Consider the following 144179-nt stretch of genomic DNA (forward strand, 5'->3'; position numbering starts at 1 on the left):
TAGATGTCATTTTAGACTCTAAAACAAATCCCATGGTGTGGTGGAAAGAGTGCTGGCCTAGAATTCAGAAAGCCTGGGTTCAAGTCTGAGTTTTGCTTCTTCTAGGTTGTGATCACCTCCCTGAGTATATCATTTAAAATTCCATTTGTAGGCCATTTGTATATCTTCCTTTGAGAAATGCCTATTCAGCTCCTTTGCCCATTTTTTAATTGGGTTATTTGTTTTTTTGCTGTAAAGTTGTTTGAGTTCCTTATATATTCTGGATATTAACCCTTTGTCAGATGAATATTTTGCAAATACTTTCTCCCACTTGGTTGTCTTTTTACTCTGTTGTTTCTTTTGCTGTGCAGAAGCTTTTTAGTTTGATATAATCCCATTTGTTTATTTTTCCTATAGTTGCCTGTGCTTTTTGGGTCCTATTCATGAAGTCTATACCCACTCCTACTTCTTGGAGTGTTTCCCCTATGTTTTCTTCAAGGAGTTTTATTGTTTCAGGATGTATGTTTAATTCTTTAATCCATTTTGAGTTGATTTTGGTATATGGTGAAAGGTATGGGTCTAATTTCATTCTCTTACATATGAGTATCCAATTTTCCCAGCACCACCTGTTGAAAAGGCAGTCTCTTCCCCAGTGTGTAGATTTGCTGCATTTGTCAAAGATCAGATGGTTGTAGGCATATGGGTTGATTTCTGGGTTTTCTATTCTATTCCATTGATTTGTGTGTCTATTTTTATGCCAGTACCATGCTGTTTTGGTTATTATAGCTTTGGAAGATATACAAATGGCCAACAGACACATGAAAAAATGCTCAACCTCACTCAGCATCCGGGAAATGCAAATCAAGACCACCTTGAGATACCATCTCACTCCAGTTAGGTTGGCTAACATCCAAAAGACTGAGAATGATAAGTGCTGGAGAGGTTGCAGAGAAAAAGGTACTCTCATACACTGTTGGTGGGGCTGCAAAATGGTGCACCCTTTATGGAAAATGGTATGGAGGTTCCTCAAACAATTGCAGATAAATCTACCCTACGACCCAGCTATTCCACTGCTGGGAATATACCCAGAGGAATGGAAATCATCATGCCAAAGGGATACCTGTACTCCAATGTTTATTGCAGCTCTATTTACAATAGCCAAGAGTTGGAACCAGCCCAAATGTCCATCATCTGATGAGTCGGTAAGGAAACTTTGGTATATCTACACAATAAAATACTACTCTGCTATAAAAAAGAATGAAATACTACCATTCGCAACAACATGGATGGACTTAGAGAGAGTTATATTAAGTGAAACAAGTCAGGCACAGAAAGAGAAATACCACATGTTCTCACCTATTTGTGGGAGCTAAAAACAAACAAACAAACAAACAAACAAACACAAACAAATCAAGGGACAGGGGGAAGAAGACAGAATAAACACAAGAAATTCCTTGAACTCTTTAAGTCAAGTGAAAAGATATGATGCGGGGGAAGGGAGGGGCAGAGAGGAATGGGTAAAGGGGCATGATAATCAACTGCAATGTATATTGAGAAGTAAAATTGAAAAATCAAATCAAAAAATAAACAAATAAATAAAAATAAAAATTTATACCACTTAAAAAAAAAAAATTCCATTTGTAAATAGGACCTGACTGACCTGATAACAGTTGCTTGTGAATATAAAATGAAAGAAGGAATGAGAAAGCAATACATGGACTTTGATTCTTGGTGCCAAGGAAAAGTCATGCACGAGGAGCTAGTAGCAGAAAGGAGACCTCGCAGTGATAAGGGCCTTAGGTGTGGTTACCACCTGAGTGGGAAATTCCCACCCTCTCTGGCAAAGAAAAAGAACAGAACTATAATCCCTGTACCAGTCAGTTGCCAAGAGGAAAAAACAAAAAAAATAGAACTGTGTCCAAGCAAACAGCTTCTTATTCAAGTTTAGACACCAAGTCAGTCCCTTGCACTGGAAAATGTCCTGCTGCTGGCCCTGCCCTAACCTTGCTAGTATTAAGTTGGCTATCTTAATCTACTGTCCTGAACTTTCTGTGGTTTTCTCTTCAGCTTATCTTGTTAAAGTATTCAGGAACAAAGGAGGATTTTTCCTCCCTTATGTTGGGTACCACTTAGAAAGCTTCACTGAGCAAGTGATGAAACCCCATCTCAAAGTGGCTTAACCAATGTAGGGTGTATCATCTCGCAGAAGAAGAAATCCAGAGAAGGGTGGTCTTGAGTTAGTTACTTAACAGCTGGAAGGCAGTGTCTTTCAGCTCTCCTATCTTTGGCTTGTTTTATTCATTTTAACTCCCTTCACATCTGCAAGGCGGTGGCCCTAGGACATCGAGGAAAAGAAGCCAGAACAATTTTTTTTTTAAAAGATGACCGGTAGGGGGATCTTAACCCTTGACTTGGTGTTGTCAGCACCACGCTCTCCCAAGTGAGCTAACCGGCCATCCCTATATAGGGATCCGAACCCATGGTCTTGATATTATCAGTACCACACTCTCCCAAGTGAGCCACAGGCCGGCCCCTAGAGAACAATTTGTTTTAGTTAACTTTTTTAAAAGAAAAGGAATATGTCCAGTAGTTTCCAAATGACTTCCCCTCTGTCTCACTGGCCAGAATGAGTGGGTCTCAGGCTCACCCCTAAACTCACCACTTATAAGCAGAATGGGATGACCATGCTGGCTTAGACGATCAGGATTCCCTCCAGTCACATAGGGGTGGGGTGACACTGCTGCAGAAACTGGGTTCTGCCAGTGTGGAAGAAAGGAGAAAGGGCTGCTGGGCAGTCAGTCTGCAGTGCCTGCTAGAACTGGAAAAGAATCTTTGTATTTCATTTCTACTCTTTGTCTACGGTAATTGTGTTAAGTTGAAAGTCATTATTCCCTTTCTCATCTTGGATAACTAACAGACATCATGGACTTAACCATGTCCAGAGTAAAACTACTGATCTTTTCCTTCAAACCTGCTCCACCCACAGTCTTCCCAACCATCTTAATGAATAACAACCCCATCTATTGGGCCATCACCCTGTAGTCATCCTGAACTCTCCAACATCCTAACCATCAGCATATCCTATTGGCATTGCCTTTGAGATATTCCCAACTTGGGGCCCATAAAGCAGTATGGCAGGGAGTTGTGGGGAAGGCTATCCTCCCTGTCACAGCAAAAAACCCAGCCCCGCTCCAGTACCAGGGAACTACGGAGTCTCTGGAAGCAGCACCTTTGGCATGGAATTGGATGTCCTCATGATGGGCAAAGGAGTGGTGAAGCTTCTCCACATGGCCCTGTGGATGATGAATGGGAACAAGAAACCAGAGTAGAAGAGGAAGAACAAGACAGATGCTATGTTGTTGGAGTGAGCAGAACTGAAGCCATGTTGGGACCTAAAACCACATGGGCTGTAGACACATTTTTAAAAGGACAGTTTTTTTTTCCTCTCTACTCTTTTTTCCCACTCTGACTTTCTTATCTTACTTGCTAAATAGGAAGACGAGGCTGAGAAGCTAATTAGTGCTTTGCATAGCTAACATTTCTTTCTTTGAGACTTGGAAGAGTTTTGAGAAGTGATCAAGGCCAAATGACTAGAAGCTGACATTGGGCACCTGCCCAGTCAACCAGAGCTCTGCGAAGCAAAACTATGCAGAAGACTGCAGAAAAGATGATTCTACTCCAGAGCAAATCAAAACCTTGCAGTGTCATGAGATAACAGAGAGGATGAGAACAGAAACCCCGATGAGGCCTTGGTGAGACATTGTACCTGACTCATAGTCATGGATCCCTCATAGCTCACGTCTCTTTTTCTCTTGCTTTTCACTTCCCATGTTCTATTCCCTCATCCCCCTCTTTAAAAACTCCTCAGTAAACCTGAGTCTTTGAGATGGCTTTAGCCTCGCCGTTCTTCAGGTCTACTGGGGAGATGGGTTAGCCTAACATCTCTCCTTAGGTCACTGGTATTCCTGAATAAAAGCTGACTTCCATTTTCACCAACATTTGACTTTTGATCAGTTTGCTTTTGTCTGGGGGCAGGCAGCTGGACCTATGGGTTCAATATCAATTTTGGGAAGCCTCAGCCAGGAGCTGAGTGGCCCCTATAATAATGTGAGGCTGCAGCTGACGTTCTGGTTTGTGGGCACACATGAGCTGATACTTTGAGTATGCCCAGAAATAACTAAGGACATCTGGGGATGGAGAGAAGGGCTAATTTCTGGTAAAGCTGGTGGTGGCTTGTGGCAGGAAGAAAATGCAAACTGCCTTTATTTTGTGGCTACGGGATGGTCAGGATCTTTGGTGTTATAGGTGGATAACTCCTAATAAATATGATGGAGATGATGTTTTGAAAATATTAAACCACTGGATTTTTTCCCTCTTAAATCACATTCCCTGGCATTCTCCCACCTCCATGTTTGGGCCATAAGCCTTCTGTCCCAGGAAAGAAGTAGTTGTTCACCCCCAGAACAAAGAAGTAATTGCTTTGGTTCCAGAGATGATTTTCTTGAGGCCTTAGCATGCGTGACCAGACATTCTGGTTTGCCTAGAACAGTCTCATCTACACTCGTGGCCTAGGCATTATTATTAGTATCAATCCATTTTACCATCAAAAGTATCCCAGTTTGGACAATAAATTATAGTCACCCTACCTTAGAAGATAATGGTTTTGAAAACCTTTCATTGAGAGATAAGGATTTTCTAAGTTCTTTAGCATTCATTAACAAATGAAGAGTCAGATATCATAAAAAGATTATAAAATTTTACTATAAATCAGGGGTAGCAAGAAATCAGGGTATAAGGTAGAAAAATGATTCTTAAAGTATGGCCCTCACACTAACATCTGATGGGAATTTGTTAGAAACACGCATTTTTGGGCCCCACTCCAGACCTGCTGAATCAGAAACTCTGGGATTGGGCTGAGTGCTTTAATGAGCATCTGTGCATTCTGATACAGCTAAAGTTGAGATCCTCTGAGGTAGAAGTGAAGCCCCTTTTCTTCAGGACTGTGGGAAGAGAGGGAAGAGGAGAGAGCAGTAGAGGATGCAAGGGGCTTGAGCCACATGGGTTCTCACTGCCCCTCTCTCTGTGGAGTTCTGAAGGCATGAGGTAGAAACAGACAGCAATGGAAGAACTTGAGAACTTAGGAGTGCTAGTGGCATAAACATAAAAGTGGGTGGAGGAGGAGCAAAGCTCTAGGAGAGGTTCCATGTGGAGACATTTCAACATGGCACCTGGTGACAGAACAGTTGGGTGTGGAGCGAGGTGTTAAGACAGGGACGCCTGAGAATCACCTGACCTGTGCTTAGTACCTCAGGCACGTTGACGTGCCTGTGGGCCCCAGTATTGCGATATGAAAATATTGAGTTAGCTGGTGGACCAGCAGAAGCCTGGGGGCATGGCAAAGAGGTGGGGAGTTGGTGACAACAGGAAAATGGCAAATGGTCAGAACCACAGATGACTGTGGCAGGACCAGTCATACTGCAGCCATCAGCAATCTGGAGCCAGACTGGCCCAGCTGCCCTACAGTAGAAACCAACAAGGACTCTGAAGATACCACATGGAGAAGAGGTGCCTTTTCCCACTGCTGCCTGACCTCTGCCAGCCAAGTGCCCGGAGCCCATCCTGGAGTGGGACAGAAAGAGAGGAAACTCAGCATTTACCTCTGTGAGACAGAAAATCATCTGCAATCTGAGGAAGGCAGCCTGGAGAAGAACCATGAGGCTTGGGATCATTAACAACCTCCTCTGGGAATTTCTAGCATTCGTGATGAAATAATGGAGCAATTTTCTGATAGACTTTGGTGGGTTTAAGGGTCCTTTTGGCCAGACGGATTTACTCGCTCTGTCTTTTTATGGGTTACCTGAATTGCTCACCATCAGGCTGGTGCCGAACACGCAATCTTTCATCTAACAGGCCTTTCTTGAAACTGACATTAACAATAAAGGGTACTTCAAGAAATTCATGTAAAAATGGTATTAAAAGATAATACGAATCTTCCCATGGACTTTTTGAAGTACCTTGTGTTATCTAATCACCTTTACCTCTATCAAAAGTTTCCACCATAAAATAAATCTGTGAACTGTCATTATTAGATGCCTTGTTCCCTTGCAGCAAGTTTAAAATAAAACTTTATGTGGGCTTATAATGAATTCATATTTGAGAAAGTTGTTTCAGCACATAAAAGAGACTGAGTTAACTAAAGCAGTGGTTTTCAAAGTATGGTCCCTGGACCAGCAGCATTAATGTTGCCTGAGAACTAATTAAAAATGCAAATTCTCCAGTTGCACCTTAGTTCTAATGAATCAGAAACACCGGGTAGAAATGGACTTCCAGCAACAGCTGAGTGATGAAAGTTCAGCAAATCTCTCCCTGGAAAACAACTCTAAAGCTGGAAAACAACTCTAAAGCTGGACGAAATTGACAAGAACAACCATTTCAGTGCTCTGGTAATTGATCAAAGGCATACAAAAATCTAAGAAGCATTTAAGCTTGAAAAAGTGCTGAGCTTTGGGTAAGAACAGGGGATGTCTGAGGCATTCTTGCCCAGGACTGCTCTCATCTCCTCTAGCTCAGTTGGTAAGGAGGATTCTGCCAGACCAGGCCAGGCCATGAGGACCAGCAGCAGTTCTGCCAGGGCTGAAGGGGGCTCACTGGATTTGCCATAGTGTGCAATACCCAAGCCCAGTGGCATTGTCAGTGGAAGTCCTGCCTTATGAGAAGTACCATATGAAGTCCTTCAGACTGAAAGGAAGTGACATCAGATAGCAACTCAGATGCATGGAAGAAATAAAAAGCATTGGAAATATTAAATATATGGGTTAATAGAAGAGAATCTATAAATATATTTTCCTCATTTCTTTTAACTTCTTTAAAAGAAAAAAGATTGTGTAAAGCAATAATCATAACATTGTATTGTTGGGTTTATGGCACATATAAATGTAATGCATATGACAATAATAATACAAAGGATTGATTGATCTATATTGGAACAAAATCGCTCTATTTTATCAGAGTTAAATTAATATTAATCTGAACTAGATTTGAATAAATTAAGAAGCATACTGTTATAAAAACATCAAGTCGAACACCTTAAATATATACAATTTTAATTTGTCATTTACACCTCAATAAAGCAGAAAAAAATTCACTTTGAGATGGCTTTTGTCATTAAAAAGTGCATATTGTAATCTATAGAGCAACTACTAAGAAAATAAATTTTAAAATGTGAAAAAAATTAAGAGTAATTGAAATGGTATACCAAAAAATATTTATTTAAAACAAAAGAAGGCAGTAAAAGAGGAGCAGAGAAACAAAGAAGACATATAGAAAACAAATAGCAAAATGGTAAATGTAAATCCAAATATATCATTACTTACATTAAATGTGAATGGTTGAAACATTCCAACAAAAAAATAGAGATATTCAGATTGGATAAAAAAATAAAAATCCAACTGCATGCTGTCTGTAAGAGACACACCTTAGATTCAAAGACACAAATAGGTTGAAAGTAAAAAGAAACACTATGAAAACAGTAACCATAAGAGAGTTGGAGTGGTTATATGAATGTCAGGTAAAATAGACTTTAAGAAAAGAAATATTATTAGAGACCAAGAAGGACATTTAGTAAAGATAAAAGAATCACACATAAGGAAGGCATAAGAATCATAAATGTATTGTTACAGCTTTTAAAAAAAATTTGTCTAGAATAGGTAAATACCAGAAAACCCTCCCTTTAAAAAAAATCATAAATATATACACATCTAATAACAGAGCCTCAAAAACATGAACAAAAGTGACAGAATTAAAAGGACATATAGACAATTCAACAATAATAGTTGGAGATCTTAATATTCTATTCTCAGTAATTGATAGGAAGACAATTATTAGCAAGAGTAGAAAAGACTTAAAAAACACTGTTAATCTATACAAACTGATATATATAGAATGCTTCTCAACTCATTCAATGAGACCAGTATTATCTTGATACCAGTAAAGACATCATAGGAAAAAAGTTGTAGTTGTAGTTGATAACTATATAAATTTACTAAAAAAAAAAAAAAATCACTTTAAATGTACACTTACAATGGGTGAATTTTATGATACATAAATTATACCTTAATAAAACTGTTTTTTAAAACAAACTCTGGGGGTAGGGACCAGCAATTCTTTTTTCTTTTTTTCCTTAAACCAATACATTTCTTTATAAACAGAAAAAGAATGGTGAAGCAGTGTCATCGTGTGATAAGGGTATGAATATATAATATATATGTAAAAAACAAGCAGAGGAGTGGGGCTGCCATGAAGACCCCAGACCTGTGGAGCTACCAGAGTGGAACACCAGCCTGGCAGAGTTGAAGTGTGGCCTGAGATCAGGAAAGCCATAGAAGCAGAGCTGCCCAAGGACTTGGGGACCCAGCCCCCACACCAGCATGCAGAGGATGTTGAACATGCAGTCAAGTTTAATTTGCTCTGCCTGGAAGCAGGTGAGACAACAATGTCTGTGATCCAAGGCAGGAGCCAAGGGCAGGCACCCCCTCTGCCCGGAATCAGGCAAGACAGCAATGGCCAGGGTCCTAGGTAGGAACCCCCTCCACCCAGAAGCACATAAAAGAGCATGCCAAAAACACCACTTTTGCATGGGTGGCCTACCACAGCCACTGCCACAGCCATGGCTGCCAGAAAAGCAACAGTAGCCACAGCCACCATGCAGGTGGCCTATCAGACACTCAAATGCATGGACACAAAGAGAGTCACTAGCACAGACCAGAAAAAGAAGAGGACATCTCTCTCCTCAAAGCCCACTCCAGAGTGGTAAAAGAAGCAACTGTTCTACCAGGTGACCAGACATCAATGTAGAGATACTAAAATACAAAAACCCAAGAAAATATGAAACCACCAAAAGAATACAGTAATTCTTAAATAACAGACCCTATAAAGCAGGAAACTCCTGAAATGACTGAAAAGGAATTCCAAGCAACAATCTTAAGAATAACTCACTGAGATACGAGAAGACTCCGACAACATAATGAAATGAGAAAAAAAATTAAGATATGAAGGATGAAATTTACAAAGAGATTAGGACCTTAAAAAAGAATGTAGCAGAACTCATGGAACTGAAAGATTCACCCAGTGAAATAAAAAATACAACTAGATAACTTAAGCAGCAGGCTAGAATGTGTAGAAGAAAGAATTTCTGATCATGAAGATAGTATTTTCTAAATAACCCAGGCAGACCAAAAAAAAAGGAAAAAAGAATATTAAAAAATGAAGAAAATCTAAGACAGCTAGCAGACAATTCAAGCTCACAAACAAAAACTTCCTGTGTATAGGGAGAGATACAGACCTCCAAATCCAGGAGGCTCAAAGATCCCCAAACAGATCCAACCCAAAAAGATCCTCTCCAAGACACATTATATAGTCTAAGTGGCAAAGCTCAAAGACAAAGAGAGAATCTTAATAGAAGTAAGAGAAAAGTGTTGTCACCTATAAGGGAGCCCGTATCAGACTAACAGCAGACGTCCCAATAGAAACTCTACAGGCCAGAAGAAAATTGGATGATATATTCAAATAATAAAAGAAAAAAAATGCCAGCCAAGAATACTATACCCAGTAAGGCTATCCTTCAAAAACGAGGGAAAAATAGTATATTTTCTCAACGAACAAAAACTGTGGGAGTTCACCACCAGAAAACCAGCCCTACAATAAATCGTCAAGGAGGTGTTGCATCTAGAATAATAGAAATGATAATAACTACCACAAATACACAAGAAAGAACAAAACGCACTGGTAGAACAAAAATGCAAACGTGAAAGAGAAAGAAACTAAATCTTACCACCAAAAAAATCAATAATGACAATGTAATAATGCCCCTGCTTCATTTCTGACTTTGGTAATTTTGGTCTTCTTTCTTTTTCTCTTGGTCAGTCTAGATAAAGGTTTGCGAATTTTGTTGATCTTTCTAAAGAATCAAATTTTGGTTTTGTTGTTTTTCTCTGTTTTTTAATTTCCTATTTCATATATTTCTGTTGTAATCTTTGTTATTTCCTACTTATATTCACTTTTGGTTTAGTTTGCTCTTCTTTTTTTATTTTCTTAAGGTAGAAGTTTACATTATTGATATGAGATTTTATTTCTAATATAGGGGTTTACAAGTATAAATTTTCTTCTAAGCACTGCATGAGCCCTGCATCCTATGAATTTTGATACATCGCACCTTGATTTTTATCTCAAAATACTCTCTAATTCCCTGTGACTTTTCTTTTTATCTATTGTATATTTAGGAGAGTGCTGTGTAAACTCCACACACATGTGAAATTTCTAAATTTCCTTCTGTTATTGTGGTCAGAGAACATATGTTCTACTATTTCCTATGATATTAGTCTTTTTAAATACATTAAGACTTGTTTTGTGGCCAAAAGTAAAAATTTTTAAAAATTATTTTTAACATGTTTAATTTAAAGTCCTTTTTTAACACCTTGAGTTATATGCTTACTTCATATATTTTGATTCTTTCTTACTTGATAATAAAAGACATTCAGGCTAGTTATGAGGAAAATTGAGAAACAACTTGTAAAAGTGTCTGGCACAACGTAAAAAAGTGTCTTGCACAGCGTCTGGCACATAGTAAGTGCTCAACAAATGTTAATTACTACTTTGAGTGTACACTCTAAAGTGCCCCTGATCACAGATTTGGCTGATTCCTCTTGACATTGATATGTGTTGATAATTTTCATTATCATTGTTTTCCAAAGGTTCTGTAAATTGCAGTTTTGGTTTTCTCTTTCATCTATGGATTATTCTGAAGAGTGTTTTCAAACCAAGTAGTTGGACATTTTTTTGTTTCCATGCATTTTCAATTTCTAGTTTTACTGTATTATGTATAGAATGTGGTCATGTGAAATTTCTGGGTTTGGAACTTATGTAACGTTTTTGGTGGTTTTATATGTATGTAATCAACTTTTAAAGCTGTTCCATGGACACTGAAAAAGATGGTGTGTTCTATTTTTGTTTGTTTATATTTATTAACTGCATCCCAGCAATGACTTTTTCCCACACATTCTTTATCTTTGTTTATCTGTTAAGAACTGACAACATCTCCATAGCAATTGTGTTTTGGTTATTTTTCCTTTTTTATTCAGAAACTAAAGGTTTATAACAAACATTTTCATTGTAGATCTTGATTAACATTAATTATCTTTTATTTTGTTTAACAGCTTAGGACTTTAATTCTCTTTTAATATATCTTTTTCCATGTTTTTATTTTTAAGCATACTGAGTCACTTTATTCTGAATGTACCTCTTGTGGACAATATAGGTATGGCTGGATTGAATATGAGAATCTTTGTCATTTAATAGGGAAATATAACTTATTTAGATATATTGTAACAGCTATTACATTTGACTTTCTGATGAATTTGTCTGGATCCATTGGGGTAATATAATAATAAAAAAAAAATTGGTCTTTGTCCTTGGCACAAAGCTCCTAACACCCTCGGACTTTCCCGGGTGATAGGAGCATCATAATGAACTCCTTTCAACCATACTTGAGTTTCTGTTAATATGACAACTCTTGGCAGGGGTCCCTAGAACACTTCAAGAAGAGACCGATCACCAGAAAGGCTAGCCTTGATTAGATGCTTATAACTTTGAGCCCCACCCCCAACCTGGGTGCAGGGGAGTGGGGGAAAGGGAAGGGATGGAGATTGAGTTCACTCACCAATGGCCAGTGATTCCATCCCTCATGCCTGTGTAATAAATGCTCCATAGAAACTCCTTGATGGGGTTCTAAGCTTCTGAGTTGGCCAACACATTCACATGCTAGGAGGGTAACACACCCCAACTCTATGGGAACAGAAGCTCCTGTGTTCAGGACCCTTCTGGACCTCAAGCTTCTTCATTTGGCTGTTTATTTGTATACTTTACAATAAACCAGTTAATGTAAGCAAAGTGAAAAAAAAAAAAGAAAAAGAAAAACAAACAAACCAAAAACTAACAAAAAAACACATGAAACTCAGTCCTTGGGAAATTTAATGATCTCAAAAAAAAAAAAATCCTTTTATATTCTTTGTCTCAACCTAAGTATCAGTCTTCACACAATGTGTAAAAGCTTCATCGATGAGATTTTACTTTACTTTTTCTAAAACATTTGTTTTTAAAATTAAAAAAAAATTTATCAATATACAATGTAGTTGATTTTTGTGTCACTTTACCAATTCCTCCTTTTCCTCCCTCCCTATTTATTTTTGATTATACATGTTTATGGGGTACAGAGTTGACTATCAGTATTTGTGCACAGTATATGATGATCAAATCAATATTATGAGCATGTTCATCATTACAAATCATAATTCCTCTTCGTGTCCCTTACCCAATTACTCCCTAGCCTCCCCTCCCCCTTTCCCACCTCTGGTAAGTGTAGATCTGTTTTCAATGATGAGACTTTTTGAAAAACAATCCCACCACTCATGATGCCTATAAAACCTTTTATTCTCTCCTTGATTTTATTCTCTGTTGTCCTTATCTCTACATTACTTATTTATTTGTAATTCACAATAACGTAAGATTAATTACGTCAGAGTTTTAATCTGCTTTATTTTCATATCCTGCATGCTGCATACACAGTATGAACTCAAATATTTGTTGAGAGAATGGATCAATAAACTTGAAGGAAATACCCAAAGTAATCACAGAACTCTGATTACTAAATGAACACAGTTCTTTATATACTAATGACAAAACATTTATGATTAAAATACAATCATCCATTGCTTAACAATGGGGATACATTATGAGAAATGCATTGTTAAGCGATTTCATCATTGAGTGAACATCATACAATGGGTCTTCAAAAAGTTCATGCAAATGCATATTATGAAAAAACTATGTATGGATGGCAAATTTTTTTGCACTGAAATTAACTAGTACTAATTTGTTATAACATGTCTGAACAGGATCAAGGAGGATAAGACATTAGTTTGAAAAGAGCGCCTATCAGAGCAACAAGAATTCTGGCTAAAATTGAAATAAGAACAAACATCAAATTGATGGTAAAGCTTGCATAGCAGAGTAGTGAAATCATTGATGCCTTACAAATAGTTTATGTGGACAATGCCCCAAAGAAATCAGCAGTTTATAAAGAGATAACTCATTTTAAGAAGGGATGAGATCATGTTGAAGCTGAAGCCCTCAGTGGGAGACCATCCACATTGATTTGTGAAGAAAAAATCTTGTTCAATGCCCTAATTGAAGAGGGCCAACAATTAAAAGCAGAAAAAATAGCCAACCCTGTAGACATCTCAGTTGGTTCAGCTCACACAATCTTGACTGAAAAATTACAGTTGAGCAAACTTTCTGCTTGATCAGTGCCAAAACTGTTGCACCCAGATCAGCTGTAGACAAGACCAAAGGTTTCAATGGAAATTTTAAACAAGCAAGATCAAGATTCTGAACGATTTCTTTGAAGAATTGTAACAGGAGATGAAACATAACCTTACCAGTATGATCCTGAAGAGAAAGCACAATCAAAGCCATGGCTACCAAGAGGTGGAAGTGGTCTAGTCAAAGCAAAAGCAGAGTGATCAAGAGCAAAGGTCATGGCAACAGTTTATTGGGATGCTGAAGATATTTTGCTTGTTGATATTCTGGAGGGTCAAAAATGATAACATATGCTTATTATGGGAGTATTTGGAGGAAGCGATCCAAAGCTTTAGCAGAAAAACACTGAAAAAAGCTTCACCAGAGAGTCCTCCACTACAACAATGTTCCTGTCCATTCCTCTCATCAAACAGGGGCAATTTTGCAAAGAGTTTCAATGAGAAATCATTCGGCATTTACCTTACAATCCTGATTTGGCTTCTTCTGACTTCTTTTTGTTTTCTAATCTTAAAAATCTTAAAGGGCACACATTTTTCTTCAGTTAATAAGTGTGAATAAAAAAGACTGCATTAGTATGGTTAAGTTCCCAGGACCCTCAGTTCTTTAGGGATGGACTAAATGGCTGACATCATCTCTTATAAAAGTGTCTTGAACTTGATGGAGATTATGTTGAGAAATAAAGTTCATATTTTTTTTATCTTTTAATTATGCTTTAATTATGAATGTTTTGAAGTCCTCTCATAAAGCCCAGATTTAGGAATGATCCTGAGGCTCAGACCCATATCCAAATATACTCTTCCAGCTTGGCATTTCTAGGTTTTCCAGGCACCCCAGATGCATTGTGTCCAAAATTGAGCTCTTTGTCCCTAAGCCTGCTTTCCTTAGTAAATAGCACCATCATACACCCAGTCACCTAAGCCAGAAACTTGGGGCTGCCTTTGCCTTCTGAAGCTCTCTCTCACCCTGTGCATCTAATGAGTTGCTGGAACTTGAGGTTGCATTTCCATTATCTCTCCTCTTTCTTGCAGTAACAATCTAAGGCTGGTTTCCTCTTCATGTCTCCCCAGTGGCCTCTGTGTCTTCAGTCTCACTCCATCTCCTTTCAATTCACCCACTCAGACAGACCATTCTTTCACCAGAACATAATCATGTCACTCTCTGCTAAAACTCCTTTGGTGACTTCTCATCTCTGTCCACTAGAAATTGCTTTTCACTGCATGTAATAGAAATCTGGTTATGCTTGTGTAACCAAATAAAAGTTTATTTTTCTCACGTGATAAAAAGTGCCGAGATAGACAGCCCATTTCCAATGATAACCGTTGGTAATTTCTTACCTATCTTACAGCAATGTAATATGCTTTACAGTATAAATACATGCAATTTTAAGATTTTAGTATAATTGGGCCCAATACTTTTTTGAGAAAACTCCCCAGATGATTCTAATGTGCAGTCAGGTGCCCAGGTGCCTCTGATTTACAGCTGAGGTCCAGAGAGATTATCCTAGGTGGTCCAGTGGGCCACAGGGGAGGCAGAAACCAGGCTGCTGCTGCTGACAGCATAGGACATATATCACTTCCAAGATGAGTTGATATACAGCTAACTTACAGTTTGCAAACTTCTAATCCCAGGCTGTTCACTGCTGCTTACCAACAATCTAAATTAATTTATATATTTCTCTTCAGCTTTCAAAAATGCCTGAGATACTTCATTATTTTGTGGCATAATCTTACAGTGTTTCTTTTTAATTTTTTTTTTTTGTGACTGTACTGTATGGGACTCCAAACCATTGATGTTGTTATCAGCACCATTCTCTCCCAGGTAAGCTCACTGGCCAGCCTTACAGTGTTTCTTTATTGATAACAGCTTTTGGTTTTTGTTACTTACTTACTTACATTAAGTATATGCAGGTAGGACTGTCTAATACCACTTTTAATTCTTTCCTAATTTGCTCCCTAGTTATTAGTGTATTTGTTTCTTAGCCTTAAAAAACAACTATCTCTTTGTACTTTGCTTCTTTTGGATTTCACCAAGTTCTGACACTTTCTTGCAATTCATATGAAAAAGATGTTTTGGGAGGACCTTGGAGCAAAGGCCTTGGTGATAATCCCTTTGTGATCTGTAATAATGAAGAAGATGAACCGGAAACTATGTATTTACTGAGAATGATGAAGATGTAAAGGGAAACTGCCTTGGGTCACAGAAGAAAAAATAATTTAGAGGAAGAGAAAGATGAGATACAGGGCAAAGTAGAAGAGTGGGATCTGAGAAAGGAAGAGGAGGAAAGAGAATGGAAATGTAAGACTGGACTTCTGGTCTACCTTTTTGCTCACTCCCTACCCACAGAGGGTCCCAAACTCAGATTTTCATTCTCAGAAATGCTGGAATGACACATTGTAAGCTCCTTAGTTATTTGCACATGCTGCAGTCTGACCCAAGGCATCTATACCTCCTCCTCATTCCAGGCAAAATCAGACCATCTTCTGGATGACATGTGCCACCTGCTGACCATCAGATTCAAGCCACATTCTGAGGTTCAGGACAATCCAAGCTACTTTAGGATTCTGTTGACTTCTTGGAGATAAGGACTCTCAATGGAATTGTCCTGGTATAAGAGTAAACTTTTCAAAATTACATGTCTGAGTCTTCTGTTCACACCCCAGCTTGAAATACTTAAACTTTATGACTACATGTTGAGGCAGAAGCACCCCAAACCTGTAGGATCATGAAATGTCAGAGTTGGAATGAATAGGCCTTTCCTAACATTTGTAGGACTGGGACAAGAGCAATGGACAATGAAGGTCATTGTACTATATGCTAAATATAATATTCAGATGTCATAAATCAAGATAATTCAGCTAAATAAAATATATCCTATCTAGCTGCCTAACAAATATACCTTCATAAAGACCTGGAAGGCAGTTTCAAATGTGGAATTCTTGGACTTCTTTGAGTTTTGTGCAGGAAGGTGGCAGTGGACAGCCAGCTGCCTGTTCTGGCCTTTCCTTCTTTGTCCACCTCTGGCTCCTGGTCACACGGGGTTACCTATGGTCAAACCTGGCTGTCTAACCATCATGGCACAGTCTCTCATTGGCCCATTCGGGATCCTAGAAACAGGCTCAGGGCTATTTGTGCAGGGAATTCCAGGGTCTTGAGCACTCAGTTGGTATTCTAGAACAGTGGTTCTCAACTGGGAGTGATTTGGCAACATCTGAAGACATTTTTGGTTGTCACAGTCTGGGGGAGGGGAGGAATACTACTGGCCTCTAGCAGGTAGATGCCAGGGATGCTACGAAACATCCTACGGTGTACAGGACTGCCTCCTCAACAAGGAACTACATGGCCCAAAATGTCAATAGTGCCAAAGTTAGCCTGCGTGAGGATGTCACAAATACTGTTAAAAATCACATAAATTCCTCAACCCTGTTCTAGAAGGAGAGATGAAATTCTGGGTTGGAGCACCCTCTCTGCCTCAGCAGATTCTTTTCCCCATGGGAGATATTGCCTAAAGAGAGACAGTCCAGGGCCCTGTAGAACGTGGGGCCCAGGACCAGGGACTCCCTTGCCCAGTGTGAGGGTGGTACCAGAAGGAACCTCCAAACTTCTCCAGCCCTGCAGCATGCAAAGCCCTTCCATGGACCCAAACAAGGGGCCCTGCAGGCTTTGTCTGAATATCTCAAAAGAGGTGTAACTTGCAATCCCAAGGCAGCTCTTTATATCCATGGGCTGTTTCCTTGGCAAGTTTACAAGAAACTGAAATCTGTCTTTCAAACTTCCTGGAACCCAAAGAAACTTTGGCCTTAGGCAAAGGCCCTTTGGCTAGCATTTGCATGTTTATGCAACTGGCTAGCATATGCCAGTTGTCTGGAGAACACTAGTAAGTACAATAAGCAAAATTACAAATATGTACACTTTCTAGAAGATGATAAAACACGTGAACTGTTTACCTGATAGAGGATACATTAGAGTCCAAGGGTCTAAATAAAAAAACATGTATGCCAAACGTGGCTGGAGCAGCTCCTGTTCTTGTTTCACACAGGTCTTGAATTAAGCCTTAGTATTTTGCCTCAAAACTAAATCATGCCTGCTGAGCGTTAGGGGAAACGAGGACTGTACTGATGAGCTCGCGGGGAGATAGGGGAGAATTTAAATGCCACAGAGCAAGCAAAAATGAAATCCTCAGTAGGAACAGGTCATCTCTGTCCCTTCTTGGCCCCTGCTTGGGTATCCTTGTCTCTTGTTTCCTTTCAGGACACCTTCCCCAACTCCTCTTTTGAGTCAAGTAGTTCCTGCTCTGGGCGCCAACTTGTGTACTTCCCAAAGGATGAAAAACGTTAGAGGCGCTCAAAGTGAGGTCTCAGACCCGCAGCATCAGCGCCACCTCGGGAATGCAAATTCTGGGTCCCCGCCTCAGACCTGCTGAGTCAGAAACATGGTCATCTGCGGTTTAACAAGCCCTTTAGGTGAGTCTAAGGCGGCTTCCAGGTGGAGCGAACCTCACCTCTTCCCCCTGTGTTGTTACCCAGGTACACCCTGTGGGGATGGAGGATGAACACTCTTTCCCACCTTCTCCCCACGTTTTAGCAAACTACTACTCTCCCAATGGAAGTGTGTGCTGGGGGGTGGAAGGCGAGGATTCTTATTCGAAGAAAATCTAAGCCATACTGTTGCTGACAGATACATGTTCACTATGAAAAAAATGCTAAGAGAAGAACATTAGTAAAAGTTTAATTCCCATTCTCGAAAGGTACCCACAGGCTCCTACCAGAGTTCCACAGGAAGTTCGTGGAAAAATAGAATTAAAAGATAATACAAATCTTTCCACAAACTTTTTGAAGTGCCCTTGTAGGTATTTTTCTAGACACTTCTGAGCACACAAGTAAACATACGTTGGTACTTAAACACACACATACACACAAACACGCAAGCAGTCTATTGTTTGCTCATTTCATAACGTTTTTGAAATATTTTCCTTGAAATACTAGTATAAGTAATATTTATCTCTCCTGTTGTATGGAGGTATCATGAATTATTTAATCATTCCACCCTTCTCGAGTGCCGTGGCCCTATAGTCACACAAAAACTCGGGAGAAGCGTAAAAGCCAATCAGCTGCCTTTTGGTATCTTTAGGGTTGTGGCTTTGCCAAACAGGAAAAATATGAAAAGAATACAGAATTCTGCTAACCAAATAAGTAACAACACTAAGAAAACTGCAGGGCAGGAATTTAGATGTACCGACTCTATACACCATCAGAAAACCAGAAAACAGGACAATAAAAAATGGATGCATCTCAGTGTGCCCCAACTTCTAAAAAACATGAGACTGTATGGTCAAAGTCAGTCACAACTAATGACATTTCTGGACAAAGTGTCTTCCTTCAAGGCGTACCATGTACACATTTTTTCCAATTTCGCTTACGCCATCAGCGGATTACATCCTTCGGAAGAGAAAGGCTGTTTTTCCCTGCAGTTTGTGGATTCTAGACCTTTCACGGCTGCAAGGCGGAGTAAGAGCGCGGCGCCGAGGACAGGTTCCTCCCGCTGCCCCTTGCCGCGTCCCCAGCCATTCCCGGCCACTCACGTCTCGGGGCCGCCGTAGGGGGCGGGCTGAACGCGCGGGGGGCGATTGGTTCAGCGCCAGGGTGGGCGGGGCGTGAAGGACCAGATATAAGGCAGTCGCGGCGGGGCGGCCTCGGTGTATACCGCCGTTTCCTGCGGCGTTTTCTGTGGTGTCTCCTCTCTCGGGTGCCCTCGGAGCCCGGACCGGAGAGTACCCCCCGCAAGTCATGTCGACGAAGGCCGTGTGCGTGCTGAAGGGCGACGGCCCCGTGAAGGGCACCATCTATTTCGAGCAGAAGGCAAGGGCCGCGACGGAAGCCCGCGGCCGGGCTGCGCACCTGTGCTGGAGCTGGCCGCCCTCGCCACGCCCCCGGCCCGCACCGCCGCCCGCGCGCGCCCGCTAAGTGCTGAGTCATCTGGGGGTGGCGGGTGGCCGAGGCCGCCGGGGGCTGGGCGGGGGTGCGGAGAGGGAACGCCCGGGCCTGCTCCGCGGGCGCGGGCAGCTTTTGCCGGGGATGGGGGAGGGAAACAGGCTGCGCTCAGGGTCTGGGCCGGCGCTGCGGGGTGGTAGGCCAGGTGGAGGCTTGACGCTTTTGAAGTGGAGGCGGCCTTTCCTTACCTGGTCACGGTCTTGCTCCTGAGGATGCAGCAGAGACTGAGCTGCGCAGCCCGAGGCCCGGCCCGTCCTTGAGGTCTGGGGATGGCGAGTGCGGCCGGGCCCGCGGGCCCCGCGCATCCGTTATCTCTTTAGGGCTGCTTTTCCGACTTCAGCTCTCCAGGTCAGGGGTTTCCGTTTTTTTCACAGCTCTCTAGCTACGAATGGTTCTTACATTTTTAATGGGTTGTGGGAAACAGGAATACGCAACAGATGGTCTCTGTGGCTTATGTGGCACTTGAGGGGGAGGTTTGCTGGCCCCTGTGCTAGGTCATGGTCAGGAGCCTAGGGCAAAGATTGTTTTCTTCCTTCAAAGATCCAAAAGTCAGAGATCTGACTCCTGTTGGGGATTTTCCAGGGCAGTGATTCTCAACTCTGGGTGCACAGTAAAGTCATTTAGGGAGCATTTAAAAAATATAGATACCAAGGACCAAATCTGTCCCGGCGTGGTATGAGCATTGCTGTTTTTTAAAAGTTTTCAGAGTGATTTTTAATGTGTACCTAGGATGGAAAGCTACTGTTGTTTGAGAACAGTGGGTGGGGTTTGGGATTTGGAAATTAGGAGACCTGGCGTTTCCATTACATCGAATTGGCGCTTAATAACTGACCTTGGAGCCTTCCTTCAAACAGTTCCTCTGTAAAGTGGCTTTAAAATTGCTCTACCAGTAGGCGGGTTGCTGAGATGGTCACAGACAAACCTCTGAACAAGTCTTGTAAAATAAAGTATACAGAAGTATTTTCATAAACATTAATATTGCAAAACATGTGTTGCAAGGAAGGTACTTGTGCTAATAAGACTGTCCCCAGAGCCTAAAGTTACCAACTGGTGGAAAATTGTTTGTTGTACTTGGTTTAATAATAATAGAGAATATGTGAGTGAGATTTAGACTTTAAAGTGGTTTACAGAAATGTGAGAGGACAGAAACAGTCTATGTAAGTATCTATGAAATTTATGCCAGGGAAAATTTATATTCCAGTTTCATTTTTTAATTTGCCTTTAGATTTTCTGGAAAAAGTTCTTTGGCATCTGACTACATTTCGTTGTTTGTTTGTTTTTTTTGCCCTCCCCCCCGTTTTTTTTCCTGCATACGTAATTCACCAATACTAGGGAATCTAAGCCTCTGAGGGATTTCGCCTGGCTTTTGAGAAAAGTGAAGGCAGCTGTGAATCCGTACATGCGCTCAGGTTCCTGTTTTTTTTCCCCACCTTCCCCGAGTAGTTTTCATGGTTTCTTCTTTTAAGCTCCTCACTTCATTTTGGTGGCCCTTTGTACCTGATAAAGACCCTTGGATAGTTAAGCAATATACCTCTGCAGATAAGCATATGTAATAAATTGGCTATAAGCTGTATTTGGTTTGGCTTATTCAGTGTTTAAAATTTTGGATTCGTTGCCAACTTTTAAAAATCAGAGTTTTTCACCTCAAAAAAAATCCAATATTCCTAGCTTCTCTTGAACAGTTTTGAGATCTGCTTATACTGAACCTTCATTAGTCCAGGACAACACTGTGCTAGAGCAGGTTATATTCCTCGTTGCTTCCCAGACCTGTTTTATTCATCTAAGGTAACAGCCTGGTCCCTGTAAGGTTGTACCCATACAGCTTCCATTTGAAGAACTCCTTATTCTCATATGCTGTATGCATTACCTGTTAAGAGAAGGTGTGAAAGAACCTGCCCATTATGTCTCTGTGCTTTGATAACACAGTGTGTTTTGAGGGACAGCATGCACATTTGAGTTTTTTTTCAAAATTAAAGCTTGTATTTAGAAAAGTCGTAGTATCTATTCTCAGAAAGGAAAAAAAAAAAAAAAAAAAAAAAAAAAACCAAAAAACTGAGGGGGAGCAATTGCCAGAATACTTTCTTTGAGCAATGGTATTTCCTGATGGAAGTCAAATCTTAAGGGCTAATTCCTCTTGTGACTGTTTGCCCAGGCTATTTAAAAAACAAGCTGAAAACAGAGACCCCAACATGTGTATTACTGTGTGGTGTGGATGCTGCGTACAATTTTAGTTCCTAAGATCTGTTTGTAGCAGTGATAGTAACTTCCTTGATTCCTGTATGTAGCCATGCAGCAGTATTACCCATCGCTCCCTGAAACTGCTTGATTTTTTTCCCCAACTGCTTTAGTGTTGTCCTTTCTTTTTGTTGGAGTAGAAAGTTTATCTAGGTTTTGGTGCCTAAAAAGACTTCAGAAAACAGCATCTCTAGTTATTCTAGAACCTGTTCAACCTATTCAGAAGTATTTACTATTAAATACTTATTCATATTACATATTCATTGTAAGAGAGTCAAACCCTCAAAAGTATATAAATCTGACACTTAGGAACTCACTGTGGTTGCCACTCCGCCAGGTGCTTTTTATATGCTATTTAATAAGTTAGAGAGTGTTGGAACAAGGTTATCATATCCCTTTTGATAGAGCAGTTAAGCAGCTTACTGGAGGTTCACTGGCTAGAAGGTGGAGAGCCTGGGATTTGGATACAGATTTTTGGATTCCCAAGTTTGTGTTCTTTTCACTTCACTTAGTGGTTAAAGGTAAATCAATTGTTTTCTTTGTTCAGAAGCACTTGCTCTCTCAGACTATATGCACTTTTCTTTGAATAAAGGAAAATGGGACAGTTGTGGTATCGGGATGCATTACAGGATTGACTGAAGGCCAGCACGGATTCCATGTCCATCAGTTTGGAGATAATACACAAGGTGGGTGTTGTGCTGGGCTAATGGCCCATACTTGTTTAACCTAGTAAGAAAAACAGGACTGAGTAGAGTAACCCCTAAACATTACCCCTAAACATTGAAAACTTTCAATGTTTTTCTTTTTCAATGTTGTTCTTGTCAAGTTAAAATGATTACCTAAGGTCAATCCTAAAGAGATTAGCTGTGAAACTCTGATCTTTAACTTCAAAGTGTCATGATTATGGCTTGATTATGTAAGAGGGTGTTTTTTTGTAGAACACAATAGAAAACCAAAACAAAAAAGTTGAGCTCCTTTCTTACCTTCTTGTAATGATCCCAGGTGTTTGTGAACTGGGAGTTAAGGGTGGAGGTTTCAAGCACAGGGTCTGCATTTATTTGCGCTACAATATATAAGAATAGCCCCACAGCCTAACACAAGATCCATGAGTGGGACAAAAGTACAAGTATGATACAAACTGAAGATAAAACGTAGACTGGTGCTTTGGAAGGAGTTTTCTCAATTTGGGATTAGAGGCAAGTTAACAAAAGTTTATGGGTTAAATTGCATTTAGTTATCTTTTGCCTTATTTGAGTAAGAATCTATACTTTGTATTTACAGACTTATGATGAGAACTTGATTCACTTCGTTGGAACTTTGTTTTTAATGTCCCATGTTTAGTTCTAAATAGTGATTTAATGACTAAATTTGACCCATTTAAGTCATTTCCCAAGTTGTTTCTTGGTTTTACTGCCTCTAGTTTGGGAGGTGATTGTGCTGTAGTTTCAACTTGCTGTGTATGCTGTGTATGCTATGTATGCTACTTCCTTTAGCTACCTCCTTGTGTGGGACTGGAGGGTGGTGGGGAGAAGCTGTAAATAATGGAAGCTTTCCATTGGCTGCTGAATGAAGAAAACCATGTCATGAAAGGACCTCTTTCATTGTGATTGTGTTCTGTGCAAATGGCATCCATTCCGTGGCACACAGGAGTGTTTAATATAGGATGTAGTTGGAATCCTGCCCCCTGGAGTTGAGTGAGGCATCAGCCTTGGCCTTGGACATGAGGTGCTGTTTAATATTCTGCCTGCACCAAGTGAAGGCCACAGACAGGAGAGCTCTTCCAAGTATGCTGCTGGGGAGATATGTTTTTTGGAGATAAGACATGCTGCCTTCTTAAAAACTAGGATCATAATCATGGCATTTTCACAATAGAAGAGCCATTGAAGATCAAGCCCCTTTATCTTACAGTGATGAAGCCAGAGCCCAGACAAGGCTCTTAACTTAGTGTCAGACAGTAGTTAGAACTCCTTTCTCATTCCAGTTATACCAAGGTGTTGCTTCCTGTTTTTGTTATCCTGGAAATCACGATGCAGACCAGTGCTTTCTCTCCATAGGAGGTTTTAGCAATAATGATCAGTATCCTTTTAGAATCTGTTTTGAATTTTGGTTCTAATTTAGCTGCCTTTATTTGTTTATTTTGTAAATAGGCTGTACCAGTGCAGGTCCTCACTTTAATCCTCTATCCAAAAAACATGGTGGGCCAGGGGATCAAGAGAGGTGAGCAGCAAGATAATTAACTCTTATTACAATAATGGTGATGGCTTTTTGGGGTCAATATGGTATACTACTTGCAAATAGCATTCTAAAATAATTGAGTGGTCTCCTCTACCACTGCTTTTGTATTTGTCTCCCACATACTCCCCCAATCCCTGCCTCCACCAACCACAAGTGCTGCTGGAATGGCTTACTGCCTCCTTGGGCTAAGGAGTTGACAAATGGGAACACTTAAAACGACTTGGTTTTGTAGCATTTATTGAATATAGAACTAATACAAATGCCAAAGGAAACTAATACAGGAAATGTTATGAATAACATTACTGACAACCACTAGCAAAATAAATCATCATTGTGAAACATAGGATGCTTTTGTAGATAAAAATTCACTATTGAAAACTAGTTGAGACTCCATTTGTATGTGTATGTTTTCTGAAAGCCTTTCAGGAAAATAATAAATTTAAGGATAAGGATTAATTTGTTTTTATAACAGAGGCCTAGAGGCATAGCTTTCTTAGCTATGCCAATAATTAACAGGTATAACCCAGTAACTGACTTTACCCTTTGGTACTTTACTTCTGAAATGAGAGGTGCGCCCCCATCCAGTGACTCTTCCCAGAGTGTAACTTTGTAGACTTGAAGCCTTGTTTGAAGAGCTATGTGTTTCCAAAATTTTGCCAATGTGTAAAACTGGGTCTTATTTGATATATACTATATACACCTCTTAGCCCCTTATGTATTTGACTAAAATTTTAATTTAGCTCATAAACTATCTGGATGTTAAGTGGAAATCAGTTCTAATTTATCTGATGCTTTTTCAATGTTAGGCATGTTGGAGATCTGGGCAATGTGACTGCGAACAAAGATGGTGTGGCTGATGTGTCTATTCAAGATTCTGTGATCTCACTTTCAGGAGACCATTCCATCATTGGCCGCACTATGGTGGTAAGTTTTCATGTAATAAGGATATGCATAAAATTTCTTCTAACATAGTCATGTGTCTTTTCACAACTTCATGATTGTTAGTCCTGTTTTCTAAAGATCCACATAAAGTATACTTTCAGTTCAGTTTTGGAAAAGCACTTATTTTATTGGATGGTTACAGTGAAGATGAATTAATTTATCTAGGTTAATTAGGAACACTGTTCTGCTAAGATGCAGTAAAAAGCAGATTACATTTGACCATGTTAGATCTGAATTGGGGAAACACTAGTCTCTCGTTTCAAAATGGCCAGATTTTCTTGCCATAATTGGGTTTTCTCTTTGTAATTAAAGAGAACATTTTGTTAAGTCTAAAATCTGGTCCATTGTTCTCATTATTTTCATTCAGGTCTCCAACTTATCATCACGTAACATGTGGGTAGCAGTTGCCCCAGGTTACCTTGGGAAGCTGCATCTGGTTCCTGCAAAATACCAAGATGCTTTTTCCTACCCAAGGGCAGTTAATATTTGGTAGTCACTTCCTTTCAGTTGACCCTTTATGCTTAGAATTTTCTTCAGCCATAGTTGTGAAGCAGAAAAATAATTTGTTTGAACAAAATGTAAACTACTACTGTTAGAGTTTAGATATTTTTAGGATTACTTATCAGCCTATAGTTCATTAAACATGAAATTTTGATAGTTTTTTTGGTTTGTCTTCACTTTCTTTTCTTTTTTTTCGAAAGCAACTTATATTATAAAAGAATGACTACTGTAACTGAGATTACTATAATTTATCATGAAAGATTAAGACCAGCATGTGGTGTTCTATAACGTTGTTTGCGTTTTTAGTATTTCATTTAGAGATAACACTTAGCTAGTGTTTAAAGGTAGCACGTCTGCACCATGAAAAGCTTTGAGTAGCAGTTTCTACTTTTAAACTACTAGATTAAATATTAGTATATTTCCCTATTAGTAGGATTATTTTAACATGTCATTTTCTAATATTGTATGGTTCTTAAGTCTTTTGGGTATTGCTGGGAAAAGGTGGTAATTACTTGATACCAAAGTTATGTTTTTAAAATCTTTTAAAGGTCCATGAAAAAGCAGATGACTTGGGCAAAGGTGGAAATGAAGAAAGTACAAAGACGGGAAACGCTGGAAGTCGTTTGGCTTGTGGTGTAATTGGGATCGCCCAATAAACATTCCCTAGGATGTGGTCTGAGTCCCAATAACTCGTCTGTTATCCTGCTAGCTGTAGAAAATAAACATTAAACACTGTAATCTTAAAAATGTAATTGTATGACTTTTTAATTGAATATGAGCTTTATAAAACCATACATATCTTTGAAGTGATCATAAATCATTTCTTATTACAGGTACTTAAAGCAATTTTTAAAATGTTTCAATGACGTGTACTTTGCTAGACTTAATCATATATGGATATTAAATTTGTCTGCATTTCTTCAATTCTCATTCTAACCTGTGAATATACACCCTGTATGGAACTTATCTTGAGCCTGTTATATCCAAATTGAAATTCTAAGTTAGCTCTGATACTCATTTATACATAGAGCTTGAGTGGAATAGATGTAGTAATAGTAACTTTCATAGCATTCTATTTTCAAAGTGTTTTAAGTGAGGCCACCAAGATGTATAAATTTTTAGCAGCTGGTCTTTTAGCTACGACTAACCCAAACTTTGTCTTAGACTGTCCTAAAGCTGTCCTTTGTCAGTTTTAGGGAAATTTCCCTGCTTAGTCCCAAGCATTTTGATTTCATAAAGTACCTAAGTTTATTTTTAAAAGTAGATTTTGTGGTTTAAGAAAGCCTTTTGATAACTTTTAGTGAATATGTCAAAGGCAGGTTATAATACCAGCTAAAATTAAGATTAATTTATGTACCTGCCAGACTGGCACATATATTCTACTTCTAAAAGATGTTGGCACAAATGTTTTCAAATTAGCCCTTTAAAGAAATACAGCACTGGAAGATGGAACCAAGGAAATGTTTGATTGTGGGTTCTGGGTGTTTAAATGTTACAAGAATTTATACACCCAGTTAGTGAAATCGTCTTTCTCTTAATGTAAATACATACGTACCTGTGAGAGAATGCTTTTAAATGAAATGTTAATCTAACTTAGGTTTGATTACCTGGATTACAGTTTATTCAATTGAAAATTGTAGAGTATTATTTCTGAGAAGCCAGGAATAAGCTACAATCCTGTGCATTCATAAAAATATCATGTATTTTATCAAATATACATCATTTAGGAGAGGAAAAGCTAATTGGAAAAAGAAAGTATGTACTGTTTTCCAAGTTTTAAAACTGCGATAAAGAACAAAATGCTCATAGTAAGTGGTTAAAATAACTGTTCAGGTAGAGAACTTACAGTGTTTAACAGATTTCACTGATGTATACTGCCTGGGATGACTCAAATACAGGGACTACCTTGTGACCTTTTAAGCCCTCAAGTATGACACTACCAGTTAATAGTAATTTGTCTTTCGTGTGCAGACAGAGTGGTCTTAATACTTTCAATTGGAAATATAGGCTGCAAGTCCTCAATGGGTCAACGTGAAACTAAGGACAAGTCCATGAATATGGAACGGGATTTTCTTTCTAAAGGCGGAATACAAGAACATTGGCCTAGATATATTCTCCCCATCAAAACAAAGATCTTGCTGTAAAGTAAGAAAAAAAAAACAAAGTAATAAAAGCAGCTTTGCCTGGGGATGAGGGCAAAGAAAAAGTTAACTGCTCAGCACACTTGAAACTAGGACAATTTAAGAATTTAACTTAGGAAAAAAAGCTTCAACAAGGCCATAAATACTTAGATTGTGTAACATCAGATTTTGGCACTGAGTGGCTTGATTCGGCTTTCGATGTCTTCATGTGACAATTCTTGGATAACCCACAACTATTTTTCCTAGTTAACCCAACAATTTTAAGCAAAAGAGATAAAAGTACATATGGCAAAAAGTTCAGTCTACCATTGCCCAGCAGGGGAGTTAAAATGGTCAAGAAAGGCAACAGGCAAGGCTTGGAGGAAACAATAGTTTGCATTTAAGTCCTTTAAACATATAAGAAAAAGCTTTTAGGTTGCAAATGTTAACCTTGATTTTTTTTTACCCTTCTGAAAAATTTAACGGGATGGTTAAAAATAATCTATGTAAGTAACCCAGGCAATCAGATAATCCCTCCCCGCTGCACCTCCCCACCCCCACCCCCAGTAAAATTTCTTTACAAATTGGTTAGGGCAACAAAAAAGTCGTTTACAAATTAGGGCAACATTTACTACAAAGCCAATGGAAGAAAAGAAAACCTTGACTGAATTGCAAACACAAGTTTTTCCATTAACATTAAAACCACTAATCTATACCTTATGACTGAAATGCTAAAAATCAAAAGTATTACAAATGAAAGTGTTTGAGAATAACTACAAAAGTCTATTTCCATCAAATAAGTCTAATTTAGACTTCAATATAGTATTAACAGCTCAAACTCTGATGGTAAACAATCCTTTCCACCTTAATGCAGTGTAGGAATAATAGCACACATTAAAGTTTGTTACGAAAATAGAGTTTATTAAAAACATCCCTATTGTTTGAGGAGCTTTCACCATTACCTTGTCTTAAATTAAAAAAAAAAAAAAAAAAAAAATAGAGAGCACTTCTAATTACGACTTGTAAACTTTTTAAAGTCAAAACTTTTAAAAAGTTACAGCAAAAAGGGTAATATTTATTCATATTTTCAGTATTTTTTGTTATTTTGTGGCTATTTTTAAATAGAAGGGAAGCAATCAAATTGCTTACAATTCCCCACCAACTACCGCGGGGCTGTGATATAGCAGGAGCAAATATTATACAGCATCTGTACACCTCAAGCTCTACACTCCAGGAAGTGTCACCGTCACACTTTGACAAATTCCAGTCTCTAACGAGGAGCCTCTGCTGCTGAGCCAGAATCCTTTTCAGGTTCAACGGATGAGGTAGCCTCAGCAGGTAACTCTTCGGAAGGTTTTACAACTGCGGACTCAGACTCCCCCTTATCAAGTTCTGAAACAGTGTCTACATTTCCCACTTGGCTAATGGGAGGTTCAACGGTTTTGTTACCACCTGCCCTGTCTGTCACCTCAGGCTTCTCCTTTCCTCGGTTTTCTTCCTTCTCTCTACGAGACTCTCTATCTCTAGAATCTCTTTCTCTGTCTCGATGCCCACTAGAGCGTCTATTTCTCTCTTCCAAGTCTCTGTGCCTGTCCCGGTCAGGGCTCCTTCTTCCCCACTCTCTCCTTTCACGGTTACTATTATCTCTATCATCATTACGGTTCCCATACCGTTCCCGGTCATTTTCCACCCTATTTCCAAAAGATCTTCTTCCAAACCTTTCTTGGTCTCTACCTGAATTGAACTGCTGCCTGTTATCATTTCTAAACTGCTGTGGCTGCTGCTGAGTTGGAAGTGGCTGTGGTGATGGTGGCGGCTGCTGTTGTGGCTGTGGTGGAGGTGGCTGCTGCTGCTGCTGCTGCTGTTGTTGCTGTCTTCCATCTCTGTCTTCAGGCACCCCTGGACCTGGCCCTGGGCCCCCAAGCCCTGGCATTCCACCAGGCCTAACAAAGGGGCCATGCGGTGGAAAGGGACCTTTCATTCCATGAGGTGGAGGCATCGCAAAGCCCCCTGGTCCTGGTGGTGGACCTCTGTGCATCATGTGTGGCGGCATGGGACGGGGTGGCATCAAAGGAAATCGCTGTAAATGAGGTGGAGGCATTCCTGGAGGGCGCTGGAGTGGTATTAGGCCAGGTCGGGCACCTAGAAGACCAGTAGATGGTGCCTGGAGCCCAATTACAGGGCCAGGTGCAACTCCTTGAGTGCCTAAAAAGATAACAAAAATAAAAATGTCAATACCACAGAAGACACTCCATTTTCAGCTGTTTCCTGTGGAGCTTAAACCAAAATGAAATTCAATCCAGAATCTTCACATTTTATACTGTATGCCATTCTACCTGTCACCACCCAATGTGAGGGCACAGTAGCAACCTAAGGCAAGCAATCTTAAAGACTCATTTTGATAAATGCCAAAATAAACTGGAAAAGGAAATTATACTAATTTTCAAAAAGAACATCAAAATCTTTCTCTGGCTTTCATTAGAAGCTGTTTTACTACTCCAAGTACTTAAAACATCTGAGAAACACAATGTGTTAGGTCTTAATGAGAAAAAGGACTGGGCTGGCCCTGTGGCTCACTCGGGAGAGCGAGGTGCTGGTAGCGCCGAGGCCACGGGTTCGGATCCTATATAGGGATGGCCGGTGCGCTCACTGGCTGAGCATGGTGCGGACGACACCAAGCCGAAGGTCGCGATCTCCTTACCAGTCAAAAAAAAGAAAAAAGACTGCATTCTATCAGTAACTATTCAAGTCAACTCAAGTAGTTACAAAATTATCTAAGTTTCCCACTTATTCCTATTAAAAAAAATGAGGTCACTGATCTACAAAATCCAGTAAAGAGGGAGGTCTTTGAATGCTGTACTTAGCCCATATTATTAGAATGCTGCATGTAGTTATGCCATATGCATCATTTAAACACTAATGTTAGGGCCGGCCCGTGGCTCACTTGGGAGAGTGTGGTGCTGATTAACACCAAGGCCACGGGTTCAGATCCCTATATAGGGATGGCCAGTTAGGTCACTTGGGAGAGCGTGGTGCTGACACCACCAAGTCAAGTGTTAAGATCCCCCTACCGGTCATCTTTGTTTAAAAAAACCCAAAAAACACTAATGTTTACAAAACAAAGATCTATACACAAATGTAAAGTTTATTTTTAGTTCCTTTTCAAAGCACAACACAATGTGTAATTCATTCACACATATACTGAACATCTGATCTTCACATTAACTCATTTAATGGGATGGGGATATCAATAAAACATGTCTTTTTCTTCAAATGGGACAAAGTCTAGTAGAAACAGATTTCGTTCCAATTTTAGTATATGTGCTGCCGAAGCGAGCACCAAACAGATTTCAATTGTTATAGATGGCATAAGCTAGTATTATGGTGACACAAAGGTGGAACTGTTAAGTTGGTGTGTGAATCTGAGTAAGAGTTACAAGGGATGTGTGAATAGGGTCTCAAAGGAAGGGAAGAACAGACAAGGCCACTATGAATAAGGAAGGACATCACTGTTCAAGAGAATAGTAGGTTTTGGAAAGGCTTATTAGCAAGGTGAAGCAGTGAAGTATGTTCAGAGAATGGCAATTAAAAAAAAAATGACTTCTGATGAAAACTAAGGAGAGGAGAAAATATAGAAGATGAGATTTATGAGGCTGAACAAGTGGGCCAGGGCAATTCGGAGGCCTTATATGCCAAGAGAAGGAATCTGGACTTTGATTTGAATAAAACAAAAATTTTAATGAAAATGAAAGTTTGGCTACCATGCCTAACAAAGGCTTTTGCCGCTTGATATATTTTGAATTAAAGATAGCTTCTGTTACAAAAGCAATAAATGTTCACTGCAAAAGGGGGAGGAAGAAAAAAAAGTCTGGACTTTGACCTGAAGGTCAAGGTGGTTGACCTCTGTGCTTGTTTCTGAAAGGCCCTTCTGGCAAGTAGTACACAGGATAGCAAGGAAGGGGAAGACATTCGAGAGTAGTTAGTGACAAGACTGAACTGAAAGAGAGGGCTAGAGATGAGAGACACATTTCAGACATACAGTGGGCAGGACTAACAGCTGAAGAGAAGAAACACAGCTGTCTGCTTTGAATGAGTAAATGGAGATGTCAATGCAAGATCAGGAATTTAGTAAGAGAAGCAATTTTTGGAAAAATGACAAATTTCACATGGTAATACTGAGAGTCAGAGGGGTCTGGGCTACCAAGGTGGAAATGTGCTTAAGAAGTTGATGATATTGCATACTTAGACCTCAAAAGAGAAGAGTCACAGAGTTAACTCATCCAGAATATAGGCGAAACAAAAACAAAAACAAACAAAAAAAATCTCCGACCTGGGAAACACATTAGATAAAAGACTTTGAACTTTTTAATGCAGCGAGGTCTTAGGGCAGACCAAAAAAGTGATGGCCCCAAACGTCTGTACTCATCATATTCAAAAGTACAGGAAATACATACGCAAAATAATCAAGACCAAACTGAGGCTATTTCCTATGATGATCAAAAAACTCAGTTGTTTCACAATAAAAAAATAAAGGGAAGACACCGTTCATTGCTATCTTGAGCAAAGATATTTGGAACTGTGTGAAATAAAGAACAAATACATTAAAAGGCTACAGGGAAAGCAGATCAGGCTGATCTCATTGCTGGAGACCAATGTGGACCTTGAAATCTCAGGAGAATGTAAATAAAGACCACAAAGGTACATAAATGAACAGGGCAGCTTTCTGCCAAGACGGGCCACAGAATGAATGAAGTCAGGGAGAGAGATATAAAACACAAGATATAAAAGGTCTGACTTCAATACTGTGGGAGTGACCCATTGCATCGACTGGACGTTTCACAGATATGAAATTGAAGTGGGATCTTTAAAGAAAAGCAGGGATTTGCTGTGTGAAAAGGTGGGTGAGGAAGGTAGAGAAAGGAAGGGCAGAAGGAACATTTGAACAGGTAGAGTCAGTTCCTCTACCTCTTCTCAGCCAATGATCTTTCTTGTCTTCCATTCTACCACAGCCATCACCTCTAGGAGGTACTGGACGTTTCATCAGCAATAACTTCATTATCTCAAACTCTCAATTTCAAGTACCCCATTCTTTGACCCCCCCCTTCTCTTTTTCTAGGTCATTCTCTCTAGGACCCCTTCCCACAACAATCTTTAATCCCATCAGGCTTATGACCCCAATGACATTCGTGTCTCTATGTTCCTCCTTACTTGCCTCAGAGTCCATGGTTCTCTCTCACCATAGTTGCCTGGATAACCCCCAACACTGGTTTTAAATGCAAATCTTCTACCTAATCAGACACAAGCATGGCTAGTGTCGCCCCACCCCCAGCATGCTGACTGGTCTCATTTAAAATTTTTGTAACTACAACCACAAGAGCACCCTTAATTTGGCCAGCAAACTTAAATTTGTCTTGTCAATTCACTCTGTCATGTCCTAGGTATCTATTCCACATGTTCATGTCTACTCTTGGTTGTATTTATTTTGTTTTATAACAACTTCAGTAAGATAAAATTTACATAGTCTATAATTTACCACGTGAACTGTACAATTCAATGGTTTTCAGTATATCACAGTAACCGTCACAATCAACTTTAGAACATTTTCATTATCCCGAAGAGAAATACTATATCTATTAGCCATCACTCCTCATTACACCCTCCAACTTTCCCCTCACCTGCTCCAGCCCCAGCCCCAGCCCCAGCTGACCACATAATCTATTCCAATTCTCAACATTTCATATAAATGTTATACCATCTGTGGTCCTTTGTGACTGACTTCTTTCATTTGGCATATCTTTTCCAAGGTTCATCATTAAGTACACCGTTTCTTTTTATTACCAAGTAATATTCCATTATAGACATATTTATTCACCCTAGGTTTATCATTAAAATAGAAATAAAGGCCTTTAGACAGTTTTCATCCACCTACCCCCAAATCTACCAATTTACTTGCATCTGTATCCATATTACCCCTTCCGTCTGTGACCATCTGTGTTCCAAATTCTAAGTCCTTTATTTGTACTCTGGATCCATCCCCTCATCTATATATAAGCTTAGTCTATATGCCTTTCTTGCACTAAAATTCTCTTTACTAGACTTCCCAATAAATAAGCTGTAGTTTTGAGCATTTCAGAAATGAGAACTCCCTCATCCTGCATCTCCTTTCAGGTATCACTCCATTTTATTGTTCCCCTATATGAATGTGTGTGTGTACATACAGCAAATTTGCTATATATAGCAAATCTCCTCAGAGATGTTCAAGATCATAATTGTATTTATTTAATGTCCCATTCTCTCCTGACCCTAGAAAAAATTGTACTTTTGAGCCCATCACTCCAATAAAACCAATTTTCTCAAGGTCACCAGCCTTCAATTTGCTAAACCCAGTTGGCAAGTTTCATCGCTCTTTCTTTACCCATCAGAGTCACCTGACAGCTCCTCTCGCCCTCTTTTCTCAGCTTCCAGAATACTTCCTCTTTTGCATTCTAGCCCACTGACTGCACCCTCTCAGTATCCTTTGCTTGACAGAACAGTATAGGTTAGTGATCACAAACAAGGGCTTCCGTTAGAGTAAGTTACTTTGAATTCTTGCTCTGCCACTTGTAGCTATGTGACCTTGGAAGGTTACTTTATCTCCATATGCTTGTTTCCTCATCTATTAAATGGGGATAACCTCATAGGGCTGTGGGGCTTAAATGATTAATATATACAAACTACTTAGAAGAGTTCCTGGCACATGGAACTATGTACGTCTTAGCACTTGGTATCTTATATTTCCAACTGCTAAATGTCAAAGGATTCTTGAGCTCAGCCCTCTCACTACCTTATTTACATTCCCTCCCTAGGAGGCTCCCATGGCTTTTAACATTATCTTTATGTGCTGATGACACCAGAATTTACATCTGTAGACTTTATCCAGTTGTCCACTTGACATGTACATCTGGGTATCAAAGTTAGAATATCCAACATTTTAATTTCATATCTTCCCCCAAACCCACTCCTCCTACAGATTTATGCATCTCAAGAATGGCAATTACATTCTACTAATAGCTCCAGGTAAAAAACTTAAGTCATTCTTGACTCCTTTCTTTCACATCCCATACTTAATAAGGCAATTATGGAGACTGTATTCAAAATATATTTAGACCCCAACCACTTGTCACCTTCACTGAACCAGCCCAATGAGAACTGTTAGTTTGCATCTCATCTGCTGTAACAGCATCCCAACCAGTCTCCCCCTTACCAACTCCTATAGTCTGCTTTCTATAGAACAGCCATAGCAATCCTTCAAAAAGCCTAAACTGGGCCAAGACACAGTTCAAAACCCTAAGCCACTTCCCACTGCACTCTTACCTGAGCCCTTGACAATGCTCTCTAAACTCATCTCTGGCCACTCTCTTCCTTGGCTCCTCCTGCTCCAGCCACAGCAGTCTCTTCTTGCCCCTCAAATGAGCCAAATTCCAATTCAGGCCCCCTTACTTTTGTTCTTCCCTCCATCTGAAATGCCTTTCCTCTGTATTTACAGGGCTTCCTCTCCTCTATTCGGGTCTCTGCGTGTTACTCCTCAGATGCCCTCCCTGTTCATGTGACGCCCTCATATCACCTAACTATCCTCTGTTTTACTCTTCACAGAATACATACACGTGAATTTATTACTTATTATCCAAGTCCCTACTAGAATATAAATTCCGTGAAGACTGGTTTTGTTCATTCTAGTATCTCTGGGATCTAGAAAGATACCTGACATACAGTAAGTACTAAATTGATATATGTTGAATGTATGAACGAATGGTAGCTACAGAGGTGATGACTAAACTCATCAAGAAGATACTTCCCAGGGGATAAAAACATAGGCCACAAGGTCCAGGTCTCTCTCCAAAGGCAGTGACAATGTTTCCAGTGTAAGCTCAGGAGGACTTGAACTTTGAGAAAGGCTGTATTTTTCTTCCAACCTCCTTTTCTGTTCCTAGTTGCAGTTCCACCTTTTTTGATTTGATCCCAAGAGAGTATATGTCACTGTGGCATTTTGCATAAACCTAAAATAAAACTTTCCACACGAGGAAAAAGATATATCAACCACTCTCATCTCTTCTTTCAATGCTGGAGGATCACTAGGCATATGTATTTTTAACCAGACAAAATGTTCTCCTTTTTTGATTTCAGACCTTCAGAAAATTGAAATAACAGTACAACCAACACGTGTTTTCATTTGCCTAGATTCACCAATTAATAACATTTAGGCATATTTATTTTGAAAACACTCCCAGGTGATTTTTATAGTAGGCACTATGTTCTCAGAGCTGGGGAAAATGAAAAAATAAGGAGCTAGTTTTCAATGAATGAGAGAAAGGACATTTCAGACTGCATTATACAAAAAATCATGCTTAGAATGTTAGCAAGAGACCTTTAAGAGAAATGTGAGTTTTCAGTAACACATAATGCAGGTATACTGAGATGTGTCTATTTTTAGCATAAAGGTACATTATGTTTTGATAACATCTAATGCATGAAAAACAATTTCAAATGAAACGGGGACTGATTACTACTTTTTAAAAATGACTTCTTGTTTCTTGCAAAATAATGTATAGTAAGTTTTGCATGGTCAGTTTCTCTATAGATCATTTATATTTGCTTTTCAGAATTCCAGTTTATATACTAATTGCTAAGTATTTTACTATAATTGACAAAGTATAACAGCTACAACAGAGTTAAGAACCTCATTAGAGTCAATAAATTTGAAATATACAGTTAACCTTCTATCACTGAATGAGATTAGCTGTAGGCAATTTTATTTTCAATGTTAGCTAGAAAAAAATCTTACCTGAAATTCTTCACAGCAATATCTTTGTACCCCAAAATCAATTACAGCCCAGAGTTTCTGACCCCCCCCCCAAGATGTCCATCAGAGAGTTTCAAATTTAAAAGGCACTCTTCAGGCTGGCATTTGATAGCAGCCTAGGAAGTGACAGCCCAGAGGGACATGGAAACAACTTGATGAAGTACTTTCAAGTTTTTGCAGAATACTTTGTTTTGTTTGAAGTGCTTTGTCTTCTGAGAAAATAAGCATATTTATGCATAAATTCATACCCCCAGAAAAATATTTGTTGTGGATTAACTGCTGTTTTGAATTATCCACTGTATCCACTGAACAATGTTACATACTAATTTGAAGGCACTGTAATGTGTATTTACGAGCCACTTCTACTATGTAACACTAGTGGAATAACATAATGCAATACTTAGATATATTCTAAAATATTTTAAAGCCTTCAAAGAGGAACACTTTTATAGGATAAAGTCAACAGACTTTTTTGGTAACAAATCAAACACCTGGTATATCCCTCTAGTTTATAATTTAATGTCACCAAACATAGCAAAGTTCAAAGTAAATAAATTATTAAAATGCAATAATTGTTTTTAAAAAATTAAGTATTGCTTTTAGTATTTTAAAAACTCTAGAATTTTCTTCAGGTTTCCTTTCAGTGGTAGTGACTGACTAGTGCATTACTAGTAGACTGGTGCTCTAATGTTAAATTTAAATGTTGCTAAAAATTACTAGCCATTAAAAAAAACAGAAAATTCTAGACAAAGACAAGAAATCCAAAGCTAAGTGAAATTACCACAAATCAAATGCCAATTTTAAAGCAATTACTGAAATTGCTGGTAAAATTATTCATCTTCTCGGCAGTTTTAGAAATCATAAATATTGCATAAAAGCAAACATACCTGTTTAAATATAATAATTCACAAACCCTATGTCCACATAATTTCTTCAAGTGTCCAAATCTGGGATCATCAACCCAAATGCCTGCTGCAGCCATTCAAGGACTGAAGTGCATCAGACACCACCATCTAGCACTGCCTACAGGCCAACAATTTGTGACTCTTACTTTAAAACTTCTGGTAACAAAAATTAACAACTAGGCAGTGATCTTACCAATTCTTATTTATAAACTTCACCATCATCTACAGTAGTGTGACAAAAACTGGAAGGAATCTCTTCATATCAATAATTAATAAATAAATGTATTCATCAAAAGAGACTAAAGCAATGAGTTTAACCTAGAATAGTTTTTGCTTGAAAAGATATTTTGGATATACTGGTATAACACAGTAGAGATATGTAACACAAACAAACATTTTTTGTGTGTATTTTTTTATTGTTGTGAACACCAAAGTAACCCAAACTTCACATTTACAATGAACTTTTAATAAAAATATGCTGTACATCATATTAGAGATACATGTTATACAAAAGTTTCTGAAAAGTAAACATAGACACTTATACAGTAAAGAGAATGAACTAAATTGCTATCATCTTTAATATTCTTTCTATCCTAAATGACCAACTGTAGAATGTTATCGTTAGCTTTTACTGAAACCACTACTGTTAGCTATTTTGGTGCATGAAATACTAAGAACAGGTTTCTTTAAAATCAAGTAATAATGAATTCTTATTGTGCATCAAGTTATCTTATAGTTTCAGATTATCAGTATTACTAAAGAAATCAAAATCTCTAAAAGATGGAGGTTTAGTTCTCTCCAAATTCAGTAATGTGGGCTACCTCAGCCAGAAACAAATAGTCCTTATTCCCAAACTAACACCCACATTTAAGTCTGATGACATGGAAAATTCTTTAAACCAAACCATCCTTAATGCACCCCACTGCCTCTTCCCAATATAATCAGGCCTCTCCACAGAATTTTTTGAGACTTGTTTGTTAAACATTTCTTTGACCCCCTACTACTTAAAAAATATTGCCACATTTCAGAAATTAAGATCCAAGAACTCAGTTAAGTCTCAATGATGTTTTTACTTTCCACTTTAAGAAAACTATTTGAATATCATTAATGGAAAGACTATAGGTATCAAGTTGTGCTATTTAAATGAAATACCACTATGACTAATACACGTCTTCTCAGTTAAGTTAAATGATGGAACTTTAATATGTGTGAATTTATGGTCTGCTCTAATCTACCTTAAAAATAACTGAAACAACAATGTCAAGATACATTTATTCCTAAAAAGTTTACTTCCTCTGTCTGCCAGCAAATACAAGAGTTTAAAATGAGTCACAGCTAAAGTAATACAATTTTAGAATTGCAAAGTATAAATATTCTTCTCTTCATGTTCAAACTATCATCTATGACATTTCTTACCTGTAATAAGCACCCACCGTTCACTAAGTGTCTATCTTGTGGTAGGCCCCCGTGTGAAGTGCTTTATATATGTTAGCCCATTGATTCATCATGACACCCTGGAGTGTCATTTTTATTCCCCTTTACAGATAAGGAAACTCATAGTATCAACTTCTAGGCTTAAAGTTTTCTGGTCAGCACAACATTTCCTTTTATTATCTTAAAAGAAAACATTAGAGCACCAAGAGGAACTCTGAAAGCATCTTAGTTCTAGCATTCCATCCATCACTTGGTTAACACCAACAATATCCCAACCTAATTACTGATCCTTTAGTACTGCAATATTACAATGTGATCACTATATTCCTTTATCAAAATGATGGAACTGTGATTAGTTTTTTGGACAACTCCTACTCTACTTGCATACACATTAAAAAAATTTTTTTTTCCTTAAAAGGGCATGTGGTATTCTTTTCCAGATTCATGAGGTGGTACTCTTCTCCAGATTCATGAGATGACACTCTTCAAGATTTCTGACTGAAGGAGCTTGGAAGGCTTTCTCATGATTGGAACTAAACTACTTCATTTTAGCTAAAAGCACTTATTTTAATAAAACAGTTTTCATTTTCATCTTATGTCAAATTATACACCTTTCTGGATTTGGAATAGCCTTGAATTTTTAAATTCTGTATAAAAAGTTATAGACAATCATCAGAGGTGAAGTGTGAAAAGCCCTGCATTGAAAACCATCCATCTATCCTCTTACTCATGTAACAAATGTTCCTCTCTCATGGGCCCTCCACCTTGTGGGAGGGAAAAGAGACACCTCAACAGGTATGTCAGCTAATGATAAATGTTAATAAGAAAGATTCAAAATGTATTTTTTTTTAGTAGTGCTTAGCTTACTAAGTTTATTTTTCAAGCTTACCAACTTTTGATCTGTGTTCTTTTGTTTTACATGTAGATCTAGAGGTCAAATTGTACAAAGGTACTTCAAAAAGTCCATGGAAAAACTGAATTAAAAGATAATATGAATCCTTCCATGAACTTTCTGAAGACCCCTCATATGTTCAGTAGTGATAAGAAATAAAGGACAGGGTCTTTAAGACCTAAACGTTAAATCAGAGGCAGGCTATTTACTCTTCAGGGTTGTTTGAAAGCAGTGATTACTAAACTCTTGGAGGTCATGAAATCTTTTCACTCATTCAATGAATTTACTAAGCCCAGAAAAAAGCACAAATGCACATAATTTTGTAAATAGTCTCAGGTGGCCTAATATCACTGACCCTACTCTAGAAAATTCCATTTTACGGTGAATTCATATTCAGAGGTGTGTGTGTGTGTGGGGGGGGTGAGCATGGAGGTAAGGGGTTGATCAGAAAACTCTATCCGATTCAGATCCTGTGATTCCTGTGCAACCATTGTATTAAAAGAGAAAAAGCAAAACAAAACTGAGATCCAAAGACGTTAAGGTTCCCTGGCTCCTACTCCAATCAACGTTCCTTCTACTGTATAATTTCAATTATAATGTAGACCTCTTCGCCAACTTCTTCACTAAATAAGTCATTTTTCATCATTATGGTAACTAATGCTATATTACTTGTGATAAATTTTAATCCCAAATCCTCTCTCATCATTACCGAATCTGTATACTAAGGGAAATAAAAATCAAGTTTATTATCACCCTAAGTTCAGTCTTGGAAAGGGCAGAATACAGTGTGCCATTTAAAAAGAAATTGATTTTTATTATAAATATGGTACATGCACAAAATAAAAATTTCCAACAGTACTGAAAGATATAGGTGAAAAGTAAAAGTTCTCCATTACAAACCAGTGTCCCACAGTCCTACATCTGAGAGGCAACCAATGCGTTCTTTCCTAAAAATATCTAAGATTATGAAAGCATTCATACATACACATATATCTCTGAAAAATATAATGGGCTCACAGATCTAGAACATTGTAACACTCAGGAAATATTAATTCCCTATTAGGAGAACCAAGTGTTAATTAATTATAACTTGGCAATACCACTTCAAACATAATTTATTAATTTAAAAGATGGTCTACTATAATAAGGATATGATGCATTCAATTATAATTTAAGCAAGCAAGGGTAAGTCCTCTTAAAGATGTAAACAATCTAAGTCACACCTCCCTTGATCACAGTAGTGAAATTGTGGGTGAAGAGTATAACAGACAAACTCTTGCAGGGGAAAAGTGAGGGGTCAGTGGGAAAACGGTACCTCAGGCTATGCAACTATCACACAGAAAACAAAGCCATTTTATTGCAATGGATCAAAGATGATTTCTTGCCAGCCCACAAAGAATGCCACCAAAGTCCAGGGGTTTCACATGGGTAAAAATTGATCCAGACAGAGAAAAACCTATGTTGTCAAAGAAATATTCCTCCTAAAACTGGGGAATGTCTGGGGATATGTCAATCATGGACTTTGTACCAATTCCTATAGAGACTAATCATTTTTCTATGCCAAATTAAGAGATGCAAATCCAAACTTTTCTTCAACACAAACTAATAAACAAAATTTCATCTTTGAGATTGTCTCTTGGTAAAGACCAAGTACACATATTTGAATTAATAAGATCTTCCTCAAAAAAAATAGCACTGGAGAACACTTTACCAAAATATGCACTGTTTTTAAAAACCTAACTTGGGGGCGGAGTGGGGGGGAGGAGGAGAAACTAATGATAAAAAAAAAAAATAACTTACCAAGAAGTGAAACAGGCTGGGTTACAGGAGGGGTGGGCAGATTCGTGGGTGCAGCAGGTGGCACAGCAGAGCCATACATTTTCACACTGTCACCAGACTCGGCGTTTCCTCTAGCCCCAGACACCACTGTTGGAATGGGATTTCCAATAGATAAGTCTTTTGTAGTGTCTTCATTTATACCAGCGATAGTAGCTAAGGAATATAATTACATCAACATGTGAAGCTGAATAATTAATTATCTCCCCGGTCAACATTCTTCTGTGATACTCTAGGCCCTATTACTGGTTCACTCTCCCTCCTACCCCAGCTCCAAGAGGACAAGTAAACATAAAAGAAAAACATGCTTACAGTTTGGGATGCTTATTGGTGGAGTGTGAGGAGGAGGAATGGATACTGGTGGAGTTATAGGAGGTGGGGGTCCAGGAGGAAGGAAACCTAGAAGAAAAAAAAACAACTTATGCTATATCACTTCATTACAGGCTCTAAAAGAATATCTTCTCAAACAACTCAGTTTACCTGGTGGTAAATGCATTGGGTTGAATCCCGGGCGCAAAAATGGTGGAGGAGGAGGAGGTGGAGGAACACCAGGACCAAAGCCTGGAGGGGGAATTCCCAAAGGAGGTGTGAAAGTGGGTGGCTGGAGAGCACCTACTACAGGAGGACCCGGCTGATGTGGTGGGACCTAGAAAAAAAGAAAAATGAAACCATGTATCTAGCCACCCTCCCATCCATACAGTGAGTGTAGATAAACAATATATCCTACTATTGAAAAAAGAGATGTTAATAAATTTGTGTTTATTACCACAATAAATTTACAAGATAATAGGTGGTAGTTAACCTGTACTCATCCCAAATAGTATAAATCAAAGTTTTTCCCTCTACTTTATGACAGCAAATTCACGTAGTATTTCATCAGCATCTACTGGTGTTCTGATATCATGATACATTTAAAAATGTTCCATGGTCTGATCAAATAACTTTAGAAAACAGAGCTCTAAGAAAGGCTACTTGGCAATTTACACAGTGGCTAAGACCATATCCTATGGCCAAACTGCCCCCCCTTAGCTAGATGTGTGACCTTGAGCAAGCTACTTAAACTAAAATGGAAAATAGCCAACCTCACATAATTATGGGGATTAAATGAATTAATACATATTAAACACGAGTGCCTGGTACTTAATAAACACCTAACAAATGCTAGCTATTGTTTTTTTTTTAAAAAAAAGATCAATTTTAACACATTAGTCAGGTCTCTATAAATGACTGCTGATACACGTTGAATTTTTAGGAACTACACCAGAAAGGCATATCAAAAAGGTCAACTAGAGAGTTTGCCAATTTGGAAACCCATGTAAAAACTATCACAGCTAAGTATGTATCCAAGCATATAATTTTCCCGTTACAATGAGAAAAATCAAGACTAGGCAATGCATTTTTATGATAGCTCAGCTTTATCTGATTCAGATTTACTGTGAGAAACCGAGAAAGGAAGGTACTGAAAAACAAGAAAAATCTAGTAGATCACAAATAGAATTATGGGTCAAGATTTGTAATTTTCACCAAAAGATTTTTCATTATTCATCTTTTATTATGTAACAGGAAACATGCTGAGTACTTAACATACATTATTTCATTTAATCCTCAAAACAATTCTGACGCAAAAGGAATACCAGAGGAAGGCCAGCAAAGGAAAGTTGCCCATATATACACAGGAAATTGAAGTTTAGAGGTTAAGTGACTTGCCCAAAGCCACACTGCTGAGTAAAACAATGGAGTTGGGAATCAAACCTAGTTCTACCAGAATGTGGATTCTTTCTTTTGAAGTAACAGGTTGGTTGATTAGGCAGCAAAGAATATATCTTCATGTTAAATGGCATTCGATTTATTAAATAGTTTTAATGATCCATTAAAAAAATTTCATAATTGTATCACCAAAACCTAAGATTGAAAAATTCCCTTTCCCTCAAAGCAGCTGCTTATTGGGTACATATCCAAGTTCCTTCAGGACATAAACTCCCTGAAGAATAAAGATCCAGTAAGACGAAAAGATAGAGTAAGCAGAATATATGAAGCTTTAATAGGTTCGCATGTCATGCCTAGGATATTATATGGTAAGACACTGAATAATCTAGACAGATATAAGGTAATATATTCTGGTTTTCTTAACATTTATGAAAAGAATGTGTTAAAGAGTTTATAAACAATAGATCTGATATACCAAAATATGAAAAATATGTAGCTTTGTGTACTCATGTTTTTGAAAACTATGAATCAAGACATACAACTACAATAAGATTTAGAAAAGGATTTTCCAGATATGTAAAAGTTTAAATAATGTCCCAAATATTCTCACCTGTGGAGGTGGCACTGTTATAGGTGCAGGAACAGGAATAGGAGGGACAGGCACAGGTAAAGGTTTAGGTATGGGTGATACTGGTTCTGCGTGTGAGGTTTCTGCACCTCCATTTTGAGCAACTTCATTTTCAGGCTTCTTGGGAATTCCCTTCCAATCTGTGAGTTAAAAACAATTTAAAGCAAAAGAGTTTACCATTTTTTGTTTATAACTTTAAGTCTAGAAATAAAAAATGTTGGTTATTTAAAAAAAAGCAGCCTGATTATTAGAGAAATTCCTATGGTAATTTTATAAACAGTAATTATTTAAATTGATGAATAACAATAGAAAACATGTAGAAAAATGCTTATTACTATGTGCCAGGCCTAATGTGCCCAATAAGCATTTATTTATACTAACTTATTTAATTCTTGTATGTAGATACTATTATTGTTATTCCAATTTTACAAATGAGGAAAGCAAAGATAACTTGTCCAAGGTCACACTCCTAATAAGTGGCAGGGATGAATTCAACCTAGACACATCTGGTTCTAGAATCTATGTTCTTAACCACAGAGTATATCATTTGGATTTAAAAAGAAAAAGGGATAATGAAACACCCAATATTTCCTGAATAAACTTTCTCTAATATTAAAGGATAACTCAGATAACCATCCACCTATTTCCACATATTTCCTAGTCAGGTGAAAAACAGAACCATCTTTCTGTTCCATCCTCTGGGGCCCTGCTTCATTACAGATTCTCCTGTATTCTTGAACTCTTCAAATAATCCTCCATTGGACCATGAGCCCCAGGATTCTACTATCTTACTCTTTTTACCCTGATCTAGAGCCTCCAAGATGCTTGGCACATAGATGGCCCTCAATAACCGTTTGCCTGAACAGAAACCTAGCTATTTAAGTGAAAGCATCATGCATTATGGAGGAGATGGGGCGTGGGAACAGTACAGCATGTTTTACCTCCCTTTAACTCTTAAACCATCACTCTTGCTTGAAGCTTCCTTTAAATGTCTGTTCTATTTTGCCGTGCTATCCTACATTCTTTCTTGTTCCTGCTAGCAATCTCCAGGTCATGCCTATACATTCTGCCATTTTCCCACTGCAAACTGTCAATCTGGCATTTTCAATATCCATGCCCACAAACAACTTACACGTTTACTTTAGATAGCTTCTCTGGATATTTAAAATTTTCCAAAGAAATTACAGCCATGCGCCACATAAAGACTTTGTGGTCAACATCAGACTCCACACACGGTTGTGGTCCCATAAGATTTTAGTGGCTATACTATATAGCCTAGGTGTGTAGTAGGCTATACCATTAGGTTTGTGTACGTACTTTCATTCTATGATGTTCGCACAACAATGACATCGCTTATCTCCACATTTCTCAGACTGTATCCCTGTTGTTAGCAATGCATGACTGTATTATAAAGCACTGGATTAAAACACAATACCAACAATGCTCAGTTTAAGACCTATTCAATTTTCACCATAAAAAATTCTCCATAAGATCTACTTAATTCTGTAATTAATAGTTAAGACCACAATCATTAATTATTTCACTTGTGTTTGCGTTCTTCTCACTAGATATATATAACTTGCATGGGGCAAAGACCATGTTTATCTTATTCAGTACTGTATCCTCAATTTATAATGAAGGGATTGGCACATAAGAAGTACTTAAAAAATCTCAAAAATCACTTCCTAATGCAAAGAATAAACAGGACATTTGATTTGTCATATGCACTACAGTAAGAGTAATTAAACTCTACTTTACCTGGATTAAGGGTATCACTGTCCAACATTCCTCCTTCACAAAAACTCTCCAGTTCCTCAGGCTTGACTTTGTCCCATGGAATATAAGTAACACCAAGTTCCACATCCCAATACTGCTTATAATCTGCCTTTATTCCTTTGTTTAAGGCCCAGGCAATCTATTTCACCATTAGTGAAAATATTAAAAAAAAAAAAAAAAAAGTAAGGGAGAAGATCTTGTCTTGAGAGTTCACTATTGTCTATCATTCTATTCATTCCAACTTGGGCAGCAAGGGAGCAATCTGGACTAGCTACCCCTGGATCTCACTTGAAGCCTTATCCTCACTATGAAACTAGTTACTCTTTATTCCCACTTTGTCCTAGGATGGAAATTTCACTGTCACCTGCTCTTTACAACTCCCCCACCCACCCAACCCAGTCAGCATAAAACTCAGAGAAAAGGGAAAAGTTTATTAGGAAAAGGCTCAAGTTCCCTGCACAGTCCTGCATACTGGTGATCACTTTTGAAAGTCTATAGTTATCTCACAATTACTAAACATTAGACAAAATCCTTTTGTGGTGCAATCCAATGGTAGAACAGGGTGTTAGGACATTAAGGAAACACTGACTTTGGCTCCATAGGGGAAAAATGATCATGCACCCGTATTTTCCCCTCTATCTTTAGTGAATATTTTTCATAGTTAATTCTAAGATGAGATGGCAAACTTTAAAAAAATAAAATATGAAATATCCAAAAATTTTTAATAAGACAAATCATTACTAAATGACATTATATTTAAAACACCAGTTAAGTACCTCTGATGAGCCCATCTATGAAAAAAATTCTACCATGCACTTAACACTTAAAATTTATGTTAATTAAACACTGTAGTTTTTTTTTTTTTTTTTTTTTTTTTTTAAAAGATGACCGGTAAGGGGATCTTAACCCTTGACTTGGTGTTGTCAGCACCACGCTCAGCCAGTGAGCGAACCGGCCATCCGTATATGGGATCCGAACCCGGGGCCTTGGTGTTATCAGCACCGCACTCACCCGAGTGAGCCACGGGCCGGCCCAAACACTGTAGTTTTTTTACATGATAATCTCTTTTGTAAAAAATGCAAATGAAATGCCTCAGTGTCAAAAGTTATTTCTAAGCCCAAACTCATAATTTTTAACAGGCTGCCACATAATTACATGTTAAATTTTAAAAAATCATAAGGTATAAAACTGTACCTTTATGGATTTCTGGTTCACTTTATAGTTTCCACGGCTCAGTTTCTGCAGGGCACGATAAGCATCTTGCCTATGAACCATAACGATATAGGCACAACCCCTGGGAGGAATCATCTGCTCCAAAACAGTTTAATATTACAAAAGATGGTAACAAAGTCCAAGAGAACAAGATATAATACTAAGTAACCAGTTTCAACAACCCCAACTCTTACCTCCTTCTCCCCCACAGCCAGTGTTCTATAATCTAAGGTTAAATTCACTTGAAAGTTGGCAATTCAAGTATGTTCTCAATTGACAATTGAGTCCTCCAAGCTTTGTTATGTAAAGACTTTCCCAGAAAAAGGTTTTCTTTATTTTTTGTGCTTTTTTTTTTTTGTCAGCTGGCCAGTACCCTTGACATTGTTGTTAACAAACTGCGCTCTAACCAACTGAGCAAACCGGCCAGCCTAGAAAAAAGTTTTAAATTATACTTGGTTATCCAAGAAATGTTAAATGCAGAAAATGATAAACATGAACTCAGAACACCTAAACTCTAGCCAGATCTTCTACAAACTTGGGCAAATTATAACTTAGATCTCGAGTCATTAATTTCATAAAATGACATTAATCACACCTGTCCAGTCATTAAATAATTTAATAAACACTCACATTAATTGATTCAATTGGACCAAACTCTTCCAAGAGACTAGCAACATCCTGCTGAGTAGTCCTTTTGTCCAGCTGTCCTACCCAGAGTGTAGTACTGCAAACTTAAGATAAAATTATAATCATAAAAATATTCACATTTAATAATAGGCAGCACTGTAACTTACATAAAAAAGAAAAAATTACACAAAATATACGTGATACATTATCATCATACCACAAGTTTAAACAGTAAATCCCATATACATTTTAGAAATTCTAGAAAACTGTGTTAGTACTTTCAGAAATGTATATTTCACAGGATAGTGAAATATATACATAAAAGTTAGAAAAAACTGGCCTTTTTGTGGATAAATCTAAGAATTTCTTCTATGAAAACTGAGGCCAGAGAAGCAGTAACTTGCCCAAAGTCACCCTGCCAGTGAATGGCAGAACTAGGACTTGAGCTTAAGTCTCTAGATTACCAACAAATTAGTGCTTTGTTCACTATATGTAGCTGTCTTTTTCCAACTCTTGAGTGTTTAACAGTTTTTCTTTTACACTGTGTCCCCTAGAGGTACTAAGCCTTACAGGGTTAGAAATTTTACTTATTCCCTCATCATGATAAATTAAATTCTTAATAACAGTTACTGAGTTATATTAAGAATATGTCTAGTATACCTTAATAAGCATATTCTAAAGACATATGATGAGATTCAGGAGATAATGCAAGCTAGTATATTTTGTAAACTGTAAATCTTTATAGAAGAAGGTAGTAGTTATTCTAGAAAAAAAACGTTCTCACTGTGTGCAGGAGAGCTAATTAAGGAGAACTAGTTAGACTTTATAGTACATAAATTCAGGATAAACTATGACCCATCACTGTTAGTTTGGTTCACTTTTTACTGCTGCTTTACAAGCTAGCTTAATGTACAAAAAGCAAAGCCAAGGTATACACAAACACAAACAAATAAGCTTACAAAATAAAGGAGTATTTAGAATAAAATCAACATGGTTATAACATTTCATTTATGGCTCTGCTAATAGTTATAAAACATTTTAAACCTATGACATTAAAAATTAATGCAGAAGTTTGAATATAAAGCTTTAATTACCACTTGCAGTTTCTGGTTTGATTTGAGGCAGTCCTTTCTGTCGGCGTTCCCTCTCTTTTTCTCGATCACGTCGTTCTTGGGATCGAGACCGAGGAGAATGTCGACGTCTATCCCTGGACCGAGATCGAGAACGTCGATGACGAGACCTTCGAGACCTAGAACCAGATCTAGATCGCCTTCTTTTGGGTGACCTATTTTCACGAGGAGGAAGAATGAAAATAGCACATAGAGGAAAAAATGGAAAATATAAGCAGGTATTAATTTGAAAAAAAAAAAAAAATTAGGTATTTTAATGCCTGGATATGTAAGCATTCAATAGCAGAAAATTCATTTTAATATGTCTGAAGTTAAAAAGCATACATATAATTTAAATGAAATAAATAAGGTTGCCAGCTTATAAAAGTCTCTCTCATCTTCAATACACCTGGTACTATAATAAATTATATCCTTGATGTGAAAGAAGCTAATTTTAAGGGTAGATATATACTTCTACTACTATTATCCATATTCTCAGTAAAATCTTCTTTACTGCAGCAATTAAAAACATAATCCAATTAAAGCATTACGGTGATCTTTCCACCACTTTTGTTGGCTGATAAAGTGGTAAAAAAAACTTTGAATATATAATTTTTTCTAAATACCATGTATAGATATACATAGGCATCAAAACAACTAAAATGGAAAAATGTGGGTAAGATGACCTACCTTAGATTTTAAAAAATTCAGTACTTCCCTCAAATATACCACATTATTCTATCAACACTGCTAATATATTAAAATAATCCAATCTGATTTTAATCTGTCTCCTAAGACATACAAGTTTGGAAAAACATTTTCTATAAATTACCTGGATGCTGACCTAGATCTTGACTTTCTGTTATCAGACATATGCCTCTTAACCTCTTGAATACAAGGTTGTTCTACTTCCATTTCCTTAAAAAAAAAAATAAATAAATAAATAAATAAATAATAAAATGAGAAATGTGAAAATTATAAGGCAAGAGGAAAAGATCTAGCAAATGCTAAATTAAAAATCTCTTGCTCTGAAGCAATTCTCTTTTGGTTACTTGGGACCAAATTACTAGTTTAATAATAACTGGCCATCACTGAAAGAAAACGTTTATATAGTTGACAAGATTAGAAAAATACTTCCCTACTTCTGTAAGTTACTTTGCATAAGTTTACACACCATTTTAATAACCCATCATCTAACATGTGAACTAGGCACTGACTGAGCCTTCTACACTCTTTCTTAAGGCTCACAGAACCCTATGGAAGTTGGTAGAATTACTATGCTCACTTTCCAGGTAAAAAACTTGAGCACAGATAGGGTTTAATACATGCCCAATATCTTTCGTCATATTAAAAAATGAAGACAGCAAGCAAATAAGCAGGGATCTGCAAATAAGTCAAGGCAACTAAAAAAAAAAAAAAGAATTAACAATCTGAGAGTGAAATTCTACCTGCTGATGTGGCTTCTGTGTAAGTGGTTCATTTTGTGCATGAAAAGAAGCTTGGAACGGCTGCTGCACTGCTGGAGTTGGAGGAATCACAGGCTGAGCCACAGAAGGAAATGGAGGTGTAGGAAGAAGTCCAAATCCTGGCATTTGTCCATTAGGAGGAAGTGGAACCTTTCATTTTTAAAGAAAGTATATAAGTAGATTTTAATAGCTACCAAAAGTAATTTGCAAAACGCTTAGTTACTTTATATAAAAGTTAAACATCTTTAATACACTTTAATGAAGGAAAGCTACAATGACATTCAACAACTGTTTAACAATTTCCATAGGCACAATCTTTACTCAAAGAATTGCTATATATCCAAGTATACAGGTTAAAAATTCTACAACTCATTTCAAAATTATGAATACACAGGATTGGTTTTATATATTTAAAGACATAGCTTTATTTACATAAGAAAACAATGTGACAGACTTAAAGTCAGACGTACTCTATTGCAAATGGTTTCTTTTCAACTTTAAAGGCAATTAAGACTTTCGGAAGGAAGAGTAGCTAAAAGCAGTGACTTCTAGGTTTACTTTTTTAAAAAAATTTATGCAGAGGGAGTTTCAACTAACATACACAACTTTTAGGGTTTCAAATCTACAACCTAACATATTCCTGCATGTACAATTCAAAGCCAATAATAAAACTATAGTTATAATGTTGAAAAGTATTCTAAATTATTTATAAACTTCCAGTAATTGTTAAACACTTCGAAATACATTCATAAGGTTTCTTCATAATTTAAATAGGCTTATAAAATACTACCAAACTTCATTAAAATCAGCATATTAATTCATATTAACCAAATATTCAAATTGGACTGAATACAATATGGATAAGAAAATGAATATACCATAAAGAGATTTCTCAGAATGCTTTCTAAACTAAGGCTATAAAGTAGTATTTCCCAAGGCTGATTGTACAACAGAATCACTGCAGAATTTAAAACAAACAAACATTCTCTAGAATGACTATAGCAATGGAGGATCAGGATCTGTATTTTTTAAAATGTCCCTTCCCATCCCCATAATTTAGATGCATAGCCAAGTTCAAGAAACTCTGAATTAAAGAATTTACAGAAACAAATCCAATGAACAAATATCTACTAACTTCCTGCAAACTCTCCAGTGTGTTATGTATGCTCCTTTTATGGCAGATTTCAAATTATATTTCTGAAGCTTGAGAGCTGAAAGCCCTTTAAAGTATCTAAACACACAACATATAGAAAAAAGGCCCCTGCAAAGAAAAGAGCTTTATAACTAAATTGATAAGTTGCTTCAAACAGAACCATAATCTTAACTATTTTAACTAAAATACCTATTATTAAAATATGAGCATGTAATGTTTCACATCCTTGTTTTAACTAAAGCAAAAAAGCAACTTATAACAGTTTGATGCTCAATCGCTTTTATGAGAGCTGTAGTACTACTTAGCCAATCACACAAGTAAACGATAGTGGTTGGTGAAGTGCAAACTATATGCTCTAATGAATAGGTCTTGAGTTATTAAAAATAAGCTGCAAAAAAGAATGCCTGTACCTGATGGTGTACTGGATCCTGCTGAATTCCCATCATTTGAGGTTGAAACTGATCCATATTTTGATGCTGTGTGTATGCTGGTTGCTGCATGCCATCTCCAGGAAATCCACTAAAAAAAGGTGAGCAATCTTTTTACCCACTTAAAAGCACATAATATTCTCAGCCACACTTATATTATAGAAACATAAAGAATGGGGTTCAGGAGTTATGTGTAATTAACATTTTACTGAATCATATATTTAGCCATATATTAATTTAGACACTCAGTATTATTCCCAACATAAAAGCCATTTTTCACTCTATATCTGATAGAATCCACTCCCCATTCAGGAGAAAACCCATATCACGATTTCACAAAACAATTACTGAAAATCATTTTTATTGCTAAATGTTACTTGGATTATGATTACAACTACTACCAACTCTATATCTGCCAAGGAATTAAAAAAAAAAAGGAAAGAAACTCACAATGGTGACTGTGGAGGAGGAGAGGCAGCAGCAGGGGCAGCAGCAGCAGGTGCAGCAGTGGCAGGCACGGATGGCACAGCAGCAGTGGGTGCTGTGGTGGTGACGGCAGCAGCATCCTCTTTCTTTGATTCTTCCACAGCTTCTGGCTCATCATCATAATCAAATCTATCAAGCAGCTTCTGGAATAGGTATGACAATATTCCATTTAAAAAATTCAGACTGATTCTCTGCACAAAAGACTTCATAAAAACAGATGTTTATCATCATTTGTAACCCCAACAAGCTATCATGTATTATCTCATTTTTCTATATGCTCCTGAGGACCTTGGTTCATAGACATGAACCATGTTTCACACAAACGCCACTTTGGAAAAGATAAAAATTTTAAATTTCGCTTTCCTTCCAATTTTATAGGTGCAGTGTATTCTTTTTGACTATTTCCTATCTGCTCATTTCATAATTAAGCAGTAAGCATATTTTTCCAAAATGCTCATTTATCTAGACTAGAAACTTCTGAAACTTTGTGCCCTGAAAATAGGTGCACATTTTCAGTCAGCTGTAAAATTTATAAAAAGACTATCTTATCCAGTCACTCTAAATGCATATAGAAAGATGTCCACATGATGTTTGCTGAAGAATACACTAATATGAAAAAGAAAAAAATAAAATGGAATAGGACAAGGGCATAAAGAAGTCTTGCTAGCTTCCTTCTTAAAACTTCACAGCTTATTTCAGATTATCAGAAACTTTCATTGGGAAAAAACAAACAACAAAAAAAGGACACTTCATGAGATCACATGTCTAGAAGAACAGTAATGTTAAAATAAGATTTACTCAAAAAGGAAAGTAACACACTGAATACCTACTAAATATGTTTCAGTAAATTTCATATATACTTCATTATCACAAGAACCCTGCAATGTAGATATTGTTTTCTTCTTCTTTTTACAGACTTGAGAAAACTAAGGCTCAGGTGATTAAGAAACATAACCAAGATCGTACAGTCAGTGCATGGAAGAATCAGAACGTGGATACCAGTCTTTTTGACTTCAAGACTCTCGGCTTCTGACCTCCAACAAACACTCTTTTCTTTTAAGCTGTGCCCACTCTGCTTATGGGTTTCAACCTCAAATTCTTAAACCTGTGTTGTTCTGTGATAGTTCTGCCTACAGATTATGGTTCTACTTTACTGAACAGTAGATTTCTAGGTTAGGAAGAGAAGTACCTTCTTCTTAGACAACAGTGTATATAGGACTAAGCCTAGTGTGCAGAGTGTTTTGGGATACAGCTAACTTGTGTTTCTTTCTTTGTAATTCTAAGCCAGGTGATTAAAAGTTCTTATTATAAATGAGAGATTTACTGTTTTCTGAACACAAGCTATTATAGCCCAGGTACACTGCTATTGTGCACATATTAGCTTATTTTACCCTTATGGCAACAATAAAATATAGTTACTACTATCATTATTTTACAATGGTAAACACTGAACATTTAAGTAACCCAATCAGCATAGTCAGGTAAGTGACAGAAGCCAAAATTAATGTCTACAAAAAACAAAACCGATGATATTTGCAGTTTATCACATATAGACATGTTCTTGAAAGTTTTAAGATCTATACCTATTGCTTTGGAAAAAGACTTCAAGCAATTAAAAAATGAAACTGAGGTCTATGCAAAAATAAATTGTTGATTTTTAGGAAACTGAAAATTTATGAAGCAGGTGAAATAGACAAATTACTCCCAGTTACTAGCTTAATACAGACTGTTTAGTCAAAGGAAATGCATAGAATCCCTTTTTCTAAACTTAGTGTACCTAACAAACATTGGCCAACCCAATTAAGATAAAACACTTCAAACTAACAAGAAGATAAGGACGCCCGCTATCATGGCTTTTACTTGATATTTTTTCTTGAAGTTCTAGCCATCAGTACAGTAAGAAAAAAAAAAAAAAAGAACAGGCATAGACATTGAACAGAAAATGACAAATTTAGTAGATATCTAGAAAATTCAAGCAAACTAGAAAACTAAGCATTTAATGCTGTAATCAGTTACAAGATAAAATAAAAATCAATGGTTTTTCTGTGTGGCATCATTATTCAAATGAAAAGTATTACAAAACATTAAACATTAAAAATGACTAAAAAACTAAGAATAAATGAAAGAAAAAACGTACAAGACCTACAAATAAAAAAAATTGTAAAAGAGATTTTAATAAATGAAGATATCAGTACTTCCTGAAATAACCTAGAAATTCAAAGGAATTCTAACATTTATGTTAAAAGTTCATCTAGAAAAGTATGCTGTGATGGTTAACTTTGCATCAACTTGGCTAGGTTACACAGCACCCAGTTTGGTCAAACCCTAATGTAGATGTTGTTGTGAAGGCATTTTTTAGATGTGATTAACATTTAAATCATTAGACACTGAGAAAAGCAGATTACCCTCTGTAATGAGCGGGCCTCAGCCAATCAGTTGAAGGCCTTAATAACAAGAATTGAGGTGTCCTGAAGAAGAAATTCTCCTCAAGATTTCAACACAGAAATCTTACCTGAGTTCCCAGTCCGCTGTCTGGGAGAATTCACTCAGGTCTGCAATGTTAACTCTTAACTGAATTTTCATCCTGCTGACATGACCCACAAATTTCAAATTTGCCAGCCTCCAAAAATGCATGAGCCAATTGCTTAAACATGTATGTATATATAAATGTATCTAGATAATAGATATAAATACTGGTTGTTTCTCTGGAGAACCCTAACATATATGACCATGAACAGCCAAAGAAAGTTTGAAAAAGAATGGGTAGTGAGGAGGGGAAATGAAATAAGTTACAAGTATTTTAATTGTTATGATGTAGAAATATTAGTGGGACAGAACAGTGTCCAGAGATAGACACAGAAACATATGGGAACTTAGTGTATGCAAAAGTAGTGAGAGAACTAGCTAGTTCCAAAAATATAAAGATTTAGCTATCTTGAACCATATTCTACAAACAGATTCCAAACGGACTAAAGAGAAAAAACACAAAAAACAAAAATACAAAACTACAAGAAAAAAATATAGAATTCTTTTTTAATACAAGTGACGAGCGTTTTCCTAATAACACACAACAAAAGACTAATAAACAAAATCTCGTATGGAAGAATTTATATTGACAAGTGCATGAAAATAGGTGTGAAAGAACATACCAAAATAAATCTGTTCAAAATAGTATGGAACAGCTTCCCTTTTTACTTTATAACTTTCTGTATTGGTTGTGTATTTTTTCCCTATAAGCATGTGTTCTTTTACTCAAAAAACTTATATAACCTCTTTTTCAATCAGTAATCATTCATAAATCATCAAGGTATAAAGAAAACCAGTATTTATTACATGGTTTCTTAATTTGGACTAATAATAGAAGTTCTTATATCTTATAATTAGAATGTTGGAAAGACTCAGAAATTTTAGAGGTGATAAAACCAAAGATATTACCTAGTTCTTTGATTTCCAACCTTCTGTGTTTTTTGCAGTGGAACTTAAAAAATGAAATAAAATTTTATACAGCCATAAACCCAACAGATAAAATAAAAAGGACAAGACTGGAGCTGTTTGGGTTAAAATTTCAACAGGAAGCTCTGAGCGTGTTCAGCATACCCACTGTCCTTAGTGGCCTAAACAAGCCTTAAAAAACCACAGGGCCCACAGAGCAGTTGAAAGACAATGAAACAACCCTAACCCTCATAATATATATATGGTAACAAAGGTTTCTTAACGGCAAAAAACTGAAAGTTACTTGAATGTCTATCAGTAGGGGAACAGCTAAGCTGTAGTGTCTCCATATAATAGACTACTACTAAAAAGCATTCAGTAAAAATGTAGATCTAAATCCATTCATCGTAACAACAACAACAAAAAAGAGACAAGAGTAAGATCAAAACAAGCAGGTATGTATTATGACCAATTAAAGAAAAGCATATATCCAGAGGAAATTAATTCTTAAAAGATACACAACAAAATGTTATAGTAATCTTCAAGTATGGGGTTTAACAAAGAATTTTCTTCTGTTTACTTTCCTTTACTCACTGAACATTTTTGCAATGAGAATACATTACATTTATAACCGGGAAAAATAATCAATGCTTTGGATGTTGAGGGTGGAAAAATCCCTCAAACCACAAAACAATAAAATGAACAATCCACAGAGAAGTGACAGAAGGGATAACCCACAATCCAAGTTGAGTGATATAAACAGTACGGTGGGTTATATGAGAGAAGCATACCTTGTCAAATGCAGTTTTTTGTTCAGGTGGGGGGAAAGCAGCTTTTTGTTCAGGTGGTTGTGTAGGAGCTGTCTTTAACTGAGCTGTGATAGCCTGAACTTGAGCCATCACAGCATTGTCAAGGGCAGGAGATTGTGGTTTTGGAGGCTGCTGAAAAGTCTGAAGGATCTGCTGAAGCTTAAAGAATGGGAAAACTGATATATCACACAACAAAGTATAACCAAAGTATCAGAAGTCAATTTACTTAAAAAAAAAAAAAAAAACCTTAAAGGTGACTCAAAATAGCATGGGCACAGACTAAACTGGAAAAAAAAAAAAAAAAAAATCAACCTTTCACTAATGGTTAAGTTTGTTGTAAATGAACATATACATATATGAGATATACATCTCTCTCTCTCTCTCTCTAAGATACAGTATATGTTTAAGGTTAAAATGTATGCCCACAACCCCAATGATATAAAATGATGGTGAAAGAAGAAAATATACAATGAATTGTGAACAAGGTAAATATAAGGATTCTAGAAATATGGAAAAATTCTCCCCAATCCAAATAATTTTGAATCAATCAGAAATGCTAGAATTGTGACAACTGGACACTTAGCAGTTCTGATCTCTTCAAAGGGATACTGCTGTTTTCTAAGTGTGTTGTTCCTTTACTTTTCACTTCTGCATTCTCCCCATTATTCCTATGCCATTGCAAAGTAGACATTTCCCCCCCTAAATGTGCTTGTTAATGAGGAATGGAAAGCAAGAACTGACTACAGCACCTAACCTTACAAACAATTTAACCTTTGAGTAGGTAGTTTACCTGCTGGCCTTGAGTTGTCTGAAACAGTTGAGCCACAGCAGCAAAAGCATCAGAGCTGGGCAACTGTGGTACAGTAGGTACAGAGTTTGGAGTGGCTTGTGGGGGTTCAGAAGAAATTTTTACTGGAGGTGGAGGTGAGCCTAAAAAAGAAAAAGGCATTAAATCCTAAGAAAATGTTAAACTACAAATTTTCCTTTTTAAACATTAAGCTTCTTTGCTAAAATAAAATCCCATCCAGTTTGACATATAGTAAAATACACAGATTGTGGTACTAGAGTTTATACTATAACTAGTACCAGAAGAGCATAATTTTATTGGAAATAAGATTTTCTTTACGGAAGAAAATCATATATTTTAAGATGTAAACTCAACTTTCCTTCTTATGGAAAAATCCCACCAGTTACCAGATAAGACTCCAAACCTTTCAGGTACAAAAAGTTATACCATTATCTACCTTACAGATATACTTCATTATACCATACCTTCATTATTGGTAACATTTTCTGCTACTGGGGCGGCATTACTGGTTCCTGCTGCCATGTCCAAAAGAGGTTGAATAATTTCAATTTTGAAGACTCCATTTTTTTGCCAAAGGTTCAGCACACGAACTATTTTACTCTGTTATGTGTAAGAAAACATGAATATACAATAAATATCTGGATAAATTATTTATTATACCTCTTACAAAAAAAAAGAGAGAAGTATACCCCCTACCCCAGGCTAACATTTTCATACTAAGTATGTGTCATAAAAAGAAAAAAATCTATCAGAATTACGACCCTAGGTTAACAGCCCTCTGTTAGCCTTTCTTTGGTGGTACAATATAGAGTAAGGAAGAGAGATGGAATATAGACATAGAGAATAAAAAGAAATATGTTATTTAAAGTTTTCATTATATTTTATTTATAGTTACAGAAAAAATCCATCACTGACAAAAAACCAGTCATCTTACAGAAGTGAACAAAGTGAAGGAAAACTTCTTCAGGACGATTATATCAGTTAAAACATTTAAGAAACTGGCCTGTAATCAAGAGGTAAGCTGTTCTGTGGTCAACTAAAATAAATATGAAGAATGAGATCCAGAGAAGATATGTTATTTATGTGTACAACTTTTATCTCCTACTCAAGGAATCATTTTGGTTTTTTTGGTACATTTTTCCTACAAGAGCACTTCTCCAAGAATATAAACATAGAATCTATAACACTCATATTTATAAAACATTTGTTTTTAAAAAATGTCTCCTTTCTTTAATAATTCCATGTATATTTTTCAGTGTGCTTCCCCCACTTAGAGTCCAGTTACTACATCTCTAATGTTTTTCTATCATTCTATTAGTATTAGTACATTGTAAAACCAGCTATATATATATGAGAAATTAAATACTGTACTTGAATTGCTAATGAATATCACTTTATGGTCTAGCAGCTCTATATATTTGATGGAAGACCACATTTTTGGCCTTTTCCTTTTGGGATAAGCAACAATCTGAGATGAGCACTGCCTTTCTCTACTGCAGAATTTTATCATTCAACTATACAAGCACATCTTTCCAACACTATGTTCTTTAAAGCAAGATGGTGCTCCTTTCTTATATTTAAAAAAAACATCATGGTAAAAACACAATATGAAATCAATCCTCTTAAATTTTACATTGTAAAACACAAAACTGTTAACTGTAGGTATAATGCTGTTGAGCAGATCTCTAGAACTAAGTCATTTTGCTCAACTAGAACATGATACTCACTGATTAGCAACTCTGCATCTCCCCCTTCCCCCAGTCCCTGGCAACCACCCTTCCACTCTTTGATTCTATAAATTTGGGTCCTTTCATATTTCAACCATGCAACATTCCTTAAGGACTTCACAGGAAAACAGGTAAATGTGAAATGACACTGCAGAAAAATTGGGTTTTGTTTTAAGCTCACAGAGATCATAACATGAAGATTTTATCTAGTAATACAGTAGGCTTCGAATATCTAACATATGTTTAAATAAGTATTAAAATAAAAACAAAACCAACAAAAATATGTTTTAATTTAAAAATTATTAACTATACCTTATCTTCAGATGGACAAAGATATAAATATTGGAATGTGGCAGTTATGTTTTTAGAGAATCTTGGCCCAAAAACATCTTTATCTGTTCCAAATTGATGACGAGACTGTCGCACAATTGAGTCAATTACATATAATCCTGGAACTTTGTATTCTGGTTTACACTGTAGGAACAGAGATGTAGTCAGTACAAGAAAAGCAAAATCACAATTTGACACCAATTAATTTCATATTTATGAAACTCTATATATCCATCCAATAATTGTTTCTGTTTAGAAACTACTCAAATGTTTCAGCTAACTGGTTAGCTTCTCAGATTTCCCATGTGCCTATATAGAATTACCATTCTCTTGATGCTTCAGAGATCCCTAAGATTTTACTCTTCTCTGACCCCTCTTCCTCCCCACACACAGTTTCCCAGAATTGACATTACTTTACCAATTCCTAAACCATTTCACACAAATTCACTTATTATAATCTCTATACCAACTCATCCTGCTCAAAACAATTTTTACCTTTTAAAAATTAACAACGAAAAAAATTTTAAACAAGTCAATTTTAATTATATTAAAGTATAATACCAGAGAAATGAATATTAAAAAGAAGTTATTTGGGGCCAATCTAATCAACAAAGATAAAAAGAATAGCAGAGAAACAGGCACAACCCTTTATGCAAGATGATTTATCAATAATAACAAAGCCTTATTTGATCCAACAATTTTGTATCCAGGAATTTAGGCTAAGGAAAACAAGATGCATCTAATTTTTCCACAGCATTAGTCACTGAAGCATTGTCTATAAAAAGTAAGAAACCAGAAATATCTATATATCCAACCATAAGGGAGCTAAATTGTGGTAACAATCATACAAAGGAATACTTTGCAGATGTTTATGATAAACTCAGTGGGAAAAGTAGGTTAATAACCAGTACTGTCTCCATTTTTCCTTTGATAAGTGTACATGTACATATATAAAAAATAAATAGATCCAAATGTAAATACTGCAGTAATTTGGAATTGGTGGCATATAAATAATTTCAATTTTTTCCCATTTTATTTATTTGTACTTTGATTTACTACTATAAAAAACTTCTAGTGACCACTTTTTTTGGTCCATTGGAGCTCTAACTTTTATCCCTAAGCCAGTATGCAAAGGCCATGGATTAGAGACATTTCCACAAACATTTATCAGTATGTACTACATGGTGCAGCTCCAGGTCAGAGAGATGAGACAAAGATGTTCAAGTCTCCATTCTCAGTCTTCTACTGAGACAGATGTGCTAATCACACAGTTATAAACAACAGATAACTGTAAAACTCAAAAATGAATTCTGATGGGAGCATGAAAAGTAGGAAAAACTTTATAACTTTTTTTTTTCTCTGATCCCTCTATACCTCCCCACACACAATTTCCCAGAATTGACATTCCTTTACCAATCCCTAGGCCACTTCCACACAAATTCTCAACTTGTAATACTCAAATACTAGTTAAATGTAAACAGAGTAGACAGGGCAAAGGGTAAAGCAGGCACATCAGGTTTAAGGAAGGGTCCTGCCCAACAAACAAGAAACTCTGTTGTGAGGCATGACATGTAAGCTGAGTGACAAGCTGACAGTAAATGCCCAATCAAACTTGTTTTTAAACTTCTAGGTAGCTCAGTTGGTTAGAGCACAGCCTTATAACACCAAGGTCATGGGTTTGGATCCCCATACTGGCCAGCCACAAAAAAAAACTAAAATAAAATAAACTTCTAGTGATTAAAAAGAACCTCTAGTGATTACTTTTTTGTAGAGTGCTTTTAGAAGCAAGCATCCAAATTGCAATTTACAAAAGTACATTACAAATAAATGTCATAAATAACAAAACAGATAGTTACCTTTTTGATGAACTTTTCTACTATTTGAACAACATGCTTATAAAGCTGAAAAGAATTAAAAGAAAATTACTGTCCAGTTTGTATATTTCTACATTTCATATAATTAGAAAATACTTAAAACCTTAATATTTGTATAATTTAAATAATTATCAAGATAATACTGAAAGAACCACAAGAATATATAATCAACAATGAAGAAAATCTCAAATACAAATCAGAAAGAAATTAATTAAAACAGAAAACTAAAAAAAACCCCCAAACCGAAGGTCCTTTTCTTAGATTTTTTAATCACTAAACCTTCATAAAGCAGGAGGATATTGGGCAACCTTATGAGAGAAATAAGAACAATGGAATCAGAAATAAACAATGCAGTTTCTAAAATGAGTCACTTATTAAAGTGTGATCTTGAGTAAGAAATATAATTTCTTGGAGCCCAAGGTTTTCAAAAATAAAAATGAAGCTAATACTCAGCTGATTTATTACAAGGATTAAATGAAATAGGGGAAAAAACTGCTATGAAGAGATATGTTACAATGCAAATGCAAAGTATTATCACCTACCTTCAGTGAAAGCTGGTTAGTGTTCTTTGAGTCCTGAACTAATTCACAAGATGAATGCTCATGTTTAACATTTCTGAAATGTCAAAATCATTTCTTAAATTAAACATATTTATTTTATTCTTACCTTAATAGCTTTAATAGCAGCTTTAGTGATGAGAATCATCTTGGCTCTGGAGATGGGAGGTTTCATATCCATAAGTGAAAAGAGCTTAAAAAACAAACAAGACAAAAACTTAAAAGAAAAGGTAAATTTACAGGCCAATTCCTCTGTTCATGAAGAGATTTGCAATCTATTAATTATGAGAATAAAAAAAAAAACTTTTGGAACTAAAAGTTTAACAATTTGGCTAGTAAACAAAAACCAAGAGCTTTCCTACATACCTCCATCATCACTTAGAATATCCAATGAGAAAGGCCCATATTAAAAACAGCAAAAAAGAAAAAAGAAAAAAGAAAAATCACGAACCCAGAGGCAAAAAGATTTTAAAATTTGCAAAAAATTACAACACCTTATTGTTCTATTCCTTCCCTATACCTTAAAGCAGAGAAAGGGGATGCAAAAAAGTTAACACATGGATCTTAAGAATGAGCAACAGTGAGAACACAACTACTTCTAACCATTAAAAGCTTGGAGTAAATTTTAATGAAGTCTATTTCTGACCATTAAAGGCTTGGAGTAAATTTTAATGAAGCCCTAAGCTAGAGCAAATATTCACCTAATGCTGCAAACAGCACTTCTTTATCATTTCAGCCGTAAGCAACTTGCCATACTAAAAAAAAAACAGGCAAACAAGTACACAAGACAGACTAGTGTAGCTTTTGAGGAAACACTCCATAGTCTATATATAAATTATCATAATTTATTTTAAAAATTAAAGTACAGACTATACCATATAGCTGTATAACCATCACTCAGGCAAAAGACCAGCATGAGAACTTTCAGGTACTATGAATTCTAAGACACAGGTGAAGGGTGTTATTACATTCCATGAAGAAAAGACCACTTTGGTAGAGAAGAGGGAACCAACATTTGAGTGCCTACTATATATTATTTTATTTAATCATATTAGCTAAGGTAGACTTGTTATACCTCTTTTGAGATGCTACTCAGAAAGGGTTACATCTGTTTTAGATGATGCCCAGAAAACAGATCTGAATTAAAACATGTTGATTCTAAAGCTTACACTCCCTAACAACATACTCATCCCCTTATACGATGCTGCTTACTCACTAAATTTGTGCAGAGACCATTAAATATGATGAAGAATACAGAAAAAAAGAAAATCAGGCAGGCATCTGAGCCTGCTTGTATATTGTATTGATTCAGGGATAACAATGAAACATATTAAATCTAGTTTGGGATGCCTACTGAATATCCCAGCCGAGACAGGAATATGAATCTTGAAAACAGAAGACAGGTCCAGGCTAGAAACTGAAATGTTACAGAACCAAAGCCATGAGGATGGGCAAGAAGAAGCTTATAGTAAGAAGGGAGCCAAGAACATATATCTAGCTAAGGTATACAAAATTTCAATGTAGCAGAGAGGGAGACCGTACAAGTAAACACCAAGGCAATGTGGAAACCCAGAAATTAAAGGCATTTGGCACAGTCAAATGCTACAAGAGGTTAATTAGAATGCAAGACAAACCTCGCCCAATCATTCTGGCAATTAGGTAGCTGCAAGTGATATTCTTTGAAAGAGATTCCAAATTCCAATTGGTTAAGGAATGAGTAGCAGGTGAGAAAAAAGAAATGCATTTTTATCTCATTTTAATTCATTCATCAAATCCCTGAGAGCTTAGTAAGGGGCATGCTCAGTGCTTGGCACATAAAGAGGAGACAGGACCATGTTTCGAGGCTTTATATTTGACCACCCTTGTATCTCTTCCCTGATGGCATTATAAAGCTTCTATCACAGAAAAAAATTTTTTATATGCCCTTTACCAAGGCTTTTCTTAAATCTTAAAGCTGTGAATTTCAATTTGTTATAATTTATGAAGAAAAACACTACAGGCAGACACAGAAGTTTCAAAAATGAAGGTTTAAAAAATTACCTTTTAAAGCTCAATAAATGTTATGTTGCCCAGCCCCTAGCAGGGACAGGAGGGGGCCAAGGGGCTCAGCCATGCCACTTCCCTCCCCACCCTCCAAGTCCACATCCAGCCCAGCCACAACAGAGCCACTGCGAAGGCCCCTGGGCTCCCCTGCCAAAATGATGGGGGTATCATGGGCCTTGGCCAGCTCTCTCCCTCCCTCCCGCCTCCTACCACCTTCTCTCTCTCCTCTTTCCCCTCTTCCTGTCCCCCGCAACTGCTTTGCAACAATATCTCAGAATGCAAAAAGGTTTCCCTGATATCTAGATGTGTTTATTGGATAGAGACCCAGAAATTATACTAACACACTTTAATATAAACTGATGTATTTTCTGTTAACCATATACATTGCCACTGCCCATTTGGACAGAAATACTAACAGCCTATATAGAGAGATAGATGTTATAATTCCATTCTACAGATGAGGGCGCTGAGGCTCAACAATCTGCCTAAAGTCATAAAGCTAACTGAGTGGAAGAATTTAATCTGCAATCTACCATTTCCCAAAACTAAAATTCTTTTCAATAAGTACCTAACAATAAGGAAATTATTTAGAATACACCAGCACATAAGAATAGTGCACAGACATTAAAGATGATAATGACTATATAGCTATGTAATGCAGAAAAAAAAAAAAAAAAAATGAAATGTAGACCCAATTAACAAATAATTGTTACAAGGAGTTGAATCCAATAATTTTTCCACGACAGAAAATAAGTAGCCCAGAGTTTCGTCCACCCAAGCGACAAGTTAGAGGCGATGTAAGTTACTATAATACTTAATGTCCATTTTTTGATGCTTAAATGGTCCTTCAATTTAATAATGAATATGCTGACTTGAGGGAGAAAAAAACTGTAAACATAGTTTAGATGATCAGAATAGTGAGCTACACACCAAAGCAATCAAATTTCAATTTCACAAGACTTAAGACCAATACACTGTTTTTATGTTTCAGACCTCAATTTTATCTTAAGGTATGAGGGAGAGTATTAACAGCCAGCATGTTATACAGTAAAATTCTACTCTCTAAATACTGACTCAACCAATTATTTCCAGGGAAGACATGTGCTCTATTACACCTAGTACTGTGTTTGATTCTCCCGTGATACAATACGAATACTTTACTGCTTTCTTTATAAAACTGTTAATCAGGTTACCATATGAAAGCATCTAAAATAGTGAGTGCTTAATAAACCTTGGCTTATTTCTCTCTTTACCTGGTCTCTACTCCCACCACCACATTCTTACATATACCAACTCGACTTTTATTCCCCTTAATTAAAAATCAATTATTGTTTGTTTTGTTTTCTATTCATGTGCAGTTTATTTTTCTCATTCTAAAACACAATGAACGTGTTAGCTGTAAATGATATATTACTGAGTCCTTATGTGTATCTAGAACAAAGCTACGCTTTAATAATCTTAAATAAAAAAGAGTTGTCATGGTCACCAATACTGGCTGAAGTATCTCTCAGAAGTATACAACCTTGTGGTGGTCTAAGATTTTGATTATATTTACTAAATTTGCATAACAAATTTGTTACAGTAATAGTTAGAACACAGGCTCCATAATCAACTATCTGAGAAACCCTGGATCTACCACTTGTTAGCTGTGAGAATTTATTTATTCACTTGTAAAATGGGAATAACAGTCCCTACTGATTTAGAGAAGTTTAAGAATTAAACACAAACAACAGGATAAAGGCACTAGTGCAGCACCTAGCACTAAGTATGCAACAGATGTTAACTAATATTACCACTACACATAATTTTGTTGAAAAAAGGGAGAAAATCCTGAAGATAATCCAGAGCAGTGTTTTTCAAACTGTGGGCTGAAATCCATTAGTAGATTGTAAAAATAAACTTAATGGGTGATGACAGAACTTTTAGTGGAATAGAGTGAAAAATAAAACACAGCATTGCAGACAGTTTCGTGAAACTTCTCAGATTTGTTGTGTGGGTAAGTATGCACAGCACCTGAGCTTCAATATAAAATGTAATTTTTACTGTGTGGACTGTGGTCAAAAAAACATGAAGCCAATGACCCAGAGAAAAATTCTCTTGTTTTAGAAATGAGGCCAATAAGGCACGAACTGACTGCTAGTCACCTTTCAGTAATATGTGGATTCCCTTAAATCATTAATACATTTCTCATGAACAAACTGTGGGGTAAAAAGCAGCACCACTATGCCAGAAAAAAATTTCTATTTTTCAAGTTTAGAATAGACATAGTATTATACAGAGTAGATAAGAGATGCAAAGATAATTCAGGCACTAGTTATTTCTGACCAACATCCAGTTTCAGCCAACAACCTCAAGGGGGAAAAAAAAAAATCACCTTTAGATACCAAGCCTGAAATCCATAAAATTTAATATAATTCCAAAAAAGTCTACTAATTAAAAAAATCTTAGACATTGTAGTACTCAGGAGAATGTCTGAAAGACCTGGTTTTTGTTTATTTTTTTGCGCAGCTGGCCAGTACAGGGATCTGAACCCATGACCTTGGTATTATATGGCTGTGCTCTAACTAACTGAGCTTACCAGCCAGCCTAGAAAGACCTGGTTTTGAATCTGGGTCTGGCCATGTAGATTCTGAGCAAATTACTTAACCTATCTCTAAGCCATAATGTCCTCATCTGTAAAAAGGATATACCGATATCTACCTGATATCAATTTCAGTGAGAACTAAATGAGTTTTTCTACCTGAAATGACTAGTAAATCAACCAGCACAGGCCAAGTGTTCAAAAAATATCATTAGGTGCAGTGCTCCCCTGACCATTACAGCCTGTATTCCCAATTACAGTAATCTGTCAATGGAAAAAAAAAAAAAAGTGTCAAAGCAGCCAGATACCATGGTATCTTCCTACATACAATAGCAATAGTAGCAGCCCCCAAAAGATACAAGACCCCCATGGAAGGTATAAGTATAGGCATAACAGGAAAAGCATGATATTCGCCAGCAGCAGATATGAGTCTGGCTCTTTGCTCTGTCACTAGCTGGATTTTTATGAGAAAGGCCTAAACATGACCACTGTCCTGCTGCATGACATGACATATAGAAGCCTGAGATACAACGTACTTTAAAAATTATGAAGAACCATTATCCTGATCCCTTATATCAGTAAAAATGAGTTTCAAGATAAGGGAAGAAGGTATGTGGTCTATGATACGTAAAGAATTCAGTGTTTGAGGATTAGTCAAAGTAACGTGGTACTCTGCTATTTAATAACAGCATAAACCTTGACATGTTCAATTAACCTTTCTAAACTTAAAAATTTTTTTAAATCTGAAAAACAGGGATTAACAGTACTCATCTCACCTCATGAAGTTGTTAGGATTAAATAAGATAATGTTTATAAATCTCTTAGCCCAGTACCTGACACATAAGTGCTCAGTAAATAGAGCTATACAATGCCCCGGGAATCCTTACATCCACACGAGTTTAATTTTTTGTTATGGCTTACCAACATCTTTTTTGTATTGCATCTACTATTCAAATGGTGCACTGAGAGAAGTCTTCTCTATGGTGAAAATACAGTAATATCAAAGACCTTTAAAACTGTATTAGATCTTAGTACTTACCCAGTACTTGTACCAAATTCAGAACCACCTTTACAATATATCTGGCAGATTCTGTCTAGCAACATGGGCTTAATAACTCCTAATTGATCAGCTCCAACGGTTATAACAAGCAGTATTCTTTGTATGCACCCCAAATCTCCCTTCTGATACCTTCCCTTTGCTGTTCCAGTTCTGCCAGTGGAGCACAGAACAATAGTGATCCCTCTCATATAATAAATATTTGAAGATAACTAGCATGTTTCTACCTTCTTTAATGATTAGACATATGATGTGGTTTCTAGATCTGACTATCCCAGGTAATTCCTTTTAAGTATGATATTCCAAAATGAACAAGGTCTAGATGTAGTCCTATGATAATGGGATCTAAGACTGAATTGGCTTTCCTATTTTTGGAGTAATAAATAATCACCCACTTAGTGGCTTAAAACAACATAACTTATCTCACAGTTTTGAGTTCAGAATCTCTAAAATGAGGGTGTCAGCAGGGCTACATTCCTTCTGGAAGCTCTCGGGGAGAATCTATTTCTTGCCCTTTCCAGCTTCTACAGGGTACCTACAATTCTTTTGGCACATGGCCTCTTCCTCCATCTTCAAAGTCAGCAGCATAGCATCTTCTCCCCTCTGTAATCTCTGCTTCTATTGTCTGATTTCCTTCTCCAGCTCTTGTCTAATATAAGGACGCTTGTGATTACAATGGGTTTACCTGGATAATCCATGATAATTAATCCAAGTGAAGATCCTTAACTTAATCACATTCCCGAAATCTTTTGCCATGTAAAGTAACCTATTCACAGGTTCTAGAAACCAGATTGTGGACATCTTGGGGAAGGGGGAGGGGCAGGCAGTACTTTTTTTTTTTTTAAATAGTGTTTCATTCACTGCTAACTTATATTTGTAATTAACTGAAACCCTCAGGCTGTTTTCACCAGGATCTCTATCAAAATGAGATCTTCATGTTGACTTTGTATTGGTTTCTGACACTGCTTTCAGTCTATTTAGATAGTCTGAAAATTATTTTCTGCTATTTGATGTAGCAGCTATTCCAACCAGCTTTTAAATTTTATGAACTCACTTCACATGCCTTCCTCCAAGTCAATGGTTTAAAAAACATCAAAAGAACAGGACCTACTTATAGGATGACCTTAACTGATACTCCTTGAATATTTATTGCCAGTCAGCTAAAATCCACTTAACAATACTCTCATACTGCCTATATTTTTCTAATTTACTTGTGATGCAATCATTTCAATGTCTTTCTGAAATATTTTGTGCATAGTCTTCACTACATATAACCGTTCACAAAACAAAGTTTAATTGGATCTTGTTATAAATTGTCAGTGAATCTGTTCTGGCTCTTAGTGACTAGCAATTTCCAGAAATTCATAAAACAAACTAACAAAATTGGCAGAGATAAACACAAACTGGCAAAGAGGCTACAATTTCTGGAATATGCCTTTTCCTACTTTTAAAAATTAAGCTGTCTAGGCAATGAAAAGAATTAGAAGGCTACATACTAATCTAAGCATTTTTTTAAACCTTAAATCCCTCAAACAATATTTCTTTTTTGAATCTTTCTCAATGAGATCCAGTACTTATCTCTACCTTTCTTTTCCCTAAGATTTTAAAATTTTTGTTTTCCTTAAATTTACTTTGTAACGGATTATACTGATTATATCCAGTATTCCTTCCTTTGCTATTATGACCTCCAAGATGACAAAGCAATTTTCCCTTAAGCTCCTGTTATTAATATTTAACTACAAAGTTTAACTAAAAAAAAAAAAAAAAAAAAAAAAAAAAAAGGAATGCTTCCAAAAAGAAATACATACACTCACAGTGACAAGCTGGTACTCAAATCTCACTCTTGTTAGACGTAGATATCAAACTGTTTAATTCTACAGTCTTTCCTCCTCTTTCGCTCACTTGACTCAATACTCATATATCAGTTACACTGGCTTAAACCAAATCAACAGTTAAATCCAATACAACTTTAATGTTTATTAGTAACATATAAACACCTATAAAAGTACACACTAAATATCATAATATCAAACAGTTAGTAAAAAATCTTTTAAAATTATTTTTCTGCAAAGATGTTTTTAATCCATTAATTATAGCCTGAAGACAACTCCATCAAACACTTATTGCTAGAACAATTAGGTAAGGAATAGTTTACAGTCTATTCTTATCAGACATTTTTATGCCTTTAATACATAATTTACCAAAGGTATGTTTGGATTAATACTTTCTTAACACTGGGCAATGTAATGCAATGGGGGGGACAAGTACCACTATGCCACTCTATTATGAAATCAGAATACTGTGCATGAGTTAATCAACAGCATGTACAGGCAGTAAGAGATAAAGTGAAACCGAAAAATGTACAGAGAGCAACTCAATTAACAAAGGAAATCCTAATAGCTAATTAATAAACATAGGAAAAAAATGTTCAACCTTACCAATCAACAATCAAAGAAGTACAAATTAAAACGATGCGGTACAATTCTTCAATTACTGAACTGGCATGAGGGTGGATTAGCATAAAGCAAAAAGGGTACTATGCTAATGAGACCTAATGGGCAAGTTTTAATTCCAGAAAGAAATTTAAAACTATGGAAACAAGACTAAAAAATGTCCACACTTTTTAAACCAATAATTCTATTTCCAGAAATTTATCTGCAATAATCAGATGTTCTCGAATTTTCTTTTCTTTCTTTTTTTTTTTTTGACCGGTAAGGGGATCACAACCCTCTGCATGGTGTGGTCCAACATCACACTCAGCCAGTGAGCGCATGGGCCATCTCCATATAGGATCCGAACCCGCAGCCTCAGCGCTATCAGCACTGCACTCTCCCGAGTGGGCCACGGGGCCAGCCCAGATGTTCTCGAATTTTCTACAATGACTATTCAGAAAATAATAATCAGAGAATAATTTCATGTTACTAAAAAGATCTGGAAACCATATAAACATCTCCAAACACAAGGGGAAGGGAAAAAAAGAATAAAAGGAAATACTCGTTTTAAAACAGTAATGGTGTTTGATAGGAATATTTTATTAATCTTTTATCTTATAATTTAATTTACCTAACTTGCATTAATTTTAAAATTTAAAAAATTCATGGATTTAAAAATGAACTTTAATTTTGTCTGAGACACAAAAATGCATTGTTCTCCAACTTTCGATTACAAAGTTATAAAAGAATATATAGAATCATCATCAGACACGACTTGTCCCTAGAGTAATTCTTGTCTTTGAAGTTAACTATCTTTGAATCCAAAACTTGCAAATCATTAATAAAATGTTTCAAAACTACTAATATTTTCAGAAATAAATTTAAAAATTTCACCCTTGAAATTCTTACAATAACTGAAGCCCTTGATGATATAAAATCTGAATTTGGGAAATCACTGTCCTACATGTATTTTTTTGTAGACATCTATGCATTAAAGAAAGAAGCATCCCTTTAATTACCAATATAAAATTTACTCCCATGTAAATTCCATTTACTTTTCACAGAGTCAAACCCTTTGACACCTAAATATTTAACCACTTTTCCACTTGCTTACAGGAAGATATGAAGACAAAACAGGTCTGGCATCAATATGAAATATTCCTAAGGTAGAGCAATTTTTAAAGAACATTTTTATTACATAGAACAAAATTTAAAAAGCTTTTTAAAACAAAGAATCAAGAAAAAGATACTGCTCCTACTGAGCAAGGTCTTTAGTTTGACTTAAACACCATAGTTCCACCTATTTCTCCATAAAATTCACTCTTCAGATTTCTAAAGATTCCAAAACACATACTTCACAAGCAACAAAGCAGCACATAATATTTTCAAATTCGAAAGGTTAAAAAAAACCTCATACTTACTTTTTCCTAAATTTCTTTACCATACCACATTCTTTGACAAATTCGCTGACTTTTCTCCTAGTTCCAGAATTTAGAAAGATGTTTTACAAAATAAACACACATAAGTTAAAATTATAACTGATATTAAATACGAAAGTATTTTTAGGTTACTTATACTTCTTTGTGCATAAAGAAAATTTAAAAAATAGATTATAATACAGCAAACAGTTTAAACTTCATTTACATTATTTCTCACTCTTTAATTACATCACTAACCCCCCCTAATTGGTACCATTTGCTGCTGGTAGAACTAATTTTCTAAGTAGTTAACTTCTGATGACTTACCCTATAAAGTATGCTCTAATTTATTCATTTTAGACTACCTCCCCTACAATTTCCAAGGGCCTACCCTTCACTAAAATTTTTTACTGTTAGAACCAAGATTGCATTTCCCTCCCCAGGGCTTTTAACCCATTCAATTCCAGCTCACCACAACAGGTCATTTTCCCTTCCTTACCTCCATTTTGGTTCACTGAACTGCAATAAATCCATAACTCTATTTCACTTGCTCAAGAAATAGGCCAGGAGGTGATTTTAGGTAATGCCAAATGTTTTATCCATGCCATTGCTGTAATTCACTAGCACAGGTGCCAGATTTCAAGATTACTTCTATTGTGCCTCACTAGTGAACTATGCATCCCCTCAAAGTTGGCTATAAATCATTTTTGTTAATTAAATATTTCCTCTTGGACTTCAATAGAATAAATAAAAACTGGCTCCAGGACAAAATCATTTGATTGAAAAAAAAAATTAAGAAAAAGTTAGCATTCATAAAGTCCTTAATCAATTAAAATTTTAATTGTGAGCAGAAATTAGTAAGAGAAATATAACCGCCAAATGCATATCTTAAGTTTTAAACGTTGGTGTCTACTAGTATTACTGTGTTGTTCATAAACTTTGACAAATCCTTCCAAAAGTACACATTATTTTGATAGTTATCACTTGCTGCCAAACTTCAATTGTACAAAAGTTGTTCATGGAACCTCCTTCAACAGTTTAGTAGACAAGGATTAGCTACTCAAAAAACTGTAGAGAAGCCATATGATGCTGTGGACTGGGCTCAGATAGGCTCTTAAAGGACTGAGTCAAATCTCGGAACTGCCACTTCTACACTGTGACCTCGAACTCTTCATACCACTTCTCTAGTTCTCTTACCTTTAAAATGGAAAGAATATACATATATAAAACACTTAATCCATTAGCTGGTACCTGACTGTTACTGAATAGGCAAATGCAGGATTCTTTTCCTCTCCTTTCCTGTAACTGTCCCCACTGCATTACTTCTTTAAAATAGCATGTCAAAACTAAAGATATCCTTTGAACAAACTTAGAATTCAAGATCAACAAAACAATGAAAATGGTGTTACACCCTAATGTTTTTGTTTTGTGTAAAACAGCTTTGAGATACAATTCATATACCATAAAATTCACCCTTTTAATTCAGTGGTTTTTAGTATATTCAGAGTTGTACAACCATCAACACTATTTGAGAATATTTTCATCACCCTCCAAAGAAATTCCCTACCTATTAGCAGTCACTCCCCCATTCCTCTCCCTGCCCACCAGTAATCTACTCTCTGTCTCTATGGATTTACTTATTTTGGACATTTCACTTTTTTTAAAACTAAGTTTTTGAAATTTACATTAACATAAAACATGTCCTTACATTTTAATTCTACTTCAAAACTTAACTTTGACAAAGTCAAAAGTAGGAAATAAAGTGGAATACTCATGATAAAGTACATAAAGATATACTGGGGATATTGCAGAAGATTTACAGACTACAGAGTTGGTCAACTATTGCTCTCTAACGCAACAGCATACCTAGAGTGGGGCAACAGGAGCAGTCCACCCTGGAGCAGGCTGTAGGTGGGTGAAATGTCTCAAGACTCCAAATACAACAATAAACTTTCAGTCAGTTTGTTCTATTATCATTAAACACTGGCAATTGTAAATAACACCAGGGTTAAGATATTCCTTCCCTCAAAATATTTTGTTGACTGAGACCCTCAATTTTAAACTACTGCTGTGGTTATTACTGAGTTTCAACAACATAACAAATGTCAAATCTGCACATTTTTATTACGTATCCTTTATAAGCCAATCCATTCCAAGCAGTTCATAAGGAAACCTCCAGTTACATGGTCAGTTCCCAGCACATGCAGATTTGCTATCCCTGTTCACTTGGAGAGCAAATACAAAAAGATTCAGGACAGCCTGAGCTTTTCCTCAGTCTCAGTCTGTCTCCAATTCTGAGGTACCTATGTATATTCCTGTGTTTAAATAGTACATTCAAAATATAATAGCTGTACACAACTTTTCTTTCCTGAGAAATCTTTTTTTCTGGTGTAAATATTTACAAACAGCCAGAATGAACCTTGAACAAATGTAGACTGAAATACAAAGCTTTAAAAGACCCATGAACAAAAACTATGGAGAATACCATTACTAAGCAACAAAGTATAAGGAAATGAACTTTTACACAGAATTTTAAGTGTATACCAAATATTTCTGGGTAAACACTACTTGTGAAATTTTTGATCAAGGAAACCTTTGAAAGTCACCAGAATCAATGCTGAAAAAAAGACATGGATGGTATTGTGATTTCTAGTATTGTGAAGCGGGCTTTTTATAAATCCATACCAAACATAACCTTATGTTTAAGACTTCCTATTTGTATACCTGCTGCTTCACGTACAACTTTCTGTAACTAACATTAACAAAAAGTGCTCTTCAATCATGGGTGAAGACAGACTGATAAATCCAGTCATAACTGTCTGCTAAACACAAACATGTACATCAATTTTAACAGTCATTGACAAATCTGCATAAGTTAAGGCTTGAAAAGAAACTGGAATAATATTATTCATTACTGTGACAGACCAGTATGAAGATAAGTTCTTCCCCTTGTTCAAAAAAAATTAATGCAATTTAAAAGTATTAATCGACTACTTTTTTCCACTGTAATATTTGTAACTGGTATGGTTTTATATATATGTGTGTGTGAGGGGGTATTTTCAACAAGAACATCAGTTTCTTTTCTGGCCATTTTTACGTTTCATTTCATGATTATTTCCAAAATTAATTTTGTTGTAGAAAAGGGATGTGTCCAAAAAAAAAAAAAAAAAAAAAAAAAAAGATCTGCTCTGGATGTCAAATAGGCTAGCTACACTACTGCTCTATGGTCTACTCCGACTGGAATTAATGACCCACATGGATTTATACTAAGAATCACCAATTACCCAAACACAAATAACTTTCAAAATGTATTTGGATGGCCATCCACTTTTCATTGAACCCTGCTGTCCTCCCCCACCCCCAACTTAAAGCCCTGGCTTCTAATTCTTAACTACACTCAAGGTGTCTACATATTGCTCTGTCTTCACAAGTACCAACAAAGAGCTCTAACTATAATGCAATGAAATGTAATCTACAAACCATGCAGATATTGACTGGATCAAGGTGATCAGAGTATAATAAATTATAATATTGTTTGTGAAACCTCTTCTAGTTTTCAAAGAAAATCACAACAGTATACTGTTAATTACACTTAATATTAACACAGAAATGTGGACATGTCTTTTCTAATCTGAGCTCTCAACACATCTTGGTAAGATGTATCCTAATGCAAATTTAACTATTACCCGTTTCTACCTTTTCTGTGGTTTGACAAAAATATTAATCAATCAATGTTACCAAAATGTGAACTGTTAATAGATAAGCTGTTTATTTTATGTACCTGATAACAGTGCAGCTTGGTTTTAGCTTATCATTATAGTAGTATGCTGTTGCTCTGAAGTGTGCTAAAAAAGGACTTGGCATATTGTCTCAACAAATATTATGAATAATAACAAAGGCTCATTATTTATGTAACAATTTTTTGCCTACCATGTTATCAAGGTATACTTAAAGTGACATTTGAATGTGTGCAGATAGCTATAGAAAAGTTACCTGGAATACTGAAGTAAATTATATTCACTCTTGCTCCATGGTGGAGAACAACCTACAAATTGTATCTGGTGAAACAAAACAAAACAAAACAAAAAAACCTACCATTTTGTCAACTTTTTATTATCAGGTAGTTTTACAAGCTTTAAAAACCAACTTTCCTGTTATAATTTTTCTCTGAATCAATTCCTTATCATGTGTGCATGCAATCTTTTCTAAAATCAAATACTAGACAAAATGATAGACTAGGGAGGGCAGTATTTGCAACAAGATCATCAGTGATAAATGTTGTACAGAAAGAGCCCAGCTTTATTCCACTCACTATAAAGCCAGACCTCTACTGTTGTTGATGACTAAAAGTTCCTTGAAGAGTCAAGAAAGAGCAGAGAAAGAAAACTATAACTTTTAATATCCAAAAACTCCTGGGATAACAGCAAAACATGGTCAAATGTGGCAAGAGAAAACCCCAATTTACTTCAATTGTTGACCTGATTCTTTACTTCTCTTACACAGTCAGAACTTTTTAAAAACTCTTTTGTCTGTTTCTTTAAATAACCCCTCAGAGAAGAAAGGAATGATCAAAAACAAGAAATTAATACCACAGGTTAAAAAAAAAACTGAACAAGGCACCCTTATCAGATGATCTAAATTCTAGAAGGCAATAACACCTAGTAATCAACAGGTGAAATATACAATAGTCACAAAGAACGATCTACAGTGAGAAGAGGAAGGAGAAATAAACTCCCCACTGACATGTGGAACTCAACTGTTCAGGATAACATGGTGGGTAAAGAAAAAGGGCCCAACTGGGTAAGTATACCAATGCCAATTTTTACATTAAGTATTCAAAAAGCTTAATTTATGTCTGATTATAAAGATAAAAATGAATATTAAACTACTCATATTTTTAGAAGCATTATAAATGCTGCATTGCAGAGTAGCATTATATGCACACATCTCAGTGCTGCAGTTCTCAAAAAGGTAATCTGAGGATCCCTGAATCCCTTCCAGTGGTCTGTGAGGTCAGAACTGTTTTCATATTAATACTAAAATATTTCTTGCCTTTTTCATTCATTTTCTTACAAGTGTACAGCAGTGCTTTCCAGATGCTACCTGATGTGTTACTGCAAGAGACTGAATGAAAAAGTAGATGAGGAATCAGATTTTATTAAAACAAAGTTTAAATGAGGTTTGCAAAAATGTAAAACAATGCCACCCTTTTCACTAATTTTTTGTTTTGGAAATGTTATTTTTCACTAAAAATGTTAACATGTAATGAATTTATTGTTATTTTTAATAAATTTACAAATACTTAACATTTCTCAGTTTAAATTTCTAATATGGTAAATATCAATAGGTATAACCCATAGATACAAAAGCTCTCTGTGGTTTTCAGTTTTTGACCCCTTTAAATTCTTAAAAGCTTGAGGACAGACATCATAAAGAAAATCTTACACACGTGCACAAGGAGATGTGTTTAAGAAAGTTCACTGCAGTTCATCAGCAAAAATGGACCAAATCTTAAATGTAGTACTAATAATGCTTGAGCAAAAAAAGCAAACTGCAGAATATGTACAATATACTACACATACTAAAGATTATATGCTGTTTATGGGCCACAGAGATTAATACCAAATTCATTATTTGATTGCCTCTGATTGGGGGTAGGGGGGAAGAGTTGGAAAGGATGACTAACTTCAAAAATTTTATTTTTAAATTAAGAACACTTAAAACAAAATAGTAACAACTACCAATTCTTGTTTTATTTTCTCTGCACTATTTTTGTACTTTCATTAAACACCTTAAATTGTAGATGCTGCAAGAAAAGTGGGAGGGGCAAGATATAGTCTTTTGGATTTAGAGAAGATTGATTAAAGGCTAAAAATACAATCAATGAGTTAAAAAATCCAATCTATAATCTTTATTCTTCCCACAAACTTCTAACTAAACACCAAACACTTCACATTAAGGAGTGTATAAAGAGCACAATTAAGTAGTGGCTATAACTGATCACTGATTCTTTTTCACTCATCTTTTCATCCTTCACAACACTTAACACAGTGTCATGTCATAAAAATCCTCCAAATATCCTGTTAAATTGATACTCTAAATAAGTTCAATTTTGTTATCTTCTTTTCCTTCTATAAACACCAGAGATGGACTTCTTTTATCTATGCTTCTGATGTATCCCTTTCCTCTTATTCACAACTTTGCTCCAAGTTAACTGTCATCTCTTTCTGCTTTAAACTATGCTTTTCCACATCCCCTTTCCCCCAAAGTGCTCAAGCCCCTACTCTCATCTAATATAGAACATGGTTTGAACACTACTAGGTCTAAAACCTTATATATACTATATAAACATACGAACTGCCTAGTACCAGTGCCTGATACATTGTTAATTGCTCTTCATTCCCTTCATCTTTGAAGCAACTTTTCCCTCTAATCTCTCAAAACCAAACCTCTAAAAAGAATGCTACCTCTTATTTCCTTATCTCCAATCACCATTCAACCCTAAACTTCAAATCCTATTACCCTCAAAAATTTCAATAGCCTTTTTCTTAGGTCTTTAACCTGTGACCACTCCCTGGTATTATACAAAATATTATATTCAGGAAGCAATTAAGTAGGACAGACCTGTGTTCAAATCCCAGCTCCACTATTAGCCAGTTGCGTGCCCTTGGTTGAATTATTAATTTCTTTGAAAATGTGTTTCCTCATCTATAATTAAATGTCTATGCAGGGTTGTGGGAATATATACCTATTAAATTAGATATGTATACATAAAGTGCCTAACATGCCTAGATGTTATATTAAGTGTTCCTTTTCTCTCTCCTCCTTAATTTTCTCCAGGGTACATCTGAGAGTGACTCCAGGATATCTTCCTCTATCTCTTGGTTGCTTCCATGTTTGAATCCTGTATGACCAATTGCTTGCCAAAAATGTCCCCATGACTGTTCCACACATAACTCAAACTCAACCTATTCAAAAATCAAACACATTCTTTTTCACTAAATATGCTTTTGATGACTACTTAGAACTGGGGGGCAAAAGGCACTTATAAACCTATGGGATGCCAAGGTCCATGGATTCCTTTGGCCCACACATCCTTCCCCTCCTCTCCATTCCTTTATAGACCTGCCTAAAATTCAGGTTTTACTTACCTCTCCCACCTTAGTCCCCAACCCGCCAATCTTCCCCAAGTCTCTGCCTCCTACAATACAAACCACTATGAAATCAAGCAGAGTTTTGATTATATCACCCCACTACTTAAAACCTTCAGTGTTTACCTGCAGCCTAAATATGAAATTCAAACATAAAACTTGTCAGGCCTCAAATTACTTTACCATCCCTACTTTCCAGTAGTCTCCTGAGTCAAACTACGACTTACTTATTTCTCAGCATTGTTGCCCTTTGATCACTCTTTCCTACACATTCTGAAATCCTAAAACTGATACCTTCTCTTTCCAAGTTTTCACTGATCCCCTATGGACATTTCACAGTACATTTAAGGTTCCCAAAGGAAGCTGTTCTACAAATATTAAAGTTATCTGCCTACGTCTTATGTCCTCCATTAGATTAGGCTCCTGGTGAAAGCAGAGACCCTCTGTATCCCAACAGTATTCAGGACACAGCTGTGTAGGCACTCAAAAGTTTGCTAAATGAAAAATAGACTTGGGAGATTTGAGGTTATGGAAACATAACATTTCATCAATGTGGAGAAATAGTTGAGAAGCACTAAAAATCAAGCATGGACAAGAAGATGGATTTTAAAAGCAGATTATTTCTCCAAAAGATGTTTCAAGTTAGCAGAAAGGAGTTGGCACTGGCGACATACACATAACAAATACAATCTGCAGTTCATAAAGGCTAGAAATAGAAATGAAAACTACTTGGGGGGAAATGAACAATGATAAGAAAATGCTCATTTTGCATATGTAAAAGGTCAAAATACCATTTCCCTTCTTCAAGGAATCAATACCATTCCTAGTGTAGTTTTTCAAAGAAAAAACTGACCATACTGGCTTGGAATTAATAGGAGTATAAAATAATTTGCTTAATAATGTATTTGATGTCAATTTCCATAATGACTGAATCAAAATTAAATACTTCTGATCTTAATACACTAAAAATCCCTCTCCTCATTCATTGAAAACATTCAATAGTTTTTACCTTGGGAGAAACTATTTCTTGAAATCTTTTAACAATAATTGTAGTGCTATTTGTATAAGTTGCTTCTCGATTAAAAAGTATTTGCCAGGTACCTGCTATGGTGGGGGAAGGGGGAAAAGAATAGAAACTCCCTGCCTTCATGGAAAGAATACTCCAGTGAATTTTACCTTCAGGAAACAAAGCCAACTTCCAACCCTGAAATATTTGGAGCATTATCACAAATCCTCTGGCGATCAAAAATTAGGAAATATAATTGTTATTTTGAAAATCATCACTACTGAACTTTTGCAAGACTCTGTCCAATACCAGTTGCAACTAGTGCAGTTAAGATATTTTATGTACCCATCAGTGGAAGAAAAATCATTTTTAGGATAATTTGTAAGGCAATAAATGGTCTCAACTGCAGCCTAACTGGAGGGTCCCATATTATGGCACCACAATTTGAGAGGAAAGTTATACCATAATTCTGTGACAAGTGGAACTACAAAATCTCATTGAGAAGCAGCAAGTTATTAATGCCACATCAACACATATCAAACTACTACATCTGATTTTTCCAATGTTGGTTTATCTTTAGTATCTGGAAAAGGAAGATCATCCACTTCTGTAAATGCATTTGAAATCACCAATGGTCAAGTCCCCTCCTCTCAAATCGATTCTGTATCGACCAGCACCTGGAATAATTAGAGATACAACTAGAGAGCTTTAAGGCAGTAGGCAGCTTTGTTCCCGGTTTTGGAAGGTTTTCACATGTAAATATTCCAGAAGAAGGGAGCCGAGGATTAACTACCTCGAGAGGCGGTGCGAAAGTGGGGAACTGGAGGCCAACGCCGGCTTTCTAGCGGACTAAGGCGGAGCAAATACACTTCTCTCTCATTCAACTTTTTAGGTGTCACGTTGGGGCCATGGAACCTATAAGAGGGTTGTGTTCACGACTCGAAATGAGGAGGAGCCGCCCCCTCTCCGTTTATTAACCCCATTTCCCAAGTGTGTGAATCTCGGAAAAGGGGGATGAACACCCTCTCCAACTCCTCCCCGACTCGGGATCAGAGTCCAGCCGCCGGCTCGCCGCAGCCAGAGCAACAGGAGAACCGAGGCAGCCGCTCCGCCAGCCCAGAGACCGGCAGATGCTCCCAGTCCCCCGCCCCCAACCCCACACGCCCGCCTGCACTTCTTTCTTAGTCCTTTACAGACTCCCGAAACTGCGAAGCCGATAACGGGGCTGGGAGCACAGCGCTAGAACACCAGACCCGAAAGGAGGCGAAGTTGGAGGAACCGGCGCCGACGTGGGCTAGGGAAGGCCGGAAGGGGGCGAAGGGGGCAGCCCGAGGTCGCCGCCCGGGGGTGGGCGGAGAGGGAGGGGTGTGGGGTCAGTTCCCGTGGTCGCCGCGACCTCTCCCCGGCCACAGGCCGCTCCGCGTAGGCCCGGCCGCCCCGGAACCGGGGCAGGGAAAGTCCCCATCACTACCAAAGCTTTAAACCTCCGGCGGCGGGAGAAACGGGCCCTGGCTCCTGCAGCAGGCCCGGCACCCCCTGCCCCGTGCACCTCTCACCTCCTGGTTGAAGGCGTTGACGGCGTCCATGTTCGTGCTGCGGCGGCGGCTGCTCCCGGCCCGCCGGTCACATAGACCTCGCGCCGCGGCGGAGCGGGGCGGAGGAACCTGCCGGGCCTGGAGGCAGGGGGAGGCGACGAGCGGCGGAGCCCGAGGCCGGTCAGGAAGAGGCTGCGGCCGAAGCGGCGAGGCGGACAGCCGAGGCAGAGGCGGAGAGGTACGGGCCCCTCAGTCCCGTTCAGAGGATGAGGAAAAAGAGGCGGCGGCGCTGGGCTCCAACATGTCCGTTTGGTGGTGGCGGCTGCGCTCTGCGTCTCACTGACACGGCCCTCCGCGCCCTCACGCACTGGCCCACACTGGCCCGGCCGGCGAGCGGGCGGGCCTCTCCCTACCTCTCGCCTGCGGGATGGCGGCAGCGGCCTGACTCCACGCCGCGCGGGGCACCCTGGGACGGCTCGGGCCTCCCAGCGCTTCCTGTGCCCGGCTCCCGCCCCGCCCCGCTGGCTCCGCCCCCGCCCCGCCCCGCGCGCCCGGCCGCTGGCGCGTGACGCCTGGACGCCGGGTTACTTCCCGCCAGTGCCCGCTGCTGGCCCGGGAGACGGCCTGGTACCGAGGCGTGGTGAGGAGTGTTGGAGAGCGCGGGCTCGCAGTGTCGCGAGGCTGGCTGGATTAGGCCCTCGCGCACGCGCGCCCCCGCCCGACGTTGGCCTCTCAGGGTGCGTTTTTGTGTGCGATTCTGCCTAAGCAGGCCCCGCACCCGGCCCGGGCGGACCTGCAGGGAGAGCTCGCTTTCCGCTGCCTTGAACAAAGAGCACGGGATTTAATCTCAGCCCGCTGGGCGTGCATTTGCAGGCTCCCGAGCGCTCTGCTGAAAAATAAGCCTCTGCCGATGCAGCCTGGAGTCTGCTCTAATTGTGCGGGTTAATTCTGAGTGAGCTGAAAACTCCGAGAAGGACGTGCGGGCCCTGGATATCCACGCAGGCCTAAGGGAACCCTTTTCAGCCTTGTGCCGCGGGAGGAGTGGATTCGCTGAACCCTGATGTTGATTCCCCAAACCGAGTTTCTTTTTGGCGGTAGCACTTTGCCCTGATTCACTTTCCTTGAGTACCTACTATCTGCCAGGCACTCTACCGGGTGTTGGGGATATGGAAATAAAAGATAGTTTTTCTGCTTGCAGACTCCTCATTTCAGTGACAGGTGAGCAGAGAATTATCAAAGCATGGTTAAGTGTTAGCGTAGAGACTCTGGGAAACAAAGAAGAGAGATGCTCTTGCGACAAGAAGTCCAAGAAGGCTTCCCAGCGGAAGTGGCACCTGAGCTACATCTGGAAAGAGAAGTGGAGGGAAGAGAGGATCCTCCGGGACCGACTGAGCCTGATGAGTACCGCGCCATCACCTCTCCCTGCAAGAGGACCAGCTGGAGCTTAGGGAGTGAGGTGCACTGAGAGGGAGTGACTGAGAACAGGTCCCAAGGAGACTTTGCCCTTCCAAAGAGTTTGGATTTTGTCCCCAAGGCAGTGGGGAGCCATCGAAAGATTGTTAGAGGGAGGTGGTATCATGCAGTGTGCTCTCTGAAGAACGATGTAGAGCATTAAGAGGGGGGTCAGGGAAAGAATGGTCGTAGTCCTTCGGGATGATGAGGGCCGAAGGTAATGGCAGTGAAGGAGAGAAATACTGCAGTCAGATATTTAGGAAGTGGAATGGAAGGGCTCGGACAGAGTGACTGTGAAATTTGGAAAGGGGGTGGGTTGTCCAGGAGGATGCTCAGGGTCTGGCTTGATGAATGGCATGGGTGCAGGGTTTATAAGTCAATTTAGGGAATTTATGGGAAAGAAGGAATGGGTTTGAGGGAAGGCAGAATAATGGTTAACACTTGTAGATCACTTATCATGTGCCAGGGTCTACCTAACATGCTATTCTGTGTTATTCATTTAATCTCCATAACGAGCTTCTGAGTGACGTGGCTATTGGTAATGACCTCATTTTATAGTTGAGGGAGTGAGGCCCAATGTGGTTAAATAACGTGCCTAGGGCCACAGAGCTGGATGATTTCCGTTTGGGGCCTGTGGAGTTTGAGCTGCCCCTGGGACAAGTAAGTGGAGATGTCTAGGAGGCAGGTGGGTAAACAAGCGTGGAGTCAGGAGAGATGGCAGAGAGGAGATAGAGAGCTGGTAGTCATTAGTGCACAGCTAGTGGGGGGAGGAGCTGAAATAGACCAGAAGTCAGGTATGTAAGTGACAAGAAATTGGGGTAAGAAGAGGCAGAGAAAAAGACTGGTAAAAGTGATCAGCCTGTCCGGTGCTGAAGGTAGAGGTCCAGCAAGATAACAATTGGAAAGTGCCTGATGGATTTAGCATGTAGGAACTCATCCTGCACATTGGGTGGAGTGGTGAGGTAGAACTGATGTGTGTGGAAGAGGGGAGGCAAGAAGGGAGAAATTTTACAGAAACTTGGCTGTGAAGGCAAGTCGTGAGGACACTAGGAAAAAAACTGCAGGATGAAGGAAGAGAGTTTATTTGTTTCTTTTCAGAGGAGAGAAATGTACTCTTAATTACATGTTGAAGGAACAAACAAAGTGACCCCAAATTTTATTTTCAGGTCCATCCATCGTTTGTTTCATAGCACTACTCTCATCTCTCAGCTAAACTACCATGATATTTTCCAAATCCATTTTGCTTCTGTAAGAGCTGTCATCCACAGTACCACCAACATTGCATTAGAAAGTGCAGACATTTGCAGATCTCTGTCTTCCTACCCTTTGGCTTTTCTGGATCTCCATTGTCTATCAAATACTGTCCAAGATTCCCCACACCATGTTTCCAGTCTACTGCAAGAGCTCAACCCAAGTTTTGTCATTCTCTGGACACATCCGGAATGTGACATGCCTTGGCCTTTTCTCTCACATAAAACCCCTCCCTGTTCCCCATGTAGGTAGGCCCATTCAGTATCTAGTTAATGCTTAGATGTCACTTCCTTCCATCCACTAATCACATATAGAGCACCTGCTTTGTGCCGGGCACTGTGCTGAAAAGCTTCCCCACTCTCCTCCCAGCCAGTATCAACATCTCTCACCATAGGCTTTCAGCACCCTGCTATAGCGCTTCTTATCTTGTACTGCATTATCTGAAAAAAAATCTGCATTATTCCGGCACAATGCATCCCTGTTCTGCCTCCACCTCTTTTTGTAAACATTGGCAGGACTTAAAAATGGGGCCACAAAGCCAAATGGGATCCCCCCTCCCCAATTCATACAAGCAATCTTCTTTCCTCTTGTGAGTCAGGGAAATGGATTTGGCTAAGGAAAGAGGAAGTCTTCAGCTGGGGTCAGAAAGAGGGGCTTAGGTGGAGAAGGTGGTGAGTTCAGCTTTGGAAGTGTTACATTGGGACTCAGTGCAGCATAGCATTATAGCTATTGGGTTCTATAGTGGTTGTTGCATGAGGGAATGATGGTATGAAGGGGGTTATTTTCTGTATAACATCCTATTGATATTTGAATGCACAAGGAATTTGGCTTCTAAGATCCATGTGTTTGAGATAGATTTCTTAGATTTAGAAGGTTCTTTTCTGGATAGGCTTGTTGGGTTTTTATGTTGACAGTTTTTGGGAGGCCTTTTGACAAGTTATTGGGGAATATGTTTTATCAGCTAGACTTCGGGTGCCTTGGCAGCATTTTCTAGGATTTTTCCATTCTGAAGACAGCAGCACCCCTATCTGCTCTGGGACGTCTGGCAGCCATTTGCACAGCTACTGCTGGACTTCCATGTCTGTCTGTCCAGGCAGATGAATCAAATCTTCCAACAGGAAATGTCTGGCAGATGACAAAAGCTCAGGAGGGCTGTCTTTGTGAGCAGACCTTAAAACAATAGGAATGCAGCCTATTAAAAAGATGGCCAGAGGATCATACTAGATATGACTTAAAAATCAGCAAGACATTTTATCCACTTGCAAACTTGCCTTCTCTCAAAGAAAATAAATTTAAACAGATTTGTTCATAATGTGGATGTGAAAATAGTTCTGAAAAGCCATCCTAAACAGGCTTTTGTTTGTTTTAAAGAGTAGACGAAATCAATATTCAGGGGATGGAAAAGATAGCATTCAGGAAGCAATATTCTGGTTAATTCTGTGCCCTTCACATGTCAATTCATTCTCTTGAAGGGACTCCTGGCCGCAATCCACAGGTATAGAGAATTTGGAGAGAAAGCATCTCATTCCTGAAAAGCCCAAGAAAACATTTATAAGATTTCAAGAGAAAGGGGTTCTTTCTACTATTTTATCCCATATGCTTTCTGGAACAAGTATAACCTGATTATATATTGTATAAGACTTCTTTCTCCTTGGTCTGCTTTCTCTCTCTGACCAGCATCCTCCCATCTCAGAGGCTTCACCTGATACTTCTGTGATTACTCTCTCTCCCCACTTAGGGATCTGAACTCTTTCCTGGTTTAGAACTGCATTTCCAACTGCCTTCTGGAAAATTCCATATGAATGGCCCCTCAATCCCCAAAGGCCCTACCTGACTCCTATTGGTACCAACTTGTCTTCATGCTCTTTATGCTGTTTGTGCCAAAATAATAGAACAGATTATTGTTATCAATCCCAAGTCCAGCTGCCAAACACAAACAAAAGCCTCAAAAATCAAATGTTGGTGAAAAGGGAAGATAGCTTTATTCAGGAATGCCAACAACCTGAAGGAGATGGTAGGCTAACCCATCTCCCTGGCTTGGATTTACTGGATTTACTGAGGGGGTTTTAAGAAGGAGGTTGAGGGGCTGGAAAGCAGGTGGGGGAGATGTGGGCTGGGAGGATACATGTAAGGGGCCAAGTGCAAATTCTTGTCAAGGCTCGTCTGGCTTCTGTTCTCCTTGGCATTATCTCAGGGTCCTGCAGGGTTCTGATTTGCTTCAGGATGGAATCAGCATAGCTTTATTGATGTCTTCCTTGGTTCTCAGGGTCTGAAAAACAGCTCTACACTTATGTAAATAATGTCATCCTGTCCTATAACCAAGGTTTGAAATAAGCAAGTAACTATGGGAAAAGAGGGAATTCAGAGAAATGCATGCTAAGAAAAAAACTGTCTTTTAAAATTTTTCTAAAGCCCATGCAGTTTTAGGTCCCAAGATGGCTTTAGTCCTGCTTACTCCAACATTATGAGGCATTTATTCACTTATGAGGCAAACAGGAACTCCAAGAAGGAAGAGCTCAATGGCAGTCGGACAGTGGGATTTTAGGGAATTTTGTTTTCTTCTTAATTTTTAAGCATTTTCCAGACTCCCTATAAAAGGCATGTATTACTTTTGTAGTCAGAAAGAGTAAGCTCCTTTAAAAAAGAAATCATACAGGTAAATGTGCAGCAAACCTAAAATTTTCTAGATTGATAACCTTAGGTATGATTATATCAGTGAGCATATGAGCAACTGAAAAAGGAAAACAGTTTCTCTTGGCCATTTCCTGTCTTAAGACTAGAGGGCTGGCCAGTTAGCTCAGTTTGTTAGAGTACGGTGTTACAACACCAAGGTCAGGGTTCAGATCTACATACTGGCCAGCCACCAAAAAAAAGAATAGGGATCCAAGATTCTTTTTCCAAAATTGAAAGTAGTAAAATCAAGTCTCAATTGAAGTGAAATGTCACTTTCCAGGACTGGGCCACCACAATCAAACATGTGCCCTTTTATTTGTTCATTCATTCATTCACACAATAAATATGAACATCTACTATGGACAGGTGCTATGCTAGGTATTTAGAATACCATCCTAAGTAAACCAGGTAAGTTTCTTCTTTATGGAACTACCTCTCCAGAGTCTGACACCTTGCCCTGATGTTAAGCATTTTTTCATGTGTATATTGGCCATTTGTATACTTTCTTTTGTAGAGTGTTGGTTCAAACCTTTTGCCCTTTTTAAAAAGTTGGATTATTTGTCTTGTAATTGAATTATAAGTTCCTTATATATTCTGGATACAAGTCCTTTGTTATATATGTGTATTTTGAATATTTCTTCTCAGAGTGTGGTTTGCCTTTTCATTTTTTTTTTTTTGAAAAGCAGACATTTTAAATTTTGGTGAATATAATTTATCATTTTTTTTTCTTGTATGGTTTGTGCTTTTCTGTCATACTGAAGAATTTTTGCTTATCCCTGTTGTACTAAAAAGTTCTCCTCTATTTTCTTCTTGAATCTTTATAGTTTTGCATTTATGTTTAGGTCTGTGATACATTTTGAGTTAAATTATGTGTATGGTATGAGGTAAATGTCAAGATTCCTTTTTTTTTCAATAGGATATCCAGTTGTTCCAGCACTGTTTGTTGAGGGGGGAAAAAAAAAAACCAAAAAAGAAATGATTATTTACCCATTGAATTACTTTGGCTCCTTTTTTGAAAATCAGTTGGCCGTACATGTGGTCATGTGGTGGTGAACTCCCACAGTTTTTGTTTGTCTGAGAAATATACTATTTGCCCTTCATTTCAGAAGGATGGCCTTGCAGGGTAGAGTATTCTTGGCTGACAATCTCTGACTTTTAGTATTTTGAATATATCATCCCATTCCTTTCTGGCTTTTAGGGTTTGTGATGAAAAGTCTGATGTTAGCCTGATTGGGGCTCCCTTATAGGTGATTTGACTCTTCTCTCTTGCAGCTTTTAAGATTCTCTCTTTGTCTTTGAGTTTTGCCAATTTGACTATAACATGTCTTGGAGAAGACCTTTTTGGGTTGAATATGTTTGGAGATCGTTGAGCTTCCTGGATCTGAAGATCTGTGATTTTTCCTATACCTGGGAAGTTTTCTGCCACTATTTTGTTGAATATGTTTTCAATGCAGTCTCCATTTTCCTCCCCTTCTGGAATACCCATGACTCGGATATTTGAGCACTTAAGGTTGTCTGATATCTCTCTCAGATTTTCTTCAATGCCTTTGATTCTTTTTTCTTTTTTTTGTCTGCTTGTGTTATTTCAAACAGCCCATCTTCAAGTTCAGAGGTTCTCTCTTCAACTTCCACAAGCCTGTTGGTTAAACTCTCCGTTGTGTTTTTTATTTCGCTGAATAACTTCTTCAGTTCGGCAAGTTCTGCTACATTTTTTTTCAGGGCATTGATTTCCTTGTACATTTCCTCTTTCAGGTCCTGTATACTTTTCCTCGTTTCATCCTGATGTCTAGCTGAGTTTTCTTGTATCTCATTCAGTTTCCTTAGAATTATCACTCGAAATTCCTTGTCAGTCATTTCAAGGGCTTCTTGTTCTATAGGATCTAGAGCATGAGATTTATTATCTTTTGGTGGTGTACTTTCTTGATTTTTCATGTTTCTGGTATCTTTTCTTCGATGTTTATTCATTGTGGCAGGGTGTTTCACAGTCCACAGGTTTGACACTATAGACTACGATGTTGCTGTGGTTGCCAATTTGGTATGGCTACCTCAGTGACTCCCTGTTCCGTGCGCTCTGGCCCGGGCTGCTGGGATGTGCTGAGGCACCGCAGAGCGTGTGGTCTCTGCAGAGCTTCCCCTTCCCCTGCAGGATGTCTCCCTGCTCTGTGCGCGCTAGGCCGGGCTTGGGATGGATCCGGGTGGCGGTGGTGAAGCCTACCTGCTGCTGGATCGTGTGGCGGCGGCCCCCCCACAGGGTGTGTGGACTCTACGGAGCTTCTGTCTCCCTTGCTAGATGACTCTGTGCTCCATACACATTGGGCCGGGCTGCTGGATTGCGTGGCAGCAGCATGGACCCCGTGGAGTTCCCGCCTCCCCTGCCAGATGTCTCCCCGCTCTTTGTGCACTGGACTGGGCTGGGAATGAAGCTGGGTGGCAGCGGTGAAGCCTACCCGTTGGATCACGCAGTGGCGGCCCTGCAGGGCGGGTGGTCTCCGCGGAGCTTCTGCCTCTCCCGCTGGACGTCTCCCTGTCTCGGCCACGGGTTGATTCACTTCCAGCTCCAGGGACGGGCGGGTGGGGGTGGAGGGTCAGAAGCCGCGGTCACCACTGCAGCCCCGGGTGACACACGCCGGCTCAGGCCTCCATGTTTCCACGTCTGCTGCAGCTGCCCAGACTCTTTGCTCTTAACTCATTTATGCTGCTTAGTTTCAGAGGCTTGGAAGTTCAAAATCTGGAGAACACATCTGGTGAGGGTTTTCTTTGGTGGTGGCTTTACAGCAATGCAGGGGTCTATAGGTTTTCCTAATTTTTGAGAAGCGATCCTCTTTAATGCTGAAATTCCAAATGAAATAATGCTCTTGTCAGGAGTTTGGTGTCTCTGGCTACAGGAAGTGTTTCAATGGCCTCCGTACGTAGCTGATTTTCTTCAGTTCTCCATCATCATATCTGACACAAAAATCTTCACTGACTCTCCGTGGAGTGGTCCTGCGCATCCCACCGGCAGATCGGTCTGCCTGTGAAAAAGTTTTTTTAAATTTAAATTTAAATTTTATTTTTGGCCACAGAACAAGTCTTAATACATTTAAAAAGACAAAGATCATAGAAAATATGTTCTCGAACCAAAATAACAAAAGGAAATTTAGAAAATTCACAAATGGGTGGAAATTAAACAACATTCTCCTAAATAAAAAATGGGTAAAAAGAAAAATTACAGGAAAATTAGAGAGTACTTTGAGAAAAAAATCAAAGCACAACCTATCAAAATTTATAGGATGCAGGGCTCATGTAGTGCTTAGAGGAAAATTTATACTTGTGAATACCTATATTAAGAATAAGAAAAATCTCAAATCAGTGTTGCAAACTTCTACCTTAAGAAAATAAAGAAAAAAAAAAAAAAACCAAAAGCAAATATGAGCAGGAAATCACAAAGATTACAACAGATATATATGAAATAGGGAATTAAAAAACAATACAGAAAATCAGCAAGACCAAAAGTTAGTTCTTTAAAAAAAATCAACAAATTTTGCAAACCTTTATCTAGACTCACCAACAGAAAAAGGGAGAAGACAGAAATTACTAAAATCAGAAATAAAGCAGGGGCATTGAAGAGCAGTTGCTTCTTCTATTATGTTGGAGTGGTCTTTGAGGAGAGAGATGTCCTCTTCTTTCTCTGGTCTCTGCTGGTGACTCCTTGTGTCACTGCAGTTAAGTGTCTGGCGGGCTGCCTGCAGAGTGGCTGTGGTTATTTTTGTGGCATCAAGCCACTTTTGCAGTAGCTGTGGCAATGGCTGTGGTGGGCCACCTGTGTGGAAGTGGTGTTTTTGGCGTGCTCTTTGCCTGCTTCTGGGCAGGGGATGCTGCACTGGGCTCTTGCCTAGGACTCTGGGCATGCTTGGTTTCTATGAGTAGATTTTATATTAATAATTCAAATTTTAAAATTGATGTAGAGTTATTTAGGTGTTCTATTTCTTGAGTTGGTTTTGATCATTTGTATCTTTTGAGAAATTTGTTTAAAGGTTGTAGATTTATTGGCATAAAGTTTTTCATGATATTCTCTTATTAGTTGTGGTAATATTTCATCTTTCACTCCTGATATTGGTAATTTCTATCTTTTTAATTTTCTTGCTCAGTCTAGTTAGTGATTCATCTATTTTATTGCTCTTTTCAAAGAAACAACTTTTGGCTTCATTGATTAGCTTTATTGTTTGTGTACTTTCTAGTTCATTGATTTTCACTCGATTATTTCCTTTCTTCTGCTTGCTTTGTATTTAATTTTTTCCAGTTTCTTAAAGTGGAAGCTTAGATGATTGATTGTCTGATACTGATATAGTCACTCTAGCTTTCTGTTTGCTTTTTAAGCTTATGACACTTGTTTATAATATATCATACATCCAAAGGTTCAAAAGTTACCATGGGGACTTGTGGTGGGCTTTCAGGGGCAGTAGGGGATGATGTATGTGAAGAACTGGGTTCATGGCTCTGGCTAAGCACTGCCTTGGGTTATTCTGTGCAGGTCCAGGTCTGCTCCGTGTCTGGCTACTGAAAGAAACAGTTCTCCTTCGATCCACAAAGTAATCCGATGGTGGGGCAAACTCTCTCTTTTTCCAGAGATCTGACTGCCTCTTCCACCAGTATTCAAAAGAAAATTCTTTTCCTCTGTCCCACTCCCACACGTGTGGCACTCCAGGCCTGGTATCCTTCCTCTCCTGGATGATAACTTCAGTTTTGCTACTCTGGGCAGCAGTATGAGGAATGAGCACAGCCTCTGTTTCTAGTGACAAAGGCCCAATAACATCTTCATGTCTCTTTTCTTCTGCTTCTTCATCTTCTTTTGATTTTTTCATCTTTTTTTGTTGAAGTTTGGCAAATCTTGCTTCTAACATAGCCTTTTGCTTTTCCTTTATGTTTTCTCAGTTTGTTCTCTGATCCATTGTCTGTCCACACAGCATCTTTAGTTTTCATTTGCTTGTTTCTCAACTCTTTGTCACAGGCAAAGGCAAAATATCTGAACCAAGTTGCCGGGCCTCATTTTCCACAATGTCTTCATAATCCGCCTTTTCAGGGCCTCCGTTTCTTCTTCCCATTGCTGCCACTGAAGTTATTTTCTCCTGTCTTCAGATAATAATGGTTTTTTTTTTTTTTCATTAGCAGGACTAATGAAAAGTCTCCCCTGAAGATTTTTATCTAACTCCAGAAGATGTGTCAAATCCTTTCTCATACAGTGTGGGGATTGCCCCAGTGTCCACATAATCCACCCATTCTTTGCTGGGGTCTTGGGGAGGAGGTGTACCTCCTTCAGGAAGACTTTTTTCATTGTCTACCCTTTCCTCCTGCCTTTCAAGAGTCTCTACTGGCACCAGATGCTTCCATTTCTTTGTGTTTGTCTGTGATCTTCTGCATGACATCCACGAGGTACATATCCTTCACCTCTTCATCTATAAAGTCTCCTTTAGTCATTTTTTCACATAATTTGGCTTTTTTTCCCCAATTTTCCCCTTGCTTTGTCTAAAGTCTTCTGTTCCTTAATCTTCTGTTCAGCATCCTTCTCAGCGCGATTTGAAACTCCTGCATTCTAGGGCTGGCCCGTGGCTCACTTGGGAGATTATGGTGCTGATAACACCAAGGCCACAGGTTTGGATCCCTATATAGGGATGGCTGGTTGGCTCACTTGGGAGAGTGTGGTGCTGACAACACCAACTCAAGGGTTAAGATCGTCTTACTGGTCATCTTTAAAAAAAAAAAAAAAAAAAAAAGAAACTCCTGCATTCTGTTTGCGCCAGATACTTGGTTTCTTATTAGTTATTTTTGGTTTTTACAAAACTCCAGAATCTTTTAGAAGTTTTTCTTGTTTGAGTTCTTGTTTTCAGAAGAGTTCAGCCTTAAAATCTAACAACCTCTCTCACTGAGGAGGCTGTGTTGTCCAAAGTCTTTTTCCTCCCATCCATGGTTATTTTATTGTCCTGGATGAACAGGGATCAATATAGTCACTCTGGCTTTCTTATCATTAGTGTTTGCTTGGTTTATTTTTTCATTCTTTTACTTTTAACCTATCTGTGTATTTATACTTAAAGTGGATTTTCTGGTTAGCTCAATTGGTTAGAGAGTGGTGCTGATAACACCGAGGTCCAGGGTTCGATCCCTGTACCAGGCAGCCACAAAAAAAATAAAATGGATTTTTTTGTAGACAGCATATAATTGGGCCTTGCATTTTAGTCCAATCGGACAACTCTGACTTTTAAGTGACTTGTTTAGATCATTTATATTTAATGTAGTTATCAATATCGTTGGGTTTAAATGTACTATTTTGCTATTTGTTTTCTATTTGTCCCATCTGCTCTTTACTATTTTTTTCTTCTTGTTTGGCATAGTTGAGTATTTTTTAGTATTTCATTTGATATCTACTATTACCTTACTGCATGTACCTCTTTTTTTTAGTGGTTGATCAAAGGTTTACAATATGCATCTTTAAGTTATCACAGTCTACTTTCAAATAAATTTATGCCTTTTCAAATATAATGTATGATCCTTATCATATGTCTCAATTTCCTCTCCAACCCTTGTGCTTATTAGTGTATATATCTTTTACTTCTACATGTGTGTTTTATAAGCCTACAATACATTAGTATTGTTTTGCTTTAGACAAGTCATTTTTTCTTTTAAAGACATTTTAAAAAATGCTTTTACTTTCCCACATATTTAACATTTCTAGTACTTTTCATTCCTTTGTATAGATCCAAGTTTCTACCTGTTCTCAATTTCATTTGCCATACAGAGTTTCCTTTAATATTTCTGTCAGTGCATTTCTATTGTCAGTGAAATCTCTCTGTTCTTGTTTATCTGAAAAAGTCAATATTTCGCCTTTATTTTTGAAAGATATTTTCAATAGGTATAGAATTATAAGTTTAAAAGGTTCCCCACCCCCATCTCTCTCCCTCAACACTTTAAATGTGTTATTTCATTGTTTTCTGGCTTGCATAGTTTCTCACGAGAAGTCTTTGATTATCCTTATATTTGTCAATAATTTGCCTTTTGTCCTATATCTGAAAATTGTTGTTTCCTACATGTTAAACAGTTTTTTTTTCCATAGTGAAAGGATAATTTTAGGTCCTGTTACTACCTCATGAGTAGTAACATTTATTAATGGAGTAAAATTTATTAATTTTTCTCTTTTATAGTTAGAGCTTTTCTGTATTCTATGAAATTTTTCCCTGTCCTGGGATAATAAAGATATCCTCCATGTTTTCTTCTAGAAGCTTTACAGTTTTAGTGCTCATATTTAGGTCTATGTTCTATTTCCAATAAATTTTTGTGTATGTGTGAGAGAGGGTTCAAGGCTGATTTTTTTAAAAGTATTCCTTCCCCTTTTATTGTAAGGCTTACTTCCCTTCACTGAATTGCATGAGAACCTTTGTCAAAAATTAAGTGGCTGCATATGTGCACGTGTATTTCTGAATTCATTATTCTGTTCTTTTGGTCACTAACACCACACTGTCTTGATTGCTGTAACTTTATAGTAAGTTTTGAAATCAGGAAGTGCAAGTCCTCCAACTTTGCTTCAAGATTATCTTGGCTATCCTAGTTCTTTTGCATTTCCTTATATGATTTAGCCTCAGCTTGTCAATTTTGGAGACAGTACAAATTCTACTGGTGTTTTAATTGAGATTTCTGATTCTCAGTGTTCATGACCATGAATCTCAAGTACTCTCATCATGAAATCCAGCAGTCATACCACATTCTTCCCCTTCCCTATTCATTGAGTATTTCTTTCTTCCAGACAACTATTTTATACCTTTTCCTCTCTCCTCACACTTGCAACACCTCCTTTATTCTCACTTTTGAATGATGGCTTTGCTTCCATTTCACTGAGAAAATGGAAACCATCAGGGAACTTTCTCTGACTCACACCACCACATCCACCTATTTTCACAGCCTCTGTGTGTAGAGACTTCACATTCTGTCCTGTTACTGTAAGCGAACTATCTGTGATCCTTTGTAAGGCTTATCCCTCCACTTGTGCACTGTTTCCCAGCCTTTCTTTCCTACTCAGTATCTCTCCTTTTTTCATGGCATCATCAATTTTTCTGTCTACCAGATCATGTACAATATTATACAAAGCTCTAATTCTCCCTTCTTAAAAAAATCTCTCTGTTGAACTCACTTTAACTTTCAGCTACATTCCTATTCCTGTGCATGCAGGAACACCGCTCTTTATCCAAATGACATTGCTTCCCACTCTAATCCAGATGTGTCAGCTTGAAACCCTGGATGTGTGTCTTTTCCATCGAGTTCACATGTGCTTCCTCATGGTGACATAGAGCAAAAAGACAAGTTATCTGTCCCCAACACTCCTTTTAAAAGTGATGGAAAAGGGACTGAATAGATGCATTAAAAACTCCCATTTGGGAAAGGGAGAGTGGGGAAACCCGGTAGTCACTAACATGCATCAAACCTGTTAAACAGGAATGTTGATGACTCATGATCTGGTATGCTGTTATTTCCAGGCTTAGTGGATCTGGAAGGCCCTGGTTCTGCTCTTGGGAGGTTCTGCCTGCTCCATTCTTCTCCCTCCACACATTAGGGAGGATACACTTACTGTGGAATACATAGTTTTTGTAGACCTCTTCCTGTTAATGCAATTTTTGAGGCTTAAGAATCGCCTTGAGATGGTGGTTCTCAAACTTGGCTGCAGGTGAGAATTAAAAAGCTTGACACCAGCTCACACCTGAGACCTATTAAATCAGAGTCTCAAGGAACTAGGCATGTCAGTAATTTTTAAAGCTCCTCAGTTGATTCCATTGTGAAGCCAAGGTTGAGAATTACTGCCTTGGGGATTAAGTCCTAGACTGGTCCCGCTGGGTTTGTGGCTTTTTTTTCCGACACACTTCCTTCAAAACAGTGTGCTTCTAGTCTATTTGCTTTTGAACAATTTCATGTGTTAGTAACCACATCCAAAGATTTTGTAGAGAAATGGCCTTTGAGCCTAAGAATTCTTGCCTCCAAGCTGGACATGGTGTACTATTGTGCACTTTTAAGTCCCTTCCCCCTTAGCCCCTAGCATGAGACAATTTGGTAGAAAAGATTTACATGGGTAGGTTGATGCTACCATTGGTCATATCTTCAGTGCCTAAGTGCCCAATTTTTTCTGCTTAGGCAGTCACTTTCCTGATTCCCCTTGTATTAGCTTCAACTGAAGTAGAGGAAAAATTACTCTTATTTAAATGGCAAGGCTTCAAATTATGGGACTCTCTGTTAACTTAGATTGGAGAAGAATTCCACATTTAGTAAAGCTGGGTTGTTTCCCCCACTCAGCTGTCAAACCAGGTGCCTCTAAGTTAAGGTGTCCTCTCTTGATAAGTTAGGGTGTAGGCTAAGCTGCTGTAGCAAAGAGGCCCTACCCCCACCCCAGGACAAATATAGTGTTTTTTAAAAGCTTCTTTCTTTCTCAGGTAACATCCATAAGTGAGTGGTCCAAGGCTGGTGAGGTTTTTCTGCCATCCTCAACATGTGAACTCCAGGGTGACTATGCTACTTGTCACGCTTTCCTAGCCAGTAGGATGGGAAAAGAGGAAGTAGAATGCAGTTTCCTTTTTAGGACATGACCGGAGGTTGCATGCTTCACAAGTTCACTCACATCTCACTGGTCAAAACTTAGTCACATGGCTACCCCAGGCTGCAGGGGAGACTGGGAGATGTAGTTACTGACAGGGTGTCTGTGTATCCTGCTGAACCTCAGCAGACTTCTATTATTGAAGGGAATAAAGCCCAAGTGGATCTGGGAGGAAAATCATTAATTTTAATCGTAGATCTTTTGGACTTCGCTGAGAGCCATAACAATTAATCAAAACATCAGCATTCTGAAATTTCGTACAGTTTTTCCCAATAGCACAGCATTTTGGCTAAATATTTTGCCATCAACACCTTACTGACATGTAATAATTTATTCTCACTCCCTTCTGTCCTACTTCTTCCACTCAGCCAATTAACACTTCAGAGTCTGTTCCGTATAGCAACCCACTTCAAAACATCAAATGCTGCATCAGGTAGGAGTGCTTATAGCTTCAACTAAACAAAACCTGACCAATAGTGGCTTTAAAAGGTGTGTATTTTTCTCATTAAATAAAGTCTAGAGTAGATGGTTTCCAGCATTCATTCCAATAGTGCAGTCAAAACCTAAGGCTCCTTCTTTCTGCTTGATTTTTCTTAACTTGCTGGCTTTTTGATTTCTTCTTTGTCACTTCATGGTTACAAGATGATTGCTATAGTTCTAGGCATTGCATCTATATTAAGCTGCATCAGGAGATAGGGAGGCACCTGCTGAGTCTGTTCCTTATGTAAAGAAAGGAAGCTATTCCAGAAACTTCTCCACACAGTTCTCTTCTTCTTATTGACCAGAGCTGAGGCACGTCCTCTTCCCTAAACCAATGAAAAGAAAAAAGGGATTGGATGAATAACAATCAGACTTCATAGTCACTAGAATATAGGTGAGTTTCCTTCAGACCAAGGAATTTTTGCCTACTATCTGAACAAATAAATTCTGTTAGCAAGAAAGAAGGGGGAGGAAATGGGAATAAAGATTAACAGCCATACAGACAAAGACTCCACGTGTGTGAGTGTGTGTTGTATGAGTGTATAAGCATGCAGGAAGTATGGAAGGATATATACTCAGTTGTTGGCACATGCTACATCACGGTAGGCAAAAGGGCACTAATGCAGGTGAAGGCAGGATGGGAGACAAGCAAAACTGAAGAAAAAAGTGCTCTAAAAAGATGTAGATCACATTTAGGCATTTATATCAAATTCTGTACATATATGAATATCTAAATAAATTAGAAGATTAAAAAAGGGATCCCAACCCCAGCTAAAACAAAGGTCATTTTTGGACAATGTATTGGCACCATGGCTGAGCCCAATTTACTTAAATAAATAAATAAATAAATGATAAGTGAATGAGTAAATAAGTCTGTAAGCAGCCACAACAGGTGTCCTGTTGTCCACACATTAAGATCATGCATGCCACCCACCAAATGGTCAGCCACTCAACACTCATTCCTAGGATAATTATCTGACAATTCTAAGACCATCAGTCTTTGTTTGTTTGCTTGCTTAGTGAAGATAGGCAAACTGACAGCAACAAGAGGTGACTGCTGGCTGGTGGACAGTGAGGGAGGAGACAAAAAATCTATAGACAGCAGATGCAAGAACTCATGAAGACAAAACTGTCAGGGCCATCCAGTTTAAAGGAAACTAGTTCTAGGCACCTCCATAACCCTTGGTGACATCAGTTTTACAAGTCACAACAAGGCTGCTATAAATGTCAGACACTAGTTAACAAGGAACACGCGAGTGTGAGCCATGCTCTTTGTTTAAGAAAGCAAGGCAGCACATGACAGAATGGAGGATGATGTCGATGCCTTTTTGAGAAAGGAACTATGCCCAACCCGTACCTGTGACTTTCAAGGCATAGCTTTCAGCTCTCTGCTGGATGCCCCACCTGGACTCCGCAGCCGCCTCAAACTCGACACGTTTTAAACTCTGCCTCGTTTTCGATTGAGGTGCCGATTTGTAATCAGCTACACAAGTGATTGTGAGGCAAATCCACGTATTGACATTTTCAGGGGAAATGTCTGAAAAAGCATTTCATGACTCTTCCCTTATCCTTTGCCACTTTGACATGACAAAAATGGTCAGAGTACAAAGAGAGAGGATTTATGTAAGGAGACGGGCAAGGAGAGAGGTTTGGAGAAAGCAGTTGTTTGTCGCAGGCTTCCACCTCTCTGCTATTTGGGGAATGAGGTGAGAGGTGGAGGCTGCTACCTCTAACACAGGGGTCACCAAGATTTTGGCCTGCAGGCCAAACCTAGTCACAGCCTATTTCCATAAATAAAATTTTATTGGGACACAGCCACACTAATTCGTTTATGTATTGTCTCTGGCTGCTTTCCAGCTATGATGGCAGAGCTGAGCAGTTGTTGCAACAAAGATCTAGAACCAACAGAGCCTAAAATATTTACTACCTGGCTCTTTTCAGGAAAAGACCCCTATTCTAACCTCATGCCTCATGCGGAAGACTAAGGGGCCACCGGGAGAGTTTGGAAATGTGTCCCTAGTAGGTGGGAAATATACAGGGCAGGTACCTAAACCATGTCTACGCTAAGGTGGCCACGGCTGGACAGAAATCCAGAGGGTGAGAGAATGGGTAAATACCTGCTCTGGTGGCAGAACCAGGGCTGTGACATCAGGATCCAGGGTGAGTAGGGCAGTGACACTGTTTTCCTGGGGATCACTCAGGATTCAGTGGGAGAGAGAAAGCAGTGATGTGATTCATTGTAGGTCTTATTGAACAGGCCACCTGGAGACCTCAGCAGACAGAGGCTGCAGCTGACCACTGCATGCCCAGAGATTGAAGAAGGAGTTGCTAGAGACCACCTAGAATAGGTGCATCCTTTGTGGTCAAAGGAAATGGTGGCGAAAAGGATCCAGAAAAGAACATCTAAAGAGCTCAATAAAGCATCCATGACAGAGAGCCCACTCTAACTGTCGCCAGCCCTGAGACTCAGCATGAAGCCACTAGCCAAGTTAGAGCTGCTCTAGATCCTTCTCTCTCCCCATCCCTCACTGCTGCTCCACCCTGGTGGGACTGCACCAACAGCTGGCAAGTTGAGAGACCCGAGTGGGGAGAGAGGAGGACAAGAGGGCCACAATTTTGTTCCCCACTGCAGGCTCCCAGCCAAAAGAGTTGGGGAAGGGAGAAGATTTAATAACACTGTCAAGTTCAGCGTTCTGACATTCTTACTACTACATTGAGACTGTTGTGACTTAATATGACTCACTTATTAGCTAGGAATAAATAGGAAAGGTTGGAGACCTGCTTGAGTTTCAGCCAGGCTCATGAAGGACGACGTCCACTGACGGGAGCTTAAAGGGGTGTGGGAAACACACAGAAGTAAGGTTTTATTTGTGGCATGATTCATGCTTGTGCAACATATCTGATCCAATAACTAACACTTATTAAACACTCACTTTTCATGCATTAGCACATTAAACCTCCCAACAAGCCTCTACTATTAAGCCAGTTTTACAGAAGGAGAACTGAGGCAAAGGAAAGTTGGGCTATGGTCCAGAACCTTATGGCTAGTAAGTGGCAGAGATGAGAGTCAAATGCAGGAGCCTGGCAGCAGCCCATGCTCTCAGTCACCACATCAGCCGCAGAGCTGATTCTCTAAAGGTGTGTTACTTGCTGACGCGTCTTGACTTCCCCTAAAACCTACTGTTGTCTACTTTGGTTCTCCTGTCAGAGCCTGCAACAATGTCTCTATCACATCCCAGTCAGCCAGAGACCCTTTTTTCATTGGATCAGCTGGATCACAAGTCGTAAGTGGCAGAGTTACTTGCACTACAGCCTGTATCCTCTTGTTTTCAAAGCTGAGAGTCAGTTGTCATCCACTAAGTCAAATGGTACACCCAAATATATTATACAGGTCTAAAATCCTGTATAAGCCCACAAACATTGTACCTGATTTCTAGTTTTAGGGCATGCAAGGTACAGCACCTCGCTCATCATTTTGGAGAGAAAGCCCTGTGTGCAATAGCTCATCAACACCTCCCCCAGCTCTGTCACAAATCCACTGCCCCAAATCTGCTGTAGCTTTGTGAAATTTATCTTCTACTCTTTGGTGTGAATTGTCTTACCCAGGTATCCTGGGTGGCTGCTACTTCAGCTTCCTGGATTCTATCAGCTTGATGTCCTGTAAGACAATCAAGGTTCCCGCAGACCAAACTGCAGCACGGTACCAAAGAAATAACATAATAGTGAAGTAGGAAAAAGATGTACTATTGTCCTTGCCAGATCAAACAAACAAAACAAATGATCAAACAACCTGCTTCTGGTGTGCAATGTGCATTGGAATAGAGAAAGCAAGCCTTTGGCAAATCCATAGAAGCATACCAAGTGCCAAGGTCTCTGTATATTTGCTCTTGTCAAGTGAAGCCACTTGGAGCAGCAGATGTAACTGATTAAGTTTATGATAACACATTTTCATTTCTCAAGACTCATCTAGTTTTCTTCACTAGCCAAACTAGAGAGTTAAATAGGAATGTGATAGCAATCATCACCTCTGGACTTTTCAGGTCTATTAATCTCTGAAATTCTCCTAGGGATCACTTGTGAGGTACCATTTTTTATATGAGGAGCATCTTGAGTTTAGACTTGGCTATTTCTATCATAATGGACCTTACTCCATGGAATAGAGAGCTGCAGTGGATTGAATGGCTCCCCAAAGTCATTGAAACTTAATCCCCATTGTAACTGTTGAGGATGGAAAATCTTACTATGGTAATTGAAAGATAGGGCCTTGAAAAGGGGATTAGATTCTGAGGACTATGCCCTAAGGAATGAATTAATAATGGTGGTCATGAGCATGGTTCTGAGGGCTTTAAAAGGAGAGTATGTGAGAGTCTCTCCCTTTCTGCTTCTGCCATCTCACAGTGTGATACTCTATCACTGAAGCCACCACCAAGGAAGACTCTCACCAGATGTGTTCCCAGGACTTTGGACTTCCCAGCCTCCAAAACTATAAGCAATAAATTCCATTTTCTTATAAATTACCCAATTCCTAGTATTTTGTTTTAAGCAACAAAAACAGACTAATACAGAAAATTGGGACCAGGAGTGGGTTGTTGTTTATAACAAATACTTGAAAATGTGGAAGAGGCTTTGGAACTGGGTTTTAAGGAGAAGCGGGAAGAATTTGGAGGAGTAGGCTAGAAAAAGCCCAGCTGCTGGGGGAATTTAGAAGACAAGAAAACCAGGGAAGGTTTGGAATGTTTTAGAGACTGGTTAAATGGTGGTGACAAGAATGCTAGCAGAAATACGGACAGTAAAGACCATTCTAAGGAGGTCTCAGATAGAAATGAGAAAATGAGAAGAAACTTATTGGAAACTGGAGCAAATATCCCCCTTGCTTTGAACTGGCAAGGGACTTGGCTGCTGCATTCTCTTCCTGCCCAATAGTTTTATGGAATATGGAACATAAAGGCACTGACCCAGAGTATTTAGTGGAAGAGATTTCTAAGCAGCAAAACATTCAGGAAGCTGCATAGCTACTTGTAATAACCAATACTGAGTTATGGCAGCAAAGTCATGATGTCAATCCAGAATTTGAAAGGGAAGCCAAGTTGTAAAGATTTAGAAAATTTGCAGCCTGGCCACATGGTAGAGAAGCAGAGAGCATTTTCTGGAGAAAAATGTGAGGGTGTAGCCCAGGGACCATTTGCTAAGGAGATTAGTACAGAAGAAAGGGATTATCAAGAGAAGGGAAAAAAGACTTTGAGGGCATTTCAGAGATCTTTGAGGCTGCATCTTCCATTAGAGGCCCAGAGGCCTAGGGAGACAGAATGATCTTGGGGGACAGGCCTGAGGTGCCCTCCATGGGCTCGCTGCCCAGGGCCACCTTGGGTTGCTGCTCCCCATACCAGCACCCCAGCTGCTTTGGCTGCTCTAGCTGTGGCTAAATTGGCTCCAGGAGCTGCTGGACCCACATCTTTGGAAAATATAAGCTGGAAACCTTGTTGGTGTCCACATGGTCTCGCAGAATGCCAGAGCTGTGGAAGTTTGGGAGCCTACACTCCAATTTCAAAGGATGTATGGGGAAGCCTGGGGACCCAGGAAAAGATCTGTCACAGAAGCAGAGTCACCACAGACAGGCTTCATCAGAACAATGCTGAGTGGAAACATGGGGTGGGAGTTGCAGCCGAGAAACCCCATCAGCGCCATGCCTAGTGGAGCCATGAGAGTGGGACTTCCATGGAGACCTCAGGTCTGTAGAGCTACCAGTGTGTGATGTCAATCTGCAAAAGCTGAAACATGGCCAAGGACGAGGAAAGCCATAGAAGCAGAGCTGCCCAAGGACTTGGGGACTCAACCCCTGCACCAATGAGCCCAGGGTCAAACATGGAGCCAAGATATATGATTTGCCAGCTGTGAGATTTAATGTCTGCCCTGATGGGTTTTGAACAAGTCCTTGGTTAGGACCTGTTAACCCTTTCTTTTGTCCTATTTCTCTTCTTTTGAATGGGACTATGTACCGTATGCTTGTCCCACCATTATATCTTGGCAGTAGATAACTTGTTTTGATTTCACAGATGGGACTTTGAACTTTGGACTTTTGAGTTGAAACAAGTTAAGGTTTTGGAGATGAAATGAATGTATCTGTATGTGAAAAAGACATGAGTTTTATGGGGCCAGGGGTGGAATGCAGTGGATTGAATGGCCCCGCAAGTCATTGAAGCTTAATCTTCATTGTAACTGTTAAGGGTAGAAAATCCTATTATGGTAATTGAAAAGTGGGGCCTTGAAGAGGTGATTAGATTCTGAGGATCATGCCCTAAAGAATGGATCAATAATGGTGGTCGTGAGAGTGGTTCTGATGGCTTTAAAAGAAGAGCACATGAGCGTCTCTCTCTCTCTCTGCTTCCACCATTTCACAATGTAATACACTGTGTCACTCAAGCCACCACCAAGGAAGACTCTGACCAGATGTGTTCCATGGACTTTGGACTTCCCAGCCTCCAAAACTGTAAGAAATAAATTCCATTTTCTTATAAATTACCCAGTTCCTAGTATTTTTGTTATAAGCAACAGAAATGGCCTAATACAAGAGTCAATGTGGGGACTTCCTGTTTGTCATGTGTACCTGTTCCACTCTTATGAGCAGAGGAAGTAAACCTTCAGATTTCAGTGCTCTTTGAGCCTAGTGAAGACAGACATAAGTCAAAACTTGATTTATCAACTACTCACCATAAATCCCTTCTCTGAATTAGTATTAGTAATGAACCCAGTTTTCAATGATCCTTTAAAGATCTTGGTATTCTCTTTTCTCTAGTACACTTTACCCTGATTAATGGTGGTAGTTGTTTCGGGGGGAAGATCAGGATAAGGATTTATGGTACATATTTTGACCTTATCGTAGTGTTCTTTATCAAGAGCATCTGGTTTCTCCTTTATTCAAGAGGCTCTGGGTCTGTGACATGATCCAGGTCTTAGAACTGAGAATCTCTATCCCAGTGGCTCAGTCCATGCATCTGTTTATCAGACCTGAGTGGACTCCTTAATGCTTTTGGTCCTAGAAACTCCATGGTCAATTAGCCATGGTAAAAGACCCCTGCCAAATAGACCATTCTGATGATGTTCTGGTCCTGCTTCTTTGGGTCACTCACTCCTGATACATTATCAGGGGGTGGTTTGGGGGTGCTGGTGGTATCCAGTTAGCTAAGCCTAGGTCACTTACCCACACCCTAGCTGCAGAAGAGCCCAAAGAGTCACAAATCTGGCATTTTCAGTTTCAGTTGTGGGAAGTAGAGTCTGCCTTCCCTCAGGATTTATAATCTGGCGAAATAAATACAGATTTTCATTCCAAACATAGGAAAAAGGTTCAGAGGTTGCTCAGCCAAAGACAATGACAAATGATTTTTCCTGATCCATTTCATCCTCTTCTGTTGTTTAACAACTGCGAGGTTTAGATGAATCACAGCTCCAGAGGTAGCTCATGATTTTTTGAAGCCAAGTTTAATAGTGCAATTCCCTTGCTAGTGATTTGCTCAGAAAATCAGATCTAAGCCAATTAGCACATGGCATTCCTTTGACTTCAGGGGTTGGTTCAGGAATAGGCATCTGACACAGTTTGGTCTAATGAAATGCAAGAAGGTGTGTTCTAAGGGATTTTAGGGAAAAGTTTCTTATATTCCAGAAAGCTAGAGAAAGACGACAGTATCTTCTGCATGTGATATATGCAACAATCTTGACACCTGCTTGAGGATGAAGCTGCCACAGAATGGTTGGCAGAGCTGGGCGAATCCAAGAGAAACCGAACTGGATCTGCTGGATGAAACCAACTCTGAAGCTTGCTTTATTTCTGCATTTGCAGTTAGGAGACCCAATACATTTTCTTATTGTGCAATCTGATTTGAGTTAGGTTTTCTATTTGTGGTTGAAAGTATACTAATTGTATTCTCAATAGAGAATAAACTTCTTTGTTTATAGCTTCTAATGGCATCTTCCACAACTGGTATTCCTTTATAGTAATAATTGCTGTCCTATGAGATGGGAGTGGTTGGAATCTGAACTAAGATGGCAATAAGACAAATGTGAACATTGATATAAAAGGAAATAAATATTGGTTGAATAAAAAATGATTAAAATGTATCATTTTATAATGAAAGAGATAAGTTTTAGTCATCAAAAAATTTAGGTACATTGACAATTCAATTCCAAGGAACACAAATGAGGCACTACTAAGTATCTGAAAATACTTATACAAGTAAAATGATAAACGACTGAGCTGCTTTATAATTATGAGGCATTGTAAAGAGTCAAGGGAACTGGTCTGTAACATGACCTTAGGCAGGTGAATTTGCTTTTTGGAATCTTATGCTTCCAGTCTGTGAAACAATTTCTGTTAGTGTCAGATTAATTCATATATTTGAAAAATCATCATAAAGTCCAGGGAAGTGAAGGGGCAGATTTTATATTTGTCTGAATTTAGGAGGGCCGAGATGATTGCATTCATGAATTTTAATTCTAGTATAAATACTTTGTTTCCTATGCTGATTGCTGATATTCATATTTGAAAAAATAACAAATCAATTGGTGTGTATCTTCATATCCTAGTGCTTCATAATAGGTATTCCATGTGTGTTCAGTAGATATCTGAGTATTAATAATAACTACCATTTTATTAGAGTGAAGAGAACAGCAAAGCACTTTCAAATAAATACTCATGTTTGAGATATGCAGGAAATCTGCATCAGGAGGCAGGGCAGCCTTGTGATCCCAAATTTTTGTGCCAGTTTGTGAGGCTGGTTAGTGGTAGAAGGAGAATTTTAATCCTGTTTTCTGATAACATTTCTGTGAGAGTCTAATGTGACATTTTTGCCTTCCCATGACTTCTAGCTGTGTGACCTTGGGCAAGTTACTAAGCCTCTTCATGCCTTAGTTTCCTTATCTGTGAGATCGGCATAATAATAGCACAATAATAATAGCACAGCGTTGTTTTGAGAATTAAATAAACTAATCTTTACAAAGTGGTTGGACTAGAACCCAGCACTTAGTAATCACTTTGTGTGTGTGTGTGTGTGTGTGTGTGTTTATTTAGAGAATTACTTTATTTTTTTTAGTTTTTATTTATAATTAGCATATTCATTCTTACAAATCCTGATATTTCTTTATGCCCGTTGCCTAACCTATCATTTCCCATGCCCCCTTCCTCCCTCTCCCCCATCTCTAGCACTGTGTGTTTTAAGTAATAAGTAAACATGTTCTTTTTCTTCCTCTGCTACTATCACCATCCCCATGGTTAATTCTCACTTTCAAGTATTTCTCCTTAAATACTCATGTCATCTTGATCTAGTTTGTCTTTGCCTACTAAGCATGAAAAAGTGTTTTATGTTAGAATGTGTCACTTGTTACTTTTTATATATGGTGTTAGACCAGGAGTTAGAAAAATTATGGCCAAATCCAGCCTACTGCCTGCTTTTATAAATAAAGTTTTATTGGAATATACCACCCCCATCATTTACATATTGTCTATGGCTGCTTTTATGCTATTATGGCAGAGTTGTGGAGTTACAGCAGAGAACATGTGTCCAACAAAGTCAAAAATATCTATTATCTAGCCCTTTACACAAATAGTTTGCTGACCGCTATTTAAGATACACATTTTTTACAGACATATTTGGAGTTTTAAGGTCTTCAAGAAAAAAAAATTGTACAATTTTTAAATTCAAAGAAGATAAATATTTCCTTTCTTATTTCTACTAGATAACAAAGGATAGCAAATATAAATGATTCCCACAAAACTGTTCACCCACCTTACCTACATCACAGATAGGGGACAATTATTATTATTATTATTCTGTTATTATTATACCAATTGCAGGTTGTTATTGCCTAGCCCATGCCAGCTAAGAAACTTGTGGATTCACATCTTTTGTATTTGAGGAGACTTATTTCCCTCCTGGAGCATGACTTAACAATCAGAGGCTCTCCCTTGCCATCAAAGAAGTGATCCATCTCCCCTGAGATCAGATCAAAGCTGGCATGGGTGCCTCAGTCTTGTGCTGTCCCCACCCCCACCTCCCAGATATTTCCTGGAGGAGAGCAGTTCCCAAGTCTAGTCCTGGGCTATACCAGGCAGCTTTCTACTCTTTCATGACTGCATGTCACCCCCTTAATCTTGGATATCCATCCTGTAAATCTGTGCTGGTAAGGAACTCAAGAAGAATTGGGATGGATCAGGTCAATTCATTATAATTTCTCACCTGGGAAAAGAGTTCGAAGGGCTGTAGAGGGGGCACATGACAAGCACCTGCCACATAAATAGAACCACTTCAAATGCCTGGCATGTGGCTATATCATTGCATATTTTTAATGTTCTGATGTTTTATGTTTTAAAATGATCTATTAGATGGAGGCTGCTTCAGAGTTATCTCACATCTAGCTCTTGCACTGGATTTGCTTTTGCAAAGAGTCTGTCTCCACTAGACATAATTCCTATCATTTTATAATGCAATGGCATTGCTTTATAAATCTTTAATATATGTTACTATTCAGATTGACAGATTCTGTATTTATTATCTATGACATTTTCATTAACTTCTTTTGCAAAGTGACATTATTGCCATCCCATCCAGGGTAAGATTTAGTACCTGATTTTTACTCTATCCATTTATCAGAATCATTCAGAACTCCCTCTTTTTTCCCCTCCCCCCACGCAAAGTATAAATTCAAAGATGTTCTTTTAGACCTATTTCCTTGAATATTTTCCTCTAGTAATCACTTTGTTAAAGAGATATTACCTAAAGGACAGTAGCTGTCCCAATTCCTGTCTGCATACTGATTTATTGAGATGGTCTATAGGCTTTTCATACCAAACTTTTGAGGAAATGTCCAAATTTGTTGCTAATAATAAAGGACCGTTGTTTTGTTAATTCCTTATAAGCATTATTTATAATGTCCCTACTGGAAACATTATAAATCGTTTCTAAGGTGTCTCTATCTAAAGTTTCATATTTGTGGAAATTTAAACATTTAAATCCTATTTTTGAAAAAGACTATATTTTAATAGCTTTGAAAGCTTTGATCTTCAATTTTCATGGTAAATTGTTAAACCTGAAATATTAATTCATTTCTTAATCCAAAGGCAGTGGAGATTCAGGGGCAGAGTTTGCAATTTCAGATGAGAGTCTGATGCATTAAAGACAAAAGTTGCCATGTGGGAAATGCTAAGGGAGCTTCTATTCTGGGTGAATTCTATGGGTTTTCCTGAAGCACATGTGATGGTGTCATCAGGGAGGGCTTCCCTGAAGAGGTGAACTAGCTCTTAAAGGAAGCATGCGATGTCACCGAGTTGAGATAGACATTCCAGGAGGAAAGAAAAGGCTGTGTAAAGTAAAGTAATTCTGTTTGGGTAATCTCCAGTAGGCGCATATGAAGACAGAGTTGATTGTCTAACTCTAAACTCATGAATGTATGTGCTTAGGAAAACTCTGGACTAAAGCAAAGTGGAAAACCAGGCTTTCTCTGGGAGATGCGGCAAAGTCTACAAGAAGGTTAGGGGGACAGGAAGGGATCAAGGATCTCTCATGTAAGAAATAAATCTAGCTGCAGATAAAAGACCTTTGTAATGATGAATTACAATTATGTAGATTTACCTACATAGTTATAAAATTAAAAAAATAACACTTCTGTATATCCTCTAAGATCCAAACTGGACAATCAGAATTTCCTCTGATTTTCCTTCATGGTTCTGTTTAGTAAGATTCTTACTTAGTGTACAGGTCTACAGATTGAAGGAAACAAGCCAAGGAGAACACTGCCTCCTTTATTTCTGTGGGTTAAGTCTAATTTTAGGAAGCAGTGCAACAGATGCTTAGTAAAAATGGATGTTTCTAAGCAGATTGTGTGTGTGTGTGTGTGTGTGTGTGTGTGTGTGTGTGTGTGTGTGTGTGTGTGTGTGTGTGTGTGTGTGAATGCCTTCTTCTCCTTTTTGGCCTCATACAATGTCAAAATAATTGAGTGAGCAATTGCTTTCTTCTTTTAGGGATATTATTTTGATATCCAACATGTACACAGCAGGTGGGTCTCCACTATCACTCCCAAAACCAGGGTAGTGGCTCAAACACGCTCTAATGCAAAGGTTATGTGCCAAGACTCTGGAGCCAGCTGCCTGGGTTTGGATCCGGGCACTATCATTTAGTAATTCTATACACTAGGTAAGTTACTCCAAATGGCTATGCCTCAGCTTTCTCATCTGTAAAGTGGGGGTAATCACTTCTAGTGATTTTTAAAATGCTTGCCATAAAGGTAAACATTCTTACAGTTTTTGACTTATGATTTTGTCTGTTTTCTTTCTTCTCGGCAGGTATGCCAAAGGTTTGTCTTTCCTCTGGTTCTTTCAAAGAACCAGTTTAATTTATCAATTCTATTGTCTTTTTTTGTTTTCTATTTTTATCTTCCTTAATTCCTTTCTTCAAATTTATTTTCAAACTTTCTGATTTTTTTTATCATATGTGTGTAAGGCTGTCTACTCTTATTTTCCCTCCAAATGCTGCCTTTGCATATACCATGGGCTTTCATATATACATCCTGCTCTTATTGTGGCTCAGTTATAAATAGCTTATTTGTTTTTGTTTTCTTTAAAACCTAAGACTTATTTACTAGAATGTTTTAAAATATCCAAGAAGATAGACTTTGTTGGTTATCCTTCTTTTATTATTTTCCAATTTTATTCCATTGTAGTTCACAAATGTATACTGCCAGAGTTTTACTTTTGGGATTTGTCATGATTTTCTTTGTGGCCTAATACTTTTGGAGAATGTTTCATGAGAGTTTGAAAAAAATGTGTAATATCTGTTGGGTAAAAATTGATTTCTCTCCATATATCTATTAGATTCTGAATGTTAATTTGATCAGTCAGGATATCCCAAGCCTCATTCATTTCTGTAATGTTTGATCAGCCAGTTACTGAGAGAAGTGTTTAAAGCCACCCATTAGGAGAACTTGTCAGTGTCTCCTTGTATGTCAGGGTTCACCTTACCTATTTTGAGGCTAAGGTTTTAGGTACATAAGGTTTATGACTTATATGTGGTGGATTATAATTTTATAATTATGATATATTCCTGTCAATGCTTTTCATTTGGATTTTATTTTGTGCAAAACGAATATTGTTAATATATACCTGCTATGCCTTTTTCTATCTCTTCGCCATCTCTTTATTTTCAGCTTTCCAGTGTTATTTTCATTAGGTGTTATGATTACTAATATGTTTGGCCTTCTTCTTGGCTGCAGCAGAGGTGGCCATTTGGCCACCCAAAATTCATGCTCCCCTCTTCCTGCTGTGGAAAGCGTCTGCCCCTTCAAGGACCATTTTTCCAACCCTCCTCACACCCAGCTACAGTCATGTGATCAGTTCTCCACCATGTGAGTAGCAGTGATGGGATTCAGTAAGGACTTAATTATTTTCTCCACTTAGATCGGATGCTCACTTAACTGGAGATGATTTTGCAGAGAAGTAGAGGAAGCCAAGAGCAGGAAGGTGCTTCTGTCTGTTTACTGACTCTGAGCCCTCAAAGAATCAGGGGACTGAAGGTGTCCAAGTCACACTGGTGGAGCCAATGATCTGCTTGGTGTTTGTCTTCTCCTTAACTGTAAGTTCCTTGAGGCCCAGGATTGCACCGACCAGGTTTGTCATGGTCTACCTGAAGTTCGGCTTATAGTAGACACTTCATTAATATTTATTGTATGAATGAATGTAATGCTGACCATCTTCTTCACATTTACTTTCTGGTGACCTCATCAACTGATTCTTTTGGTAAGTGTATATTTGCTTGAACCAGGCCAAAAATCTTTCTTAATGAGGAACCGAGCCAATGAACCAGTAAGTTGTGTGTTGCGCAACGAGTAGCCAGACAACCTGCCAAAGGGAATAATAAAAAGAAGCTGTGCAAGTATATACAGAATAGGCACTCAATATGTATTATTGACTGGCAGAAAATGTGTTTAACAAAAAAGTCAATATAAGTACAAAAGCTATGAAAGTTGGAGGAAAAAAGTCTCTAGCTACTTATTGCTTTATCCATTTATAATTCCTAGATTTTATCCATTGCCACAAAAATCTCACATAGTTCGTGGCTCTATTAACTTTTAAAACACAAACACCTAGGCTAAATATCCACTTCTCTGGAGACCATAATAATCATCACATACATATATATCTTGAATTAATACATGACTTTTCTCGTAACACTCTGAACACATAGGTCGCAATGTGCTTCCACCTTTCCTTCCTACCTGCACTTCACCATCCAACTCACTTCCACTAGTTCCTTCAAATTTCTTATAATATGGAAAATTAAAGAACAACAGAACTGTACTCAATTGCTAATGAATGCACCGTATTGAATAGGAGCAGAAGAATGGTAGCTTCTTATTTGGGGTCAAACCTTATAAAAATTATGAAATCTCTGAGATCTTAATAAAATATCTTAATACACATTTGGAAATTAGTTTATTTTGTTCATTTCAAGGCTAAAAACCCAGAAATAAAAATTCTGAGTGTACATTTTGTATATATAGTTCTATGGCTAAAGTGAGCTTAATAATAAAGTGATTAACAACAGCAAAAAAAAAAAAAAAAGCTGTGCAAGTACATACAAGGGTACTTCTAAAAGTTCATGGAAGGATTCGTATTATCTTTTAATTCCATTTTTCCATGAACTTTTTGAAGTGCCCTCATATTTGTAATAACAAAGACCACCTGCTTGTGTCAGGCACTGAGCTGGGTGCTTTTCATCTTTCTTCATTAATCCTTGCAATGGCTGCCACATAGTTGTTATTTTCCCCATTTTACAGATGAGTCAACTGAGGCTCTGTGTGGTATGTTATAACTTGCCCTGTCACAGAGAGCAAGTTCGTGGCAAAGTCAGAATTCACATTCATGTCTTCCTGGTTTTAAAGTTGAGTTTCTTTCTACTCTTCCTTATGAAAAGAACTCAGCAGGCTGAAGTACAAAGCTCAGATGCATGGTTTTAGGAAGTCACTTAATTTCTCTGAACTGCCGTCTCCACATCTGTAGAATAGAGATAATGATGGTACTGAATGAGTCTCAGCTCCTCACAGGATTATTGTGAAGATCAAATGAGAGGATGACTATGATTATAGTGTTTCACAAACTATTAAATTATGCAAATTTCAGTTATTTTATGGGTTACCGGAGAAGCTTTCATTAGACTTTAAAATTTCTAAGTCTGAATATAAGACTTCTGACAGGCAACCTCTCAATTTTTCAGAGTAGAAATAATGCTTTCAGTCACATGAGAGACCAGTTTCTTCTATTTTAAGTATTTAACTTTCTCTTCGGTGTTGTTTGTAGGTGGGCAAATCTTAACCAAGTTTCTGTTCCTCAAACCAGTTTCTTAATTTGCATTAGATAGAAGTGTTGCGTAAGCTTATTTGATTATTGCCCAGCTTTTTTATAAATCTTTGCTGAGAGACAATATGGAATTGTTAAAAGTGGCCTTGATTGGTTGTCACAAGCCCCAGGATGGAGCCCTAGCCCTGGCACTTAGCAGCTGTGGGACCTGGGGTGAGCTACTTCATCTCTTGTTTCTCAGCACCCACATCTGCACAGTGATGAGCAGGGCACTTTCCCTAATGGTCCCCTCACTGTATGACATAAAAATGATAGCAAAGAGTCTGTATGTTGTTGTGTTAAGCAAAACTTAACACCTGCCGTAATTGTCTGCACCTCAGGAGCATGGCTCACAGTGGAATCTATATTTAGTTGTGTTTGGATCATTTTCCCCTCTCATTTTGCTTTAGAGCTTCCTATGTTCAATAATTTGTGTATTACAGCTCTCCCCCTTTTGCTCTGCTGATGCGGGTTAGATGCAAATGTGCCTTTTGAAACTTTCACTGTGTCTCTGGGGCTCAAAACTGACAGATGGGAGAGAGAACGGTTGTGGAAGTACATCTGGGAGCTGACAGGTTTGGGGGACAGGAAGTGTGAGTCAACACATGAGAAAAACAGGGTAAACAGTTGGAAAAGGCAGGAAGGAAGATTTGAATCTTGGAAGGGGACTGAGAAATGTGTTGACTTCAGAGATCTCTGGACCGAAAAGAGGGCCCAGCTGACCTGGGTGTGGCCAAACTAGCATTGCATTTTAAAAGAAAAATCAGATCTGGTCATTCTCCTGCTCAAAACTCTTCAATGGATTGCCATCTCACTTAAAAACAAAAGAATCTGGAGTCCTTACTTTGGCCAACCAAGGCTCCACGGTGTAAGTTTTGCTATTTCCTCTTCTCATGTTCTACATTCTTTTTCTTGCTCCTTGTGGGCCAGCAACACTGATGTTCTTAGAGTTCTTTAGTGAGGTCCTGCCTCAGGGCCTTTGTACTTGCTGTTTCCTCTGCCTGGAACACCCTCTCCCTTCATTCAAGTCTCTGTTGCCATGTGACCTTCTCAGAGGTCTTCGCTGACCACCCAAACGAAATGAGCCAGCCACACTTCAAGCTTTCTTGGTCCCATTTTCCGAATTTATTTTCCTTTGTAGTGCTTACTGCCACTTGACCTTCTATTGTAAATGGGGCTATTTGATATCTGTTTCCTCCACAGGTATGTAAGCTCCTACAGGACTAGGGGCATTGTTAAGTTCTCCACAGTATCTCCTGTGCATAGTTTAGTGCCTGACACATTCGTGCAATGAATGAATGAATGAATGAATGAATGATGAATGAATGAATGATGAGATGGATGAGTGAAGAGATGTGGGCTTTACTGAAACTGTAAGCTTTGGGACCTGCTTCTGTTCCCAGACTCTCCTGGCATCTTGGTCGTTGGCCTCTTATTTCCACACGTCTTTGAGTTCTACTCTCCCTCTGGTTTTTTACTTACCCACAGTTTCAGCAAGAAATTTCCCTGCTCCATCCTGGTTCCGAGGACCTTCCCACCAGTCAGGCAGAGGCCTTGATGGGCAGAGGAGGGCAGTGCAGAGCAGGCAGAGGCTCAGGACCCATGGGCAGGCTTTTCTCCAGCAGAGAAGATGCTGTAGATAAAAGCAGCCTCACCCCTGCTGGAGAGGCCCATCCCCAGTGCAGGGGCCTCACTGGCACTGGTGAAGTTCTGTAATTTTGTACATCAAAGTCCAAGCCTTAACTGAATTGTTCTTCAACAATCCAGCCACCCCAGGACTGAGTGGGAGGTCTTATAGATGGGGAGAGAGCCACCTAGGATCAGTGAAATGACATGAGCCAGAGCCAAGAAGCTGCGGGCTAGATCCCAGCCCTCATTCGTTACTACAAAACTTACAAAGCTGTGACCCTCATGGGGAAGCTGCAATGTGTGGCTGCCTTTGAAGCAAAGCAGTCTAGACAACCCCAAACTAACTCAGATTTGGCTCACTTATCTCTTGAACACTGGAAAACCTAGAATCGCCCATCAGTAGCCCTTAAACTCCCCCATTTCTTGCTCCCATTACTGCAAATGCACACTGCAGGTACTCTGCTCAAAACACTGTACCTCACCTGGAATACTTCCCCACACCTGCTCCCTTTCCACACTCCTCTGGTTTCCTTCTGCTCTCCCCACCTCCTATCAATTCTCTATCTCAAAAGACTCTCCCTGGAGGGAGGGGGAAGGAAGAGATGGACATTTCCTTGGTGATTCCAGGCACAGAAGAGTCATAGCCCTTGTGTCCTCACCTGCCAACTAGGAATAACAGCCACAGCCACTTCCTAGGCGTGTGCAAGAATCTGTGCAGCTTGTGGATGTGGGGCGGGTTCTCTATCAGAACAGGGAAAGAGCTATTTTTCTGAGTGTTTTCTTTCCTCTCTGCTGAGGTTGCCCTGGGTCACACAGGAGCAGGAACAGAATCTTGGATACCCCTGAGCTGGAAGCCGAAGCCAGAAAGATTTGGATGCAGAGTCTCTGCTCCCACAGAGGAGCCATGGCTGGGGGCTGAGGAAGGAGGGAGGAGCCAGGGGAGGAGGTGGTGGAAGGGCTCCTGGGATGAGGCAGGGAGTGTGGGGAGCAGAGTCCTCACCCCAGGCAGGGGAGGAAGCACCCAACTGTGGGCACCCAACAATGCTGGGCAACCGTGTGAGAAGAGGTGGGTGGACGGTGGGTGAACAAAAAATTTGCCCCTGACTAAGGTCAAGCTGAACTGAGGGAATTTTCTCTGATCTGGGGTGACTGGACATAGCCACAACGACCCTCAAATGTGATGCTGTGATTTGCTCTCAGCATGGTGATCCATGTTTGTTGTTATTTTTCTTTTCTAATTGGTCAGCTTCAGCTTTATCATGAATTTAATAAGCACGTGCTCCCAAGAAGGGGTGTTGTGTTGGCTTATAAGACCATTGTGTAGAAGGTCTTGCCTGGTTCCTGAGCAAGGACTCCCAGCAATGGAAGTGTGTCTTTCCTCAGAGGTCACCAGGTCTCCCTGATCCATGGGAGTCATCTGTGGCTTTGAGGAGACAGATGGTAGCAGCAAGGCTTTGGGTTTGATGAAAAAGTCCGTGCTAGCCTCTGCGGAAAGGAGGCAGGAGCTGTGCTGAGCCTCCCACCTGGGCACAGGGGGCAGGGAACCCATGGGATGGGAGGGGTAGGTTCATTTCCCTTGCAAAGCAGGGGGAGGGGCGGGAGAGGGCTCCAGGTGCACTGGATGCCCAGAGCCCCTTCAACCAAATGGGAATGCTTGGCTGCTCCATCTTGTCTCTCCTCCTGTCTTACCATCAAGATGAACAACATATATACTTGGTGTTTTTTTGTTTGTTTTTTTTAATATGAGATATAAAACATTGCAGATAGAATGGTAGTTCCATTGGCCTTTCCCCAGTTCCTTCATCCTGTCCTTCTTCTAAGACAGTCTCTGCTATAAATTGGTGAATATCCTTCTGGTTTATTAAAATATATATACCTTTAAGTAAATACATAAATATATATTTTCCATGAACACAGTATGACATTATCTTATGTGTTCATAAAATACATAATACTATACTGAATGTTCATTTAGAAACTTCCTTTTTTCACTTGATGTTATATTTTTGAGAGCTAACCACACACACACACACACACACACACACACACACACACACACACACACACACACACACACACACACGTTCACACACAGAAACATAGAGATTTAGACAGCCCAGCAGCCACGGAAATGAGCCAAGACCTGCATGGCACCGGGGATCAGTGGTGTAATATAGTTACCACCACACCTTCTGTCACCACAAGAACAGTTCACCACCACAGTAGCAGCCAGGGCCACTCTGCAGGCAATCTACTACTCACCTGACTACACTGATATAAGAAGAGTTACCAGAAGAGACTGCAAATAGACAAGGAAGTCTTTATCCTCATAGCCAACCCCAGAGTAACAGAAGAAGCAGGTCCTCTACCAGACGACCAATCATCAATGAAAAAATACTAGAACTACAAACAAGCAAGAAGATATGACACTACTAAAGGAATACATTAATGCTTAAATTCCAGACCCCATGAAACAGGGAATCCTTGAAACGTCTGGAAAAGAATCTAGAGCAATGATCTTAAGAAAGCTTGAAGAAATAAAAGAAGACTAAATTAGAGAACACAATGAAATAAGAAAGAATATTCAGAATATGAAGGAGGAAATCTACAAAAAGATTAATACCTTAAAAAAGAGTGTGGCAGAACTCCCAGAAATGAAAGATTCACTTATTGAAACAAAAAACACAGCAGAGAGCTTAGGCAGCAAGCTAGACCAAGCAGAGGAAAGAATTTCAGATCTCGAAGATGGCCTTTTCAAAATAACCCAGGCAGACCAAGAAAAAAAAAAAAAAAAGGAAAAAAGATTTTAAAATAGTGAAGAAAATCTAAGAGAGAGAGAGAAGACAACCTCAGGTGCTCTAACATCCTAATTGTGGTTATTCCAGAAGGGGAGGAGAAAGGAACAGGTATTGAAAACCTATTCAAGGAAATAATAACAGAAAACTTCCCAGGGGTAGGGAGAGATGCAGAGACATAGAGATTTAGTTTATTCCTTTCAATTGCTGTTTAAAATTCTATGCTATGGATACATCACATTTTATTTATCCATTCCTCTACTTTCACATTAATTGTTCCTAGTGTTTTAGAGTATACAAATATTAAATTAAAAAAATGAGAATCAATCCAAATGTTCATTGACCAGACAATGGGTGAAAGGGTGTGGGATATATCCATACAATGGCATATGGTACTAAATAGCAGTGAAGATGGGTGTGCTAGAGCCAACACCTCACAGATGAATCTCTGGAACATACAACTGAACCAAAAAAGAAAGTCACTGAAAAATAAATACAGAATGATTCCATTCATATAATGCTCAGAAATCAGCAAATTAAACAGTATGTATAGGGGAACATACAAATGTAGTTACCTACCGAAATAAACAAAGGAATGATAAATGCTCAAATCAGACCGGGTAGTTCCCTTTGAGGGGGGGAGGGAGAGAGACCAGGGAGGGCTTCTACTGCATGGGGGATGTTCAATTTCTTAAGCTGGGTAATGGGTCCAACAACAATTTATTTTATTATTTATTAAATCTTGTGTCTAACTACACACACACACATATATACACATACACATATACATACAGTACATATTTATATACACATGCACATATTCTTTATTTTCTATGAAATATTTAGTAATAGAAAAATACATAAATAAACCACCTATGTGAGACTCAACCCTACCTTTTTTCAGAGCACCTACACCTCTCTGTCTAACTTAAAGTCCCTTCAGTCTGGCCCCTCCAGCCTAGTAACATTAGTCTACATTAACATTACACGGTGCCTTGGGTTGTCCTAAATACTTTATATTGTTAATATATTAAATATTACCATATTTAATCTTAACAATAACTACACAAGCCAGGTACGGTTATTATTCATGTGAGGAAACTGAGCCTCAGAGAGGTGAAGCAACCAGCGCAAGTTAAAGTGGCTTAGAGGCTGGCAGAGGCGGTGCTTGAACCTGTATGGTCTGACGTAAGAGGATGAATGTTGTTGATTTTTTTCCCTTTTGCTTTCCCTTTCTCTCTTGTTGTGCCTTTATTCTCACTATTTCACGTACATTTATTTCCATCTTTCCTGCCCGTGCCTTCATGTGTCTGGTTCTCTTTGATCAGAATGGTCTTTCCCAAGAATATGCTGTAGAACATCAGGACCGCGAGCTCCTCTATTTAAAAAAATGGGGTGCCTCAGTCAAATAAATGGAGCAAACATGGAAAAGTAAAACTCACTCTCAGAGCATTACAATGGTTATCAGCTATTAGACATTCTAAGATGTCCCGGAATACAGATATCTGATTAACTTTGCTTAGTCCAGCAATTTTCACTCATTTGACCACAGGACCTTCTCCCCTCCCCCACCCCAGAAGGATACTTCATATTCCACTGAACCAGTGCTTCAAGGAACTCACTTTGGGAAACATTGACAAGCACGTCTTCATCACTCTCTTTTATCCAGTCATCCCTCTTCTCTTCCAGTCCTCATTTATTCCCTCCTCCTCTGAAATCCTACAGTCCTTCTGGTTTGCACTAAGCAACTTGGCTTTGATTTGTAAACTGTCCAGTTTGGTTGAAGGATTTCTCTGGTGGGTTAGCCTTTTATCCCTCGACGGAATGTTAACTTCCTGGTGGGCAGGGGCTAGATCTTGAGCTCCTTCTCTGCCTCCCTCTGCCACCAGGTGTGACGTCAGTGCTGGGCACTTGGTAAGTTCTCAAAACATGGAGAAAGGAGGGAGTGACATGAGAGGTCTAAGAAAGAATGTAAAATGTTTTAGAGCAGGAATGTGGGTATTCAAAGCCTTGCGTTCAGCGGTCTCTGGACACATTCGGCTTTGTATGAGATGCTGTTTCCCAACCACCTGAAGGAGAAAGATTCCGAACACCTGCCTGGATCAGAGAAGAAAAACCTTGGGGATTTGGAATCAAACCTTCCCACCCCCCACTCCCAATAGGCTGTGTCCCTTAAAACCAAAATGTACTGTCCTACTAGAAGGTGGTATTTAACTTCAGCCTCTGTGGATACAGAGAACTCACCTGTCTATCGCCTTGTCTGCTTCTGAGAACCCACTGTGTTCTCATCCAATGAGCCCAGGAGGAAATGGCATGCCGAAAACCAAAAAACACACAGACAGACAGACACACACACACACACACACACACACACACACACACACACGCAAGGAAAAGATTTTGAGCCCTGGTGAGATACCGTGCGCTATTTGCACCGCTGTCTTGGATTGCTAAAGGGAGGGGAAGAAAATCTTTCCTACTTCAGCTTTGTTCTTTTATACCCTCTAAGATTTTCCCATTTATACCAAATATATGCCCAGTGCAAAAATATAATTCATCCTCTGCACTTATTCCCTGTATTAGTTTTCTATTGCTGCTGTAACAATTTACCACAAACGTCATGGCTTAAAACAACACCAATTTATCTAACAGTTCTGGAGGTCAGAAGTCTGACACGGGCCTTGAAGGGCTAAAATCAAGGTGTCGGTGGGGCTGTGTTCCTTTCTGGAGATTCTCAGAGAGAATCTTTTTCCTTTCTTCTTCTATCCTCTGGAGCCTTCCTGTGTACCTTGGCTCCAGACCCCTTTCTCTATAATGACCGGTTGAATCCTGATGCTACTATCTCTCTTTGAAGGACTCATGTGATTAGATTGGACCCAACTGGATAATCCAAGATATTCCCCATGTCAGCATCCTTAACCTCAATCACATTGGTGAAGTCCCTTTTGCCCTGTAAGGTAACATATTCACAGATTCTAAGTATTAGGGCATAGGCATATTTGGAGTCATTATCCTATCTACCACATTCTCCTAAGTTTCAGGAAGAGTTTGAGGAGTGAGCAGAGGAAATCATTGTGTGACCAGAGAACATGTCAGTGCAGAGTCAGCTGTGTGCCCCAACCTCACTATGAGACCATGGAAGTCCTAAGGCCAAGGAAATCTGCAGGAAGGCTTGGATAGGAAAGGCATTTTGGAGGAGTGGTGGTCGTCTTCTCTTGATTTATGAAAGCCTCATTTTTCATGGGAGGATTTGTCAGTTTAGAGAGAATGTTGGCCCATACATTGAATGTATTTGTATTCCTTGGAAATTTGCCTTGTCCTCCCAGTTAACTGTTACTGAGTGGGGCAGACTGGAAGTGTCTGGGACCTAGAACCTGACCCTGTGGCTGGGCTGAGGCAGGTCTCTCGCAGATGCTAGGGAACAGCCTATTCTTGCGGTTGGCCAGGGTGCCAAAGGGTAGGGCAAAGGAGGTTGTGGTCAGCACCAGCAGTTGGGTCATGGAGCATGATAAGGGGGGTTGGCATGTCCAAGGGGCATGAAGAGAATGGCCGCTGGGAATCAGGGCCAGATTACCGAATGCCCAGCAGGTGTGCAATCAGGTGGCAGCCCCAGGGAAGCCTGGGGAGTGGAACAGGAGAGAGGGGGAAGTGATGGAGACAGGGCCCAAGACCTAGAGGGATATTAATATAAGGTCCAGGGCTGAGGCACAGACTCAGGCATAGAGAACAACACAGCACAAGCCCCAGAGAACAAAAACAGCGTGAAGCTGAGATCCAGGGACAGACGTGGCAGGGCCCCTCATTGGTGGGCCTACTGGGTCACAGATTGTCCAGTTCTGCATTGAGTGGGAATTTCCTGAATATGTCAGGATGTTTGGCATCCCTGGTACCCACCCATTAAATGCCAGTAACCACCCTAAGTCATTTTATCAATCCAATATGCTTTTAGACATTTTCAAGTATCCCCTGGGGATGTTAATGCTGCCAGTCCAAGGTTAGAATGGGCCCTAGGACTAGGGGCAGCTAAGAGCCTTGGGGTTTAAGCCAGCCAGCCCTAGGAGTGAGAAAATGGAAGGTACAGAGGTAGGCCTGAGAAGTGCAGGAGATTTTGTTGTTTTGTGTTGATAAAAATGGAAGTTCTTTTTCAAGGCTTCTGTGTAATAGTTTATGCAGTGATTCCTCCATCTCCCAGACATCTTTCCTCTTTTCTCCTTCCTTCCTCTCAGTATTATTCTGTTTTACTTTTCCCGTTACCACCACCCTGGCTGAGGATTCTGCAGATGGTTACAAGAGGTCCCGAAATGACCATCCTTCATCCTGCCTCTTTCCTCCTTCAACTGCCTCCTTTAACTATGCATGCCTTCTGAAGCATCCTTTAAAGCTCAGATCTGATCATGTATGTCACTGTCCAGTTAATGAGTCTTTTGTGGTCCCCACTCTCAGCCTGATAAAGGCCAAACTTGGCTGGTATTGAAGACACTCAGCTAGTCTTGCTGGGGTGCTCTTCCAGCTTTATGTCCCAGCTCTAGAGCCTGTGCTTCTCTTGGTTTCAGTGTGGACTTTCTATCTGGCACACCCTTCGCCACTTATTTTCACAACCTCCCCATCATCAAGAGCCCATCCATGTCCTTCACTTTACATATCCACAGCTGGTCCAGTTCAGATGTCTCTCTTTCTGTGAACCAGTAAAGCACACTGATAAATATGATAAGGTTTTTCAAATTTTTTGGAAATATTAAATTGGTGATTTCGTGTGGCATTCCCATGAACAGACATTATAAATGTTTAGATGCTTTTCACCTTTTTTAAGCCATGAAATTGGCACTTTTATTTGAGGAACATATCTACATTTGGGTAATTCACAGTGGAAAAAAGTAAATCTCAAGTATAAAAGCAATTTGTTTCTTTGAATGTTGCTTTCTTGAAAAATAAAATATTGGGTTTTTTAATATAGAGGTTTTGTTAATTATGACAAATTGAACTGTTCTAAAGATTATTGGTGATTATCATGTGGGATTTATCCCAAGAGTATTTTACAAAAATTGAAGAGGACTCTGATTCAATACTTTTGTATTGTTTAGCTGAAAAATCCCTGTGAATGGATAAACCCACTGTGAACAGTAGAGGGCTCTTATGTACATAATAAAAAAATTGAACTGCTTTTTAGAGCATCAGTGCAGGTGAGCAAACCACATATTGCCATCTGTCCGCCTCTAAAGGTGTGAATTTCGACAGGTGTTAATTACTGTGCTCATGGCCACGCCTTTCTATTTCCCAGTGTTGTCAATTGGAGCAAAATGAGACAAAGATAGCCTGTGGGAAAGTTTTGTAGCAGCTCTAAAGTGAAATGCAAATGGGAAGTCTTATTATTAATCAGTAAAATTGTAGAAGTAGTAACTATCTCATGAAATTGCTGTGAGATTAATGAGCTACAGCACACAGAAGTACCCATAAGCTGTAAAATGCTGTGCAAATGCTTGTTGCTTGTTGTTTGTGGCCTGCTTGCATGGGGCTCTTGGCTCTGTTTCTCCAGGCATGATCTCTCTCTAAAATTTCAGACCTGCATCTCCAACATTCTGCCTGGAATCCCTCCCCAATGCCTAATAGACATCCGGAAATTAATGAGGTCAAAGCTGAACTCTTGATCCACTCCTTACCGAAAAATAACCAATTACCCCATCCCCAGTCTTCCACATCTCCATAAATGGCATCTCCACAAATGGCGCCCACCTGCTGAGGCCAAAAATCAAATCCTCACATCTGCTCTTTTTCCTCTTTTGCTGATCCAAAGTAGGTCCTGCCCACACTCCTTCAAAGGCACATCCTAACTCCACCCTCTTCTCTCTGTCTTTATGCTTCCTGACTAGCCCAAGTCACGATGACTGCTGGCCTAGATTCCTGCCAAGAGCCCCCTAATGGTCCCCTCATCCTCCTTCAACCCATTCTTCAAATGCAGCGAGAGTGTTCTTCAAAAACAAATCATATCATGCCACTCCCTTGCTCAATCTCCTTTGTCCCCACCCCCCAAGTCTTCTTAGTTGCACTTAAAATAAAAACCAAGATCCTTTCCCTGGCTCAGAAGGTCCCACCTGGCTAGACTCCTTTCTCCGTTTGCAGACTTATCTCTCACTATTCTCCCCACCAGACTCCAGTCTAGCCCCTCTGTCCGTGCAGCAGACACTGTACATGTGGGTTCTCCATCTTTTCATGGCTGGCTTCTTTGATGCATTCGATTCTCAGCTTAAAAGTCACCTCCTCAGAGAGGGCCTCCCTGATCCCCCAATCTAAAGTAGTGACCCAGTCGTTCTTTTTCACTCATGCTACCTGGACTGTCTATGAAATACTTAGTTGATATTACCCACCAATCACATCACGTCCATAATAAACCATCACATTTGTATCCCACCTAGCAACATAATTCCATCAACCGAGTCATTGATATGGTGTACTATACCTCTTTGGGATTACAGAGTACAGGAGAAGAATACAGGAAAAGCCTTAAGAAAGAAATCCATGCAAAATATGACTACAGATGAGTTAGCCATAAAAACTAAAAAAGACTGACAATGACATCACCAATGGCAAATCAAACTTTTTACATTAGGGATATGCCTGACGTATTTCATGCATTCTCCCCTTTAGTTATTTATCACCAAACGTTTATTGAGCATCTACCCTGCCAAATGCAGAGAAAATCACAATAAATAAAATCAACCCCCCAGGGCCACTTTCCCTGCATCGTCTCCTCTCTCCTCTCCACCTGCCATCTCTTCCTTGTGTTAAAATATAATACGTAAATACACAAAATTTTCTAAGCCGGTTTCTAAATGCATGTTTTGGTTATTTGAGAGGCAGCAGCAATTACTAGGCAGTTGAAACAATCATGATAGTAATTAAAAGTGACAACTTTAACCAATACATGGTCTTTGGGAAGCACTATACCAGCTTTTGGATGAGTGAACCCACTGCAGTCGTGGAAAAATCAACCAGGCCCATTTGTACCAATGGCAGTCTCTTGGAAAATTCACGAGGCAAATAAGCCCAGAGGCTCGGGACCCTCCCACCTTCAGACATCCTCTGCCTTACTCAAACGTGTCGGCCTTTTCGTTGCCTGAACAAGCCCCTCCAACTTCAGACACACACACCCCCCTGACAAATCTATCCTTTTTCAGGGGTTTCTCCAATGTCACCTCTCCCTTCTCACCTCCAGTGAAAACTCCTAAGTCTTTGGAGTAATGTTTGATTAAGGTCATTCATGCACATGTGTGAATGACTGATAGTCTTAACTCACCAGGTTATACTTTTCCTTTGAAAGAGAACCTTAATGAAGCTCTAAGTAGGAACAAACTCTTTGGAAAATTTGCTTAATCAATATTTTAGAACAGGGTGTTGGGAGCCTCTCTGTTTCTTTCCTCTTATTAACTGTGTTACCTTGGGCAAGTGATGTAACCTCTCTGTGATTCAGTTTCTCATATGTGAATGGGGATCACAAAAGTACTTACTCTGTAAAGTTGTTTTGAGGATCATCATCACCATCACCACCACCACCACCACCACCATCACCACCACCACCATCATCATCACCATCATCACCACCACCACCATCACCACCACCATCACCACCATCACCACCACCACCACCATCACCATCACCACCATCATCATCATCACCATCACCACCATCATCATCATCACCATCACCACCACCACCACCATCATCACCACCATCACCACCACCATCACCACCACCACCATCATCACCACCATCACCACCACCATCACCACCACCACCACCATCACCACCACCACCACCACCACCACCATCACCACCACCACCACCACCACCACCATCATCACCGCCACCACCACCACCACCGCCACCACCACCATCACCACCACCACCACCACCACCATCACCACCACCACCACCACCATCACCACCACCACCACCATCACCACCACCAACACCACTATCACCATCATCACCACCACCACCACCATCACCACCACCACCACCATCACCACCACCAACACCACTATCACCATCATCACCACCACCACCATCATAATCATTGCCACCACCACCACCACCACCACCACCAATAACATCATCTCCATAACCATCACCACCACCACCAACAACAACAACATCAACATCATTATCAGCAGCCCCAGCTGCAGCTTTTTTCTTCCATCATTACGTCAGAAGGTCTTACAGCAGCAACTTGACTCTAATCTCCTGATTTCCCCCTTTCCCTCAATAAATTCAATCTTAAGTGAGTTTGCTGCTTTTATTAACATTTCCACCAGGAGGCAGTCAGTGGAAGGAAAACATGGCCAAAGTTAAATAAATGCAAGCATTTTATCTAACTCTTGAATTTTCGAGCTTCCTCTGTGTAAATTCTTCCAGACTGTTCCATGACAGAAAACATGCCTTCCATATCTGCTAAGCAGTGTTGTTTTTTCTATTTTTCTGTCACAGTGAGTTTCTCTGGTTCAGGGAAACACATATGGTTTTGAATATTTGAAGCCGATGTTTTTCTCTTTGCTCTAAATTCTGAAATGTTTTGCAAAATGTGGGAAAATGGAGCTTGATATGAGTCAATTGCGTTTTTTCCTGCCAAAAAGTGATTTCAATTCTAGCCTTCAGACATAGGCAGAAGATGTCCAGAATAAGAGAGTTTACATCTCCTCTCTTGCCCACCGATAGTGGCACTCTTCCTTGCTGAGTGCAAAGGCAGTTTCAGACACTCCACAACACAGCACTTCAGTCAGCTTGTAGCGATCAATGGCTCTGGAGATAAAACCAATCTGGCATCTCTGAGACGCTCTGCTTCGCACTTCTTCCATCTCTTCCCATTCAAAGTACAGTGTTTGGATCAGAGCATCCTATTTTAAGAAGAGTATCTGTGCAGTGATGCTTAATCGAGGCAGTTCCACTCCCAGGGTGTTTGGGAATCTGTGGGGCATTGTTTTGTAATCACAGTGGCTGGGGCCACTCCTGGCACTTAGCAGGTGGGAGCCAGGATTGCTGGTCATCCCACAAGGTGTGGTGTTTTCCCTCACGATGAAGAATTTTCTCCCAGCCCACATTATTTTTGAACTTCCTGTTGGTCATTCACATAAGTGAAAAACTTTTGATAATAATCTAATGTTAGGCCTGAACTCCATTTTATATCTAACACAAATTATTTTTTGTGCATGTTTAATGCACATGGAATTTTCCAGTTGTATAACTACCATGTAAGCTGAAACAACATTGTACTCTGTTTTGCACAAACTTTACCAAGAGTTGCTCCCCATTTCTGAAGATTGCCTACCCGGAGGTAGCACTGCTTGTGGGATTTGAGTTGCCAGTGCAGCACACTCATTGCAGCATGCAGTTACAGCTGTGCTGTTCTCAGGGATTTTACACCTAAGGAAAGCATCTGACTTCTTCCTGCTGTCTTCTATTGCAGTCAGCGTTTACATAGCTATGCATGGTCATGCTCTCTATGGATTTTATTTCAGGGCAGTAAAACAGGTGGTTAAAGTATTTGATCTATAAAGTGGGTCCAAGAACGTAGACAAAGGGTCGCTTTTCCTTATCTCCATTGAAGAGGGGATTGGAGGCATCATGGGCCAGCCTTCATGTATAAAGCTGGGCTGCGGTGGGATATGTGTGTGTGTTGTTATTTTGGTTTTTTAAATAGTGGTAGCTGATTTATGCTGACCCACTTTCACTCTTCCCAGGTCCACACATTGCCGAAAGTGGAGATTATTGGGAGCCACGTTATCTGGAAGAGGCATCACTCTGGCTCACCTGCGAGGTAAGATTCCCTGATGTGTGTGGACCCTCATTTCCAACATGCTCTGACTGACCAAGAATTTCAGGTCTTCAAATCGCTTTCCATTTTATGGCCTCTAAAAATAGAATTAGAAATGATGTCTTATGAGGACATCTACCCCACTTGGCAATATTGATGAATTCAACAGATTAAAAAAAAATTTATTGAATCATAATTGATTGTACATATTTTGGGGGTTCAATGTTGACATATGTTGATCAAATCAATATTACTAGTATATATATATTGTTACAAATCATAATTATTCTTTATGCCCCTTGTCCAATCTCTCTCCATCCCCCTCTCCTCCCCCCTCCCCCCTCAAATTACCCTAGAATTCTTCTCTCCTTCTGAAAGAGTAATGGTTACTCTGTTGATTTGTTGCCTAGATGATCTGTCCAATGCTGAGAGGTGTGTTCAGATCCCCCAATATTATCACAGAGCAGATGCTTCTTCTGTCACTCTGGAATGGGCTTTGTGGAGAGAGACATCCTCTTCTTTTCTTTGGTCTCTGCTGGTTACTCTCCTTGTGACAATGCACTCCAGTGGCTGGCGGGCCATCTGCATGATGGTTGTGACATCTAGCCACTTTTGTGGCAGCTATGGTTATGGGCCGAACCTGTGGCTCACTCGGGAGAGTGCGGTGCTGGGAGCGCAGCGGCTCTGGGAGCGCCAAGGCCGCAGGTTCGGATCCTGTATAGGGATGGCTGGTGTGCCACTGGCTGAGCGTGGTGTGGGCGACACCAAGCCAAGGGTTACGGTCCCCTTACTGGTCACACACACACACACACACACACACACAAATGGTTACTGTGGTGGCTGTGGTGGGCCACTTACATAGAGGTGATGTTTTTGGCATGCTCCTTGGCACTGGTGGTGTGCCTGGTTGGGGGGGGGTCTGGTCACCAGCTTGATGCCTCAGGATCCTAGGTGGGCCCTGATGTGCTGGCAGTGTGCCTGGTTGTGGGAAGGGGGTCTGGTCACCAGCTTGATGCCTCAGGTCTCTGGGTGGGCCCTGAGGAGCTGGTGGTGTGCCTGGGCTGGAACTAATTTTTTGTCCTTTGCTTACTTCTAAAATGGTGGAACTTCCTATGGGAACCAGTACTTGAGCTGTGTGGTTGAGCTAAATTGTTGCTTTGCTGCTGTTTCCCTAGGGAAGGCTTTTTGTGCAGCTCAGGGTTTAATGGTTGACCTTACAGGTACTTCTGACTCTCCAGAGATCCAGTGCACCTGGGTTGTGTAGAAACTCTGATCTGGGCCTGAGTCTTTTTATCAAACTGCACCCCATGCAATTCTATATTCCTGACCAGTCTCCTCTGAGTGGTCCTTTGCTGATTGAGGGGCAGATCGGCTGCCCTTGCTGTGTCCCAGTGTTCTCCTAGTGGGCCTGTCTCCCCATTGCCAGTGCTCCAAACACTTCCCACAGGACAGGCCATGCGCCGGTCCCTTATAATGACTCACCAGCCTCTGAGTGGCTCCTTTTTTCAGTTGTTGTGGCTCCTTGCTCCTGGGTGGGTTCACGGGAACCCTATTAGTGGTCTTGCTGTCCTGGGGGCCACCAAGGCCCTCTTCTCCCCTGCTGCCTCCAAGCAACTCCATCTGAAGGGCACAGCTGTGGCTTTTGCTGGCTCCTGCTCCATGTCCTCAGCAGCTCTAGCCTTAAAGTGGCTGCAGCATGAAACACTCTGAGCAGTTTTTTCTTACTCTCATCATGTCTTCTCTCACCTTCATGAACTCCATAGGTCTCTCCTCCTCTTCCCCTGAGCTCTAGCAGCCCCAGTTTGGCTGTTGTTGCTTTTTTATAGTTGTAAACTGGTTGATTTGTGGGAGAGAGTGACACTGGGTGCCATCTATTCTGACATCTTGGACACTATTTGAATTCAACAGATATTGATTGGCCTCTATTTTGTGCTGGGGGTTTGAAGTTCTGGGAATACAATGGGGAACAAAAAAATCCCTTAAAAAGGTATCAAAAGTCTGGAAGCAACATTTTTCTTTGATACAGCAATCTCCCGGGTATTTATCATAGGGAAATTACTGGGGAGTGCGCAAAGATGGATAAACAGTGTGCATTAACCATAAAGAAAACAGAAAAAAAACCCCTAAATGTTAAACAATAGAGGACTGATTAAGTGAGTTAATTACTTTGTATACTATATTGGAGAATTACACAGCCATTATAATTAAATTTCTATGTATTAAAATGGAAAAGTAAAACTGACATATCCAGTTAGAAGGCTGATTACAGCCTGTATGTATATTATCATTTAATTAAAAACTTTTATATATCTACATGCATATATTTTTGTTTGGAAGAGTTCTAGAAGTACATGCACCAGTGGTAAGGGGAAAATTAAATTTCTTTTTCCTGTTCTGTTTACAAAACTGTTAGGATAAACACATATTATGTATGTAATTTCAAAATTAATATACTTTCCCCAAACATTTAAAATAAACAAATTAGTCTGCATACTTGCTGCATTAGTCTGCTAGGGCTCCCATAATGAAGTACCACAGACCAGGCAGTTTAAACAACAGAAATTTATTTTCTCACAGTTCTGGAGTCCAAAAGTCTGAGATCAGGGTGTCAGCAGGGCTGGTTTCTTCTGAGGCTTCTCTACTTGGCTTTTAGATGGCTCTCTTCTCCATGTGTCTTCACTTCGTCTTCCTTCTGTGTGCATGTGTGCTCTAATCTGTTTGTTTCTATGACACCTGTTACATTGGATCAGGGCCCACCCCAATGACCTAGTTTTAACTTGATTACCTCTTTAAAGACGCTATCTTTAAGTACAGTCACATTCTGAGATACTGGAGGTTAGGGATTCAACTTATGAATTTTGGGGAGGGCACAACACTTTCCTTCTACATAAAATAAGGAAGACTAGAAGTTTCCACATGAAACACCTGCTTTTAAAACATAATCACAACATGTAGATATGATCATGCTAGTAATTATTCCATACCTGATAAAAGTTATTTTATAAATTTAGACATAGACTCCCAAAATGCCTCTGGTGATAAGATGATTCCAATGCTTGCTTGCAAAGCCACCTTCCTCCCCAAGTGGGTTCCTGGTTTGCAGTATCTGAATCCAACCATGCATTCTTCATTTGAGGCTGGCGGTCAGTCAACCCACATTTACTGGACACCCACAGGGTATGGCACATTTTACTAGGTGTGGGGCTGAGTTAAAAATAAATAGAAGTTCAACTCATGCCCTTAAGGAGCTTTTAATTTTCCAGCGATACAGAACACTCCTGCTGAACACAAATGCATTCAAAATAAAGAAACATTTCATGTGGGGTTTAGAGATAAGCAGTCTAACTTATTTTGTGGAGGGTGACATATTTTGTAATGAAGTAACCACAAAGTAATGGGATGGTCAGGATTGGCCCATAGGCCTCCTGACTCCCTGCCCAGTACTTTTTCCATTGGATCACCCACCCTCCCCATACGACAAACACCAATGAGCTCCGTCAACTGCAGTACAAAGTCATGCACGCAATGTTGAAGGGGATTGCAGTAAAGTAAACAAAATCAGATCTTGGTTGAAAAGTATTTCAAATGCATTTAGAAGAGAGAAGAGACATGGATTGAAATGGAAGTATCAGCAAGTGTGGTTTTATGGCCTAGCCATCCACACAGTCTAAGAGTTGGCTGCATAGTGTGGTACAGAAAGCAAGGAGTTCCTTTCAGGCCAAGGGTAGGAGATAGTCAAGGTCTAGGGGAGGAAGGAGAGATTCTCCCATGGGAAAGGGAAGGGTCTGTCTGGCCTGAGGGAAGGGGCTGTGCAGAGTCACCACAGGACTGAGACCAGGGCAAGGAAGTGGAGGGTGAGTGTGGCAGAAGCTGGGGTTGTCAGAGCCCCCTTACTTTCTGTAGCTTGTTTCACTGCTGCATTTATCTTGGTATGCTTGGTAGACAGTCAAAGTTTTCTCTTGGGGACACTGAAAAGTCCATAGGTATTATTACATGAAATTCAGGGCAGTTGAACGAGTTAGTTCCTAGTGGCATATGTGTAAGTACTCACGTAAGTGAGTGGTGAGTGAATGTGTGTATGTGAGTGTGTGAGAGCATGTGTGTGAGGGGATGTGTAAGAGAGTGTGGGTAGGAGGTATATGTATGTGAGTGTGACTAAATAGTGTGTGAGAATGCATGTGTGTGTGCAAGAGAGTGTGAGAGTTTGTATGTGAGAGTGAGTGTACGTGTTTGAACATTGGCCTTAGAGGCCATTGTGTTTGTTTCCTGTTGCTGTGATAACGAAATCACTACACATTTAGTGGCTTGAAACAACACACATTTATTATTTTACAGTTCTGGAGGTCAGAGGTCAGATATGGGGCTCATGGGCTAAAATCAAGACATGAGCAGGGCTGCATTCCTTCTGTAGGCTCTAGAGGAGAATCTGTTCCTTGTCTTTTCCAGCTTCTAGAGGCTGCCCACATTCCTTCACTGATGGCCCCTTCCTTCATCTTCAAAGCCAAAGTGGCCCATGGAGTCCTTCTCCCATTGAATACTAATGAAAGAAATTAAAGAGGACACAAAAACTGGAAAGACATCCCATGTTCATGGAATAGAAAAATTAATCTTGTCAAAATGACTACACTATCCAAAGCAGTCTACAGATTTATTGAGATCCCTATCAAAATACCAATGATGTTCTTCAGAGAAATAGAAAAAAAGTCCTAAAATTTGGATGGCACCACAAAAGACCCCAAACAGCCAAAGCAATCCTGATCAAAAGAGCAAAGCTGGAGGCATCATACTACCTGACTTCAAAATATACTACAAAGCTATAGTAGCCAAAATAGCATAGTGCTGGAATAAAAACAGACACATGGACCATAGAACAGAATAGAGAATCCAGAAATAAATCCATGTGTCTATAGTAACTGATTTTCAACAAAGGTGTCAGGAATGTACATTGGAGAAAGGACAGCCTCTTCAACAAATGGTGCTGGAAAAACTGGATATCCCTATGCAGAAGATTGAAATTAGACCCCTATCTCTGACCATATAAAAAAATCAGCACAAAATGAATTAAAGACTTAAATGTAAGACCTGAAACTATAAAACTACTAGAATAAAACACAGGGGTAAATGCTTCAGGACATTGGTCTGTGCAAAGATATTGTAGAGAAGACTTCAAGAGAACAGGCAACAAAAGTAAAAATAGACAAATGGAAGCAACTACCTCTTCCACTTTTAAGGATCTTTGTGATTGTGTTGGGCCCACCTGTATAATGCACCTATATAATCCCTTTATCTTAAGGTCAACTGATTAGCAACCCTAATTCTATCTGCAACCTTAATTTCCCTTCGCCATGTAACCTAACATATTCACAGGTTCCAGTGATTGGGAGGCAGACATTAGTCTGCCTAACACAGTCACCATCATAATCACTAGAATGGGTTTCATAGAGCAGAAATGCCTCTTTCCCTTTTCTCCAGATGTTGATATGCCTTGCAGGAAGAGGCAGAGGCAGGTGTATTTTGCAAAAGCACCCAGGTGACTCTGATTCAGCCACACTCATATTGAGGTCCTCTGGTTTGGATGAGGTCCTGAAGCTCTATTTGTCTTTTCCCAAACAGCCATGAAAGGACTTTTGTGATGGCCTGTCTAACCTGTTCATTTTTATTTATAAGAAAATGGAGAGCCTGGTTGATGAAATGATTTCTCCAAGGTCTCCCAGCTTGTGGGGTAGAGCTAGACTTCTACACACATCCTCAGAACTCCCTCCACCACTTCCTCCATTGTGTTCATCGATTTTACAAGATTATTTCCCTGCCTTTTCTACCCAAAAGAGATGTGGTTTTTGACCTTCAGAAGGCATTTAATTCTCTTGACTAACAAAGTATATCTGTCTGTGTGTGCATGTGTCTGAAAAGCAATTACAATAATTGGATAAGATGCTTACATGGTTTTGCTACATTTGCTGCCCGAGGCTCATAATGTGACAAGGAGGTGAAACTCTACATGAACGTGCCTGGCATTCAAGCTGGAGTGCTGTAGTATCAAGAAGATGCAAATAAATTGGAAGAGGTTCAGAGGAGATCAGCCAAAATGATGAAAAGAGGGAAGATTGAAACAGCTAAGAGGGAATGCTTCACTAAGCAGCCAGTCAGCTGGAAGAAAGCAGGCTCTAGGACTTCTATGAACATTTTCAAGCTACGACAATGAGGGGACATAATTACTTCAGCATTCTGATAGGTCTGAGAAAATGCACTGAGTATAGATACAAAGAAAGAAAACTACTTTGTGCCAACAAGAGGGCATCAAATCACTTTATGCTAACTCTCAACTTCAGCTTGTAGACATACTGTTTTTCACGTTGTCTGACTGCTAGGGTGACCAACTGTCCTGGTTTGTTTGGGACTCAGGGTTTCCTTGATATGCAGGACTGTCATTGCGAGAATCAGGAGAGTCCTGGGTAAACTGGGACAATTGGTCATCCTACTGATGTCACTGATCATTTCATTGCATGTGAGGGTCATAATCTAGGTCTAACCTGTCTGTCTACCTTGGGCATACTGGATATAAGAGCAGATCACCAGAACTTCCGCTTACATGAAAATTCCAAATCTCTTTGGCTAAATGGTAAAAAGATCCTTGGTACTTATGGTCAAGGCTCAGAACAACTAGTTGAGAAATTCTGCTCATATGGAGGAGCCAAAGCCTACAAACCTTGGCTATGATCAGGGGCATCTGGATATTTCAGAAAGGAAGTCAATATGGATTGAGGTTGCCCAGTATGACTTGTCCTGGGGCTCCTGTTCAGGTGCAGTGACCAATATGTTTGATGCAGTCCCAGATGATGTCCCTCAAAGCATCTCTAGCCTAGTCAGAAAGAGTGAAGCTACCTTCTGAGGCCCTGCGAAGTTATAACCACCAAGGGAGGACAGTGTTAGTGTTGAGGGCTCTGAAGTAGTAGTGGGAGAAGTATTGGCACACTGGCAGTGGTGGCGGGAGGATGGCTGCTATAGTGGATTGAATTATGTCCCCCCCAAACTCACTGAAGCTTGAATTGTGTCTCCCAACTTTTATGTATTAGAAACTTGGTCCCCACTGTGACTGTTAAGATAGTGGGAATTCCTATTATGGTAACTGAAAGGTGGAGCCTTGAAGAGGTGATTGGATTGTAGGACTGTGCAATAGTGAATTGATTAAGAGTGGTGGTCAGAGGCATGGTTCTGAGGGCTTTAAATGAAGGGGAGAGTCTGTCTTTCTCTCTCTCTCTCTCCTCTCTACCTGACCTCTCTGCTTCCACCATCTTGCAGTGTGAGACCTCTGGGTCATTGTTGCCACCACCAGATGGACTTTGGACTTCTCAGTCTCAGAAACCACAAGCAATAAATTTCATTTTCTCTGTAAAATACTGAGTTTCATGCATTTTGTTATAAGCAACGAATATGGACTAATACAGCTGGTCACTTTTCAGTAGCAAAATAGGCAGCCATCAAGCCACCCCAGCAGATAATGCAAAAAAGAGTGAAAACAAGAACAATGCCAGCTTTCTCGAGAGAGGGAGGACCTTTTGTGGAAACTTAGAAGCACAGGAATAAAACTTTGTGAGCCTTCCTTCAAGACAAACAGGAGCTCTACATTTACCCAAGCTGTCAAAGTCTAAAGTTCTTATTCTTCCAGAACAGAGAGACTGGAGGCCTCGGAGCCCTGGGGCTAGATGATCCACTGGAGGGATTAGGTAAAGATATGAATCAAAGGCAAGAATCAGGATCAAAACCGGTTGCTGAAATGTGAAAATAAAAAGGGAGAGAAATTTAGTTCAAGGCAGCCTACTCGTGGTATATCAGAACTGAGGTGTGGGTCAGGTTATGGCATGGACATTTAATTACCCATCTCCCATATGCAGAGTCAGTCAGTATTCTTAGTCATGTGCAAGATAAAGTGACTGGCTGAGTTAAACAGAAAAGTAATTTACTACAAGTATAATAGGTAGCTCATAGAAGCATCTGGAAGGCCAAAGAAACTGTAGCTAGAAAGCAAGTAGGAAAATGCCTAAAATTATACTACCGAGAGGGCAGTGTGATGCCACAGGTCGCCCGGACAACTGGGTTCCCAGTGCTGACCAAGAACTTGGTGCCACCAATCACTGTCGCTCTGCCAGTTCCACTGAAACTGTGGCCTCCATCTCAATCTTCCTGCTGGTGCGACACACACAGACAGAATTCTCTGCCACTCTGGCTTCATGCAGCACTTGCTCCTCATTTGAAGTCCAGGTGGATGTGTCTGATCCAAGGAATCTGGGTCCAAGGAGACCGGGGAAGAAAATATTTGTCATTTTTATCTTCTATCATGGGTGGCTGCCTTTGCATCCCAGGGAGGAATTGGAGTCAGAAAAGGCACTCAGAAAAAAATGACAGTTGTCCTTTAGAGTGCCCCCATTGGTGGCCCAACATCAGCATATACCCTTATTCCTGTACTTACACTTCCCACCTAACATAAAACATCATCATTCACACACCAAAGTATGCTTTCCCCTCTTAAAATACAGATGAATTGAAGTCTCATCTGTTCTTTGTCCATGTGGGAGTTCTGGATCTTTGGGCCACGACCTTTCCTGATCAATTCCATCCTGATGTTCTGTAACCCAAGGGTAAGTTTATAAAGGTTACCGCCATACATACCCCATAAAAAATAGTGAGAGAAAGGGAGAAGAAAAAAGAAAAAAAAATCGTTGAAATATCAGTATATATAGTTTAGTGAGGAAGAAAATCATAGAGCTTGTTTCTGTCTTTGGACAAGAGAATAAAGTTGGTAGATAAATTTTCCCTCTTTCACTACCATATTCTCTTTGAATTCAGTCAGTACCTCGCCCAGTCAGGGTTCTGCACCTGATGGGATGATACAAATCTTCATTCTCAAGAATTTTGAGATCTTGGTGCTCATGCCCAAAGAGGATTGCTACAGTTCCCAATTGACTTTTGCCACTGGACATGGCAATATTAGGAGACAGCCCAGAAATCCTGTGGGTTTCATTCACCCACAGGTTGCCCTCAGTGTTTCCCAACAGCCCTATTTCTCCTTGATAGTCAGGGGAAATCAAACCCAACCAACATTGCATCTTCCTTTTTTCTTTTTTCTGTTTGTTTGCCCAGCTCTTTCTGGGTGACAATGTATAATGTAGGATCAGTGAATAACACATGCAGCAGCCCATTGCCTTGTTTCTGTAATGTGCATTCCTTGGACAGGAGCAGTATTATGGTGGATGGTGACACTGACCAAAGAACGGCAGGTGCAGAAAGCAAGTCCGAATCCAGAGTAACTGTCTATATCAGTGATAGAGGGGGTTTAATACAGTCAATGTGCCTCCAGGGGGCAGGCTGGTTCCTCCAGGGAAGACACATGTTGCTTGCAAGTGGGCCTCAGGTAGCCAGATTAGCCATGGTGAAGGGAAGTCTGTCTTTGAGTCCATTGGTAAGTTCTGTTCCCGCCTCTATGGCCACTTTGTGCATGAGCTCATGGAATAATCATAGGGGTGGCTGGGAAGGAGGCTGACTGCTATCTATGGGGCCAATCATCTTGTCCACTGGTTTATTCATCACCTTTCCCACAATGGAGTGAGGGTCTTTTGGTGAGTATACATTCGAGGCACTCTGCCACATGCCTATTGACACACCTCCTTCTCAAACCTCCCCATTACTACTTCTCCAGTCTTGTTCCTTCCAAGTTTATGATCAGCTATCCAAACATTAGCCAGAGCCCACAGCCCAAGAATCTGATAACACTTTATTTCAAACTATCTCACCATCCAGAAAGAGTGGACCACAAATGCCCCACTCAAGATCCCATCCTCTGGATAATTTCCCTCACCCACTGCCTCTAATGCCATTCAAGGAGGAGGATACAGAAGCAGTAGTCTACTTCTCGTTGGTGTGAGCACATTAAACAGATCCATCTGAAGTCAGGCTTGACTTTTCCCTTCCTGGTCAAGCAGCCATAGGGAACTCCCCATGAGGCTGTAGGTGTGAGTCGAGGGAAGGAAGGATAGTAGAGTGGCCAGGGTGAGCCCTTGCTCGTGAAACTACATGCATCTTCACAACCTGCTCAGACTTTTGTTAAGACAGAAAAACCAGCCGCTTCATCATGAGCAGTCCAGACCATGTGGTCACTTGGCCACTGTGATCTGCTACAACCACTGCTACCAACATCAGTGAAACTGCTGGGCTAGAATCCAGTCTTTCTGAAACAATTTCCACTGCCAGAAGTATTCATTATCATCGCTTATTGTCTGCATCACTTGCTCTTAAAGCAAAGTGCAATATGGTAGTATGAGACCCAAGTAACCCAGGGTCACATGCCTATGCCTAGCTGTAAGGATGGCTAGGAGAGCAAATATCTGGCATTTTCAGCCTCTGTAGTGGGCGAGTGGGTAGACAAGCCTCATAAAGAGGGATTTCTCCCAATAATAAGGGGGGGATTCAGATGCTGAACAGTTAAAATGTCTCCTCTATGTGTCCCCTTCCACCCTTTCAAAAAACACAGAAAAGTTACAAGAAGAACATAAAAATAAAATGTAATTCAATAGCTCAGAAACAAAGGAAAAAAATTTAAATTTAAGAGAGTTCCTTCTACATGTCCTCTAATAAATATTTATCTTCCAAGAACATATATTCCATGAGATCAGGGATATCATCTGTTTTATTTGCCACAGGCTTCACATCAATAAATGAATGCCTAAATGAATGGTTGTTTTTTAAATCTTAAGCTAACATTATAATCATTTTCCATTATCAAATAAAAATTCTTTATGCAATCAGTTCTAATGGCTAGGTAAGTTTTCACCCAATGAACGTAATATCACATTTCTAGTGAGTTGGGGTCTTTGAGGGAGATTGTTGGAGAGTGAAGTGGCCACTCTTTGCCTCTTCTACAGCCATTCCAAATGTCTCTGAAAGTGACAGCATTCACTACTTGCCTCTTGCCTTAAGTCTTGATTGTCCCCAAAACTAATGTGGTCTGAGGAAGCAAAGGCTAATTACTTGCAATGGATCAGGGCCCTGAACACTAACTCTTCTGTGGTAGGAGCAGAAATTCAATCAGCAAATATTTTTGTTTGTTTGCTTGTTTTTGACACTCACTAGGTTCTGGTGAAAAAGCAGGACACAGATACAAATACAGCATCAACAAAGATGACGTGTTGAGTTAGTGAACAAAAAAACAAAGATCCCTTTTTTCACAAAAAGACATCTATCTCATAGAGCACTAAGTTGCATGCCTTCATAAGACCCAACAAATGTAAAAATTTTGCTCAATATTGTGTGGTTGAGACAACTGTAAAAAGATTGGAAAAAATACTGCAGGGCTCTGGAAGGATTCCACACTTAGTACTTCACAAGTGTCTTTAAATTCTTGTTCTATTTAAAGGAAATCAAAACTGAAATATATAGATGTGACTTATATAAGAAAAACGACAAAGAAATCCAGTCAGCAAACCCAAAGAAAGGCCTTGGGCCTACATTAAAAAAAAAAAAAAAATTACGTATTTTACATTAAAATAAAATATTTAAGGTAGATATCTTTTTTTTTTAAAAAAAAGAATTTTCACTGTAAGTGGATCTTTTGATTGATAACTAACAACTAGTCCCAACTGGGTTGAATGAAAGGGTTTCTACTCTATTTTGAAAGGACTGCTTGAGTCAGAATCACCAGGGAGCTGCACTCCTGAACTGGAAGTGCTGGGGGGTCAGCCCCGGGAATCTGTAGTTCAACAAACTCCCTAAAGATCTACTGAGGAGGGTAGACCCCTGAGGGCTCTTCTACCAATCAGGCCAAACACCCTGATTTCTTCTTGGTCTTGACCTTCAACCTTGAGGATCAAGGCTCAGGATACCATTCAGTGGGAAGGCTCCATCTTGCTTTCAGAAGGAGAAAACTTGAAATTGTGTCATAGCAGAGACCTGGTATTAGAAGAAATGAAGTCAATGTGTAGTTCTTGGTGCCCTATTTAGATATTCCAAAGAGGTTAAGAAAGGACCCTAGTCTTGAGCAGTTTATAATCTTGAAACAAACTCAGCACCAGGTTACATTACTAGACAGCATACAGTATTATTAATGGCAAAATCACAAGCTATGGATCCTGTAGGAGGGTGAGTCTCAGGGTGACCAACTGTCCCCATCTGCCCAGGACTAAGGTGTTGACGGGATGTGAGACTTTCAGTGTTAAAACTGAGATAGTCCTGGGCAAACTAGGATGCTTGGTCACTGTAGAGAAGGACCAATTTGGGAGCAAGCACAGCTGGGGAGAGCTTTGTAGAGGAGGGAGACATCTGAGTGGGTATTAAAGTCTAGAAGCCTATACAGCAGCTGAGAGCTTGGAGGGTAGAGGAGAATTCTAATTTGAATGCATGAGCAGCCTCAGAGATCCTCAGCACTATTAGTTTAAATCCAGGTATTTTTAACCCAGTGTGTTTTTAGCGATCACTTGGCATGTTGTACAAGAAGTGTGACAGAGCTAAGTGGTTCTGCAGGCTGAAGTGGTAACAGTTCATATGCACACCCACCTCTAAGTGCAGGTTAATTAGCTCCTGTTTGCAGAAGCCTTGGCGTGTTTGCAGCACTCCCCAAACCAGATATTATTAGCCAGTTAGCGCCACCTTAAAAAAACCACAATACTGCAGCTTTATCAGCCCCTGTTTCTTCCCACTTTCTTTGAAATAGCTGGATTCCTGCAGTTTCCAGCACAAGCCTCTCACTGGAACCGAAGAGATCAAGAGATTGAAGAGACTGCAGTACCCAACACTATATGAATGTGACAGAAAACCAACCCCAGGCCAGGGCTGCCTTATTGTTTGGTTGCTGGGCCAAATTCCCAACAGTACACTGTCGCCTTCTTGTTAGAGGGCTGTTACATTGTCACCCTGCCTCTTCTTTTGTTGCTCTGTTCATAGATTATCTTTTACCAGGGTACTTCAAAAAGCTTGTGGAAAAGTAGAATTAGAAGATAATACAAATATTTCCACCAACTTTTTGTAGTATCTCGTGTATATATGTATGTATATTTCATACATCTTTTACATACCATACATGTAATATCATAGACCATATGATGTTATATCATGTATATTTTAATAAGAAATATGCTAATGTCACAAAATAGGCAGAAACCCTGGACGACAGCCCACCCTCTTGCTTGAGGTCAGGCTAATTCCTAATGTTTCTGGGGTGGGGCAGAGTGGGAAGGTTTCAGTGCAGGTGCCTCCCTTCCTGTCCAGAGATGCTGCAGCAGGGGTGGGGTGAGTGAGGTCCTCACCTTTCAGCCTGCTTCCTATTTACCAGCAGTTTAAAGCTTAGCTGGCTTGGTTAGCTCAGCTGGTTAGCGCACTGGTTAGAGCACAGCCTTGTAAAACCAAGGTCAAGGGTTCAGTTCCCCATACTGGCCAGCTGCCAATACAATAAAGCTTAGCCAGGCCAAACAGCTTTGGTGACCTGGTGATGGTTGAACTCTCAAAAGCATGTATGTACATGTATGTGCATGTTTATGATGTGCATGCCCACACACTCCACCTGCTGGAGAGATCCCGAGAGCTAAATTTTGGGTTCCAGACCTCCGTGGCTGCACAAGCTGAATGCCAAGTGCAGAAGATTTTCTCCTGCTCCTTGTTCTGGCGGGGGGGGGGGGGGGGGGGGCGGAATGGGGACAAGAGAAAGGGGAGTTGCCAGGAGCAGAGCACAGGCTGGGTGGGGGTGCCTACTTCCACACTGAGGCTTGCCTCCCCTAGTGGCCCCTCTCCTGGTCAGAGCGTAGGCCGAAGGGATTACCAGCTGATTTCATTGCTCGCAGTGCCAGTCTCAGACATCCTGCCAATCTGCAGATCTGCTGTTGCTGAGCAGTAACATATGAGTCCTGCGCTTTGCGGCACCACCCTTGGCTAGGATTGCATGAACAAGAAAGCTCGCACTTGCACAAGTCAGCCTAGGGTCATGTTCCTGTGAGCTGTCCTGCCCAGTTCCAGGGCTGCACTTCAGCCCACCCAGCACACAGGTCGGAGGGAGCAAGGGGCCCCAGAAGATGAGGCTACTCTTGCAGGATTGCTATGAACGAGCCTTGCACTCAATATGAAAAATCCATCCAGCAGGAGAACATACACTAGCCATTTACTGCAGGGAGTCCTACTAAGCAAAGCAAAGGTTAGTAGCCTGGAACATGGGCATCCACTCATTGAAGTGAACCCCAGAGTCTGAGTTTCAAAGACCCCTTAAAAGTAGAGATCCTTGGGACTTCTCTCCTGGCAGTCTTAGGTAAGCCTGTGGGTGCCTGCACCTCCACCCCCACCCAACAGGGGCGTCCTCACGGATTATTGCACAATCCACCCAGCATGGTCTTAAGAAAAGCAAAAGATGCGTAAATAGGACTGAGGAGCTGTTTAATGGTAACAGCATTCTTCTCCCTTACGTTAGGTCTTTTAAATAGCCACACCAAATACCCAAATGGCCTGAGACCCGTGGTGGTATGATCACACATAGACATTTCTCAGATATCGCAGATAGGAAAGTCCCTGCCACCTCCCAACAGGACTACAGGCTAGTTGGCCTCCTGCCACTGGTTTCCTTTTGCTTTAGAAATGATGGTTCCCTTGGTCTGCAGTGAGCCACTTTAGTGCTGATATCATCTGGTTGTTTTTCCTTTCTTCTTTCTGTCCTTCATTCCTTTCTTCATTTACGTTGACAAAGAACTAGAAACAATCCTTTAAAAAAATTGTCTTACTGTTATTGCAGTCAGCAAAGTCCATGCCATATTTTGTCAACACTCATTTTCTTTTTTTTTTTGTCCTTTTTTTTTTGTGACTGGCAAGGGGATCGCAACCCTTGGCTTGGTGTCGCCTTCACCGCGCTCAGTCAGTGAGCGCACCGGCCATCCCTATATAGGATCCGAACCCACGGGCGGGAGCGCTGCTGCGCTCCCAGCGCCGCACTCTCCCGAGTGAGCCACCGGGTCGGCCCGCCAACACTCATTTTCAAAGTAGAAGTTCCACCTTTTAGTCTTCCTTATAAGTATTACTTACATTATAGATCAGAGCTGCCCATAGAAATTTCCACAATGATGGAAATGTTCTATATCAGCACTGTCCAAAATAGTAGCCACTAGCCACATGTGGCCCTTGAGTACTTCAAACGTGACTATTGTGAGTGAGGAAACACATTTTCAATTTTATTTAATTTTAATTAATTTAAATAGCCACATGTGGCTAGTGGCTACAGTACTGAAAAGTGTAGTTATGGAACATCTATGTATCGCCAAGGCTTTCTTCCTCCAAATCCCAGTTCAAATTTTTTCCCTTAGGTGATCCAGGCACACTCCTTCACCCTCTCTAGGCTCCTTGACATGAAGTAAGCAAACACTCAGCTCCTTGCCTTGTAATTTCTGCAGCTCTCAGACTTCTTCACATGGAGAGTGGGAGGCTGGGCTGAGAAAGGCTTACTGAAATGTCAGTAATATGGGTGAGAAAATTTCAGTTCTTTGCAAGCATTTTCTTTGTTGACACAACAGGTTTACCTGCTTATGTGTAGAGGAAAGTGACCCTAAACCCTAAAATAAAATGCCTGAGTCTCAGGTGGATCATATTTCTATTTCAATTTAATGTATGTTTAAACTAATGTATATTATTGGAGTTATGTGTGCTTGAAGGTACTATCTTATAAACATTTTCGGAGAAAGCCCATGGAAATTACAATTACACAACCAGAGAAAAATTTAAAGAGTCCTGGGTCTGTGCAGAGGAAAGCAGCTCAGGCTGCATTTAAGCTTCATCTCTCCAGGACAGAATAATCTGATTGTAATTGGGTGATGTTGGCAAAGACCAGGGATGAGGGAGATGATTTGGGAAGAGTCGATTTACACAAAGACACTCTTGGGTAAAAAAAGGGACGTGGGATTTCCAGGGTGGAAAAAGAAAACTCAGACTTTTTAGCAAAAGTTCAAGGCAATTATTAAAGCATGAAAGAAGGAAATGACTAGAAATATAGTGCAGGCACTGCTGTATACCTGGAAAAGGCTCAAGGACCCAGGAGAGCTCATCAGTGTCAGGAACAAAAGATAGATGGGACCCACCTGAAAGTGGGTGTCAGACAGAGACTATGTGAGGGAACTCCCAAGTTTGGGGAAGAGTTCTTGGTTAATACAGTAGGGGATAGCCCTTCATTTATTCTTCTTTCTAGCTGTATTAGTCTGCTTGGGCTGCCATAACAGAATACCATAGACTGGGTGGCTTAAACAACAGAGTTTTATTTTCTAACAGTTCTAGAGACTGAGGAGTTCAAGATCAAGGTGCTGGCTAATTTAGTTCCTGGTGAGAGCCCTCTTCCTGACTTGTAGATAGTCACTTTCTTGCTGTGTCATCACATGGTGTGAAAAGAGAGAGAATGAGAGAGAGAGAGAAAGAGAGAACACTCTGGCCTCTTCCTTTTCCTATTAGGGAACTAATTCCATCATGGGCATTCCACCCTCATGACCTCATCTAAACCTAATAACCTCCCAAAGACCCCCACCTCCAAATCTCATCACATTGGGGGGTTAGGCCTCCAACATATGAATTTGGATAAGACACAAACATTCAGTCCATAACACCAACCATTCAACAAATATTTATTGAGTACTTACTATATGCTATAGTTGTATTGATGAGTAGAACACCGTCTGTCTCAAGAAACTTCTGCAAACAATCACAACTCAAGGAGGTAAATAATAGAGAAAGTGTTGGGGGTATACAGAGGATGGGTGACAAACTCTGCTTGGGGGTGTAGGGAAGACTTCATGGGGAGGTGACATTTGAATGGGGTCTTGAAGGACAAGTGAGGTATAAAGGGGGTGATTCCCAGAAAGAGGTGACAGTATGTGCTAAGTCAGGGAGGTGGTCAAGGCACAATTTGTTGAGGCTAATATTGATACATGGGTTATGGGACTGGAGGTGGTGGGCATGGAGCAGGATAGGGAGGTAGGAGATGACCTCAGGTAGGCAGGTTAGGCTTGGAAGAAGGGCTGTGATAAAACAGAAATCTACTCTGACTGAGGTCAGCTAAATTCCTAAAAGTTTTAGGGTGTCTGAAATTACATAACAGTCACATTCCCACATTCTGGAACTGATACTACAAGACTATTTTTAACCTAAAACTTGATTTACTGATGCCTAAAAGGCTAGGCATGCTGAAAATGTATCTTGTGACCCTTCCTCATACATCTGCAAGTAAAATGTAACTAAAGACCAATCACTAACCCACATAATGCCATGTAACCCATAAAAAATCTGATGTGTTGATTAACGGACCATCTCCTTTTCTCCCCTCTGTTCTTCACTTTTGTGTAATTATAAAATACGCTCAGTTCTGGTGGTCCTTCAGAAAGCACTTCCCAAGGCAACTTGGTGGTGTTTTCCTGGGCTGTAGTCATACGTATTTGGCTCAACTAAACTCTCTGATACTTTATCAGTGCCTCAGGACCTGCCTTTTTCCAGATCAACAGCTAGATGTGCCATATTGACTTTAAACCTGATCCCAAGGGAAATTGGGAGTCAGAGGACTACAGAAACTTTTTAAACAGGAGAATGTGCAGATCTGTGTAGGAAGCTAATGGGCATTGTATTAGTTTGCCAGGGCTGCCATTACAAAGGATCACAGACTGGGTGGCTTAACATAAATTTATTTTCTCAGTCAGTCCTGGCATCTACAAGTGTGAGATCAAGGTGTCAAAAGGGTTGGTTCCTCTTGAGGCCTCTTTCCCTGGCTTGTAGATGGTCACCTTCTCACTGTGTCCTCACATGTTCTTTTCTGTGTGTATGTGTCCAAATTTATTCTTAATGTAAGGATACCAGTCCTATTGGATAAGAATCCACCCTAAAGACCTCATTTTAGCTTATTACCTCATTAAAGACCCTATTTCCAAATAAGGTCACATTCTGAGGTACTGGGGTTAGGACTTCAACGTATGAATTTGGGAAAAACAATTCAACCCATAACAGGCATCCGTGCTGAAGGTAGACTGGATAAGAATGACTGGTGGGTGGTGAACCAGTGATAAAGCTCTTCTGTACAAGTCCACTTGTTGAGTGGGGGTGAAGACCTAACTGGGGGTCACTGTGGGGATAAAGAAGAGGCACAGATTGGGAAGGTATTTTGGAGGTGGATTCAATATTCAAGAGAAGATCATCATGATTCTGGGCTATTTCTAGGGTGGACCTTTGAAGAGGAGGCTGGTGGCTAAAACTAAGGTGGAGAATTCAGTAGAAGTGGCAGGTTTGGAGGCCTTAACTCAGAATTCCTAGCTAGTGACAATAAATGGTTGACAAATAAAAGAGTGTAGGTGAGACCTCGTGAGTTTAGCATGTAACAGAGACCCCGATCACAGAGTGACGAGGTCCAGCTCTCAGTGTAGCACCCAGCATCTGTTGTTCCATGGAAGTTTGACCTTTTTTTTGTGATAATTTCTTATTCTAGAACTCTTAATCCTGCC

General features: G+C 39.3%; 2 protein-coding genes and 1 pseudogene across 8 annotated transcripts; 1 reads left to right on the forward strand and 2 right to left on the reverse strand.

Annotated features, from left to right (window-relative positions):
* The first annotated feature begins 19009 nt into the window (after positions 1-19009).
* On the forward strand, positions 19010-25997 carry SOD1 (superoxide dismutase 1). The gene is made up of 5 exons (XM_063109801.1): positions 19010-19205; positions 22165-22258; positions 23720-23789; positions 24614-24731; positions 25799-25997. The coding sequence occupies exons 1-5, from the start codon at positions 19134-19136 to the stop codon at positions 25904-25906; spliced, it is 462 nt and encodes a 153-aa protein (XP_062965871.1). The 5' UTR covers positions 19010-19133; the 3' UTR covers positions 25907-25997.
* A 2151-nt stretch (positions 25998-28148) lies between these two features.
* Positions 28149-81066, reverse strand: SCAF4 (SR-related CTD associated factor 4). Of its 7 annotated transcripts, none has more exons than XM_063104544.1 (20): positions 80650-81066; positions 61515-61598; positions 60831-60875; positions 58957-59118; positions 57382-57517; positions 56900-57039; positions 56092-56262; positions 51833-52011; positions 51365-51473; positions 49784-49951; positions 49180-49253; positions 48321-48511; positions 47230-47330; positions 46582-46695; positions 45370-45526; positions 43594-43751; positions 41757-41922; positions 41589-41675; positions 41241-41432; positions 28149-29575 (listed from the first exon to the last, which is right to left on the reverse strand). In XM_063104544.1, exons 1-20 carry the CDS (start codon positions 80677-80679, stop codon positions 28641-28643), a joined length of 3399 nt encoding a protein of 1132 aa, XP_062960614.1. In that variant the 5' UTR covers positions 80680-81066; the 3' UTR covers positions 28149-28640. The 7 variants fall into 7 exon arrangements, with proteins under 7 accessions (XP_062960614.1, XP_062960569.1, XP_062960596.1 ...); XM_063104499.1 differs by having other exon boundaries at positions 28150-29575; positions 49168-49253; XM_063104526.1 differs by having other exon boundaries at positions 28150-29575; positions 41241-41366; positions 56092-56268.
* A 9295-nt stretch (positions 81067-90361) lies between these two features.
* On the reverse strand, positions 90362-91946 carry LOC134371032 (coiled-coil domain-containing protein 174-like; annotated as a pseudogene).
* Between the last annotated feature and the right edge of the window lie 52233 nt (positions 91947-144179).

This window comes from Cynocephalus volans, chromosome 1, assembly GCF_027409185.1.
Source record: "Cynocephalus volans isolate mCynVol1 chromosome 1, mCynVol1.pri, whole genome shotgun sequence".
NCBI lineage: Eukaryota > Metazoa > Chordata > Mammalia > Dermoptera > Cynocephalidae > Cynocephalus > Cynocephalus volans.

Coding starts and splice junctions, on each gene's coding strand:
- SOD1 (XM_063109801.1), top strand. CDS start 19,134: ATGTCGACGAAGGCCGTGTGCGTGCTGAAGGGCGACGGCCCCGTGAAG. Junction 22,259..23,719: donor GTTTGGAGATAATACACAAG/GTGGGTGTTGTG, acceptor TTTTGTAAATAG/GCTGTACCAGTGCAGGTCCT. Junction 23,790..24,613: donor GGGCCAGGGGATCAAGAGAG/GTGAGCAGCAAG, acceptor TTTCAATGTTAG/GCATGTTGGAGATCTGGGCA.
- SCAF4 (XM_063104492.1), bottom strand. CDS start 80,679: ATGGACGCCGTCAACGCCTTCAACCAGGAG. Junction 57,518..58,956: donor TTTGTCCATCTGAAGATAAG/GTATAGTTAATA, acceptor TACACATAACAG/AGTAAAATAGTTCGTGTGCT. Junction 48,512..49,167: donor AGATCTAGGTCAGCATCCAG/GTAATTTATAGA, acceptor TCGTGAAAATAG/GTCACCCAAAAGAAGGCGAT.